Source organism: Schistocerca cancellata, chromosome 7 (assembly GCF_023864275.1).
Source record: "Schistocerca cancellata isolate TAMUIC-IGC-003103 chromosome 7, iqSchCanc2.1, whole genome shotgun sequence".
Lineage (NCBI taxonomy): Eukaryota > Metazoa > Arthropoda > Insecta > Orthoptera > Acrididae > Schistocerca > Schistocerca cancellata.
In genome coordinates, this window is record NC_064632.1 from 388,121,449 (window position 1) to 388,265,627 (window position 144,179).

Consider the following 144,179-nt stretch of genomic DNA (forward strand, 5'->3'; position numbering starts at 1 on the left):
AGTCCAGGTTTCTGTGATCATGCTCCCACCAACTCTCATCTTTCAGGTGAAGCTTGCTGAGTTTGTTCACACTGCTTTATACACAAAATGTCAGTTGTCCGGGTTTTTCATAAGGATATTGGCTCCTAGAATGGGTAGGTCAAAATCGACGAGCCAAAAGGTCCACTCATGCTTGGTAGAGAGTCCAATGTAAAACACAACTCTTTTTAGTCAATTTGTATGGCAGAAAGGTTAACCTCTTTCTAGGGGTTGCATTAATACATTTGGCATTGGGGAAGACACTAACAGGCAGTGTGCTGACTTTGTGCCCTCTGTGTATAGTGATCATAAATAAAAAGTCTTTGCATTACCATACATCTGACCATTGCTGCGGAAGTTGACCTGTGTACAATAACATCACCCTTAATCCTATACGGCTAGTGCCTCCAACACCAGCCTGTGAAGACAAGATCTGTTGCACCTTGGGTGGGAGCATGGTGCTTTGCACTTCATAGCTTGAAAACCGAAAAGCCTGCAGAATCAGAAAAACTGTGTCTCGTTAGGTCCATGGTGTCTGTATTGCGAGTCTGCGTGACCAACTAGTGTGCTTCTGATTTTCACAGTTGCTACATCTGCAGTTGTTTAGTCAATTTCTCGACAGCAGCACAGAGAATAGGAAATACTTTGTGATACTCGTTGGTCGTCAGCTGTTCATGGCGGGGCAGGATGGGAGCACTGCATTAGCTGGGTCCGGCAATGCTTTGTACTCTTTGTGAGCAATGGTAGTTGTGGTGACGGCCACGATAGCATACGAGTCGGACAGGATGTGCCTTCTATTGGCCTCTTGCAATAACTCACATAATGGCCGAATTTCGTGAACAGTTAAGGTTAAACACAGCTGCAAATGAAACTGTTGCTGCCAAATGTGTAATAGGGGAGTGTCTGAAAGAATACTGGAATCAACCATAGCTCATAAGTGTCTACATAAGTCGGAAGACCACCTATCGCCGTGTCACTCATGGTAGAGAAGCGGCGTTGGTCGCTTATCCATTGGTTTCTTGGAACGAGAGATCAACACATCTTGAGTGTACTGTGTAAAATAATTACTGACACATTAGTCAAGGTAGCAGATCATCGATGTAAATTTTTCAGATTCATCGCAAATTTGCTGCAGCATGAAAAGGTTCACCATGATAGCAAAAGCAATATCCAGCTGTTTTGATACCAATGGCGGTCCCTAAATCACGACATAGGTGATCCACGAGAAGCTGTCAAGTGGAAGGGTTGTAGCTTATGTGACCAACACTGGCACATGTGATTGAATCGGAGCATGTTCACATTTGATTTGACAGCCCACTGTCTTGCTATCTAGTTGTGCGAAACAATGTTTTGTGGTAGGAGGTGCATGAGTTGCAGAATCCCCTGACAATGGTAACGTAGGACATTTTAGAACCTCGATCTCATTCTTGATGTAATGGATTGCACCGTCAATGGCGCGCTATAAGGTATGTATTGACGACATGCTGATATACAACGAGGCGAGTTTGGCATTAATAATATTTCCACTACCACACTACTCTTGTTCCAGGTTCACTCCTTGTATAGCATCACTCATACTACATAAACAACGTGTACACAGATATTGTACAGCAAAAATTGACGTTATTAGCACAACCAATACAAAAGCACATTTGAATCATCAGCGAATCCAGCCAAAACCATCTATGCAAGAATGTAATTTTACATAGGTACACTGCACATGGTGCACTGTCAAGTATGGATTGTGTCACACCCACAGTGAAACAGACACAGTCTAACGTAACAGTCTTGACACTGCCTTGTTTTTGTAACTCACTGTCAAAGCAGCGCAACGAAGCGGCCAGCAAACTACTACGACATGGGACGAGTGCGAATGGAATTGTTTATATTGATTTGTAACGTATTTTTTACAATAGGGCACATTTGTCTTTCTTATTTTCGTAAGAACACTCCCTAAGAGATACGAAACAGTACAGTACAATAATAATAATAATAATAATAATAATTTTTTATTGTCATTCGGCCATTACAGCAATAGACAACGTCATATACATACTAAAATACAATTAATAGTTTGAAAGAAACAACAGGTTTCTTGTTAACATTATAGTATTATATTACAGTTGATAAATTCTCTTATGTCATAGAATGGGTGGAGGACTAGCCAGTCATGAATTGTTTGTTTGAATAATTGTTCAGGTAATTCTTGAACAGATTGAGGAAGATTATTAAATAATTTGTACCCCATCATTTCGTAGCTGTTGAGTGACTTTGACAATCTGTGGTAAGGAATATAGAGGCACCTATTCCTTCTTGTATTATGGCTGTGTACATTTTCTCTGGTTTTTGTTTCTGGTAATTCCTTCTTTGTATAAATTAGAACATAGTATATGTACAGGACAGTTTATTTACGATTCTCTTGTAGCTTGCAGATATTTACTGAAGAAAAAGGTTTTCTGTTAAGAACAAAAAACTGCAAGTGAACACTAGAAGGCTAGAATATATATCCAACAGCGCGAAGTTTTGTTCGCTACACTTACAGTTAAATCAGTGAATGCAAATGTAGTAAACTTGTATGAAATGTAGTACCCATATTATTTAATATCCCAAATAAGCTACCACGCCTGTAGCGAAATAGAAGCTACACAGACATGACAATAAACTGTAAAAAACAATAAAACTGTTTCCTAACACAAAAGAAAGTAGTTCCACAATTTTGCTACATCTGAGCAATAAACAACAAGAATGTTCACAACATTCACTTTTGAAGCAAAAGCAGTTACATTTATAAAAATATTCGTCTATTGGAACGTGGAGTGAAGAGTGGGAGAATCATTAAATTCTATAAAAAATTTTTTGTCAAGGAAAGAGCCTATCATAATAAGAACAAACAAGAAAGATATATTCTTGTATTCTCTTGCTTTTAGCGGAGTAAGCCGCAAATTATCGATATATTCGAAAGTATTAATTCATGAATAAGTTGTCACTTACGTCACTGAATCTGTGATATTTTGCCGTTTTCACATTTGTTTCGTGATAATTCAAATTTCTTAGTAATTTACTGATCTATGAAATGCAAAAATATATTAATTATTTCGTTAATCAAGTTGAAAAATACTTAAAAACAAATATTATCCTTATGACACAAGTTATTGTCTGCTTTCCCACCAGTTTGAGCACTAGTATCGCTCCACCTATCAAACAGTAACAACTTTTGCAGCTGATAGTGTTGCAGATGTAGGTGTTAGTCTGTGATATAGAACTGTTGTTCCACATAGAATCGAGTCTATGAAGGCATGGCATGATTTCAGTCAAGGCATTTCTGCAATAACTGACCTATTACTGACTAATTGAAAGTAGTACAAAAAATCTAAATCAACTATTGTACTGGCTTGTGTCACTGAAACAGAATTTTGCCCTTTTATAGTATATCAAGAAAAGGATTATAATAAACATTGTGCTTTTTTTAATGGTTTTTCAAATGATCGTATTGTCCTGAAGGTGGACTCACACTTGACAGGACAGAAAAGATTTCAAGTGTCAGGAACGCAACGGAATGGAATAGGATGAGATGGAACGGGATGTCTACGTCAAGATTTCTATGGGAGAAAGTTTTGACATTGACTTTGGCGGTGGCCACTGTCATCGTTTGCTAATATTGGAAGTCAACGTGTTTTCATGGCACTCAGCTACATTACAATAGTTGATGCCATGATTTTGCTTCTTCTTAGTATTTCTTTTCATTTATTTTCCTTTGTTTTCGCGACATATTGCCAATTTTCCATGACGACTTGTATGCTTTCTTCCACAAGTGAGCTTTGAGTAGCCGCTGGTGAAGTATCAGTGTAGCCGTAGTGCAGCAGCAGTGCAGTAGCGAGTCACATATTTAGCTTTCATATTTGTTTTGTAGTTTAATTCTTAATTTCTTCCGAATGTTTGTGCGCTTGCATATTTAGTTACATAAAATCTTTGCGTGTTCTCGTATTTGAGAGGAGTTATATTGCTTATTGATAGCTGAAAAGTGTAAATTCGCGGAGTCGTTAGTCAGTTGTTTGTTTCGGACAGCCAGTGCTTTCTGTTTATTTCGTAAAGTCAGTTAGCAGCAGACAGAGGCCAGTGCAGTTTCATCTGTGCTTGCTGAGTGATGTGTGCGAGCAGCAGTAGCAGAAACTAGTCGTATATTAAGTTTTTCTTATTAGTTCAGCATGTTTAATTCAAATTACTTTGTGTGTGTGTGTGCTTGCGTGGTGAAATTTTTCTGATATTTGCATATTTCGAATTAGAAAGGGGTAGCATCAAATCTTAATAACAAAAGAGTGTAACATCGTGAAGGCAGTAGTCATTTGTACTAAGACAGGGGTAGGATCGCATTGTAATATCTGTATAGTGGCGTAGTTGTAGTCGCAACTGTGCAGTCGCATATTGCTGTTTTATTTGTCATAACTCTATACGTCCAGATATTAGCAGTAGCATGGATAGGGTGTGTGCATGCTGTGTGCAGGCGCAGAAGGAACTGGCTGTGGTTCACGAGTAGCTGAGCATGCTGTTGGCCATGGTCAGCCGCCTTCACGCTGCTGAATCGAGGTGCAGCGATGGCGGAGGGTCTGGCGCGTTGCTTGAGACACCCCAGGTGTCGCTTGCTGCGTCCGCTGACTCAGCTGCTGAGGCACCTTCTAGTGTACCCGGTGCGTTGGGGCCGCCCTCACCTCAGGGTGAGTGGCGGACTCCAACGCGTTCATGTCGCTCGAGGCGGAGGGTCAATGTGGGGACTGGCCAGCTAGCCTCATCCGTTCAACCTGCCAGTGGGCACGTGGCCGCTCCTTCAGCAGGGCCCGAGCAGGCACACGGGGGCAAAGGCTTGCTGGTTATTGGGAGATCCAACGTTAGGCGGGTGATGGAGCCCCTTAGGGAAATAGCGTACAGGGCTGGAAAGAATTCCAACGTGCACTTGGTTTGTCTGCTGGGGGGCCTCATCCAAGATGTGGAGGCGGCCTTGCCTATGGCTATCGAGCATACAGGGTACAGTCATCTGCAAGTAGTTGCTCATGTCGGCACCAAGGATGCCTGTCGCTTGGGTTCTGAGGCGATCCTCAGTTCGTACAGTCGGCTGGCGGATTTGGTGAAGACCGCTGACATTGCACATGGGATGCAAGCAGAGCTCTCTATTTGCAGCATCGTTCCCAGAGTGGATTGTGGTCCTTTGGTTTGAAGCCGAGTGGAGGGTCTCAACCAGAGGCTTTGTCGACTATGTGATGGTCTTGGCTGCAGATTTCTAGACTTGCACTATTGGGTGGGGAATTGTAGGACGCCCCTACATATGTCAGGGGTGCACTACACAAAGGAAGCGGCTACTCGGGCAGCAAAGTACTTGTGTTGTGCACATGGCGGTTTTTTAGGCTAGGCAGTAGTGCGACATGTCCTGATGAACACTCACCAGTCGACATGCAGGCAGGGAAATCAGGATGTGCTCAGTGTAAAGACACTTCAGCTATCAAGATATTAGCAGTAAAATTTCAGTGTTCAAGTTCCTTTATTTACTGCCCCCCAGGAAGCATGTGGCGCGCAAATTATTCTCGGGACTGAGACCTGGCTGAACCCTGAGATAGGAAGTTCTGAAATATTTAGTGAGGGTTGGAACGTGTATCGGAAAGACAGATTAGACACCGTAGGAGGTGGTGTCTTCATTGCAGTTGTCAAAAATATTGTGTCTACTGAGGTCGAAGTAGAGTGTGATTGAGAAGTTATCTGGACACGTTTAACAAGGCTAGGTGAAATAAAGTTAATTGTTGGGTGTTATTACCAGCCACCAGGTTCCAACATGGCAGTTCTAGAATCATTCAAAGGGAGTCTACACTCCGTATCGCAGAAGTACCAGGATCATGCTATATTAGTGGGAGGCAACTTCAACCTACCTAGTATAGACTGGGATGTCTATGGATTCATTACAGGTGGTACAGACAAGCCGTCGTGTGAATTACTTTTGAACACATTATCCAAAAGCAGTCTTGAGCAGCTAAATCGACAGCCAATGCGTAATGGAAATATTTTAGATCTGGTAACCATGAACAGACCAGACCTCATTGACGGTGTCAATGTTGAGACAGGGATTAGTGATCATGATGTTGTCATTACGACTATGGTTACGACAGTTAAAAAGTCGGTCAAGAAGGCTAGGAGAGTATTCTTACTAGAAAGAGCAGATAAGCAGTCGTTAGTGTGCCACTTGGTAAATGAATCGACTTCATTTACTTCCGGTACGATGGACGTGGAAGAATTATGGGCAAATTTTAAACACATTGTAAATCATGCATTGGAGAAGTATGTGCCGAAAAAGTGGGTTACGGACGGAAAAGGCATTGGACTGCATCTTACACGAAATATTGCTTAATTTCTGCTGGATACTCTTCAGTCCTCTCTTGAAATCCGAAAGCAGGTAGTATCAGTTCATGGTGCAATCCCCCAAGAACAAAAACTGGAGCATGGTGTACTCTGGGACTCCATCACAGGACCTCTACCGTTCCTTATTTACGCCTATGATATACGTTGTAACAACCAAATGTTACAGTTTTCTGATGACACAAGACATGTTGCAAAAGGAAAAGCTGCTGCACAAGCTCTGCAAGTAAGAAACATGCTCTTTGAAAACACCAAAGGATCCAAGAAGTATGCTCTATGAAAACACCAAAGAATGGTTCATCGACAGTAAAATGAAAATGAATGAAGAAAAAACACATCTGACATGCAGCTTTAACATCAGCGGATATCACAATAATGTGGAAGCTGTCAAACTGCCGGAATTCACGAGTGACAACAAACTATTAGTGAATGACCACAGTTCCTCTGAAGTATACCTTGTGAGGTGACTTGAAGGTGTATTAGCTGATACATACCTTATAACAGTGTATTATGCACTATTTCATAGCCACATAAATTATGGCCTACTGTTGTGGGGACATTCTGCAGGATGTATTAATGCCTACTGAGGAAAGCATGAGAATCATTGCTTCAAGCATAATACTGGAGCACTGCAAGCCTATACCTATCCAGTTGAAATAATGAAAATTTTCAGTCAGTGTGTGTTTTTATGCCTCATAAGTGTAAAAGAAAACCAAGCAGTTTTCAGCATGAGGCAAGCTGTACGAAATCATGACATCCAAAACAAGAGGGAGAATGATGTACCAAGCTGTCAACTGTCTGAAACTCAAGTTAATTTCCCAGTAGTTGCTTTAAAAATGTTTAATTCACTGTCCCAAGATGTACAATCCCTGCCACCAGAACCGTTCAAAAGGAAAATTACACAGCACCGAAAGAGTACCCATAGTACTCCATTGCAGAATTCTTCTGCAGTGACAAAAAGTGAATATTTTTCTTTGTGCATATAAGAGAAATGGTAAATAACTTATTGGTATGTAATGCTGAAACAGTGTATCCAGTATTGACTAGCAAGCGAAGCAGATCTAGTAATAAAGTAATAATAAAGTAATGTAACATTAGCATGTAGAATGTGTCAGATATTAGAGTACTAATCGTATGTAAATGGATAAGGCCTACAGTCTAAATCATATGTACAGAGATGAGGTTCAAGTTTTCAAATAAGAACGCAGATTGTAGTAATAATGGTTACACAAACATATTATAAGGTTTACATTCTAACCCATATAAAAGCATCCTGTCAGCAACTGATATACCAGTGTTACATAGTCACATCTTATAGAAAAGCTTAAAATTAAACATATTTCACCAATTATTACACATTGTCAAAAAATTCCAGAAAAGAATAGAAAAAATTATTCAAAAGATAAAGTTAGAACTGCTTTTTGAAGTTACTCTTATCTCCAATGACAGACTAGAAGTTTATTGTATACTTTTATACTTGAATAATGTACTCGTTTCTGTGCTGTGATGACATTTTTTATATCTTTGTGAAGATTATGTTTACTTCTTGTGTCATGACCATGATATTCAGCGTTTCTTCTGCTTCTTTGAAGATAGTAGTCACTGAGTTCTCTAGACTGTAGTTTGTTGATTTCTCTTTCATAATGGTTGTATCGTCGCAAATAGAGTTAAGTGTGCTTTTTGTGTCACACACCACAAGAGAGCACTGACAACGATTAGGAAATTTAAGGGACCTAGCACTGAGCCCTGTGCTTTTCCATACTTCACTGTGCCCAAGTCAGAGGAAGCAGGTAAAATTGAAATATTCAATACCACTTTTAGCGTTACCTCATCTAGATATGATTTGAGCCACATTTCTACTTTACCATATAAGCCATAGTATTCAGCCTTTGTAATTAGCATTTCGCGATCTACACATTTGATTGCTTTAAGACGATCCCAACTGGTGGCATTTTGTTGTTTATCTATTCGAGGAGCTGGTTGACACATGAAGAAATGGGGTCTTCAGTTGAAATACGCTTGTGGAACCCAAACTGGTTTTTATGGAAAACGTTATATTTATTAAGATGATTCATGATTCTCTTGGACATAAGTTTTTCTAGGATTTCTGAAAGACTTTTTAGCAATAACACTGGCCATTAGTAGGAAATCTCAACTTCATCACCTTTTCTAAACTGTGGCTTAACAATTGCATATTTAAACATGTAACACGTCAGCCTCAGTTGCAAATAGAAACCAATCTTTACCTAGGTTTCAACCAAAATAATTTGGCCTTCTTCAGAAGCTGTTGACACTAAACTATTGTATGCCAAAGTTTGGCCATGTCAAGTATAAAACTATAGCACTATAGTACCCAGTCATAAATCTACATTACTTACCTGAAGGGAAACAGCAAGCCCCACTGCATGGATGAGGATGGTAGGCCGCGAGAGCTGCATCGGAACTAATCGCAACGAGCAGCTATGTATCGAGCACTGCTGATGGTCATGTGCATGTGCACCTGGAAATATAGATGCTTAACAGTAGCTACCTTTACGTTAGGAATTGGATTAATATAAGCAATAAAACTGTTAACGGCGTAATATGCAACGAACCTTACTTCTGAGGAGAACAAGAAGCCTATAAATGGATTCGGAGCCCGTAAGAAAGACTAGCTATTACTCAGCAAAATTATTCCTCCATTTTGAATACATTAGTATTTGATTAAAGAGAGTGGAGTCAGGCAACGGCGACTGCAAAGGCAATGTAAAATCAGGGCCGGTGAAGCAAATGTTGAAAACCTTCGAAAAAGTTCTTATTTCCCAATTGTAGCTGTTCATTAAGTAGGTTTTCTTTATCAAGCAACGAGTGTTTAAGGATTTGCAACTCATCAAGGATGTCAAGCCTAGTGCCTTTAACCCTGCAGTTTAATAGCTCTGTGTTATTTGGTGTATTGGGAGCATGGGCCAATTGAACAAGGTGTTCGGCAAAAGTCGAGCCATGCATGCCATCACCGCTTTTCATGGGTATATGTTCTTTATACCTAGCTGAGAGGGCTCTCCCTGGCCGATGTAATAATTCGGGCAATCACTACAGGTGATGTTGTACGCCCCAGAACGAGATAATTTGTCATTAGTATTCTTTAACGAATGGACAATTTCAGTGGAGCTAGTGGAGTTATCCTCTGGTGCGACACCTAGTGTAGATGTAGTCGCAGTTTTTTACCTGTTTTCTTGTTAAAGAGCTGTCTCACAATTTCTGATTTATATCCATTATTATAGGCTATATCTTCTAAGGTTTGTAAGGTTTGTAACTCGTTCTCCATTGCGTCTGCTGAAAGAGGAATGGCGAGCGCTCGGTGTATGTAAGAATGAAGAAGGCCATTTTGTGGGCTTGGAGGTGTGTAGAGTCGGCTTGGATGATACATTTTCCGATTATAAACCAACCCAACTATTGCAGAAGTTTTTTTTTCCCTTGGCTATTGCCTTGACACTTTTTTCCCTCTGCCCTTCAAACCACTACGCTTCATCTAACTTTCTACTCAATCTATCTTCAGATGAGCGCTTATTAATGGTTAACCTTAACCAGATGTATGCAAACATCATAGTACCCTCATCCTGCGACACCACACTTTAGTGAAAAGTAGCCCTTATGCAGAGATGCCAGTAGACATTTGTGCTTGCAATGGTGAGTATTGTTGATTCACATGGTGCCTTTACTGTTTACGGTACCATTATGAATGGTACATCGTTTTTATGGGATTTTGTGTCCTGTTTCCATTAATGTTATTGGGCTTCATGTATCTTCAATGAAATTTAATATAAAACAATAAAAAGGGACAATAAAAATAGTAAATCTTAACACCTAAATAGTGTGTGTGGTAAATAATAATCGCTGCCAACACATACTGGTATTCTGTCAGTTTATCCATCTTCATACATGTTAATTTTAATTAATATTCCAATTAAAATGTTTCTCAATGTTTAAATATTAGAGTTATTGAGCATTTATGTAGTTCCATTGATGTCTTATCAGTAACTACAAAATGAGTACCTGATCTCTTAGGTAGGATGAATACCTTAAAAGTTATAAATTATTTTGTGAACTACTCGTATTCAAACTTAATTGCCTCTGTATCTCCTCTTCATATAACATTTCTGGATCACATCTGTATACCATTGGATTCACAATCAAATTCACTTTTGTTTGACAGCTTGTTTTCCCTTGGAATCAGCACAGTTCATGTGCAAAGAAGTGCAACGCAATTTGAAAGACTCAATAGCTACTGGACGTGACATCTCGTCCAGCCTGTGAAAAACCCATGTGGAGCCAGGTTGCCTTCACTGGAAGCAAGCCACTGCCCAGTGCCACTTGGTCTCTGCATCATGGTCGAATGGCTTGTACCACAAATGCTGTCCACACTCACTGTGAGTGCATAATTTAAATACTGCAGTCAAGCAAACACAAGCCCAATATGCAGATAAGACTTGGCATGTTGCAAATCTTCTCAGTGATGAGATGCAGAAATGCTTCAGAACACACTATCAGTTACACTGATATATTGTGTAGTATTGTAATCTGATTCACCCATATCAATCCAATAATAAATAAAAATAAAACAGTAGCTTTAAATTTCATTGACATAAAGAAAAATAGTCAATAACATAATGAATATCAGTGTAGTTGACACCCTGTAGGAACAAGTAAAGCATTCTGCCTCATCTAAGCATTCTTTCTGATCTTCCATTATTCTCTCATTTTTTCCATGGAGTTTCTTTCTGTCTTCAGTCCAGTTTGCCCCTCGTTTCTTTGGGACTTTTTCTCTAACCTCACATTCCACTTGTGTATCTTATCTCTGCATATGTATTCTACTCCTATTCTATCGATTTTTTCTTTTGCTAGCTCTAGTTTGACTTCTGTGATCCATAGGGTTGTTCATTCGACCACTTGTATGTTGTCAGAACTCTGTTGATGAGCTTTGTCGATGGTAGCCTGTTGATTGGGCTGTAAAACTTCAAACCTTCCTTTTCTGACAGCTGTCGCTGTGTTTGATGTTGCTGTAGTTTTCGTAGAGTGTAATATGTATCTTTCTTCCATCAGCTTTAGGACGACAGGTTTTCTTATGACTTTGAGTTATCCCTTCAATATGCTTTCGATGTCACTTTCCATATGGAGTGTTAGTGTTTTATGCTTCATTATTGTGTTATAATGTCCGATCTTTGTGTGCATGGATATGTATTCCCCAGTCCCAGATTATAGTGGAGTGGCACAATAGAGCAGAGTAGAGTCATGCAGTGTGCAGTTGCCGCAACACTACTTAGTGTCCAGATAAACTGTGCCCAGGGAACAGCAAGCAGTTGGCAAACAATTCGGCTGATATGCAGTCTTTCTCAAAAGATTTTAAATAATCTACAGTAAACAAATTCGATTCTTGCCGATCCTCATAATTATTGTGATATTTCAAAATTTAAGGAAGCTTCTGCAAGAAAGTCGAGTAGTTTGGAAAGAAAAATAGAAGTCGCTATGAATGTGCGTTTGGTGCATATTAGGCCATATGTTGCTGCATACCAAATGCAGTCAACGTCTTTAATTATTCCTTAAACTTGGGTTGGGACCTGTAGCTCTGTAATGGATTCTTTTCAGCACATTTCATTCCACTTGTGCGCCCAGACGATAAATATTCGTAACAATCTCGTATCTCATAAATGGTTTGAGATGTCAAAACAAGATTTTGGCAAATAATAGCACGTAAAGAGGAGAGTACGTTGCCATATGCTTACTGTGCGTAACTTCCTTATCTAGCTCGATATACAAGTAGCTGCAGATTTTCTTTCAATGGAGTAACATAATTTTTTAAGGTCATTGACAGTTGGTGAAACAACAATTGTTATGGGTTACTAGAACCCAGAAGAAGTTTTCTAGACACAGCTCTGATGTTCACAATAGGATTCACAAGCATTATAAGAATTGTGGAATCAACCAGTAAAGTATTGTGGGATTGCCTCTAGGCACTTCACATGAGAATGTCTTCTAAAGATGATTATATAAATACTATAAATGATTTATGTAACATACAGAAGTTTCCAAATGTAGTCAGAAATCTGTCTACAATTCCCAGAAAGTTCTGGTACAATGTTTAATAGTTATAAACATTTTCATTCAGTCATACTACAAGCAGTCGCAGATCCTTGTGGGATTACTTTATAGTAATTTTTAGGGGTTATTATTTTATAAAATGTGACAATTTACATGTGATGTGTTACAATAATGAAAGGCGCCTATGACCAGTGCCACGAGTTACGCGAAAAATGTAGCACAATATACACATATATGACACAAACATGTGTAAATCCACCTGATGATGGAAGTTTAAATCTTCAGAACACATTGTGGCTACAACTAGTGACTGGTAACAGTAAAATGATTGTTTCATTCGATCCAGTAACAGTCAAAATTTATAAAAATTACTGCACTGTATTAAGAAAAGTTATTAAAAAGTCTAGAAGTATGTGCATTACATCTGAGATTAGCACTCTGATAATAACATTAAGATGATTTGGAATATTGTTCAGAGGGAGCCAGGGCCACTGAGAGCACAGGAAGAGTGAATTTCAATCAAACTTAATGAAAAGTGTGTTAACATAAAGACAGAAGTGGAACATATTTTAATAACCATTTTTAAGTCTTATAGAGAAAATATGACCCAGATGCTCATTGGACAAAGCAATGCTGTATATGGTAGAGGCAATACATATGCAATTTGATAAAACTGAAATTCAACCCATCTTTCCTACTGCAATTAGGAAAATAATAAATTTACTCAAAAGTAAAAGCTTACATCGAATTAATGGCATTTCCAACTGAGTACTTAAAGCTTGTTCCAAAAGAGAAATAGGATTCTCAGCCCCATATGCTCACTGAAACATTGCATTTTTCCAGATATACTGAAATATGCTATTTTTAAACCAATGCATAAAAAGAGGGATAGGTCCAATGTTAACAAATATCACTTAGTCTCACTTCTGACAGCTTTATTTCAAAATTCTTGAAAAAGTAATGTATTAAGAGTAGCTTCACATATTTGTAAAAATGAAGTACTGACAAAATGTCAGTTTGGCTTTCAGAAAGGCTTTTCAGGGGAAAGTACTATATATACTTTCACTGACCAAATATTAAATGCTCTGAATAACCGAACGTCACCCATTGTGATTTTCTGTGATCTCCCAAAGGCTTTAGACTATGTGAATCATGAAATTCTTCTACGTAAGCTTACACATTGTGGTATGAGTGGGACAGTGCACAAATGATTTAATTCATATTTAACTGGAAGAAAGTTGAAATTTGCAGTACAGATACATGGCAACAATAATCTGAGACCTCTGAGTGGGGGTAGGTATCAAGCACAGTGTCCCATAGGGCTCAGTCTTGGGTCTCTTATTGTTCTTTGTGTGTGTGTGTGTGTGTGTGTGTGTGTGTGTGTGTGTGTGTGTGTGTGTGTGTGTGTGAGTGTGTGTGTGTGTGAGTGTGTAAGTGCTAAAGACTTACCACTCTTTATTCATGAAGATGCAAAGCTAGTTCTTTTTGCTGATGATACAAGTATAGTAATCACACCCAATAAACAAGAATTAGCTGCGGAAATTGTAAATAATGTCTTCCAGAAAATTATTATGTGGTTCTCTGCAAATGGACTCTCAGTAAATTTTTAGAAAACACGGTAGATACGTTCTGCACAGCAATTGGTATAACGCCATTGATACATATAAACTTCGAACAGAAATCTTTTACTAAGGCAGAGCATTCAGAATTTCTCGGTAAGCATTGATGCGAAATTGAATAGGGAAAACAACATGGATGATCTGCTGAAACGTTTGATTTCAGTTACTTATGCTATTAGTTTTACTACAAATTTTGGTGATAAACATGTTATTAAATTAGACTACTATAACCATTTTTACACTCTGCTTTCACATGGCATCATATTTTGGAGTAATTCATCAGTAAGAGAAAAAGTATTCATTGTAATCAGAATAATATCTGGAGCCCACCCAAGACCATCTTGCAGACTTCTATTCAACGAACTGGGTATATTTGTAGTATCTTCACAATAAATATATTCACTTATCCCATTACAAGAATAATAGCAAAGTGAATAGCTGCAACATTAGAAGAAAGGTTGATCTTCACTATGCGTTTGGCGTAGTGAGGGATGAATTATGTTGCCACAAAAGTTTTTGATTTTCTACCAAATAGCATTAAAAATCTGACAGATAACCAGCCAACATTTACAAACAAATTAAGAGAATTTCTGATTGACAACTCGTTCTACTTAACAGATGAATTTTTAGATATGAAATAGTAATAATAAAAAATATATATACTGTAAAAAGCTTTATGTTAAAGTACCTGTCCCACATCATTACGAAATGTCGTATTCATGACATATGTAACGTAACCTAAACTATACCGAGAAAGTCTGTTAACAAAGTTTCAAGAACAGGCATTAAGTGATAACTCTACGAATACACTAAGCCCCCTACGTATCGCTCACTTGGGGTCGTGAGGTTAAGATTAGAAAAATTAAACGACACACAGAGACATTCAAACAATTATTCTTCCCCGTCGAATACGTCAATGGAACGGGAAGGGACCTTAATAACTGGTACAAGGCGTCATATCCTCTGCCGTGAACTTCACAGTAGTTTGTAGAGTATAGATACAGATGTAGAAAGATGTAGATGCGTCACTGATAAAGGTGTTTTGTGCTAGTCGTTCCGTCTCAGTACAGCTACTGATTTGCATGCTAACAAAAATTCTTTCCTTATCGAGGAATGGTGTCTCATTTGATCAGTTCTCATGGAAAACAGTTTGGAACGTGAAATAAGATCACAAAAATAGTATCGAGATACATACCGAGCGATCTATTGTGCATCAAGTATCTTCGTCGTTGAGCATCATTGACATTCACAGTGTAAGTTGTCAGACAGATGTAAAGTTGTAAACAAACAGTATGTGCCGCCTCGTGCCTTTTGTTAAGCGCGGTTAAAACTGGTGCTCTGTAGTGAAGCATGCAGGGAACAACGCTCTGGGTAAATTACGCTTTAGTTGTTAGAAGAGTAGGCATAAAAATTTCTTTTGTGCTATCTCACTTATCACTAACAATTTTTAAGTAATTTGTTTGGGAACAACGTTCTGTGTAAATTATCTAGTTGTTGTCAGAATAGTAGGCATAAAAATTTCATTTGTGACTATCTCACAATAACGTTTCAGTAAAGCGTTGACCTCTTTCAGGAAGGAAGCACTTGTCCGCTCTGCAAAACGAAAGGAATTAATTCGAAATTGAAGTTTTTCCGCTTAAATTTACGTGTCGCAGCTTTGTTATGTAAACACAAAAAGGTATTTATATTATGTTGAATGATACGTTTTTTATCAGAAATAAATCTAGTTGCTGCCCGATTGACAAGCTTTGATAAGTTATGTACTCAAATCTAGACTAATGCGTTTGTATTGCTGCATGTTGTGAGACTGAAGTTTGTGTGTTGGTAGATTGACACAGTTTGTAACAAAGAGGTAGATACCTTCCATCACCTTGTATTACATATCAATACGTTGCTCACGATGTAAAAGTCTTGGGTCTTAGACCTTCCTTTCATTTTTCGATATTGTGTGAACGTAAACATTATGCTGTGCTACTGGTGAACTTTTACCACAATCTTTATTGGGCTCTCACATTCGTCGGCTTCTCCATCAAACAACCAAATTACCACCTTTCAACCTTCCCTAGACCTCGGGCTGAGTTGCAGATCAATCTGACATAACAGCCAAAATTAGGTAAACGAGGGTGAGTCCAATATCGCACTTTAACCGCCTTTGTCTCATTCTGTCCTTCTTCCCCTTTGTGGCTCAAGAGAAGTATTTGATAAGAGTATCATCAGCTTTGACCAATTATGTAATATTACTGCCTGCCGTGACTTCACGATTTGGTGCGTACATTCATTCTTGTTGTTAGTTGGCAAAGCCAATGAAATGAAATGGAAAGGGATGGGGTGGGTGGGTACCTGGTTGTGGTGTCAAATTGGTCTGTTGCATAGCCCATTGTCTGCTATAAGTAATTTGGAAGGTGGCAATCTAGTTGTGACTTTGGGTGACCACAAATGTGAAGCTAAAAAACCTTGCTGTGATGACAGCGTGATCTGTAGCATAGCCCGTGTGAAAAACTTGCCCTAGGGATCTTGTTATAGTCATCATGTTGTTTGTCATTTGTTTCTTATACCAGTACTCAAAGCTGCTTACTCATATTGAATATTTCTCTTCATTCCCATATGTAACAGAAAAACTATGGGTCTTAGAATATTTATTTTTCTATTCAGCCAGTTTATTCATATCCACTCTTATGATATCATACATTTGTTGTAAATCTAGTGTTTGAAATCTGGAAAAATATTCATGTTTATGTTTATATGTATGTGTAATAGAGACCAATTAGCTTTAGATAGATCTTTTGAAAGTTTTGTTATTTGCTGTAGTGTACTTTCTACATTTTGTTCAACAATATTATTTGCATATGAAATATACGTCTACCAAAAATATGTATCGGCTTAGATAACATTGTATTCTCATTGTGTAGGGCCTGTGTCCCATTTTCCCCAAGGCTCTTCATTTTATTTTTAATTACATTTATGTCCTAGCTTTCTGAATGTAAAAGGGCTAAATTTTACTGTCCTGAAAAAAAAACCTGTCAAAGCTACAAAATTATTTACAGGAATATAGTTAAACAAAGTTGGCACTTCTATGGGTGAGAATGGAGGATAAAAAGTTGTCAACCATTTATTGGGCTGGTGCATAAGTTTGTAGCATTTTTCTGTATGTTTAATAAACACAATAGATGCCCATAACAGACTTTAGTCATCAGTAATATATTCTCTGTCACTGTTTACAACAGTCTGCAAATGCTGGGGTAGCTTCTTAATTCCATGACTGTAGAAATCATGTTGTTTTGAGGTGAAGAACTGTTTGAATCAGTAGAGAGCAGAAAAGGTGAAAATCTGAGGTTGCAAGATCAGGTGAATAAATTGGGTGTGTAATGACTTCCTGTAAATTTTATTTATTTATTTAATTTTTTTTTTCCTCAGTATACCGTAATGCGGGTGGGCATTATCACGGAGTAGCATCACTTCATGCAGTCTTCCTAGTCATTATTCTTGGATTTCGTCTGCAAAATGTCTCACTTGTTGACAATAAATGTCAGCAGGTGTGGTTACACCTCAGGGAAACAATTCATAGTGCACCACCCCATCTCTGTTTCTCCAGATGCATAACATTGTATTTCGTGTATGTGTGCAGGTCCCCCCCCCCCCCCCCCCCTCTTCTCTGTTCTGCTTATTTACTTTCCTCAATGTATCATGTGCCTCCCACATCAATAAGTGGCATTCAGTCTTGTGATGGGAGTGGTCATAATGTTCTCGCTAATGTGTGTGTATATTGATAACAGAAATGTCGACAGCAAAAGCAGAATGTGAAGGCCATCCATAAAATTTGATTAATTCTCATGTTAGCATTACAACCTCAAATCCATGTTCATTGGCCCCCACATAAATTCTCCCATTGATTGCCTCCAGCTTTACATGGAGACACATTTCCATTATCCTGCTGTGTCATGGTAGCTTGATTGATGCTTGTACTTATGTATATAGTGCACGTACATGCAAGTGCATACACCATCTTGTCTTGTGTTCTTAATACTCATGATTTCCTTAAATAGTTTGATCACCATTTGCAATAGTGGACCAGGCCACTACTCAGTTCCAGTCTGCCACGATAGTCACGGAGCTGTAAGAGAGAATTTTCTCCAACTAACATCACTAAATTAACATATACTCAGACATCAATTTAACTTATATGTTCTTAAACATTGTAAAAAACATTTCACATTAACATCTTGCAGAATACCAGATTAATATTAAAATTGCTAGAGCAGACAATGTTCTTTATGTGACAGATCATCACCCAAGATACAAATCAACAAATTTGATATCTTTGCACAGAGAAGAAGCTGGTCATGTATTGTCATTTGTCGCACTATTCCATGGGCTGAGCTCGTCCATGGGGCAACACCAGCAAGCAGTAAGCAGCCTCATATTGCAGCAGATGGTGATGGTTTAACACCTGTAGTGTTCCCCAAATATACAGCATCCATGGATTACTCTGTCTCTGGACAGAAGTTCCAAGACAGTGGGCTGTCTAGTCTTTTTGTCTAACCTACACATTGAGAAATCTTCCAACATATCTCATCAGCTAAGTTAAACCTTGAGTGTGAAATGCTATTTCATACAAAATAGCCTGTGACACTACATATCCCACCATGTTGGAATCATTCATTTACATGTAGCTTATATTGCTTCTTGTTTAATTTGTGCCTTTTTAATATTTTGTTATTGAGAATTAGTATGACACTTTAATAAGTTCTTTTAATAGTAAGCATGTTGTTGTTTTTTTCCTGGACGGGAGAAAATAGAAACTTCATTATTCCATTTTAGTTTATTCTTACTACCTTTGTATACCTGTGTACATTTTTTAGAATGTCTTTCTTTAAAATTTGTCAACTGCCTATATGAGGAACCAAATTCCATAACAATTTTGGAACTTGTATGACCTTTTTCATTTACATTCCTTTACATCATAACCTATAACTCTTTCGTTTTTCTCCTGCAAAAATTACCATTCTAATTAATGCTGCTTTTCCATTTGGAGGGTGCTTTTAGAAAACTGTCTCTTATTTTTTTTTATAAGAACCGACATATTATCTTTCTTCAGAGAGGGAGGTACTCCTTCATTATTTATGATACTCGACAGGTCAGTGTTCTATATAAAATCTAATCTACTCCTTGAAAAAGAAAGATGATCATCCATGAGTCCACCTGATCTCAGTTATGAGTTCAACTAGGCTGACTACTACCTAATCTCCATACATATATTTCACTGAGCATCTGACCTCGTGGAGCATTTGACCTCCTTGTCTGCACAATTTTATTTCAGCTCACATCCTGACATGTAACACTATGGTTAATTTTTTTTTTTTTTTTTTTTCTTTAATGTTTCATATTCTTCCTCTCAATAGCCGTACAGTGTTCTTGTCCTTTTAGGAGTTCTGTGCCACTTTCTTAACAATGGAGTTGCTTTTTAGTAATTTCATATCCCTTTTCTCCTGTTGCTCGATTTACTATTATGCATACAATTAAGGAGTTATCTCATTCACTGCCTTCTAAGGGGCTGGCTTACTTTCCTAGTATTCTTCCCTCCCATTGGTGATGACAGCTCAACCTCAGTGCAATAAGCTCTTTCTTGTTTATTCCTGTTAGTGTACTTGTATGTGTGAAGGGGTGTGTATGTATTCATGTGTTAGTGTTATTGTGTATATATATGTGTGTTACTGTATGCTCCTTAACCCTCTGGTTCTCCCTTGATAACAGAATTTTAGTCAATTACTGAGACAGAATGAAGAAAGGGTCATCCGTAGAAACGTATGAATCTTGGCAGAAGGATGGATAAAAATGATCCTCGTAATAGAGAAGTGAGAAAGGAAAAAAAAGAAAAAAAAAAAAAATTGGAGTGTTAGGATTGAAGAAAAGAAGGAAGATAGGTCCCGAAGACCGGTAACCCCCCCCCCCCCCCCCCCAATCCGCCCTCTCGCACCCTACCCAAGGAAACATTTTCTGCTAAGGTTGTTTACAGTGAAGCCAAAGGGAAAAGTTGGTTAGCATTCCATACAGAACTGTCTTTCCACAGTGTCACCCTTGCAGACCCCTCAAAAATTAATCCTAACATCCCCTATTGCTGACCAGTGAGCAGTGGTTAATAGTATATGTTTGTGTTGTGTGTGTGTGGGGGGGGGGGTCAAACAGCGATGTCGTCGGTACCATTGGATTAGGGAAGGATGGGGAAGGATGTTCAAAGGAACCATCCGCCATTTGCCTCAAGCGATTTAGGGAAATCATGGAAAACCTAAATCGCAATGGCCAGATGCGGGTTTGAACCGTCATCCTCCAGAATTCGAGTCCAGTGTGCTAACCACTGCGCCATCTCGCTCGGTAGGGGGGGTGGGTGTGAGGCCTGTGTTCTTGAACTCTCAAGACTCTAAACCACTAGTCTTAACTCTTTTATTTCTTATGTTCGCTATCTCCTCTACGAAATGTGTGTAAAACCAACTCCACATATGTACATTGTGTAAAGGATAAATAAAAGGTCCCCATACAAAGGCACCGAAAGTTGGTGTCCTACACCTGTCAAGACATTGTAATGATTATGTACTTTTGTACGTGTATTGTAAGTAATAATATAGGTATAGTAATTGTGTAAGTATAGCAATTTAATGATGATAGAATAGTAAGAGAATGGAAGAATCATTTTAGGGGGAAAAAGGAAAAGTAGCAGTATTGCATTAATTAACTCTGGGGCCTTGCATACATCATGATGCATAGACCATAGTCCCTCTGAGGTTTCAATGAATTTACAATGTTTCAACGTATTTTGATATACTATCTTGTTGGAATTCTCCTGACATTGAGAATACTCGTAAAAAAATGTGTAGGGTGTACATCTCCGACCAGTTTAAATTTAGGGAACTGATTTGCTGAATTTGTGCTGCTCCCTAACTGAAGTTGTTCTAAGATTTCATTTGATACCCAAATGCCATTCTGCCTTACTGTTTTCTCTAGCTCTGTCTTTGTTTTCTCTATTTTATCCCACAATGTATTAAATTCTTGTTCTTATTTCAAAGCATCTTCCTCTGAACGATATGTGTTAGTGAATGTAAAATCTTGTTTGTGATATCTGTTGTCAATTGTAGCATTTAGTTTTCCTTCAAACTAGTTTCCTCACCAATCCCTAAAGTCGCTAGCTGATTTTGTGTGTCTTTCATCTGGTCATGCACATTCAGGAACTGATGTTTGTTATTCTCATTCATTTGTACTAAAGTATTATTATATTCTAGAAATTCTTTTCATACATCTTTCCTCACTAAATTGCATAGTTTCTCCCTTTCCTCTCCAGCCTCTCATTTATATGAACCTTGATGTCTTTTGTAAGTGTAATTTCTATTGTTTGTTTCTACTTCCTCTTGCCTCGATTCTTTATGGGCCTCCAAATTATTTTCTACCTTTTCTAAATTGGCCTTTGTATTTTGTATGCTAGCAGACAATTATGTTTCTATATCACTGATTTTTCTGCTCAACTCATTTGCATTACATCTAATTTTTGCTTAAATCATCTCTATATTCAGTTTTTTAACTCATTTGTTAATTTAAGTAAAAAAATCATAGAGCCTCACCAGTGTTTCTGGTGCCATTCTGTCTGTCATTATTGGTATATAAATACATATACACAATATTCTGTTAAGAATTGTGTTTTTGTTTAACCACCGACTCTCCCTCTTGCAGTGTCGTTATCATATCTCAACTTTATTTTTAAACAAATCGTACGTAATACTATTAACTATCATGAAACACCACTTGAACTACTGATAAAATTTGTTCAGCTCTTAGAGTTCACTGGATGTGCATGCTGGACTGTGACAGTGGTGGGTTGTCTAGCATTGGCATCATGGAGGGGTCTCATAGACTCATGGTGTTGATTTCTTGACGAGTATTCAAAGCCAGGTTGGCTGCTTGTAGACAAAAAACTGCATATATGTTAGCTCCCAGTTAATTGTTGTCAGCAATTTGTATTTCATGAACTGTCGTCTTCACACATCTTTGTGTTTTATTGATAATTTGCTATAGTTGAGGCTTTTGCTTTTTTGACTAGTAATAAACAAATTCTTCTTGACCTTGCTTTTCCAAAGTAGAACATTTTTGAATAGAGAGTCAAGGACAACCAGCCTAACTTCTTGCCAAATACTTCATGAATTTTTCAAAACGTTCCTATTTTACAATAATTGGTCCCTTCCCACAATTCCACTATTATTTGCGTCTATCGAAGGGTGCTAAATGCCGTGTCGCAGTAGCTTCATTGATGCTTGTCCTTACGTATGTAGTACATGCAAGTGTGTATACCATGTCATCCAGTGTTCTGAATACTTAAGACTTCCTTAAACAATTCGGTCACTGTTGACAGTAGTGGACCAGACTCAATTCTCAGTTCTGGTCTGTTGTGCTAATCATTCTTCTTCACCTGTATGACACTGTAAGAGATGTTATTCTGCAACTAATGTCACTAAATCAACAAATACTTGGACATAAGTTTATTTCAATAATATTCAACATCATCAGTAACATTTCACACTTCAAATCTTGTAGAACATCAGATTAATATTACAGTTGCCAGAGCAGACAGTGTTCTCTATGTGACAATCATTGCCAAAGATCCAAATCAACAAATTTATTCCCATCTCTGTCGAGGCACCAGTACAGAGTAAGTAGTCCAACATTGCAGGTGGTGGTATTCTAAACCCCTTTCTCCTCCCTAGACACACGGCATCCATGGATTACTCTGTTGAGGCACAGAATTTCCCACATAGTGGGCAGTGTAGTCTTTTTACCTAACGCACACATGAAGAAATCTTCCAACATATTCTTTTGGCTAAGTTAAACCTTTAGTGTGACATGCTATTTCCTACAAAATAGCCTGGACACTGTAATCCCCTTTATGCTGTGAAGAAGTGCCGTCTGTGGGTGGCTCTTGTGTAAGACTTGGGCTCTTTAGAGATGTGGAATGAGTCAAAGTATACATTAACAAAAAACAAGAAAATCATATAATCTTAATGTTTTCTATATTAACAATAAACTATAAATATACTGCATAATAAAACACTGCTGCAATCCAAAATTTAATCGAGTGATTAGAAAGAAAGCTGATACTTTGAAAAAAGCTGCTGCTTTATTTATAATATAGCTGCTGTTTGTCTGCTATTAGTACTTAGTATTTAAGTGACATCAAAATTTATTGCAACATCATCCTTGTATAAAATATTCTCACTGTTCAAACCATGTTAAATCAGAATTTAAACACAAGCTTTCGAAGATCATCATCATCATCATCCACTTCATCAGGAGATGACTGTCTGCTGGGAGCAGTCTGATTCCTTTATAGTGGTGTTCATGCTTGTCATTGGCTGGATGATACCACTTGGAAATCTAAACTTCTATTGGTGGTGATGTCGACTGGAGGATGGGGTCCTCACACACAAATGCAGAAAATTGGTAATGTAACAGTGTGCCAGTCTCCCACCAGGCCCCGATTGAGAGATGGAAGGGAAATAAGGGCCACCTGCAGCATCACCTATCCTTGTAAGAGTTACAATATTTGATTGCATTTCTTTGAAGATGGTCCATCTCAAGTGCTTGTCTTCAGATTATAAACTCTGTCTCTCTTAAAATTATTAATACACATGTGAATTACTATCTCTTCTTTTATTATGGAATCCCAGGTGGTCAATGGGAGAATACCTTTGTTTTCTCAAAGTTGATCTTGTGCCCTTCCTTAAGGTCGTGTTCTGTTATCACAGATTTACCAGTATTTCTGTACTTGATTTGCTGTTTATGATCAGTGCAGCACTTAGTTATGATGTTGATTATCTGTCCTCTAATAATACTTGGCACTTTAAAGTGACACATTGCCAACACTAGTTACTCTCAAATCCATGCTGTCTTTCAGTGGATGCAGCAAATCGTTAGTTTTCTTTGGAGGTTGGAATACTGTAATATGTGCCCGATTTTTCTTGAGGTCACCCTGCTGTTGGAAGGAATGCTGTGGATTTGTCTTCTTCCATTGGATGGATGGGTTTGCCCCTATTTTTACTAACAAATGCAGTTATAATGTGATGTGATTTGCATTTGCTTTTCCTGAACACATTCTTAACGCGTTTAAATTCAGATTCCAGGTGATCCTGTTCTGCATTTCCAAGCAATGTCACATGACCATTGCCACGCTCGAATGCCATTATAAAGGAAACAGACTTCACTTCTGGCAGTCGGCCATCTTCTGATGAAGAATATGGTGTTAATCTTCAAAAAGCTCGTGGGACTGCTTGTCACTGCAGATGCAGTTTCCATGGGTGGCTAGGCTGTATGGAAGGAACTTCTTGGTATGGAATGGGTGGCAGCTGTCAAAGTGGATGTACAAGGTGCATTCAAGTTCTAAGGCCTCCGATTTTTTTTCTCCAGACTGGAAAGAGATAGAAACATGCGCATTGTTTTAAAATGAGGCAACATTCATTGTCAATACGTCCCATAGATGGCAGCGCCGTACGGCAGATGGAATTTTACCGCCCGCGGCGAGAATGAAAACTGTTTTAAATACTTCAAATGGTGATGCTTTCCTTACTTGAACAGCGTGCAATCATTCGTTTTCTGAATGTGCATGGTGTGAAACCAATTGAAATTCATCGACAGTTGAAGGAGACGTGTGGGGATGGAGTTATGGATGTGTCGAAAGTGCGTTAGTGGGTGCGACAGTTTATGAAGGCAGAACATCGTGTGACAACAAACCGAAACAACCTCGGGCTCGCACAAGCCGGTCTGACGACATGATCGAGAAAGTGGAGAGAATTGTTTTGGGGGATCGCCGAATGACTGTTGAACAGATCGCCTCCAGAGTTGGCATTTCTGTGGGTTCTGTGCACACAATCCTGCATGACAACCTGAAAATGCGACAAGTGTCATCCAGGTGGGTGCCACGAATGCTGACGGACGACCACATGGCTGCCCGTGTGGCATGTTGCCAAGCAATGTTGACATGCAACGACAGCATGAATGAGACTTTCTTTTCGTTGGTTGTGACAATGGATGAAACGTGGATGCCATTTTTCAATCCAGAAACAAAGCGCCAGTCAGCTCAATGTAAGCACACAGATTCACCGCCACCAAAAAAATTTCGGGTAACCGCAAGTGCTGAAAAAATGATGGTGTCCATGTTCTGGGACAGTGAGGGCGTAATCCTTACCCATTGCGTTCCAAAGGGCACTACGGTAATAGGTGCATCCTACGAAAATGTTTTGAAGAACAAATTCCTTCCTGCACTGCAACAAAAATGTCCGGGAAGGGCTGCGCGTGTGCTGTTTCACCAAGACAACGCACCCGCACATCGAGCTAACGTTACGCAACAGTTTCTTCGTGATAACAACTTTGAAGTGATTCCTCATGCTCCCTACTCACCTGACCTCGCTCCTAGTGACTTTTGGCTTTTTCCAACAATGAAAGACACTCTCCGTGGCCACACATTCACCAGCCGTGCTGCTATTGCCTCAGCGATTTTCCAGTGGTCAAAACAGACTCCTAAAGAAGCCTTCGCCGCTGCCATGGAATCATGGCGTCAGCGTTGTGGAAAATGTGTATGTCTGCAGGGCGATTACGTCGAGAAGTAACGCCAGTTTCATCCATTTTGGATGAGTAGTTAATTAGAAAAAAAGTCGGAGGCCTTAGAACTTGAATGCACCTCGTATTCCTGGTGGTTGGTAGGTCTGATGTGGACAGAGATACTGATTTAGCCATCACTGAGGTGGAGCTCAACATCAAGGAAGGTGGCTTGTTGGGTTGAGTAGGACCAAGTGAAGTGAAGTGAATGGGGGAGAAGATGTTGAGGTTTTGGAGGAATGTGGATAGGTTGTTCTCACCCTCAATCCAGATCACGAAAATGTCACCAATGAATGTGAACGAGGTAGCGGGTTTAGGATTCTGGGTATTTACAAAGGATTCCTCCAGATGGTCCATGAATAGATTGGCACAGGATGGTGCCCTGAGCTTGCCCATAACCATACCCTGGATTTGTTTGTTGGGAATGCTTTCAAAGGAGAAGTAATTGTGGGTGAGGATATAGTTAGTCATGGTGGCTTATTTGCCACATAGCTATCCTTAAAAGACTTCGACAAGCTGTATGGTTATGTAATTTACACAGTATTCTTAAAGCTCACTTCTGCTAAATAAACACACTATTTACAGATTAACTGAACCCTTTGAGACTGCTTTACGAACTCACAACCAAACTGTCACCTTTCACCCAAACCTAGACCTTGAGGTTTGCTACAAATCAATATTGGTATGACAAAAAAATTCAGTTTTTTATTCCCTCAACTAGTTTCAGGCTGGGACCTATTTTTGAATCATTATAACGTAGTTAAAAATGGTATTTCTTAAAATGCAGAAACCATGTTAAAAATGTGCAAACAAACAAATACAGTGCATACAGATAGTTGACAGTTTGCGTTTTCCAAAATACTATTTTTGACTATGTTACGATGATTTGAAAATGGGCCCCGTCCTGAAAATCGTCTTTGGGTGAATAAAAAAAAGAAATTTCCAACTTTGGACTGGTTTTTTCGTTGTACTGATTAACAGAAGTTGTTGACACTCAGCTATTCCAGCATGCTGGAAGTTCATGCAGATCAGTATGTCATCACATCTTACATACAGTCAAGAAACTGCTATAGGCGCAAAAGAAATATTTGCCATATTCTGTTCTCTGTCTGGTTGTACACATATAGCATCACATGCCACATTTTGATTATGTTAAAACATGAAGCTGACATTAGGTAAGTGTTAGTAAGTTCAGCTGTCCGCTGTTTTCTTTTGGTGCACTGCCCCTTTTCATAGAGTAATGTAGAATGAAAATATGCCAAGAAAGCCACCACTTTCGTCTGTAGGTCTACACAGTGAGAGATGTTTATAAGGGCAAAACAAATGCTGAACTGAACTTCTTGATTACTTTATCTGTGTGTTAACTCTCTATTTTAACTTGTTATCCAAACTGGACCCCAATGAATTTTACACAGCATATTTTATTTAGTGTATTGCCATTAGTGTCTACTTCTGGTACTAACAGGTCATTGTTGCTTGTTTGAAATCACATAATATGAGTATTTATGAGATTAAGACTTGAACTGTTAGCTGTTGACAACCTGTACACCTGTTCGGTTATCATCTGAGTTGTAGCTGCAAAAGTTGAGTTTGATCCCTTGGTTGGTATGTTTGTGTCATCAGAAAACACTAGTTTTTAAATTGCCCTTTAAATTAATTGGAAAATCATTTATGTAGGTTATGAACAAGAGTGGTCCTAATGCTAATTCTTGTGTAGCCCTACATTATGAGTAAGTATCCCCGTTCTGAAGTTAGTTTTACCCCTATGACACAGTCCATTTGTGAGACTCTGTGGTTTCTTTTATGAAGATAAGACTCCGTCCATACAAGTGTCATTTATGCCATAATATTGTAGTTTTCATAGTGGAATTTAGTGATCTACAGAATCAATAGCTTTGGCAAGATTGCAAAATATACCAATAGGATCATTTTTCGTGTTTAGCTTTGCTAGCACTTCATTTGTAATGTATTCATACTGCGTTATCTGCAGAGTATTCCTTTGCAAAAGACAGTGATCCATTTAACAAGTTCTGATCAGTTAAATGAATCGGTATTCTATTATAGGCCACTTTCGCAAGCACACCGGGAAAGACTGAAAAGAGCAAGGGAAACAGTTTGCCTATATCAAGTTTTGTAATGAGTTTTACTGCATCATACTTGAGTCTGTCTAGATATATGGCCTGAGGCACAGATTTATCACAAATGTAACTTAAAGGTAATCCTTTCAAAGAAGTTCAAAATTTTAATGTTCTCCTAGAAACACCATCATAACTATCAGATTTACTACTTTCAAAATAGTCTTGGCAGTTAAATTGACTCAAAATCTTTCACAAACAAATATAATCCATGTATATGCAGTGTCTAATCTTTCAGACATGTCCTAAAGAATAGACATGACACACACACACACACACACACACACACACACACACACGTATATCAGTAAGATGCGAAGACCAAGGATCCAATCTTTCAGTGCAGGTGCTCACCAGGCGCGATCTGTTGCTGGAATCTGAAATGGATGAGGGTTTCATGGGTACGTGAGTCTGCACTATTAATATGCAACAGGGTGGTTATTTGGGTCAGATGGAAAGCATGCTCTAGTGACCCACCACAAAACTGGGCATAAGCCAACCATCTCTATTGATCTTTCCAGTCTTTCCAGATGTGTTCGAGAAAGTGGTTTGTGATACAATACTGACTCATTTAGCTGATCAGAACTTGTTAACTGGTCCTCTGTCTATTGGGATATTCTGTGGATAAAGCAATATGAATACATCAGAAATGAATGCTAGAAAAACTAAATGAGAAAAATGATCCTACTGGCATATTTTGTGATATTGCCTAAGCTGTTGATTCTGTGGATCACAAAATTCTGCTATGCAAACTAAAATATTTGGCATTAGTAGCAAACCTCTTGCTTGGATGGAGTCTTATCTTCATAATAGAAACCACAGGGTCTCTGAAACTAACTTCAGAATGGGAGTACTTACTCGTAATGTGGTGTTCCTCAAGGATCATTACTGGGCACCCTCTTGTTTGTAACCTACATAAATGATCATCCACTCAATTTACTAGTGTTTGCTGATGATACAAACATTAATCAAGGGTTCAGACTGAACTTTAGCAGACCATCTCAGATGATATCCGAACAGGTGTACATTTGATTAACAGCTAACAGTTCAGGTCCTAATGTTGTTCATATTACGTGATTTCAAACAAGCAGTAACAACTTATTAGCACCAGAAGTAAACACTAATTTCCACACAATAAATGAAACACCCTGTGTAAAATTCCATGGTGCTTAAGGCAACTGCTTGCATTAAGTGGGAGAGTCCTGGTACGGTCCGGTACAAATTTTCACCTGTTACCTCTGATTCATTTCGATGGCCAAAAGTGGCTAGTGTCATTGAAAACCATTGAATAGATATAAGCCATTTGAAACAGTGAAATTATAAATGAGTGGACAGAAATTTCACGAAACATCAAATATAAAATTGGTAAGAAACCCAAAATTTTAAAAATTGTTATTTCCATCTGGGTGGCTATTAAAGTAGAAACACACATTAATAAAGTAACTGTCTCAAAACTCTAGGTCAGGGGTGATTGGAGAATAGGAGAATCAAAATAAATGCTCACTACGGACAGATCTGAATTTGAAAGCCTAAAAAATTAGAAGTGGTAGAGGTAGAGTCAACAGCTGAGAAATTAATTAAGACTAGAGGGAGAAGTATAGTCACATATAAGAGATAAGTGGGCAGAAGAAAAGTAAGTTTTTTAGTGAAGAAAAATCATCTTAATAAAGAAAAATCTAAAAGTTGATAAATGAAAGAAAAAGTGAGGGAGAAATGGATGGGAACAAGAGTGCCAAATACCATCAACATAATGGGTATCAATTGGGTGATAAGAATAACACGGTGTTGTTAAAGAGAAGGAAGACTTGTATTTCATGTCCTGTCGATATCAGTATCATTAGAGATGAAGCACAAATTTACAAATGGACAAGGATAGGGGAGGGCTGGCTTAACCCTTTGACCGGGAGGTGTCTTATTGATTATTGGGAACGATTTGTGGAAATCATAAGAAACTTACATTTGGATGACTGAATGAAGATGTAAACCCCATTCTTCCCGAGTATGACTTAAGCACTGCATCACTTAGCTTGAGAAGGTATTAGGAAGAAGATAACTTGCCCAAAAAGTGAAGGCAATTGAAGCCAAGAAAAAGTTCACTCATGCCCAGTCAGATGGTATTTTCTTTTACAAGTGTAGCTTCTCTGTAATTATTCATCCTTGCTGGCATTCTTCATTTGTTCCAGTAGTCTCTGAGCATTAGTTTAATCTGATGGCAAGTATTCAACATTTTACAGATTAAACAATACCCTGTATACTAAATGGCTATGATAGTGAGTGAACTCTTATATAGAGAAAGCACGCTGACTATCTGAAAATTTCGGTCTTAATTGCATTTTTAATAAAAACTTTATAAAGTTATATGATGGGGATGATGATGATGATGATGATGATGATGATGATGATGATGTTATAAAGTCTACAGAAGTACTTTGCTACCAGAAAGTGAGAGTTCTATTTGCTTGAAAAGTATTTAGTTCCCTGTGAATTGACTGTTCCTAAACTTAGTTACAGTTCTATATTGCAGTCCTTGATTTTCTATTAACAATAAAGTGTTAGAGAAGACGAATGAATATTTAGCGTCTGTGGCCAAGAGCTGCAGCAGATGACTATTGAAATGCACACATCGCAGTAACAACTGTTTATTGTTGAATTAATAAACTAAACTAAAAAAACAGTTTTTGGGAATGAATCAATTGCTGATGTTGTCTGGAAGGTGCCTACTATGACGAAGTTCATAAAGCCATAGTACACAGTGGAGCAAAAAGGTGCCGAGAACGATTACCGATAGGATCCAGTAAGGCGAGGGTGTGCCCTCAAAGATGACCCTACTTCTGGGATGTCAGCAGCTGATGAGTGTGTGGCTCAATCAACAGTAGCTGCCGTTGGGATGACAGTGACCCCAAGATTGTTTACTTCGACAGATGTTGGAGGCATGGCTTGATAATGGCTGCAGCTGGTGGGATGATGTGAGATAGTCGATTGAAGTGTGGTACCTGGGAGTGGCAGAAAGAAGTTTAGCAAAGTGTCAATAACAGCTGGTCATGGCGAGGGCAAAGCCTACTTCGATTGGTGGGCTGCATATGTAGCTGGCATGAAGCCTGGAGTATCCGCGAGCGACAGTGTCATTGGGTGGCAGCCTATAAATACCCTCCAGTGAAGGATACTAGCATGACAATGAGTGGGCATGTGACCATGCATAGAAAAGTGGTGCCCATGACTACAGCACTGTTTACCACAATAGCCTATTGGCGATGCTGGTTTTGCGCAACACTGCGGAGGCTGTGTGGGGTTATGATGTAAGTGGCCCGAGCTGTTCGAGGCTAGGACATAAACAGTTTGGTGAGTTGTTGATGTGAGCTATTGATGTGCGATCTTCTGGAGAGGTGACAGCCCACAGTACAAGTCTGTTGTAAAAAGCAGGTACAGTAGAATGAAACATAGTTTACAAAATTTTAAGTGAAGGTGAGAACTTGCTGAGGAAACGTGACATAGACCATCAAAGATGCCTGAGTTAGTGTGCCTTTCTGCTTGTAAAAAATATAGAATAAGCTTATTTAGGTCTTGTAGCATAAATTATAGAGGAAATAAGTTAACAATGAAGTAATTCAGTTGAAATTATTTAGTAAATCTAACTATATTGAAAATATTATCTCAAGCTATCTTTATTTTCCAGTGTCCATTTCCAGTGAGTACAGAGTATCCTGACACATTTGTCCGTGTTGGTCGAGATGGCAAGATTATACCAGGTTTGTCAGTTAATTATTCTCTCTCTCTCTCTCTCTCTCTCTCTCTCTCTCTCTCTCTCTCTCTCTCTCTCTCCCCCCCCCCCCCCCTCCTCCATCCCCCTTCTCTTTTTAGTGAAATATTGTTCATCATTTCACTTTGTGAACAAGCAGTTCTTCCAGTTGTGTGCCCATTTCCTCTATTTTTCATACATTCATGTACGAGGGCATAGTTGTTTTTATTTTTGAATCAAATGTGTTTCATCCATTTAGAGTAATTCATTCCTCATATTTGACCATAAAACCAAACTCTGTTATTGCACATATTGTCTGATTTTTCTTTGTTTGGAATGTATTTATTATTTCATTTTTTAATATAAATGTCTGATTTCATTTTAGTGGTACAAGTAAACATCTCACAGATAGTACAAGACCTTCAGATGCATATAGACATACTGGTTTTATAATAGTTATCCAGTCCATTGGCTGTAATCAAATAGCTTAGGTATTCTACTATGTTCACACATTTTATTGTTCTGTACCTTCTGTTTGTATGGTGTTTTAACATTGACATTTGATATTACTGTTGAGATATGTAAATTGATATCAACCTTTTTCTTTTAATTGTAAATATTCGGTGGTGATTATGGATTCTGGGGTATGTAATTGTTGTTACACTCATACTGGTGTGTCGATCTTTTAATTTTTGCCAATTGATCATTTACTTGTGCAGATTGCCGTTTTTTTTTCCCACCCAAAACTAAAAATGAGTCTTACAGCCCCAACTGGAGTTGATTGGACGTGAAAATTATTTGATGCGTTTATTTGTCTTGAAGTTGTATTTGGCCCATGATGAACTGTGGGATGTCGTTGAAAACCAACCTTCAGATCCAACAAGATAGGACAATTCTTGGAATAACAGAGACAAGAAGCTTTGTTCCCATATTACCCTTTTCATGGGAATAATTCTCACATTCATTGATGATTTTTCAAGATATTTATTTCTTGAAGAAAAAATGCAAGGTAACACTGAAATCTAAAAACTTCAGAGTCATGGTGGGAAAGCAGACAGGCAGAAATATCAAGAGGTTGCAGTCTGACTATGGAAAGAAGTATGTCAATGATGAATGAAAAAGATTTCTGACTTCTGAAGGTATCCACCAGCTTACAGTGCCGTACAGTCCACAGCAAAATGGTGTTGCTGAGAGAGCTAATAGAACATTGGTTGAAAAGGCTCATACCATGATGTGCAATGTTAACCTACCAAAAGGGTATTCGGCTGAAGCTGTGTCTACAGCTGCATACTTGTCAAATCATTTGCCGTCCACCACACTAGGAGATAAGATGCCCTATGAACTTTGGTATATGAGAAACCCTTGTTTATTGCATTTGAGAATATTTAACTGCAGTGCAAGGTTCATATTCCAAAATCACATTTCAAGAAGGGGAATAAAAAGTCACAGAAGTTAACATTTGTAGGCTACTATCAAGCAACCAAAGGCTATCGTTTCACCAGTTGGGAGACTGGGCAGATAATTGTCAGCAGGAATGTAAAATTTCTGGAGGATGAGAATTTCTCAAGTTCCAAGATAGAGGAAACTGAGATCACAAGTGCCTTAGGATTGGGACAAGAAACATTTCTTCAGGATGTCAGTACTTCACAAACTAAAGAAGTAGTTAAATCACAAGGCAGTGAAAATGAACCCTTTTATTGCTTTGACAGTGATTCAATAGAATCTGAAACTCAAGACGAGTGTCATGAGAATCGATCCATAGTTCAAGAGGTTACACCTTGAAGGTCAAACAGAGAACCAATACCCAAGACATGGCCTGATCATTTTACTTACTATTTGAAAGAAGGACTTCCAAGTGAAGACATTGATGTGTAGGAAGCTTTGGAAGGGGCAATGAAGAAAGAATTATCATTAGTTCATAATAACACATTTGAAGAGGAAGAGCTACCCAGGGGACATGAACCACTTAAGGCCAAGTGGTATTAAAAATAAAGCCTGCGACTAGCAGTACACCAGAAACATTTAAGGCTTGCGTAGTGGTAAAAGGATGCACCCAAGTTCAAGGTGTTGATTATCAGGAAACCCCATGCACCAGTGGTCAAGCATGCATCCATTAGATATCTCTTGTCTATGGCAGCTCTTGAGAACCTGGAGATTGACCACGTTGACATCACTACTACTTATCTCTATGGAAATATAAATGAAGAAATTTATGTCATTCCACCAGAAAATTTTCAACTCCTGGAAAAGTATGGAGGCTGAAGAAAGCTGTTTATGGATTCCAAACAGGCTGGTAGGAATTGGAATAAAAAAATTGATGAAGTGATAAGAAAGCTTCCATTCATCATAGCTTTATATGTCGATGATATACTATTATTCTCAAATGACAGAAGTGTTTTGGATCAATTCAAAAGTCCTTTGAAGAGATTTTTTGAGATAAAATGTTTAGGACAGATAAGCCAACGCCTAGGCATGGAAGTTACACAGGATTGTGTAAAAGGAAAAGTTTGTATTTCCCAGAAATCCTAAGCAAAAAAAAGTTCTGGAGAAATTTGGAATGAACGAAGCCAAGCCAGTGTCAACACCACTTGAACTTGCTTTGGACTTTGAAGCAGTTGAATCAGGTGATATGAATGTAAGTTATCAAGTGACAATAGGAAGTCTTCTATATCAACGAGGTTGGTTTGAAAAGTTCTCGGAACAGAATAGAAAAAAGTATGTACATCACTGAAACTTTTTTTATTTCTCGATGTAGTCTCCTTGTAGATTAATGCACTTGGTCTAATGATGTTCCACTACCTTTATTTCATCTCGAAATTGAGTTTCTTCCAGGCCTGCAAAATAGTTGTCAACTCTGGCTATCAGTTCTTTGTTTGAAGTGAATCTTCTTTCACCAAGAAAAATTTTAAGTTTTGGGTAGGGATGGAAGTCTGATGGAGCCATATAAGGTGAATAATGTGGGTGTGGCAACAGTTCATACCTTAGTTCATGTAAGTTTGCCATGACTACGGCATGTGTGTAGGTGCGCATTGTTTTGATGGAAGATGACTTTCTTCCTTGCTAAACCTGGCCTTTTTTCACGTATCTTTTGTTTCAATTTGTTCAGGAGGTTAATATAGTATTCTCCATAATTGTTTGCCTAGTGAGGAGATAATCTACAAACAGAACCCCCTTCACATCCCAGAACACTGATGCCATGACGTTTCCCACTGAAGGAATTGTCTTTGCTTTCTTTGATGGTGGAGAGTCAGCATGTTTCCACTGCCTTTGACTGTTGTTTTGTCTCTGAGGTATAGTGATGCACACAAATTACATCTGTGGTTACAAACCGGCACAAAAAATCTTGTTCGTTTCTCCTAAAACGGGCCAAACATTGTTCCGATATGTTCATTTTCATGTGTTTTTGATCCAGCATCAAGTCATGGCACCTATCTTGCAGATATTTTTTTCATTTTTAATTCTTTAGTTAAAATGTGATATACCCTTTCAGATGGCAAGCATGAACAATTTCATGCCACTTTCAATCGTCAATTCTCCACGACCATTTTGTGCACTTTCGCATTGATTTCTGGAATAGTGACGCATCTTGACCGATCACTGTGCGGATCATAATCTAAGCTTTCCTGACTAAATTTAAATTCATTTGTCCACTTGCAAACAGTTAAAATTTGAAAGAGTGGAGTCCCCCAGTGTATTCTATAAATTGGCATTAATTGCCTTTGCTTTCATACCTTTCTTTACAATGTACTTATCACTGCTCAAATCTCGATTTTTTTGTAAGTTTCCTTTTTCCATATTTAATGTGTCCTTTCTCAACTTTTACTAAAGGTTGAGTCATTAGATTTTCTGTGACTGTACTGAAACAGTATTACGTCCATTGCCTGCAAGATAAGTAATTTACAGGCAATAAAAAGAATTTTTTGTAATGTAGTTTGATTCTTCAAACGAGATTGTGCAATATCTTTGTTTCAACATTGATACAAAAGATGTGAGCATAAACTAAAGAAATAGCTCTCTAGCTAAGGTAGATTCTGAAAAAATGTACCTTAGATTCTGGGGGGGGGGGGGGGGGGGGCGACGACGACGACAACAACAACAACAACAAAGCTTATACCACGTGGAATTTTACATTGCGAAGGCATCACTCCTACTTTGTCTTAATAAAATTTAATAAAATACTACATGCTGAGAAAGCCAGGTATCTATTATCGTAGATCTTAAAAATGCATATGATTTTGTTGACTGTTACGTGCGGCTTAACATAGTGGCAGAAATGGGAATTTATGAAAAACTGATAGGAATTATAAGAATTATCCTGGTGAACAAACAGCCCAAAATAAAATTTCAAGCATGTTTCTCTAAACTCCTTGAAATCACAGTAGGTATTCAACAGAGAGATGGACTGACACTATTGTTCAACGATGTTTTTGAAAAAATAATACATGAATCATGCAGGGAATAAAAACTTCAGAACCTGTTCAAACCTTTAATGATCGGGACTAAGAATATTGGTGTTGAAATAGGATGTGTGGTTGTTATAGACATAGTGACAGATTTTGAACAAGCAACAAAATAAATTAATGTACTGAAAAGTAGTGGAAAAAACTGCTGTACAAATATCTTGTGGGGAAAAATATAAGTAATGTCAAATAGCACCAGATATGGAACATTAAAACACATAAAGGGCTTTAAACATCATCATTACAGCACTTTTGTAAAAATGAGTGTTATTGAAAGTATTTTAAATCCAACTGTGCAATTGCAAAAAAAAAGTGTATTTTGTCACCAAATGTATTTTGTTTTATTGAAACAAATCATTGTTAGTGGACTGTAATGAAAGATCTTTACAATTTGGCTTGCTTTCTAGATTGGAAACAGTTCATTACAAAAGATGCTGATTGTATCCATGGTATTTTATGTAAGAATTTCACAAATGTTAAGAAATGCCATCTGCTTGCACGTTTTTGAGGTATTCCTTCATTTGGCTTTGTTGATTCCAACTTAATCCAGTATCTTACAGAGTTATGCATTCCTTTATGTGAAACGCGAGTCACTGTAGCATCACTACATCTTTCTGGCTAAATATTTCCTTGTGTTTTGTGTAATGTTGCCAACTTAACCACTTGTTTTTCCTTTAATATAAAAATGTTTTCTTCCTCTGTGACTCATCATATGTATGTTATGTCGTTCCATTAATTTAACATATATATTTATTTGATGTGTAGGACAAATGAAGGATTAATGACGGAGTTGAAGATCTAAATAGTGAGGATGTTGGGGATGGGGACAAACTGTGTGAACAATGAGTGCAAAGTAGTGGAATGGAGAGTGAGTTGGTAGTGAGATGGAGAAAAATGGATGAGGAGCAAAAGGTGAATAGAAAAAGGGAGGGGGAGATAGAGTGAAGGAAGAATTTAATTTTTTTTATATACACACTGCTCTGCATAACATAATGCATAATGTGGCAGAAATTTCATGCCTAAGAGAGAACATAATGTGACATTAGCTATCAGTCCACTGTACCTGTAATGTGGAAAGTAATATTGTCAAGAACGTCTTACGTAATTGTGGTTTTATGGCAAAAGAAGAATTCTTGTGCACTTTGTATTACCTACATTCCCTTATTAATACATTCTACTGAATGACTTATACTTATTTAAGCACTCAGTGTCTAAACATATGTCAGTGCTTCCTATATTATTTAAAACCCAGAATTCCCCTTCGTGTATTTTGCTAATTCCCTTTTTTGTGCCTGATTCCTTGTTAGTACATTATCACTAGAATCTGTAGTATACATAGCTTATTGACATTTAGAAAGGTAGATTTTACATTGCGGATGTGTAATTGACTGTGCGCAGCTGAAGGTTATACAAGGCCGAGTGTGTGTTCTGTGTTGGTTGAACATCGGTCTTCCGTTTCCGTGGTCCAGCATGCTTCGGAACAGTATTTGCTACTGTTGGTGGCATTACATCAGTTACTCCCTTAAAAGGTTTAAACCAGCTTGCATGAACAATGTTTTGTGGGTAACTGTAAGTTGATGTTAACTGGTGATGTGATGTCAACAACTTGGTAAGGACTCTGGTAATTTGTCACAGATTTTTTTGTCTTACCCTTAGCAACATAGAAAGTGGATAGGAAAATCCATTGTCCAATTTTGAATTCTGGATACTTAGCATGTACATTGTCTAATTTCTCTTGCTGTTCTGATGCTCTGGTATTTGCTTTCTGTATCTTTTCCACATGTCCTTCGAGCAAATTCCCTAACTGCTTCTCCATTCTTTCCTTCTTTGGGCTTAATAACATTGAATGGTGACAGCATCTTCCTTCCATAATAACTTCATAAAGGGACATGCCCATTCTTTCGTGTGTTTTGGCATTGTATGTGCTTACACGGTATGGAATGATGATATCCCAATTGTTGTGTTGGTCACTTATAAAATAACAAAGCATTTTCCCAATAGTGTGGTGGACCCTTTCTGTCCATCTATTTGCCTGTGTTTGTAATGGGGTGGTGTGTAATTTATGTACTTTCAGCGGACGGCAAAGTTGTTTCATGAGGTTGGACGTAAAGCTACTACCTTGGTTGGTTGTTAGTGCTTCTGGTACGCCAAATTTTAAAATCCAATTATTGACCATAGCGTGTGCGATGGTGTTTCCTTGTTGCTCAGAGAGACTTAGATATCTTGATAAATGATTCATAATTGTTAGTACATACCTATTCCCAACTGGTGTTTTATTAAAGGGACCAATACTTCCATTCCTGCTATACGTTGACGGCAATAGTCTGCTCACTGGGCGCACGAAATGCAATTGTGCACATCTTGTGCTACATCGTACTTTCTTGTCTCCCACCAGGAACATTCAACAAAGTGTCTTCCAGTAGTTCTTTGACCACTGTGACCTGAAGGAGTGTGTCCATTGGCCTCTTGCATGACTTCCTGTCAGAGGTGTTTGGGAACCGTGAATCCCAGTCCAAGTGTAATTGTTCGATACAAGACTCCATCCTGTATGCAAAACTTCCATTGTGTCACATATCTTTTGCAATATGCATCTGAAGCCTGTGCCTTTTGCCATTCTTCTGCATCACGACCTGCTGCTTCTAATACTGCTAACTTTCTACTAAGACAGTCTGCGTTGGAATGTTTCTTCCCCGGTTTATAAATAACTTCAAAGCCCATTTCGGAGAGGCATAGGGACCAACGTGTCAAATGACTTGATGGGTCTCTTAGCCCAAGTAATCACTTGAGAGCATCATGGTCCATGATAGCTTGAATTTATTCCCATAGAGATAGCACCTGAAATATTTTGTACCATAGATGACACACATTAACTCCTTTTATGCTGTTGAGTAATTATTTTCTGTCGGATTAAATTGTGCAGATGCGTAGACTTTTGGATGTTCTGCACCCTTAATATTTTGACCCAAAACTGTTCTGATAGCATATCCAGATGCATTGCAGGACAGGATGAATTCTTTGCTGAAATCATGGTAGATGAATACAGGACTGTGTGTTAATTTGTATTTCAGTGTTTCAAATGCTGCATAGCAATCTGTTGTCCAGTGAAATTTAGTACATTTTTTTCAATAATTGTGTGAGAGGTCTTGCTATTTCTGCATAGTCTTTTACAAATTTGAGAAGCCTAGAAATTGCTGTACTTCCTTGGTAGATTGTGGTGTTGCAAAATCTTTAACTGCAGTTATTAGCCGTGGTTTGGTTTTGATTCCGTGTTAGCTGATAGCATGGTCTAAATATGTTACTTCCTTTAATGTGAAGTGCCACTTTTCCAAATTTAATGTTAATTTAGCATGCCTGAAATGTCTGAGAACTTTTCATAAGTGAATTGCATGCTCTTTGATGTCTTTTGAAAATATGGTTACATCATTGAGATATATTATGCATTGTTGAGGGTTTAATCCATGTAACACACCAGCTAGTACTCTGTGGAATGTTGCGGGGGCGTTCTTTAATCTGAAAGGCATCCTTAAGAAATGCCAATGATCTGAAGGGGTGAAGAAAGCAGTTTTATGCCTGTCCTCTGGTGCAACTTCTATTTGATGATACCCACTACTCGACTCAATTTTGGAGAAATATTTACTGTTGATGAGATGGTCAATGATATCTATGATATTTGGTAATGGATACATGTCTGAAATTGTTTTGCTATTTAAATGCATGTGAATTCATCAAGTAACAGTTGTAACGGGTGAGGAACTCTGTATGGTTTCCTATAAACTGGAGTGTTATCTCTTGTTGGAAACCTGTGTTGTGTGATGTTTGTTGCTGGTAGCAGTCCCTGTGAACTAAACAGATTTTGAAACTTGTCCAATACTGCTTCTATCATATCCCATTCATTTCCTTTTAAGTGTGATATCTTACGGCACAACGCAGTTTGGTAGGCGGCTGGTTTGTCACTATTGTCTACGTCTGACCAATCAAAATCATCTCCCTATAAGGCACTTATGTTAGCTATTAACATTCCCTTTTGTAACTCCTCGTCTTCTGTTCCAAAATTATCTATATGCACTAGTATCTTCTGTACTCCATCAATTGTTGTGGCACAAAGTATACTCCCGTGCACAGAACAATGTGCTGTGTCCAATTCATCATTTTTCTCTAACAGTTCCACTATGCATAGTGTGTTTGCAGGTAAAGCAGCATTAATGTCCACCCAAAGAAGCTTTTCTGTAGTGAAGGATTTTATCCTGCAAATCTACCTTCAAGGACATTGCTCGCAGTTTAGATGATTCCTCTTTCTGGGGAGAGGGCTCTTGTGGCAGAGCATCCTTGGCAGCTGTGTCATGTAATAGAAACAATGTCCCGCTAAGCTCCACTGTTTGCTGCTTGAGGTTGATTTTGGCATGATGTTTTTTCAGGAAATCTAACCGTAGGATAGCAACATATTCATTGCTTACCCTTGGTACGACTTCCACAACCTCCTGGGATCTTACACTCTCAGTGTGAAAGGTTAGTGACTTACAGCCTACTGAACATAAGTCATTTCCGCCTATACCACTTAACTTATATCTTGGAGGGTCATATCTGCTGACATCAGTACACTGTTTACTTACGACTGACATGCGAGTCCCAGTGTCAACTAATAGTCTACGTCTTTTACCATTTATAGTGCCTGGTAACCTGCACTCCGCCTTTGCATGGAATTTTAATGGGAATGCCTGGCTGTGGTTTCGGGGTTCCCATTCCTGTTTAACGGACCCCTGTTTGCAAATATCCCTGCACTGCTACACTCACCAAATGTATGGCTCACACTTTGACAATTTGTACACTGTGACTGGCGACAGTTTTTCATGACGTGTCCCTGCCGGTTGCATCTGAAACAGTGAACCCCTGTAGACAATACGTTTTTTCTTTCCTTGCACCTCATCACGCTGTCTATTTGCTCTAATCTGCAGCTGCGTTCACTGCATTCTTCAGACATTCTGCCCTAACACAGCACAATGTTTGGAGCGGCAGTCCTCACAGAAAGGTATCTAGCGCCCTATTCTCCGCTTCTCGTATTGGCTTCATCGCTGGCTGACAGTTGGTAAGTGTTACTATTAACTTTTTGTATTCTATCCACAAAGCTTTCTATTGTTTTGTTGTCTTTGGAACATGGTGTTCAACTGCTTCCTATGAAAATGGCAACTGTTCTGCTTTTTAAACCTTTTGAACAAACCCTGTTACAATCCATCAAATGTTAATGCATTTCATAACTCCTCATGATATAGTATGTGCGTCTTAGCTTGCCTGATTAACTGTAATTTTGTCATGTGCAACATCTGCTCATCTGACCGAGACCCAAGTTTAGTGGCTGCTGACAAATAAGCAAAAAATTCTTCTATATCCTCGCTTGGCTTGCCAGAGAAGGGAATCATAAGGGTGGCTGCTGATAAATCCAGTATGGGAGGGGTTGAACTAGATGTTAACCTATACTTGGATAATTGATTCCACAATTCTCTATTGTCGGACCTCAGTTGGTCATTAAGTAGGCTCTGAATAGCCTTGTGGATGGAAACTCTTTGTGTCTTACTGTCTGTCATTGTGATGCTTTCCTGTTTAACAAATGGTTATTCCCACAAATATACTTCCTATGACCACAAGAACATAGGCGCAGAAAAAAAATTCTCTAGTGTCAAATTTCTTTGAAAGAATGAGAGTTTTACATCATTTGTTTTTTACCCTGTGAAAGCGTTACTTGAAAAGGAACTACATCTGGAACCAACTTGCTCTTACCAATGTGCTGAGATACTGCCCGTTGGCTGCAGGTTGTAATCTGCTGTCTGTGGGTTGTTCGTGGCCCGTCACTGGTGATGACATCATAAATTTCTTGTACCACAATTTCCCTACCATGTACACCTCAAAATAGAGCCAAGGTTGTCTGACACCAAATGTAGTGGGTTGGGGTTTAGTGACACTAGATACTGAGCATCAATAACAGAGCGCAGCAAAGGTCATTATTTTGCCAGGGATGGCGGGAAGGAAAGCGACAATTTGTGAGCAGCGGAATGGGTTCTGTACTTGGCTCAGTGGGTGAGGTGTGAGAGAAACATTGGTGGTTCCACTAACAGTCATTTATTGAAACATTCTAGGGCGGCGACTGACTCTTCAGTCATTGATCTACACTTCTCATGTTGGGCAGAAACATGACCAATGTCAACACATGTGCCGGGTTTCCATTGTTTCACCTCTATGCTGGCGTGTTCCCTGTCATCCTCCTCCGCATCGCAGATACATCGTGCACACGAGTTCGGTATGCTGACAGTTCCTGGAGCATTGACTGCTGATGTGCGAACTGCGCTGGTCGTTGTTCTCCGTGGAAACATTGCGTATGTGCTTGGTCATTAATCCGTCGAAGTGATGACTGCTGTTGCTCAAACTTTGCTGTTCATCAGCCTCCTCATGTTGGGCAGAAGCATGGCCAATGTCGACACACGTGCTGGCTTTCCTTGTTTGACTGCTGCTGCTTCCGAATATTGTGGCTTAATGTGTTGAACTCTCTAAAATGTCATTTAACCTATAATAAGTCTTTATGTATTTTTGTGCTTTGAACAACCATAAATAGTACATAATTATTATACACCCTACAATAAGATAAGTATGGGTTAGGTAAAGTAATATGACATTTTAACTACTTGGTGCAAATGAATGAAAGTGTGGGAGTGTGTTGCCATTCTCACTGTCTTGCACAGTAAGTTGGATATCACACAATGTGAGGTCAGCGTGATTGTATGCCAAATGCAGCTGGTCCTGCAACACGTGGCAGTTGAAGAAATAGGAAAAGACAGTGTGTTTATGGTTCAGTGAGCAGTTATGGTGCACTGTGGTGGTTTTCTTCATTACAGCATGGCCTGGAGACAGCTCTAGGATGGCTTCACATTGAGAAAAATAATTGTGAACCTGGAGAAGCATCATTGGGAAACTGGAAGGGGGACAAAGTGTAGGCCAGGAGTTTGGGACTGCTCACAGCACTGCATCACAAGTGTATGGAGCATTTTGAACCACAAGCATTACTGCCTGAAGAAGAGGAGTTGGTTGACCACTGTCAGGTACAGCAGCAGATGACCGCTACATTGTGCAATATGCAAGAAGGGACCCATATCAAAGCACAGGTGCAGTTGCAGCCACCTTTAACAGGACTGCAAAGCATGCAATCTCATGTTCCTTAGTGGCACAGCAAATGAATGGGGATGGTGTCTTTGCCCAATGACCAGTACAATGTTTTCCGTTGATACTGTTTGCAATGGTGCCAAGGGCATAGGGAGTGGACTAACAAGGAGTGGATTGTGTGATGTTCCCCGATGAGAGCACATTCAGGCTGAGTAGCGATTTTGGACATACCCTCATATGCTGAGAGGTGGTGAAACACGTATGTAACATAGCAGCGATGGCGAGGCATTGTAGCATCTGTGACCAGAGAGTATGCGCTTGACCGCGCGAGTGTTGCGAGCGGTTCTCAGTCTGTCAGTCAGTCGTTGCGAGTCTGTAGCTCTGTCTAGTTGAGGGCAGTACTCAGTCAGTAGTCGTTGAGAGCAGTTCAGTGGTAGTCGTCGTGGAGTACGCTAGTAGTCGTCATGCAGAGCAGTCTGTGGGCAACACTGGTCAAGATGCTGAATGAGGTATATTGTTAATTAAGGTAATCATCAGATAATGTAAAGTTTATTTATTGTAATTAATTTCCAACAAGTGCCCCAATAATAATTTTGATTTCAAAAGCAATTTTACAAAAAAAAATTTATTTAATTGAAGTTCCACTTCCCTTAAACAAAAGTCTCAGTTAAATTAAAAAAAAAAGGAATATTATTATTTGCAATGCAGTTCCTCCAAGCTGTGCGCAAGAATAAGAGCAGAAATGTGACTAGCAGTTACAATGAGGTAAGAATTTAATTCTGATTTTTGTACAGGGCCAAAGACCGATATTTCGGTTTAATTGAAATTTCATTATCACTGAGATTTTCTTATCACTGAATTGACTTTCATTTTGTTTTGTGAGGAATTTATACTTGGGTCAGATTGCTAATTTTTGTCTAATGGTCATTGTCATTGAATTGATTTGCTGGGAGATTACGTTAGGTTGTATTCTTGTTAACATTCAAATTATAGTCTTTCAACATTTTTGTGGGAAAGTTTCACTTGGTCCCATTTTTATTAAATATTGTCTTTGTAAATTTTTCTGGGGAGGTTACACTTGGCGACCCTGCCAGGATCGCTGCCAAATTTTTGCCCCCCCAGTGGAGGGTTATGAAACACGTATGTAACATAGCAGCGATGGCGAGGCATTGTAGCATCTGTGACCAGAGAGTATGCGCTTGACCGCGCGAGTGTTGCGAGCGGTTCTCAGTCGTTGCGAGTCTGTAGCTCTGTCTAGTTGAGGGCAGTACTCAGTCAGTAGTCGTTGAGAGCAGTTCAGTGGTAGTCGTCGTGGAGTACGCTAGTAGTCGTCATGCAGAGCAGTCTGTGGGCAACACTGGTCAAGATGCTGAATGAGGTATATTGTTAATTAAGGTAATCATCAGATAATGTAAAGTTTATTTATTGTAATTAATTTCCAACAAGTGCCCCAATAATAATTTTGATTTCAAAAGCAATTTTACAAAAAAAAATTTATTTAATTGAAGTTCCACTTCCCTTAAACAAAAGTCTCAGTTAAATTAAAAAAAAAAGGAATATTATTATTTGCAATGCAGTTCCTCCAAGCTGTGCGCAAGAATAAGAGCAGAAATGTGACTAGCAGTTACAATGAGGTAAGAATTTAATTCTGATTTTTGTACAGGGCCAAAGACCGATATTTCGGTTTAATTGAAATTTCATTATCACTGAGATTTTTCTTATCACTGAATTGACTTTCATTTTGTTTTGTGAGGAATTTATACTTGGGTCAGATTGCTAATTTTTGTCTAATGGTCATTGTCATTGAATTGATTTGCTGGGAGATTACGTTAGGTTGTATTCTTGTTAACATTCAAATTATAGTCTTTCAACATTTTTGTGGGAAAGTTTCACTTGGTCCCATTTTTATTAAATATTGTCTTTGTAAATTTTTCTGGGGAGGTTACAGTGGTAACACATAATGTACCTTAGAGCGTAGTTAAATGTTATAGTTTTAGTAGTCCATTTTTATTGTGTGGGGAGACCCAATGTTGCAGGGTGTACTGACCTCCATATCTTTCAGCACAGTACACGCATGGTATTTTTGACAATGCATGACTACATTAAACACTGCAAGTGGAGGATCTCTGGGAATGAGAGGGTATTTGGTGAATGGGCTGTCCTGCCCGTTCCCCTGACTTAAATCCGGTTGTGGTAGAGAGACATATGCACCAACGCTCCAGTGACGCCCAGCAGTTGTCAACCATGCTGGTGGAGAAATGGAATGTCCTACAACAAGAATTCCTTACCAGTCTTGTAGCCAGCATAGGAGCACGTTTCAGAGCTGGCACTTACGATGTAATAGAAGTTGTATTTGAGGGAGAAAAATGTTTATTTAAAATGTCACTGGATTGGTTCAGTTTTTATTTAGAATTTCAATTACTTCATTATTTTTTTCCAGCCATGGTGGCTACCCTCTGCAGTTAATTAAAATGGTTGGCATTTCCCCACTGTGTGTTCAGTGTGTCAGGCTAGCTGACTTGCAGTTGGGATTTCTCATACCTTGAGCTCCACAAATCATTACCCATCAAAGGTGCTGCCACCTACTGGCCATGTTGTGCAAAGTTCATGCTGTCTAGCATGGCCCACAACTGTCAAACCATGCTCTTGTGGCCATCACCACCCCCCCCCCCCCCCCCCACTCGGCTGACTGTATTATGACAGGATGCCTGTCTCTGCCAGTCTCTCTGCTGTTCATGATGATCACACACGCTATTAAGAACCTTTTTTCAATGTCCAGAGGACCATTGTGCCTTCAGGTAATTCACTGTAATTATTATCTTTGAATAAAAGTGTCATTTCTGCTCATATCATCACATATTTCTTTGTTCCCTTCTGTACTACGCTGAAGTGCATGTATACAGATAGTGGTGCATGAAATAACCACAGAGATCAATGTGGGCTCTACAAAAAGTATATCCCTTAGGGCCATGCAATGAAATTTGATGTTAATGGGCAATAGTAACAGACAACTGATTCGTGTGCCTTCGCTAACAGCACATCACTTGCAGCAACTCACCTGGGCTTGTGACCATATCAGCTGGAACCTACATGACAGGAAAACCGTGCCTGGTCAGAAGGGTCCTGATTTCAGTTCGTAAGAGTTGATGGTAGGGTTTGAGTGAGACACAGACACCATGAAGCCATGGACCCAGGTTGTCAACAAGGCACTGAGCAAGCTGGTGGTGGCTCCATAATGATGTGAGCTGTGTTCACATGGAATGGACTCGGTCCTCTGGTCCATCTGAACCAACCATTGACTCGAAATGGTTATGTTTGGAGACTTGGGGCCTATTTGCAGCCATTCATGGACTTCATGTTCCCAAACAAAGGTGGAATTTTTATGGATGGCATTGCGCCATGTCACTGGGCCACAGCTGTTCCTTATTGGTTTGAAGAACATTTTGGACAAATGATTTGACCATCCAGATTGCCTGACATGAATCCCGTCAAACATTTATGGGACATAATTGAGAGGTCAGTTTGTGCACAAAATGCTCCATTGGCAACACTTTTGCAGTTATGGACGGCTATAAAGACAGCTTGGCTCCGTATTTCTACAGGGAACTTTCAACGAGTTGTTGTCCCTGCCACATCGAGTTGCTGCGCTACACTGGGCAAAAGGAGGTCCGACACAATGTTAGGATATATCCCATAACTTTTGTCACCTTAGCGTAGCAATTATTTCTATGTATACTCCAAGTTCAATTGAGCTGTGTTACTTGGCAATGAAGCATCATGTGAAAGTTGCTTTCGTCCTTCAGTTTTGTGCACCAGTATATATGAATTTTTCAGTTACTTTATATAGTGTCTAGTTTCTTGCAATCTGGTCCTTGAGGAACTATTGTATGTTAATGCTACATTTCTGTAGTCACGTCTTTTTCTGTGGTGCTTAGCCTGTAGTATTCCTGTTTGAGGTGGTCTGCAAATGTGTGGTTTGTACTGCATTTCCATGCCCTCATGTGCTTTTTATATCTTGTGTCAAATGTAGATCTTTTTTTAATCTCTGCTGTTAGCACCCGCAGGTAGAAATTTGAATTGTCAATTTTACCGGAGGACCAGGAATTTAACGGACTATATAATAGTTTGAATCCATTCGGACTGCAATGAATGACAACATATGTAGAGAAGCACTTATTATTGACAGCAATCACACACAAAGAAAATGTACATATCCGCCTTTTAGCATATGAGGCGTGTGGGCCCCGACTTGCGACAGCCGCCAGACCGACAACTGCCAATCTCTCCCTCGCTGCAGTGAGTGTACCATTAGGTGCCCTTGAAGGGGTGGCACATTGACCACTCCCCCTCATGTACAAATACCTCCCGAGAGGGCAGCACAGTCCAGAGACTCAGTCACATGTAACGACCGAACGTACCGGCCGCCAAAGAAATATTAATTTCCTTCCAGCATAATACAAGTAATACAAGCCCTGCTAAATCATAGAAAATAAGACAAGTAAATGCACACAACATTACGTCCTTGAATCAGGTATTCTGTCCATAGAGTTTGTAACTGATATCTAGAAATCACAACCACGTAAACAAATATACATTTGAATGTACAACATGTCAAAATACATTGAGTCTGCTTCAAGGTACACACAAGACAAAAGGAGAAACACACAAATAAAAAACATGAATATACTGTTCACTTTTGTAACACGTCACTTGGTAAAAGACATAGCTTGCAGATTGGTCTCTTGAAAACCCCTTGCGGTGTGCGAATAGTGGCCACTTGCACCATTCCAATCAATCCCAGGGTGTACTCCTTCAATGATGGCCAGCTTCCAACATAAGGGTGGCAGGTGATCTCTTACCATGACCAACGCACCAGGTTGCACATTCTGACTAGGGACCATCTACTTGGTCCGCTGCTGCAGGTGATGCAGGTAGTCAGATGACCAGCGCCGCCAAGAGATTTGGAAGCCTTGCGGCAGTAGTTCCCACCTTTTGTACAAGCTCTAGTTGGCTGTACCTAGATCTGGCGGAGGGATGCTTGTGATTGCGGTTCCAATCAGGGCTTGGGGATCAGTAGGATCACAAGACAGTGGCATGAGAGGGCGAGAGTTCAAGCAAGCCTCAATCTAGCAAGTCAGGGTTGTCAGCTCTTCGAATGTTGGACATATGGTTCCCATCATTCGCCGCAAGTTGTACGTGAAGGACTTCACTCCAGCTTCCCATATTCCACCAAAGTGTGGTGATGCGGGAAGAATGAAGTGCCAATCGATGCCTTCTTCGTGCATAAAGCTTTTCACCTGTGTCTGCTGATAATGACTGCTCACAGCAGCTTGTAACTCCCGAAGTTCTCGACTAGCTCCAGCGAAGTTTTTTCCATTGTCGCTGTACAGGTTTTGGCACCTACCCTGCTGTGAAACAAATCTTCTGAGGGCTGACAGAAGTGCTTCAGTCGTCAATTTGCCAACTACCTCCAAGTGCACTGCTTGTGTAGCCAAGCACACAAACAGGGCAACATGGCACTTTTCCTTTAATTTGGATCTCCGTGAGCCTGTTTTCACATAGAACAGTCCTGTGTAATCAATCCCATAATTGAAAAAAGGCATCACAGCTTCTACACGTGGGCGTGGCAGGTCTCCAATGGGCTGTCGTGCAGGATTCACGTTAAATCGCTGATAAGTCAAACACTGGTGCAGAACATGCCGGATTGCATTTCGTCCATCAGGTATCCAGTATTGCTTTCTGAGAGACGTAAACAACAGTTGACACCCAGCGTGGGAAACACAATGATGTTCACTTTCCATTGTCAAGTCATGTGAGATGATGGTTAGGTGACAGTACGAGTTGATGCTTCTCCTCATATGACAGATCAGAATATTGTAGCCTTCCTCCAACCCATAGCAGTCTCATGTCTTTGAGGATAGGATGCAGTGATTTGAGCTTGCTATTTTTATCCACTTGCGTTATGGTCTTCAAGTCTTCTTGTGCTATCCTGACACACTGTAGCAAAGCGTCATGCAGTTCATTGCGAGACAATTCAGCAGTTACTCTCATTTCCTTTGCAGTCTTGCAGTTATTAATGAATCTAAGGCAGTATGCCATTATCTGCTGTAATCGTGACAACTTTGAGAATCAACAGATGATACTATCTTGAACTGCTCTGCTGATGTGACAGAGGACTTAAGCCCTTTCTTCTGGCAACTCCTGGGCTACAGAATCGCTAGAAGTGTCTATCACGAGCTATGAAGTGATGTCTTCCTTAAGCCAAGCTGATCCTTCCCACCACAAGCCGTTTTCTTGCAGGTCTGCAGGAGACACTCCTCGCGAAGTCAAATCTGCTGGGTTTTCCATTGTAGATACATGGTTCCACATCGTAGCTGCTGTATTTCCCTGTACCTCAGTGACACGGTTCCCCACAAATGTCTTCCACCGCTTGGGTAGAGAAGCGAGCCATGCCAGTACAATGGATGAGTCAGTCCACAAGTAAGTTTGTTCAGTGTCTATACCCAGTAAGCGAACAGCATGCTGTAGTAGTCACGACAGCACCACAGAATTCCAGACGAGGTAAGGACAACTTTTTCAGTGGAGATACTCGTGTTTTGGAGCTAAATAATTTGATACATGTGATTCCATGATGATTAGTAGATCATACATATGTACAACAGCCATAGGCCTTCTCTGAAGCATCACAGAATTCATGCAGTTGAATGCTGACAAGTTTTCCTTCTGTAACGACTCTCCGATCGACACGTATCTAACATACGAACCCCTCTGTATAGTGTCTGCCACATGCAATTCAACTCTTGAGGCAAGGGCTTGTCCCATGTTAACTAAAGCTGCCACAGACGTTTCAAAAAGATTTTGAATATGATAACAATGGGACTGATTAATCCCAGAGGATCAACAATGGATGATGTGACAGCCAGTACAATGCATTTTGTGGAGCTGTAGACCTTACTTGCAGGGTTGACATTATTCACAATTTGGAACTGATCAGCAGCTGGGAGCCAGAGTAAGCCTAAAGTATTAATATACTCGTCGTTATCAAGCCATAAGGGTACTTGTGTCTCTCTTAACTCTGAGGGGATATTTTCAAGGAATTCCACACTTCTGCTGGACCACTTCAGTTATTGAGAAATGACCTTTCTTCAAAAGCTTCATGAGACCTTGCTGGACTTTGATTGCAGCCTCTACTGTATCGCAACCTGAGATACAATTGTCCACAAAGAAGTTATTAGCAAGAATGTTTGCTGCCTTGTTACATCTGTCCTCTACATGAGCTATTGTAACAGACATTGTACCGCAAGAAAATGTGCACAGGCCATTCTGTATGTGACTGTCTTTAACTGATATTCGCCGGCCGCGGTGGTCTCGCAGTTCTAGGCGCTCAGTCCGGAACCGCGCGACTGCTACGATCGCAGGTTCGAATCCTGCCTCGAGCATGGATGTGTGTGATGTCCTTAGGTTAGTTAGGTTTAAGTAGTTCTAAGTTCTAGGGGACTGATTACCACAGATGTTAAGTCCCATAGTGCTCAGAGGCATTTGAACCATTTAACTGATATTCCTGCAGTGGTGCAGATCTGTCACTCCTCCACAGTATTTGTTGGTAGGCGCGATCTTCATCTGCTACCACAACTTGTTGATACATCTTCTCTGTCAGCTGTGAAGGAAATGCGATGCATGTGGAAGCGTAATGTTGTTGTTGTTGTTGTTGTTGTGGTGGTGGTGGTGGTGGTGGTGGTGGTGGTGGTGGTGGTGGTGGTCGTGGTGGTGGTCGTGGTCTTCAGTCCTGAGACTGGTTTGATGCAGCTCTCCATGCTACTATATCCTGTGCAAGTTGCTTCATCTCCCAGTACGTACTGCAGCCTACATCCTTCTGAATCTGCTTAGTGTATTCATCTCTTGGTCTCCCTCTACGATTTTTACCCTCCACGGTGCCCTCCAATACTAAATTGGTGATCCCTTGATGCCTCAGAACATGTCCTACCAACAGATCCCTTCTTCTAGTCAGGTTGTGCCACAAACTCCTCTTCTCCCCAATTCTATTCAATACGTCCTCATTAGTTATGTGATCTACCCGTATTATCTTCAGCATTCTTCTGTAGCACCACATTTTGATAGCTTCTATTCTCTTCTTGTCTAAACTATTTACTGTCCATGTTTCACTTCCATGCACGGCTACACTCCATACAAATACTCTCAGAAACGACTTCCTGACACTTAAATCTATACTCAATGTTAGCAAATTTCTCTTCTTCAGAAACGCTTTCCTTGCCATTGCCAGTCTACATTTTATATCCTCTCTACTTTGACCATCATCAGTTATTTTGCTCCCCAAATAGCAAAACTGCTTTACTACTTTAATTGTCTCATTTCCTAATCTAATTCCCTCAGCATCACCCGAGTTAACTCGATTACATTCCATTTTTCTCGTTTTGCTTTTATTATGTTCATCTTATATTCTCCTTTCAAGACACTGTTTATTCCGTTCAACTGCTCTTCCAAGTCCTTTGCTGTCTCTGACAGAATTACAATGTCATCGGCAAACGTCAAAATTTTTATTTCTTCTCCATGGATTTTAATACCTACTCTGAATTTTTCTTTTGTTTCTTTTATTGCTTGCTCAGTATACAGATTGAATAACTTCGGGGAGAGGCTACAACCCTGTCTCACTCCCTTCCCAACCACTGCTTCCCTTTCATGTCCTTCGACTCTTATAACTGCCATCTGGTTTCTGTACAAATTGTAAATAGCCTTTCGCTCCCTGTATTTTACCTTGAGAATTTGAAAGAGAGTATTGCAGTCAATATTGTCAAAAGCTTTTTCTAAGTCTACAAATGCTAGAAATGTAGGTTTGCCTTTCCTTAATCTATTTTCTAAGATAAGTCGTAGGGTCAGTATTGCCTCACATGTTCCAGCATTTCTACGGAATCCAAACTGATTTTCCCCGATGTCGGCTTCTACCAGTTTTTCCATTCGTCTGTAAAGAATTCACGTTAGTATTTTGCAGCTGTGACTTATTAAACTGATAGTTCGGCAATTTTCACATCTGTCTATGCCTGCTTTCTTTGGGATTGGAATTATTATATTCTTCTTGAAGTCTGAGGGTATTTCACCTGTCTCATACATCTTGCTCACCAGATGGTAGTGTTTTGTCAGGACTGGCTCTTCCAAAGCTGTCAGTAGTTCTAATGGAATGTTGTCTACTCCCGGGGCCTTGTTTCGACTTAGATGTTTCAGTGCTCTGTCAAACTCTTCACGCAGTATCATATCTCCCATTTCGTATTCATCTACATCCTCTTGCGTAATATTATGGAACACAAATCTTGTTGAATCGTTGGTCCAACCATCAAAAAACTGTTTAGCAACAAATTAAAGTTTGTTTTGATCGAACAGTCAAAACCTGCTAGTTTTTTGGTAGTTGAGCTGGCTTCCTTAAGAACGGCATGGTGTGGCATGTAGTATGAAATGGCAGCAGGTGTAGCTACTGGTTCCATATGTCCTAAGTCTTCATATTCCCTCATAAACTGTGTGTAGCTTTCTTTAAGCTTCGGGTGTCTCGCCAGTTGCTGTAGTGTTGAAAGGTTCACCTACTTTAATTGGCCCTCCGCAAAATTGAAGATGAACCATGAATCTGCCTGTGGAATCTTACGTTGTGTGTTGCACGAAGTGTGCTTCACGTTGTTCCTCTTCTTTTGTCAGTACATCATGATTTAATTCTTCTATCTCCCAGAATTTCTTCAAGAGTGTTTGAACATCAGTGTTCGTTTTTACAAAGCACAACACGACTGGCCGCTGTGACGCAATGTTGTGATCTACCTTTTGATACTGACCAGAAACGATCCAACTTAGTTCTGTCTCTTGAAGCACAGGATGGTCAGTTCCTATGGAGATAGTCCTTGATTTGTGAATTTATGGGCAAAATTCTGCTCCTAGCAACACATCGATCTTTCCAGGTGACCAAAACTCTAGATCCACAAGTTGTACATTTGGCAAGTGCCATGTAATGGGATCAATTTTTTGTTCAGGCAAGGTGTCAGTTATCTTTGGCAAAACCAGCCATTCAACACATGACATTAAGTTACTTACACAGGAGCCCATTAGTATAGAGACACGGTGTTTTGTTTCTGAGTGGGTTGCACATATTCTTTGAATTGGTACTCTGCTGTGCCACCTTTGAAGTCTGAGGCATTGTGCATGTTTCTGATATGAAGCATGACTGCAACCCATAATCTAATAGAGCACGACAAGTCTGCCATTTTCCATTGATATCTTGCAACCTTATTCTTGCTGTCGCAAAGAGTACTCGTTTGCCTGGACTGATCTTCAGTGAACAATAGCTCGCTATAGTTGACTAATGTTTTCCATTGTATTCGTGTTGCATGTCACCTGCACACTCTTTCCTTGGTGCATCTTGTGTCTGTTGTGATTCTGCATGTAATAACGTGTGGTGTCATTTACCACAGGTATGACAGGTAATGGAGCTGGATTGAAAAGCCCTGTTACCATTCTTCAGACAGTTGTAGCCCAAGTTGTTGCGCATCACAACAGCCTTGCGTTCACTACACGTGGCTTGTTTGAATTTGCTGCACTTGTGCAGCACGTGAGGCTGGTAGCACATGACACATGCAGTACCTGTAGCAATGTATGTCTGTTTCGAATGCCCAAACTGCTTGGCGTTGGGCCTATTCTGATGTTTATTAATAGTTGTGCCGTGACATTGTGGTGCTATAGTCTTGGCTATTTCTAAAGATTTACATTTCTTCTCAAGAAAGGCACGAGTTTCTTTAAATGTTGGAAAGCTGCCCGAACTCAGACTGCTTCAAACTTGGTTGTTATAGAATGTTCAACCCTTTCTATAAGGAGCTGTGATGTAATTATGTCTTGCAAAGAGACATCTAGCTGTAATGCCGTCAGCGCATGCACATTGCTTAAAGCTACGTTTAGTAGTGCACGAAGTTCAATTGAACGTGGCTTTGTCATTGCCAGTAGCGTTAACCATTTCTTTAAGTGTGCTGATGCAATCAGTCGATGGTTATTGTTATCTATTACAGACCAAATCAAAGACTACCTTAAAGTTAGTATTAGTCACAGGGGGATGGTCAATTACATTGTGTGCTTCAGCTGTTAATGAACTCAGCAAATGATGGTACTTAGCAATGTCCTCTAGTTCCTCACTGTTTGTGACAGCACTCACAAATGTGTCATGAAAATGCCGGAATTGTGTTACATCACTGTTAAATGATGGCAGTTTTATGGTGGGCAGCTTGATGTTACATTTTGATACACTCAAGGCAGACCCAGCATCTGACAAAACCTTGTCAACTGCGTTTGTGTGATTCATCTGAATTGCTCTCATTTTTTTCCAAACCTAGACAACCATATTTTCAAAAGTTTCTCTGTCCTCAGCATGACTCCCTACATCTTCAAACAATTTGAGCTGTGACTGTGCATCTTCATACTTCCCCACGATCTTTGGCAACTGTTCTAGCCAGGCAGTAATGTCCAAAGTGTCCAATTTGCCTGTTACATCGAATTTATTTGCAAACTTTAAGAACCGTGTGAGGCTTGCTTTCGCCACCGAGCGTGTGGTTACAAGTTTCTTTCTTTATACTTGTCCGTTATGGAAAGCTAGCAGTGGCAGGCAACAGTAGAAGTAGTATATACAATGAGTGGGAAATACAGGAAGCAGGATAGCCAGACCAGAATTTCAGATGTGTCGTCTCAACTCTGCAAGCTGCGTCTCCGTGTTGCCTCTCGACAGTTGTCGCTGCCATTCCGGCGATGGATGGCTGTTGCTGCTTGTTACTTTGTCCATCACAATCCAGCCCGGATGGACCAAAGTGTCAGCGCCCGTAGGCGGAAATTTGAATTGTCAATTTTACCAGAGGACCAGGAATTTAATGGACTATTATAATGGTTCGAATCCATTTGGACTGCAATGAATGACAACATATGTAGAAAAGCACTTATTATTGACAACAATCACACAAAAAGAAAATATGCATATTCGCCTTTTAGCATACAAGACGCGCAGGCTTCGACATGTGACAGCCACCCGACCGAGTGTCCATTCACAACTGCCAATCTCTCCCGTGCTGTGGCGAGTGTACCGTTGGGTGCCCTTGGAGGGGTGGCCCACTGACCACTGTCTTTCATGTACAAATACCTCCAGAGAGGGCAGCACTGTCCAGAGACTCAGTTACGTTGAACGACCGAACATCTGCAATTGGGCTGGTAGGAACCAGATTAGTTTCAGATTTAGTTTTGGGGTGTGTGGGAGTGTGTGTGTGTGTGTGTGTGTGTGTGTGTGTGTGTGTGTGTGTGTGTGTCTCAAACAACGCCAATTGCATTGGTATTGGCGTTGTGTGCTTTTACAGTGTTAAGTTTAAAATGTTTAAAACAATTGATTAATGTGCTGACTGGGAAACACAGTCAGTGATTCAGTTTTTGACAGCAAGTTCTTTGTTGTTACATCTTCTAATAGTAGTTCCTCTGTATGATTCATGAGGATGTTGGCTAGTGTTCCCAAAAGCTATATCAATATCTACTGGTGCAGGTACATGGATATCATAATATGCATGGTAGATGAACTCCTGAAGAAAATATTGTTTACAATAGAACAACAAGAAAACACACTCAGATTTCTAGACATAACCTTAACAAATGTTTATCACAACCATACTTTTGACATACACATATAACCTGCAACAACAGACACAATAATAAATGCAACCTAAATCCACAGAATCACAAAACTAATTAGTCAGATACATGCTGAACAGACTCAATAAGTTTCCCTTAATACCTCTGATTACCGAACAGAGTGAGCCACTATATAACAATAGTATTAAAGAATGGCTACAAAGAAACATTGGTAGATAAAATTAATACAAAAGTAAAGACACAGACAAACCAAATCACATACAAGCAGCTCAGTCACAAAAAAATGGCATAAAATGTCTTACCTTTTTTAATGTGACATTATGGGGTGTAATATATTAAAAAACAGGGCATAAACATTGCCTATAAAATGAATAACTCAATACAGAAACATACACAAAAACTAAAACAAAAAACCAGAAAGGTACCAACAATCTGATATCTACCAGCTCAGTTACAGAGCCAATGAAAAAATCTACGTTGGGATCACTGGCAGGATGTTTGACACAAGATATAAGAAGCACATAAGGGCACTGAAATAAAGAGAGTTACTCAACATTTACAGACCATCTGAAACAAGAATTCTGTAGGCCAAGCACAACAGAAAATTTATTCTTAACTGAAACTTCCGCTACATTTTATCACTGAAGTCTTACACAAAGACTTCAGTTATAAAAGTTTTGTTCAACTGTAGCAGAAGTTACAGTTATAAACACTTAATGGATGTCCAGCTAACAGAAAATTATGTTACAATAGAAACAGATATGAACATGATAAATAGATATAAGCAGACACTTTATCCATTTTCAAGAAAAATTCTGTGTACACAAGGCATTAGTGATCCAATAAATATTGGACAGACACTATATACGAGGTGCATTCAAGTTCTAAGGTCTCCGATTTTTTTTCTAATTAACTACTCACCAGAAATCGATGAAACTGGCGTTACTTCTCATTGTAATCACCCTGCAGACGTACACATTTTTCACAATGCTGACGCCATGATTCCATGGCAGCGACGAAGGCTTCTTTAGGAGTCTGTTTTGACCACTGGAAAATCGCTGAGGCAATAGCAGCATGGCTGGTAAATGTGCGGCCACGGAGAGTGTCTTTCATTGTTGGAAAAAGCCAAAAGTCACTAGGAGCCAGGTCAGGTGAGTAGGGAGCATGAGGAATCACTTCAAAGTTATCACGAAGAAACTGTTGCGTAACGTTAGCTCGATTTGCGGGTGCGTTGTCTTGGTGAAACAGCACACGCGCAGTCCTTCCCGGACATTTTTGTTGCAGTGCAGGAAGGAATTTTTTCTACAAAACATTTTCGTAGGATGCACCTGTTACCGTAGTGCCCTTTGGAACACAATAGGTAAGGATTATGCCCTTGCTGTCCTAGAACATGGACACCATCATTTTTTCAGCACTGGCGGTTACCCGAGATTTTTTTGGTGGCGGTGAATCTGTGTGCTTCCATTGAGCTGACTGGCGCTTTGTTTCTGGATTGAAAAATGGCATCCACGTCTCATCCATTGTCACAACCGACGAAAAGAAAGTCCCATTCATGCTGTCGTTGCACGTCAACATTGCTTGGCAACATGCCACACGGGCAGCCATGTGGTCGTCCGTCAGCATTCGTGGCACCCACCTGGATGACACTTGCCGCATTTTCAGGTCGTCATGCAGGATTATGTGCACAGAACCCACAGAAATGCCAAATCTGGAGGCGATCTGTTCAACAGTCATCCCCCAAAACAATTCTCTCCACTTTTTCGATAATGTCGTCAGACCGGCTTGTGCGAGCCCGAGGTTGTTTCGGTTTGTTGTCACACGATGTTATGCCTTCATTAAACTGTCGCACCCACGAACACACTTTCGACACATCCATAACTCCATCACCACATGTCTCCTTCAACTGTCGATGAATTTCAATTGGTTTCACACCACGCAAATTCAGAAAACGAATGATTGCACGCTGTTCAAGTAAGGAAAACGTCGCCATTTTAAGTATTTAAAACAGTTCTCATTCTCGCCGCTGGCGGTAAAATTCCATCTGCCGTATGGTGCTGCCATCTCTGGGCCGTATTGACAATGAACGTGGCCTCATTTTGAAACAATGCGCATGTTTCTCTCTCTTTCCAGTCCGGAGAAAAAAAATCGGGGGCCTTAGAACTTAAATGCACCTCGTAAAATAATTTTAAAAATCTTTTCTGCTCCCCCCCCCACCCTCTCTCTCTCACTCATGTGGGCATACTCCTCAACCCCGTTCCCTCATCATCATTACCAACTCATTCTCCAGTCTACTAAATTGCATTTACGATCCAATTAACTCCTTAATTTTGAATAAATATATGTAACATATGACAAATGGCAAATGAAGAGAATATTTTTAGATCAAAGAAAAAACTAACAGTTAAGTTGGTAACACTAAACAAAACACACCAGAAATATTTAGCTGGAAAGAAGCAAACATACGGTACTTGTGATACTGTATGTTGTGTTTCACAGTAAGTAATCTATAATTCTGCAAAGCAATGTAAGATTAAGACAGAACTAACAGCACCAAAGAAAGGAATTCTTCAGAAATATGCAAGCAGGGAGCATTTCCTGATGTCAATGAAATCTGACAATGTAGTATAAGTAAAATTAACATTTGTTTCTAATGAGCTGTTGTTTTATTTGGAAAGCAATTAAAGTTGTAAATATATTTTATCACAGACCACTGATGATGATTTATTTCAGTAAAACACATTTGGTGACAAAATATGCATTTTCTTGTATAGTAGTTGCAAAGGTTGATTTGAAATACTTTCGATAATTATAAAGCAACAACCGACAATATGGCCGCAAAGATTAAGACAATGAGTATCCCTATATGCATCTGAGTGTCTTATTGTCTCTGAGAGTTATCAAGTGGTGGAATTATTTTTTAAAAACCTACATAAAAACCTGAAACAAGAAATACATTGTGAAATATAAAAAACTACTAACACAATGCATAAAGACAGAGTTCTGTTTTATAAACATGTAAATAGAACATATGATTTGAAATGGATGAAACACATCTTCAATTCCCTTGACTCCAAACCAATGACAGAATGCCATGATATATGAATGTGAATAAGGATCTGGAGGAAACGGGTATACAACTGGAAGAGACCAAAACTGATACATCTTCAGAATGGCTATAATGTCTTTTGGGACTTTCTGAGATGAGAAATGAAAAACTGCTCCAAAATGGTGAGATGTATTGCATGATAGACACAATGTATTGATGAAAAATACGTAGCTTAAATGAAAAAGGTAAAACAGAGCAACTATCACAGTGATTATAAGCATACACAGTCCTCAGATGATTGACTAATGAAAACACATGAAGCAATACTGATTCTACGATTTATCTTAGAAGATAGATTAAGGAAAGGCAGACCTACATTTCTAGCATTTGTAGACTTAGAAAAAGCTTTTGACAATGTTGACTGGAATACTCTCTTTCAAATTCTGATGGTGGAAGGGGTAAAATACAGGGAACGAAAGACTATTTACAATTTGTTGTTACAAGAATTGAAGGGGGGGGGGGGGGCGGTTGAGAAGGGACTGTAGCCTATCCCTGATGCTATTAAATCTGTATATTGAGCAAGCAGTAAAGGAAACAAAAGAAAAGTTTAGTGTAGGAATTAAATCACTGAAGAAGAAATAAAAACTTTGAGGTTTGCTGACTACATTGTAATTCTGTCAGAGACAGCAAAGGACCTGGAAGAGCAGCTGAATGGAATCGACAGTGTCTTGAAAGGAGACTGTAAGATGAACATCAACATAACCAAAATGAGGATAATAGAATGTAGTCAAACTAAATCAGGTGGTGATGAGGGAATTAGATTAGGAAATGAGACATTTAAAGTAGTAAATGAGTTTTGTTATTTGGGAAGCAAAATAACTGATGATGGTCAAAGTAGAGAGGCTGTAAAATGTAGACTGGCAATGGCAAGGAAAGTGTTTCTGAAGAGAGAAATTTGTTAACACTGAGTATAGATTTAAGTGTCAGGAAGTCTTTGCTGAAAGTATTTGTATGGAGTGTAGCCTTGCATGGAAGTGAAACATGGACAGTAAATAGTTTAGACAAGAAGAGAACAGAATCTTTCAAAATGTGGTGCTACAGAAGAATGCTAAAGATTAGAGTAATGAGGAGGTACTGAATAGAATTGGGGATAAGAGGAATTTGTGACACAGCTTGATTATAAGAAGGGACTGGTTGGTAGGAAATGTTCCAAGGCATCAAGGGAGGGCAGTGTGGAGGCTAAAAATCATAGAGGGAGACCAAGAGATTAATACACTAAGCAGATTCAGGAGGATGTAGGTTATAGTAGTTACTTGGAGCTGAAGAACCTTGCACAGGATAGAGTAACATGGAGAGCTGCATCAAACCAGTCTCTGGACTGAAGACCACAACAACATCACATAGCAGCTTTATAATGCAGTAGAAATAGTATTGAATACCAAAATGGTTTGCATCAGTTATGTAAAGGCATCCAATATTTCAAAATATAAGCTGGCAGAACAGCTGAAAATGAATAAGTCGTTTAATGACAGAAAAAGATGTGAAACTGGTAGATAAAATTCTATTACAGAGAGGCAGCTAATGAACAGGTTCATTGAATGTGAAATAATAGCACCTGGTATTGGTCATTTGACTTTCCAAATGTGTGATGCTAATGTTGTCATATGTATTGTCCTCAACTTTCGTAGAAAACAAACTGAACAACAGATGGAGTACTAAACTAATTGTCTCTTCTTGGCCAAACATACTTCATTACCAACATCAGTACTATTTTTCTGCATTTTGTAGCACTCTGTTGCCTGACTATAATGTAGAAGAATAGAGAATGATGTGATCAAAGCCTTGTGTTGATACCTGAGTGAAATTTTCAATTTAGTATCACTGTGTGTGTGTGTTTGTCTGCAGTTTTTTTGAAGTACAATAAAAATTAATGGTAGTGTGTGAACTATGTGTATAAAAAGTCCCCTTTATAGTCTTCAGAATGAGAATGAGAAACAGTTTCTTTTTGTTACAGGTTCAGAGTCTGAGAGAGGTTGGCCACAGGAAGAGGAAGATGATTCTGATGACTCACCACATATTTCTGATACATCAGAAGAGTCTGTTACATTTCCAGATATTTTCCCAGACGTCAAGACTCTGCAAAATGTTTCATCAGAGAATACAAATGATAAAGGAGCCTTGGAAGTTGATGCCTTTGATATAAGCAATATTGATTTTGAAACTGACGACAGTATGGAACTACGAAATGAGATAATTTCCCTAGAAAAGGAAATTACAAAGTGTGTAGAAAATAAGAAAGCTGTGCCACCCCATGTTAACTATAAAGGTTCTCCAGTGCTTAATAACTACAGCGAAAAGTGTGAAAATTCAGGCACAGTGGCAGCCAAAGCTTTTACAAGTTTGGATGATAACATTTGTACTGATACACACAGAGAATCAGGTACAAATTCCATTAGCTGTGTGAAAATGAACGAAAATGTGATTGAGGAGAGTAACAATAGAAACTCTGGTAATATAATATTGCGTGAACATGATTCACCCACTAGCATACCTAGAAGTCTTGAACTTACTGAAGTGAGTGAAGAATTAGCCAGCTGTATGCAGCATTCAGAAGTCAACACCCCGATTTCTAATATGCGTATTTCGAGCCACAAACATGCAGATGTTCAGAGTAAGAGCAAGAGAAATTGTAGAGGTGCAGGCCACAATGATGATAGTGATCATGGTGATGGTTTTGAAGAAGTGAAAAGCACCACTAACAGTAATGACAACAATGTGAAAAATCTAGAGCATGAACAAACAATACTATTAATTCCTCAAGATACAAAAAATACCGTGGGAAGTGGTTTATCTAGGGGGTGTGAATTAAATGCAGAATTAGTCATTAGTGAATCAGTAAGCACATCAAAAAATATTGATTGTGACAAGGAGATGTGTAATGATAAAGAAGTGGTCATTATATTTGATGATGATAAGAGTAGTGAGTGTAATGACAATGATGCAGGAAAGCAGCTTGATGCTGTATCTATGGCAGATACGACAAATCCAGAACCTGAACCGCTGGTGTTGTTAAATCATCAGAGTACGACAAATACTGTAGGAAATCATTCACCAGGAAAGCTTGAATTATTTGCAGAATTAATCCCTGGTGTATCAACATTCAATAAAAAAGATAATCATTGTATGAAAGAGATGTGTGAGGATAAAGATGTGGTCATTATATTAGATGATGATAAGAATAGTGTTAGTACAAAAAATTCAGTAGTAAATGATTTACCAAGAAAGTGTGAATTACAGGCAGAATTATTAAGTGCTGAATTAGTACCCATTCAGAAAGATGATGATGGTCATGAGGTGTATAAAATTGTGACAGTTGATAGTGATACATCATCTACAGGCTTCCTTGGGGATTCAAGAAACTATGAAGTTATAGATGTACAATTAAGTTCCTGTGAAAACCTGGAATCGACCCGAAACACTGACGGGAGGAAAACTACAAACATGCATCACAGTGCTCAAAATACTATTGAGCAACTTGATAAGAAAAGCAGTATAACTTGCGCAAATTCAGGGAGTGTAACGCCATCTGTAAAAATAAAAATTGTAGAAGAAGATGGACTATTTGTGTGCAAAACAACTGATGCACATTATAGTGTTTCAGAAGTAGAGGAAACAAAGCAGGTTCAAAATACGTCTGCAAGAAACAATGCTCATTCTAAAAACTGTGTTTGTTTTTTATGTAAAGAATCTGATCAGAAGGGCATCACATCACATCTTGACAGGGCGCTGGCAGATATTTTCCCAGAGGAATGTCCTACTGATAAACACTTGAAAGAGAGAGAACTTCGAACAGAAAGAGAAGTCATGAAAGACTTTCTTCGTTACATGACTGGAAATAGTAGCATGAAGGATACCAAACAGAGTCTCAAAAAGAGAAAACGTATCTTTCATCTATAATTCCCAACACTGTGTGCAGGAAGACTTGTGTATAATTTCAGTATGTGACTCCACTCTAAAGACAAGTACAAAATATGTGAGTGAAATGTGAATAACTTATCTTTGTGCCACATCGCTAAATGCCTTAAAGTGCAAGAGAAAAGGGAATGAAGGCAAAAACCTGGAAGAGAAGAGAAAGTGATACACAGAGTTATGCGAGAGATATGTTAGGGGCAAGTGTGTGGTCCATACTGACAGAAATGTGGTGTTTATAAGATTTACTGTATACCGAACGACTGCCTCTGCCAGCAACATTTTTGTATTTCTTGCTTTTTCTCTCTTTTCATTGCAATGAAGGCTCCAGTTTTTGAATTCTAGTCCTAGTGCAGAATTGCTTTAATATTCACTTGTTATTTATTTTTATTGTACTCAGAAGTGTTATTCCTATCAGCGTTTTGTTGTCTGGTAACTAGTTATCTTCATTTGTTTCATTCCTTCTAAAATTCAATCCTGGCTTATACTTTGAATCTCCTTATTATTTAGACTGAATTTGGTGGTACCTTTGTCACAGAAATAAACTAGTATCAGACACGTTTTTATGGGACTCAGGTGGAGTCTAGAGAGTGAAGTTGACAGTACCAAATTTTATGGACCTATGCCTTACTTTAATTACCTAAATTCGTTTCGATACACTAATCCCATTTCAAAAACTAATCTGTGTTACATGAGTGACATTGTGTATGAAAACATAACTCTAAATGATAACTTCTCTTCAGCACCCACAGTCATCACTAAAAAAGTCAGATTTGCCATGAAAAATGGTGTATTTATTTATGTACCAAAATTATAGACTACTCACAAGTCGCATATACCTTTTTCTTTATTTTCACGTGTTTCACTAGACTAAAGTTAGCATCTTCAGGAATTACATAGCAACGGCTACATGTTACAAGTATGAGGCTATGTGTAGTGGTGCTGTTATATATAAATATACATAGCCCGATATTTGTAATGTGTGGTCCTCGGCTACATAATTTCTGAAGATGTTTATTTTGGTCGAATGAAAAATGTAAAAATAAAGACAAAGTTATATGTGACCTGTGGCTGGTCCACAATTTTAATTTATAATCGTCACTGTTTCTCTGCAAGCAGATGCATGGGCTCACTACCAGGTGTAGAAGTATGAAACTGGAATTTGGTTGCAGTAATGACATGTCTGTTGTTTGAAACTGATAAACAATGTTTCATTCAAGATAATTTCCATTGCTATTTATACATTTCTCCCACCTCTCTGGCAAGATATGAATGCCACACAAAAGAAGAACAGTTCTTTTGAAGTGAACCAGTCATTGAGCTATTTTCGTACTTCTGCATATGAATTGAAATGTTGTTCACTGAGAGCGTGTCCCAGTGTTGCAAATAGATGATAATCAGATGGAGCCAAGTCTGGAGAATAAGCTGCATGCCCTAGTATTTCCCAACTGAATGCCTCGATCGTTCCCTGACCCAGCTCAGATGACACTCTTCTGATCCCACCAAACACAGAGCACTGTCTTCTTTCCAAAGTGATTTGGTCTTGGAGTGGGTGTCGATGGTTTGCCTGGATTCACCCATGATTTATGATGCTTAGGGTTTTCTCAAAATATATCCATTTTTCTGCACCTGTCACTATTTGATGGAGAACGACTTTCTTTTGTATCTAGTGAATAGCATTTCACAAGTGATCTTTTTATTTGCTTGCAGTCTTTCATTCAGTTCATGAGGAACCCATTTTTTTACTTTTTGCACCTTTCCCACAGCTTTCAACCAAAAAGAAACAGCTTTCTGCGTCACATTCAATTGTTCCGCGAGTTCCTGTTGACTCTGAGTATCATCTTCATCCAATAAGACCTGCAATTTGTTTTCTTCGAACTTTTTTGGCGGTTTGCCGAGCTCATCATTTCTCAGGTCAAAATCAGCACTTTTGAATTTTTTGAACCACTCAAAACATGCAAGAGCATGTTCACTGAAAGCTTTGACAAGCATTTGATGCGATACTGCAGCAGTTTTCTTCAAATGATAACAGAAAACCAATGCTGTCCGCAAATTGTAGTTTGTAGGGACAAAACTTGACACGTTTACAGGTTTGAAACAGGTACTGATGTATGGGACTTGCATTACTGTGTGTTGACATTTGTCGTCAGCCGTTACATGAAGCAGATGACACTCAGGGTGTCTATGACCCGCGACAACCGGGAGATCCGGGAAAAACCCGGGAATTTTTTCATCCGGGAGAAAACTGGGAAAAACCCGGAAATTTTTTTGAATTCCGGAAATTTTTCATTGTTTTTGTTCCTTGTTAAATTTTTGTAATTTTGACTGGTAAGAACCAATACTCTGGCAAAGGATATTACTGTATCCTGCTACTGCAGAATAATACTACAGCAATGAAACATGAACGAGAGAAAAAACTGAAATTGCAAAGGAAATGTGCCACATACAACAACAAAACACAGTGCTCATACAAGCGTCTGCCAACAGCAAAATGTGTCAAAGGCTTTAGGAAGACTATGCAATGCTTCGTAGTAACAAATTGCCTCCAACGAGCATGACGTCACAACTGTTAACATTAGATTGGTTTTAGCAGTTATGAGTGGCGTCATGCGATCATGCACATGCGCAGTTGCGTAGTACCTTCTTCCGCTTGTGGCTACAGAAACGTGGCTATTGACTGTGTAAGCAGTTGCAGAAAAAAAAAAAAAAATACCACAGCTAGGTGTTACCGGGAAAAATTTTACTGGCGCGCCCAAGCTGACAGATTGCGCAGCAGCCCTGGATCTAGGGAGAGAGAGAGAGAGAGAGAGAGAGAGAGAGAGAGAGAGAGAGAGAGAGAGAGAGAGAGTGAGTGTATGTGTGTGGGGGGGATTCATATTCTTGAGAAGAAAACCTTGTTTCACAAAGCGCCTAACACCCAGCACATGTTGGTCTATCGATTATTCGTATGACTTTGAAACGTGTCCCTGTCGGTTTTTGAACATTGTTGAACACTTTCTAAGTTGATTTCTGAATGAATCATTAGTTGATTTGTGAATGCGTGCATAGTGTCTCTGTCAGTGGAATCCTCGTCACACCTAGAAATAAACTTTCCTGCAGACAAAAGGGGCTATACGAGCTGAGCAGAGTATAGCCGAACGAAGGAAAGCCAACCACTGTCTGATTATGTGGTTGATTGGGTTTGCGAATGATGTGCGTTGTTATGATTACCAGCGAAATCCATTATTTCAGACTACCAGAGTGCGAATAAACGACTAACAGGTAAGAGGGATTACGTATTATCTTTTCGGTGTGTCCAAGAAAATGAAATTTTGACAGAAAATTTTTGGTCAGATAGATATACTAGTAAGGGCCAGTTGTACAGTCTCTGGCTAGCAGCTGCTTTAAGGTCTATTCTGGACGTAACGCAGAAAACGCGTTGTACGAACACGTAATAACGCCTAACCCAAGAATAATTGCGGGATAGCTAAACTGGTGATTCTGGCAGAGTTAGTCAAGTTAACCGGCGAAAAAGCTTTGACACTGGCAGGAATAGATACAGAATTAGTGATGACAACATTGTTTGTTAGAATGAGGAAGGAGAAGAAACGGTGACATCACTTAAATTATGGAAGAATAAAACAACTCCAAGTTTGTATAAAAATTTCGTACTACTACTTTTCGATCTCATGCTTGAGAAACTGGAGCATATGAATGAAGTGTAAAACTATTTTCTAACGTAAAGCTTTTTGCTTGTAGTAGGCCTAATAGGCATTTGATATTGGTACTTCGTGAATTATATTCCACTGTGTTATAAAAATGACCATTTCTGCCAAAACAGTCTCGTTTAGTTGGCGTGTTACAATTTCTGCAGTATTATAAAGACCTATTTTGCTTTATCTCGCAGGCAGTGACAAAATATAAGTCGAGAAACCACACCAGTCTTGGGCCAATTTCTAATTACAGTCTTTTCAGTATTAGATTTTTCATGTAGCAAAACGTTTGACGAACTTTGATAAGGTAACAGATCCTTTCGCAGAAAGGAAAGCACACTATGTAAAGCTGTAGCAAGATTAGAGAGAGAAAGAGAAATTCTAGGAGCTAAGGACTGAAGAAATGTGTACTGTCTTGCTTGTCTCTTCTCTTTACTGGTTTTATGTCCCCTACACTTAATTTTATGTCACACAAAGCAGCTAATAGGGAATAAAGAGTGCAAATTGTCTGAAGCGTTCTCTTTTTTTTTTTTTTTTTTTTTTTAAAAAAAAAAAAAAGAGAGAGAGAGAGAGAGAGAGAGAGAAAGAAAAGAAAAGGGGCAGGATGTCAAACCGGCAGACTGGAAGCAGGAGAGGCACCATAGGACATTTTAATTTCCATTGTCCTGAATATAGTTTGATGGCTTCCAGTACAAAATATACACGTTTCAATTTCACAGACCGAAATACAGTGTCGTGCGATAGAAGAATGCTGTGTGAAGAGGAGTGGCGCTGCTCTTTGGCACACTTAAGATCAAATAACATGTCTTAGAATTCCTCGGACACGTATGTTATATGTATCAGAGTCTTCAGAAATATGTCCGCTGCAAAATGAACGTATTTTTGAAAATTTGATTTTTTTAAAATTTTTGACGTCCTTTCTCAAACTATCTACTATTGCCCAGGTTCGGAAATATCGTAGACACGGGTCTGATGCACAGAGCAGTCTGAGTTATAATAGGGAAACGGGTAGTCTCCACGTGACCCGTGTTTACATTTAGTGATTTTGCTGTTTCCCCTTTGTCTACTGCATTCACGTCAAATGAAAACAAAATTGATTTCCTTGGCCAGGAGCTATCATGTGAGTTAAAATACATTCACATAATTACGGAAGGCAAAAATATGTTATTAGTTTCAGATTTTATTTTATTTCCACCTTTCTGACAGTCAAGCATGAATTGCCATGCAGAACAAAGAAGTTATTTTTATTGGTTTGCTGAAGGAATTTTCTTTTATTAATCTTTTCCGCTGAGGCAGTCCATATACTTGAAACAAAGGGTTTAATTTCAAACTATTGGCTAGTTTCAACTGTTCACTGCATTTCAAGTATACGTTTTCACCTTCTAGCACGTATGGCATAATGCAATAACAAAGAACCAGACCTGAGATAACAAAGTACTGGTACCCAAGGAAATTTACATCTCGAAACCACATTTAAAAGTTAAATATCAGGTTGATGCCTACTTCACTGGGAATCTGGGACTCATTTAAAAATCAGCTCTTTGATGACGAGCCATGTAGAAGAATTTATAGCCCAGAAGATCATGCTTTTATGTCGTTATTAAAAAATTTACTGGCATATTTGTGTGATATATCTTAAAATGTAATAAATGCATAAAAGACAAACAGTATATGTGAAAGCTTAGCTTGTCTTGCAGTGTGTTGGCCTTAGAGACCAATATTATATGTGAAAGCTTTGTTTTTCTTCTAGCAACATTATATATATTAATTTAAACCATTAACTTTTCCTGTTCCTGTGTTCGCGCTACTTAACAGTGATGTTGCTATTGGCTGACTACACCACGTGTCCAGAGCTCTGAATATCTGCTGTCATTGGCTGGCAAGATCATGTGACATGAGCTATGACTGACTTACAAATACACATCGCAATCTCGATTTCAATGCTTCCGAAAGTAACATGCGGTGTTTGGTGGAATTCGAATTTATACTTTCTTAATACGAAAATATGCAGCGTACATGTTACTGCACATCAAACGTCTTTCCAAAAGGTGTTTCGTCTTCTAAAGTGCCAGGAAATTCTACGCCCATGTATAAAACCATAATTATTCAAAGATTGATAAGTTATACAGTTCGGAGAAAAAATATATTGTCAATTAACAGGGAAAAACTATTATTTTCACCCGGGAGAAAGCGTATTTTTAACCAGGAAATCCGGGAATTTTTTTTCCATGTCCATGACACTGCAGATGCTTTCTCATGGGCCCTATGCTGACAGCTAGCACCATCTGTAGGGAAATTCTGGCTTCATACGTCATCTGGTATATTTATCAGCAAATGATTCTATGAGACATTTGAGCATTTTTCCTCTTTTTATTATTTTGCCTTTGCCATTATTGCACATTTACACTATTTCTTCATAGACCATAGATAGTGTATTACACCACAAATAATCCATATTATTATTATCTCACATTCAAAATAGCTACTTTCCTTTGCACAAAGTTATCAGAATTTCCTGCAAGGAAATAGTTAACGACACAAATGCTCGTTCATAGATTTTGTCTGATTTCATATTACTTACTTACTCATCAACCGCTGACAATTTATGTGTGTTTTGGTGTGTATTCAGTAATAAAGTTATAAATTAAAAATTGTACATTACATTTATATTTTGCATTAAAAATTGTCTGGTTTAGGATACCACACTATTATAGAATTCTTCAACATCATAAACATAGCTGTCGATTAATGGGTACCGTACATACCGTCAAAGGAATTGTGTGATAGGTCTCTCACTGCCAGGAGTAATTATTGCACAGATTTATGCCAGTGTATGTTATATCTGATCATTGTTCTGTAATTGTGGATAGATCTTCAGTAAATTGAAAGTTCTGGCTGGTTTTGTATTGAGAGGCCTCTAGGTGCTGCTATCCCACCCTGTCCGCCAACCCCCACCCCCTAGTCATCATAGTAAATTTATGGCATGTCATCAGTGAATACAGATATTACAAAAATTTGCATAAACTAACTTTCCTTAATTTGGTCACTTTCTGTAATTTTTGTGTCTGTTCCATCTGCCATGTTGATAACAGGTAAATACAGAACTTTTATGTATGATTTGCAAAGGATATCTGGAAAGCAAGTTCCATTCGGTTATGAATAAAATACTGGAATAGATACAGAAAATTGATAAGAAAAATCTTGAAACTACATCTCTCTATTATTTATTTACATTTTCATCACTCACGTTGAAGGATTTGTCTTGTGTCTTAATGAGCTGACAGAATCCCTTTGCATGGATTTCTACTGGCTGAGATTGTAGCCACCCTGTGATAGCATCTTCCAAGTTCTTCCTCAGAGTCAAAATGTTGAGAGCCAAGCCACTTTTTCATGAAGAGGTGAAAATCACTTTAAGTCAAGTTTGGGCTGTATAGCAGATGTTATAAAAAAATTTCCCATTTGAACTGGCATACAGACCATGTATTTGCTGGGCAGAGTGGGACCAAGCATTGTTTTGCAAAAACATGACATTTCTTAATCAAGAGGCTATATCCTTGTTTTGAATAGTTCTTCCCAGTATACTTCATCTCCAATAGTAGGCTTCAGAATAGATTGCCCTTCCACATTCTGTAGAATCTACAAACAAAAGTCCCAAAAACATGGTCGTCATAGGCAGAATTTGGGGAGCTTGACTTGAATGCTATTTTGTCTGCATGTTAGCATAAGAAACAGTTCTCATCTCCAGTTAAGATTCTATTCAATAATCCTCCTGCTTTCATCTCATAATGAAAAAGAAACTGTAGAGATGCAGTCATCCATTGAGTCATTTTATTCTCAGAAAAGAGTTTTGGAACCCAACAAATATAGAACTTATGGGATCCTAAGTTTTAATCACAGTCTTGTGCAAAACACTCAGCGAAAGCTGCAGAAACGCGACCAACAATTTAGGTATTGTGAAACCATTTATTCATTTTCAGTTGTTTTGTACCAGCATATAGCTGGCTACAGATGAACCATCACAAAAATTCAGCATTCCACTCTCAAACAAATGATGCCGTTGATGTGCAACACCCTTACTTGTCACTTTTAAAATGAATTTCACAATGGAAAGATTTTCAATTGCAGCTGCCATTTTGAATGATAATTGTTGGCAGATGAAAAGCAAAGTGGCTTTTTCACTGTCTGACATCTAAACACAATGAACTACTGCATGAATCAGAAGTGACTATTTCATTACCCCAACTGATTTCCATGTGTAGGGACTGGAAAAATTTGTGTAAACCATGACACATTGTCAGTAGCTTTTAGGGAAATAATGTGAAATCAGCTTTTACAAAATTTAGCAGAATTTGGCATTTTTCTGTCCCCGTGTAAAAATTTTCTAAGTATGAGAGCAGCAGTTTGCTAATACGGGTAACTGATAGTTATTGACTGCTGAAATTGAATTTTATTTTTCCAAACACTGAAAATTGTGTATAATCTTTAAATGGCAATTAACTTCCTGCATAAAGAACAATGGCTGTAAATGTAATGTGAAACAAAAATACCCTATTTCCAATTAACACCATTCTGATAACAGTTTTAATCACTGACTTGACAACAAAATAAATTAATGTACTGAAAAGTAGTGGAAAAAACTGCCGTACAAATATCTTGTGGGGAAAAAATATAAGTAATGTCAGATAACACCAGATATGGAACATTAAAACACATAAAGGGCTTTAAACATCATCATTACAGCACTTTTGTAAAAATGAGTGTTATTGAAAGTATTTTAAATCCAACTGTGCAATTGCAAAAAAAAAAGTGTATTTTGTCACCAAATGTATTTTGTTTTATTGAAACAAATCATTGTTAGTGGACTGTAATGAAAGATCTTTACAATTTGGCTTGCTTTCTAGATTGGAAACAGTTCATTACAAAAGATGCTGATTGTATCTATGGTATTTTATGTAAGAATTTCACAAATGTTAAAAAATGCCATCTGCTTGCACGTTTTTGAGGTATTCCTTCATTTGGCTTTGTTGATTCCAACTTAATCCAGTATCTTACAGAGTTATGCATTCCTTTATGTGAAACGCGAGTCACTGTAGTATCACTACATCTTTCTGACTAAATATTTCCTTGTGTTTTGTGTAATGTTGCCAACTTAACCACTTGTTTTTCCTTTAATATAAAAATGTTTTCTTCCTCTGTGATTCATCATATGTATGTTATGTCGTTCCATTAATTTAATATATATTTATTTGATGTGTAGGACAAATGAAGGATTAATGACGGAGTTGAAGATCTAAATAGTGAGGATGTTGGGGATGGGGACAAACTGTGTGAACAATGAGTACAAAGTAGTGGAATGGAGAGTGAGTTGGTAGTGAGATGGAGAAAAATGGAGAAAAATGGATGAGGAGCAAAAGGTGAATAGAAAAAGGGAGGGGGAGATAGAGTGACAGAAGAAATAATTTTTTTTATATACACACTGCTCTGCATAACATAACACATAATGTAGCAGAAATTTCATGCCTAAGAGAGAACATAATGTGACATTAGCTATCAGTCCACTGTACCTGTAATGTGGAAAGTAATATTGTCAAGAACGTCTTACGTAATTGTGGTTTTATGGCAAAAGAAGAATTCTTGTGCACTTTGTATTACCTACATTCCCTAATTAATACATTCTATTGAATGACTTATACTTATTTAAGCACTCAGTGTCTAAACATATGTCAGTGCTTCCTATTATTTAAAACCCAGAATTCCCCTTCGTGTATTTTGCTAATTCCCTTTTTTGTGCCTGATTCCCTGTTAGTACATTATCACTAGAATCTGTAGTATACGAAGCTTATTGACATTTAGAAAGGTAGATTTTACATTGCGGATGTGTAATTGACTGCGCGCAGCTGAAGGTTATACGAGGCCGAGTGTGTGTTCTGTGTTGGTTGAACATCGGTCTTCCGTTTCCGTGGTCCAGCAGGCTTCAGAACAGTATTTGCTACTGTTGGTGGCATTACATCCGTTACTCCCTTAAAAGGTTTAAACCAGGTTGCATGAACAATGTTTTGTGGGTAACTGTAAGTTGATGTTAACTGGTGATGTGATGTCAACAACTTGGTAAGGACTCTGGTAATTTGTAACAGATTTTTTTGTCTTACTCTTAGCAACATAGAAAGTGGATAGGAAAATCCATTGTCCAATTTTGAATTCTGGATACTTAGCATGTACATTGTCTAATTTCTCTTGCTGTTCTGATGCTCTGGTATTTGCTTTCTGTATCTTTTCCACATGTCCTTCGAGCAAATTCCCTAACTGCTTCTCCATTCTTTCCTTCTTTGGGCTTAATAACATTGAATGGTGACAGCATCTTCCTTCCATAATAACTTCATAAAGGGACATGCCCATTCTTTCGTGTGTTTTGGCATTGTATGTGCTTACACGGTATGGAATGATGATATCCCAATTGTTGTGTTGGTCACTTATAAAATAACAAACCATTTTCCCAATAGTGTGGTGGACCCTTTCTGTCCATCTATTTGCCTGTGTTTGTAATGGGGTGGTGTGTAATTTATGTACTTTCAGCGGACGGCAAAGTTGTTTCATGAGGTTGGACGTAAAGCTACTACCTTGGTTGGTTGTTAGTGCTTCTGGTACGCCAAATTTTAAAATCCAATTATTGACCATAGCGTGTGCGATGGTGTTTCCTTGTTGCTCAGAGAGACTTAGATATCTTGATAAATGATTCATAATTGTTAGTACATACCTATTCCCAACTGGTGTTTTATTAAAGGGACCAATACTTCCATTCCTGCTATACGTTGACGGCAATAGTCTGCTCACTGGGCGCACGAAATGCAATTGTGCACATCTTGTGCTACATCGTACTTTCTTGTCTCCCACCAGGAACATTCAACAAAGTGTCTTCCAGTAGTTCTTTGACCACTGTGACCTGAAGGAGTGTGTCCATTGGCCTCTTGCATGACTTCCTGTCAGAGGTGTTTGGGAACCGTGAATCCCAGTCCAAGTGTAATTGTTCGATACAAGACTCCATCCTGTATGCAAAACTTCCATTGTGTCACATATCTTTTGCAATATGCATCTGAAGCCTGTGCCTTTTGCCATTCTTCTGCATCACGACCTGCTGCTTCTAATACTGCTAACTTTCTACTAAGACAGTCTGCGTTGGAATGTTTCTTCCCCGGTTTATAAATAACTTCAAAGCCCATTTCGGAGAGGCATAGGGACCAACGTGTCAAATGACTTGATGGGTCTCTTAGCCCAAGTAATCACTTGAGAGCATCATGGTCCATGATAGCTTGAATTTATTCCCATAGAGATAGCACCTGAAATATTTTGTACCATAGATGACACACATTAACTCCTTTTATGCTGTTGAGTAATTATTTTCTGTCGGATTAAATTGTGCAGATGCGTAGACTTTTGGATGTTCTGCACCCTTAATATTTTGACCCAAAACTGTTCTGATAGTATATCCAGATGCATTGCAGGACAGGATGAATTCTTTGCTGAAATCATGGTAGATGAATACAGGACTGTGTGTTAATTTGTATTTCAGTGTTTCAAATGCTGCATAGCAATCTGTTGTCCAGTGAAATTTAGTACCTTTTTTCAATAATTGTGTGAGAGGTCTTGCTATTTCTGCATAGTCTTTTACAAATTTGAGAAGCCTAGAAATTGCTGTACTTCCTTGGTAGACTGTGGAGTTGCAAAATCTTTAACTGCAGTTATTAGCCGTGGTTTGGTTTTGATTCCGTGTTAGCTGATAGCATGGTCTAAATATGTTACTTCCTGTAATGTGAAGTGCCACTTTTCCAAATTTAATGTTAATTTAGCATGCCTGAAATGTCTGAGAACTTTTCATAAGTGAATTGCATGCTCTGTGATGTCTTTTGAAAATATGGTTACATCATTGAGATATATTATGCATTGTTGAGGGTTTAATCCATGTAACACACCACTAGTACTCTGTGGAATGTTGCGAGGGCGTTCTTTAATCTGAAAGGCATCCTTAAGAAATGCCAATGATCTGAAGGGGTGAAGAAAGCAGTTTTATGCCTGTCCACTGGTGCAACTTCTATTTGATGATACCCACTACTCAACTCAATTTCGGAGAAATATTTACTGTTGATGAGATGGTCAATGATATCTATGATATTTGGTAATGGATACATGTCTGAAATTGTTTTGCTATTTAAATGCATGTGATCACAATAGAGTCTAATGTTTTGCACTTTCAGCAGATTGCTTTGGCACAATTATGACATTTGCTCTGTATGGTGAATTCAAATACTCTATTATACCATCCTTTAATTGCTTATCTGTGAATTCATCAAGTAACAGTTGTAACGGGTGAGGAACTCTGTATGGTTTCCTATAAACTGGAGTGTTATCTCTTGTTGGAAACCTGTGTTGTGTGATGTTTGTTGCTGGTAGCAGTCCCTGTGAACTAAACAGATTTTGAAACTTGTCCAACACTGCTTCTATCATATCCCATTCATTTCCTTTTAAGTGTGATATCTTACGGCACAACGCAGTTTGGTAGGCGGCTGGTTTGTCACTATTGTCTACGTCTGACCAATCAAAATCATCTCCCTATAAGGCACTTACGTTAGCTATTAACATTCCCTATTGTAACTCCTCGTCTTCTGTTCCAAAATTATGTATATGCACTAGTATCTTCTGTACTCCTTCAATTGTTGTGGCACAAAGTATACTCCCACGCACAGAACAACGTGCTGCGTCCAATTCATCATTTTTCTCTAACAGTTCCACTATGCATAGTATGTTTGCAGGTGAAGCAGCATTAATGTCCACCCAAAGAAGTTTTCTGTAGTGAAGGATTTTATCCTGCAAATCTACCTTCAAGGACATTTCTCGCAGTTTAGATGATTCCTCTTTCTGGGGAGAGGGCTCTTGCGGCAGAGCATCCTTGGCAGCTGTGTCATGTAATAGAAACAATGTCCCGCTAAGCTCCACTGTTTGCTGCTTGAGGTTGATTTTGGCGTGATGTTTTTTCAGGAAATCTAACCGTAGGATAGCAACATATTCATTGCTTACCCTTGGTACGACTTCCACAACCTCCTGGGATCTTACACTCTCAGTGTGAAAGGTTAGTGACTTACAGCCTACTGAACATAAGTCATTTCCGCCTATACCACTTAACTTATATCTTGGAGGGTCATATCTGCTGACATCAGTACACTGTTTACTTACGACTGACATGCGAGTCCCAGTGTCAACCAATAGTCTACGTCTTTTACCATTTATAGTGCCTGGTAACCTGCACTCCGCCTTTGCATGGAATTTTAATGGGAATGCCTGGCTGTGGTTTCGGGGTTCCCATTCCTGTTTAACGGACCCCTGTTTGCAAATATCCCTGCACTGCTACACTCACCAAATGTATGTCTCACACTTTGACAATTTGTACACTGTGATTGGCGACAGTTTTTCATGACGTGTCCCTGCCGATTGCATCTGAAACAGCGAACCCCTGTAGACAATACGTTTTTTCTTTCCTTGCACCTCATCACGCTGTCTATTTGCTCTAATCTGCAGCTGCGTTCACTGCATTCTTCAGACATTCTGCCCTAACACAGCACAATGTTTGGAGCGGCAGTCCACACAAAAAGGTATCTAGTGCCCTATTCTCCGCTTCTCGTATTGGCTTCATCGCTGGCTGACAGTTGGTAAGTGTTACTATTAACTTTTGGTATTCTATCCACAAAGCTTTCTATTGTTTTGTTGTCTTTGGAACATGGTGTTCAACTGCTTCCTATGAAAATGGCAACTGTTCTGCTTTTTAAACCTTTTGAACAAACCCTGTTACAATCCATCAAATGTTAATGCATTTCATAACTCCTCAGGATATAGTATGTGCGTCTTAGCTTGCCTGATTAACTGTAATTTTGTCATGTGCAACATCTGCTCATCTGACAGAGACCCAAGTTTAGTGGCTGCTGACAAATAAGCAAAAAATTCTTCTATATCCTCGCTTGGCTTGCCGGAGAAGGGAATCATAAGGGTGGCTGCTGATAAATCCAGTATGGGAGGGGTTGAACTAGATGTTAACCTATACTTGGATAATTGATTCCACAATTCTCTATTGTCGGACCTCAGTTGGTCATTAAGTAGGCTCTGAATAGCCTTGTGGATGGAAACTCTTTGTGTCTTACTGTCTGTCATTGTGATGCTTTCCTGTTTAACAAATGGTTATTCCCACAAATATACTTCCTATGACCACAAGAACATAGGCGCAGAAAAGGAATTCTCTAGTGTCAAATTTCTTTGAAAGAATGAGAGTTTTACATCATTTGTTTTTTGCACTGTGAAAGCGTTACTTGAAAAGGAACTACATCTGGAACCAATTTGCTCTTACCAATGTGCTGAGATACTGCCCGTTGGCTGCAGGTTGTAATCTGCTGTCTGTGGGTTGTTCGTGGCCCGTCACTGGTGATGACATCATAAATTTCTTGTACCACAATTTCCCTACCATGTACACCTCAAAATAGAGCCAAGGTTATCTGACACCAAATGTAGTGGGTTGGGGTTTAGTGACACTAGATACTGAGCATCAATAACAGAGCGCAGCAAAGGTCATTATTTTGCCAGGGGTGGCGGGAAGGAAAGCGACAATTTGTAAGCAGTGGAATGGGTTCTGTACTTGGCTCAGTGGGTGAGGTGTGAGAGAAACATTGGTGGTTCCACTAACAGTCATTTATTGAAACATTCTAGGGCGGCGACTGACTCTTCAGTCATTGATCTACACTTCTCATGTTGGGCAGAAACATGACCAATGTCAACACATGTGCCGGGTTTCCATTGTTTCACCTGTATGCTGGCGTGTTCCCTGTCATCCTCCTCCGCATAGCAGATACATCATGCACACGGGTTCAGTATGCTGACAGTTCCTGGAGCATTGACTGCTGATGTGCGAACTGCGCTGGTCGTTGTTCTCCGTGGAAACATTGCATATGTGCTTGGTCATTAATCCGTCGAAGTGATGACTGCTGTTGCTCAAACTTTGCTGTTCATCAGCCTCCTCATGTTGGGCAGAAGCATGGCCAATGTCGACACACGTGTTGGCTTTCCTTGTTTGACTGCTGCTGCTTCCGAATATTGTGGCTTAATGTGTTGAACTCTCTAAAATGTCATTTAACCTATAATAAGTCTTTATGTATTTTTGTGCTTTGAACAACCATAAATAGTACATAGTTATTATACACCCTACAATAAGATAAGTATGGGTTAGATAAAGTAATATGACATTTCAGCTACTTGGTGCAAATGAATGAAAGTGTGGGAGTGTGTTGCCATTCTCACTGTCTTGCACAGTAAGTTGGATATCACACAATGTGAGGTCAGTGTGATTGTATGCCAAATGCAGCTGATTCTGCAACACGTGGCAGTTGAAGAAATAGGAAAAGACAGTGTGTTTATGGTTCAGTGAGCAGTTATGGTGCACTGTGGTGGTTTTCTTCATTACAGCATGGCCTGGAGACAGCTCTAGGATGGCTTCACATTGAGAAAAATAATTGTGAACCTGGAGAAGCATCATTGGGAAACTGGAAGGGGGACAAAGTGTAGGCCAGGAGTTTGGGACTGCTCACAGCACTGCATCACAAGTGTATGGAGCATTTTGAACCACAAGCATTACTGCCTGAAGAAGAGGAGTTGGTTGACCACTGTCAGGTACAGCAGCAGATGACCGCTACATTGTGCAATATGCAAGAAGGGACCCATATCAAAGCACAGGTGCAGTTGCAGCCACCTTTAACAGGACTGCAAAGCATGCAATCTCATGTTCCTTAGTGGCACAGCAAATGAATGGGGATGGTGTCTTTGCCCAATGACCAGTACAATGTTTTCCGTTGATACTGTTTGCAATGGTGCCAAGGGCATAGGGAGTGGACTAACAAGGAGTGGATTGTGTGATGTTCCCCGATGAGAGCACATTCAGGCTGAGTAGCGATTTTGGACATACCCTCATATGCTGAGAGGTGGTAACACATAATGTACCTTAGAGCGTAGTTAAATGTTATAGTTTTAGTAGTCCATTTTTATTGTGTGGGGAGACCCAATGTTGCAGGGTGTACTGACCTCCATATCTTTCAGCACAGTACACGCATGGTATTTTTGACAATGCATGACTACATTAAACACTGCAAGTGGAGGATCTCTGGGAATGAGAGGGTATTTGGTGAATGGGCTGTCCTGCCCGTTCCCCTGACTTAAATCCGGTTGTGGTAGAGAGACATATGCACCAACGCTCCAGTGACGCCCAGCAGTTGTCAACCATGCTGGTGGAGAAATGGAATGTCCTACAACAAGAATTCCTTACCAGTCTTGTAGCCAGCATAGGAGCACGTTTCAGAGCTGGCACTTACGATGTAATAGAAGTTGTATTTGAGGGAGAAAAATGTTTATTTAAAATGTCACTGGATTGGTTCAGTTTTTATTTAGAATTTCAATTACTTCATTATTTTTTTCCAGCCATGGTGGCTACCCTCTGCAGTTAATTAAAATGGTTGGCATTTCCCCACTGTGTGTTCAGTGTGTCAGGCTAGCTGACTTGCAGTTGGGATTTCTCATACCTTGAGCTCCACAAATCATTACCCATCAAAGGTGCTGCCACCTACTGGCCATGTTGTGCAAAGTTCATGCTGTCTAGCATGGCCCACAACTGTCAAACCATGCTCTTGTGGCCATCACCCCCCCCCCCCCCCCCCCACTCGGCTGACTGTATTATGACAGGATGCCTGTCTCTGCCAGTCTCTCTGCTGTTCATGATGATCACACACGCTATTAAGAACCTTTTTTCAATGTCCAGAGGACCATTGTGCCTTCAGGTAATTCACTGTAATTATTATCTTTGAATAAAAGTGTCATTTCTGCTCATATCATCACATATTTCTTTGTTCCCTTCTGTACTACGATGAAGTGCATGTATACAGATAGTGGTGCATGAAATAACCACAGAGATCAATGTGGGCTCTACAAAAAGTATATCCCTTAGGGCCATGCAATGAAATTTGATGTTAATGGGCAATAGTAACAGACAACTGATTCGTGTGCCTTCGCTAACAGCACATCACTTGCAGCAACTCACCTGGGCTTGTGACCATATCAGCTGGAACCTACATGACAGGAAAACCGTGCCTGGTCAGAAGGGTCCTGATTTCAGTTCGTAAGAGTTGATGGTAGGGTTTGAGTGAGACACAGACACCATGAAGCCATGGACCCAGGTTGTCAACAAGGCACTGAGCAAGCTGGTGGTGGCTCCATAATGATGTGAGCTGTGTTCACATGGAATGGACTCGGTCCTCTGGTCCATCTGAACCAACCATTGACTCGAAATGGTTATGTTTGGAGACTTGGGGCCTATTTGCAGCCATTCATGGACTTCATGTTCCCAAACAAAGGTGGAATTTTTATGGATGGCATTGCGCCATGTCACTGGGCCACAGCTGTTCCTTATTGGTTTGAAGAACATTTTGGACAAATGATTTGACCATCCAGATTGCCTGACATGAATCCCGTCAAACATTTATGGGACATAATTGAGAGGTCAGTTTGTGCACAAAATGCTCCATTGGCAACACTTTTGCAGTTATGGACGGCTATAAAGACAGCTTGGCTCCGTATTTCTACAGGGAACTTTCAACGAGTTGTTGTCCCTGCCACATCGAGTTGCTGCGCTACACTGGGCAAAAGGAGGTCCGACACAATGTTAGGATATATCCCATAACTTTTGTCACCTTAGCGTAGCAATTATTTCTATGTATACTCCAAGTTCAATTGAGCTGTGTTACTTGGCAATGAAGCATCATGTGAAAGTTGCTTTCGTCCTTCAGTTTTGTGCACCAGTATATATGAATTTTTCAGTTACTTTATATAGTGTCTAGTTTCTTGCAATCTGGTCCTTGAGGAACTATTGTATGTTAATACTACATTTCTGTAGTCACGTCTTTTTCTGTGGTGCTTAGCCTGTAGTATTCCTGTTTGAGGTGGTCTGCAAATGTGTGGTTTGTACTGCATTTCCATGCCCTCATGTGCTTTTTATATCTTGTGTCAAATGTAGATCTTTTTTTAATCTCTGCTGTTAGCACCCGCAGGTAGAAATTTGAATTGTCAATTTTACCGGAGGACCAGGAATTTAACGGACTATATAATAGTTTGAATCCATTCGGACTGCAATGAATGACAACATATGTAGAGAAGCACTTATTATTGACAGCAATCACACACAAAGAAAATATACATATTCGCCTTTTGGCATATGAGGCATGTGGGCCCCGACTTGCGACAGCCGCCAGACCGAGTGTCCATTCACAACTGCCAATCTCTCCCTCGCTGCAGTGAGTGTACCATTAGGTGCCCTTGAAGGGGTGGCACATTGACCACTCCCCCTCATGTACAAATACCTCCCGAGAGGGCAGCACAGTCCAGAGACTCAGTCACATGTAACGACCGAACGTACCGGCCGCCAAAGAAATATTAATTTCCTTCCAGCATAATACAAGTAATACAAGCCCTGCTAAATCATAGAAAATAAGACAAGTAAATGCACACAACATTACGTCCTTGAATCAGGTATTCTGTCCATAGAGTTTGTAACTGATATCTAGAAATCACAACCACATAAACAAATATACATTTAAATGTAAAACATGTCGAAATACATTGAGTCTGCTTCAAGGTACACACAAGACAAAAGGAGAAACACACAAATAAAAAACATGAATATACTGTTCACTTTTGTAACACGTCACTTGGTAAAAGACATAGCTTGCAGATTGGTCTCTTGAAAACCCCTTGTGGTGTGCGAATAGTGGCCACTTGCACCATTCCATCAATCCCAGGGTGTACTCCTTCAATGATGGCCAGCTTCCAACATAAGGGTGGCAGGTTATCTTCTCTTACCATGACCAAAGCACCAGGTTGCACATTCTGACTAGGGACCATCTACTTGGTCCACTGCTGCAGGTGATGCAGGTAGTCAGATGACCAGCGCCGCCAAGAGATTTGGAAGCCTTGCGGCAGTAGTTCCCACCTTTTGTACAAGCTCTAGTTGGCTGTACCTAGATATGGTGGAGGGATGCTTGTGACTGCGGTTCCAATCAGGAAATGACCTGGGGTGAGGGCTTGGGGATCAGTAGGATCACAAGACAGTGGCATGAGAGGACGAGAGTTCAAGCAAGCCTCAATCTAGCAAGTCAGGGTTGTCAGCTCTTCAAAAGTTGGACATATGGTTCCCATCATTCGCTGCAAGTTGTACGTGAAGGACTTCACTCCAGCTTCCCATATTCCACCAAAGTGTGGTGATGCAGGAAGAATGAAGTGCCAATCGATGCCTTCTTCGTGCATAAAGCTTTTCACCTGTGTCTGCTGATAATGACTGCTCACAGCAGCTTGTAACTCCCGAAGTTCTCGACTAGCTCCAGCGAAGTTTTTTCCATTGTTGCTGTACAGGTTTTGGCACCTACCCTGCTGTGAAACAAATCTTCTGAGGGGTGACAGAAATGCTTCAGTCGTCAATTTGCCAACTACCTCCAAGTGCACTGCTCGTGTAGCCAAGCACACAAACAGGGCAACATGGCACTTTCCCTTTAATTTGGATCTCCGTGAGCCTGTTTTCACATAGAACAGTCCTGTGTAATCAATCCCATAATTGAAGAAAGGCATCACAGCTTCTACACGTGGGCGTGGCAGGTCTCCCATGAGCTGTTGTGCAGGATTCACGTTAAATCGCTGATAAGTCAAACACTGGTGCAGAACATGCCGGATTGCATTTCGTCCATCAGGTATCCAGTATTGCTTTCTGAGAGATGTAAACAACAGTTGACACCCAGCGTGGGAAACACAATGATGTTCACTTTCCATTGTTAAGTCATGTGAGATGATGGTTAGGTGGCAGTACGAGTTGATGCTTCTCCTCATATGACAGATCAGAATATTGTAGCCTTCCTCCAACCCATAGCAGTCTCATGTCTTTGAGGATAGGATGCAGTGATTTGAGCTTGCTATTTTTATCCACTTGCGTTATGGTCTTCAAGTCTTCTTGTGCTATCCTGACACACTGTAGCAAAGTGTCATGCAGTTCATTGCGAGACAATTCAGCAGTTACTCTCATTTCCTTTGCAGTCTTGCAGTTATTAATGAATCTAAGGCAGTATGCCATTATCTGCTGTAATCGTGACAACTTTGAGAATCAACAGATGATACTATCTTGAACTGCTCTGCTGATGTGACAGAGGACTTAAGCCCTTTCTTCTGGCAACTCCTGGGCTACAGAACCACTAGAAGTGTCTATCACGGACTATGAAGTGATGTCTTCCTTAAGCCAAGCTGATCCTTCCCACCACAAGCCGTTTTCTTGCAGGTCTGCAGGAGACACTCCTCGCGAAGTCAAATCTGCTGGGTTTTCCATTGTAGATACATGGTTCCACATCGTAGCTGCTGTATTTCCCTGTACGTCAGTGACATGGTTCCCCACAAATGTCTTCCACCGCTTGGGTAGAGAAGCGAGCCATGCCAGTACAATGGATGAGTCAGTCCACAAGTAAGTTTGTTCAGTGTCTATACCCAGTAAGCGAACAGCATGCTGTAGTAGTCACGACAGCACCACAGAATTCCAGACGAGGTAAGGACAACTTTTTCAGTGGAGATACTCGTGTTTTGGAGCTAAATAATTTGATACATGTGATTCCATGATGATTAGTAGATCATACATATGTACAACAGCCATAGGCCTTCTCTGAAGCATCACAGAATTCCTGCCACAGACGTTTCAAAAAGATTTTGAATATGATAACAATGGGACTGATTAATCCCAGAGGATCAAAAATGGATGATGCGACAGCCAGTACAATGCACTTTGTGGAGCTATAGACCTTACTTGCAGGGTTGACATTATTCACAATTTGGAACTGATCAGCAGCTGAGAGCCAGAGTAAACCTAAAGTATTAATATCCTCGTCGTTATCAAGCCATAAGGGTACTTGTGTCTCTCTTAACTCTGAGGGGATATTTTCAAGGAATTCCACACTTCTACTGGACCACTTCAGTTATTGAGAAATGACCTTTCTTCAAAAGCTTCATGAGACCTTGCTGGACTTTGATTGCAGCCTCTACTGTATCGCAACCTGAGATACAATTGTCCACAAAGAAGTTATTAGCAAGAATGTTTGCTGCCTTGTTACATCTGTCCTTTACATGAGCTAATTGTAACAGACATTGTACCGCAAGAAAATGTGCATAGGCCATTCTGTATGTGACTGTCTTTAACTGATATTCGCCGGCCGCGGTGGTCTTGCGGTTCTAGGCGCTCAGTCCGGAACCGCGCGACTGCTACGATCGCAGGTTCGAATCCTGCCTCGAGCATGGATGTGTGTGATGTCCTTAGGTTAGTTAGGTTTAAGTAGTTCTAAGTTCTAGGGACTGATGACCACAGATGTTAAGTCCCATAGTGCTCAGAGGCATTTGAACCATTTAACTGATATTCCTGCAGTGGTGCAGATCTGTCACTCCTCCATAGTATTTGTTGGTAGGCGTGATCTTCATCTGCTACCACAACTTGTTGATACATCTTCTCTGTCAGCTGTGAAGGAAATGCGATGCATGTGAAAGTGAAATGTTGTTGTTGTTGTTGTTGTTGTTGTTGTTGTTGTGGTCTTCAGTCCTGAGACTGGTTTGATGCAGCTCTCCATGCTACTATATCCTGTGCAAGCTGCTTCATCTCCCAGTACGTACTGCAGCCTACATCCTTCTGAATCTGCTTAGTGTATTCATCTCTTGGTCTCCCTCTACGATTTTTACCCTCCACGGTGCCCTCCAATACTAAATTGGTGATCCCTTGATGCCTCAGAACATGTCCTACCAACTGATCCCTTCTTCTAGTCAGGTTGTGCCACAAACTCCTCTTCTCCCCAATTCTATTCAATACCTCCTCATTAGTTATGTGATCTACCCGTATTATCTTCAGCATTCTTCTGTAGCACCACATTTTGAAAGCTTCTATTCTCTTCTTGTCTAAACTATTTACTGTCCATGTTTCACTTCCATGCATGGCTACACTCCATACAAATACTCTCAGAAACGACTTCCTGACACTTAAATCTATACTCAATGTTAGCAAATTTCTCTTCTTCAGAAATGCTTTCCTTGCCATTGCCAGTCTACATTTTATATCCTCTCTACTTTGACCATCATCAGTTATTTTGCTCCCCAAACAGCAAAACTCCTTTACTACTTTAATTGTCTCATTTCCTAATCTAATTCCCTCACATCACCCGAGTTAACTCGACTACATTCCATTTTTCTCATTTTGCTTTTATTGATGTTCATCTTATATTCTCCTTTCAAGACACTGTCTATTCCGTTCAACTGCTCTTCCAAGTCCTTTGGTGTCTCTGACAGAATTACAATGTCATCAGCAAACGTCAAAATTTTTATTTCTTCTCCCTGGATTTTAATACTTACTCTGAATTTTTCTTTTGTTTCTTTTATTGCTTGCTCAGTATACAGATTGAATAACTTCGGGGAGAGGCTACAACCCTGTCTCACTCCCTTCCCAACCACTGCTTCCCTTTCATGTCCTTCGACTCTTATAACTGCCATCTGGTTTCTGTACAAATTGTAAATAGCCTTTCGCTCCCTGTATTTTACCTTGAGAATTTGAAAGAGAGTATTGCAGTCAATATTGTCAAAAGCTTTTTCTAAGTCTACAAATGCTAGAAATGTAGGTTTGCCTTTCCTTAATCTATTTTCTAAGATAAGTCGTAGGGTCAGTATTGCCTCACATGTTCCAGCATTTCTACGGAATCCAAACTGATTTTCCCCGATGTCGGCTTCTACCAGTTTTTCCATTCGTCTGTAAAGAATTCACGTTAGTATTTTGCAGCTGTGACTTATTAAACTGATAGTTCGGCAATTTTCACATCTGTCTATGCCTACTTTCTTTGGGATTGGAATTATTATATTCTTCTTGAAGTCTGAAGGTATTTCACCTGTCTCATACATCTTGCTCACCAGATGGTAGTGTTTTGTCAGGACTGGCTCTTCCAAGGCTGTCAGTAGTTCTAATGGAATGTTGTCTACTCCCGGGGCCTTGTTTTGACTTAGATGTTTCAGTGCTCTGTCAAACTCTTCACGCAGTATCATATCTCCCATTTCGTATTCATCTACAGCCTCTTGCGTAATATTATGGAACACAAATCTTGTTGAATCGTTGGTCCAACCATCAAAAAACTGTTTAGCAACAAATTAAAGTTTGTTTTGATCGAACAGTCAAAAACTGCTAGTTTTTTGGTAGTTGAGCTGGCTTCCTTAAGAACAGCATGGTGTGGCATGTAGTATGAAATGGCAGCAGGTGTAGCTACTGGTTCCATATGTCCTAAGTCTTCATGTTCCCTCATAAACTGTGTGTAGCTTTCTTTAAGCTTCGGGTGTCTCGCCAGTTTCTGTTCAATCGGAGAGAAGCGTTTTGCTGTAGTGTTGAAAGATTCACCTACTGTAATTGGCCCTCCGCAAAATTGAAGGTGAACCATGAATCTGCCTGTGGAATCTTACGTTGTGTGTTGCACGAAGTGTGCTTCACGTTGTTCCTCTTCTTGTGTCAGTACATCATGATTTAATTCTTCTATCTCCCAGAATTTCTTCAAGAGTGTTTGAACATCAGTGTTCGTTTTTACAAAGCACAACACGACTGGCCGCTGTGACGCAATGTTGTGATCTACCTTTTGATACTGACCAGAAACGATCCAACTTAGTTCTGTCTCTTGAAGCACAGGATGGTCAGTTCCTATGGAGATAGTCCTTGATTTGTGAATTTATGGGCAAAATTCTGCTCCTAGCAACACATCGATCTTTCCAGGTGACCAAAACTCTAGATCCACAAGTTGTACATTTGGCAAGTGCCATGTAATGGGATCAATTTTTTGTTCAGGCAAGGTGTCAGTTATCTTTGGCAAAACCAGCCATTCAACACATGACATTAAGTTACTTACACAGGAGCCCATTAGTATAGAGACACGGTGTTTTGTTTCTGAGTGGGTTGCACATATTCTTTGAATTGGTACTCTGCTGTGCCACCTTTGAAGTCTGAGGCATTGTGCATGTTTCTGATATGAAGCATGACTGCAACCCATAATCTAATAGAGCACGACAAGTCTGCCATTTTCCATTGATATCTTGCAACCTTATTCTTGCTGTCGCAAAGAGTACTCGTTTGCCTGGACTGATCTTCAGTGAACAATAGCTCGCTATAGTTGACTAATGTTTTCCATTGTATTCGTGTTGCATGTCACCTGCACACTCTTTCCTTGGTGCATCTTGTGTCTGTTGTGATTCTGCATGTAATAACGTGTGGTGTCATTTACCACAGGTATGACAGGTAATGGAGCTGCATTGAAAAGCCCTGTGACCATTCTTCAGACAGTTGTAGCCCAAGTTGTTGCGCATCACAACAGCCTTGCGTTCACTACACGTGGCTTGTTTGAATTTGCTGCACTTGTGCAGCACGCGAGGCTGGTAGCACATGACACATGCAGTACCTGTAGCAATGTATGTCTGTTTCGAATGCCCAAACTGCTTGGCGTTGGGCGCATTCTGATGTTTATTAATAGTTGTGCCGTGACATTGTGGTGCTATAGTCTTGGCTATTTCTAAAGATTTACATTTCTTCTCAAGAAAGGCACGAGTTTCTTTAAATGTTGGAAAGCTGCCCGAACTCAGACTGCTTCAAACTTGGTTGTTATAGAATGTTCAACCCTTTCTATAAGGAGCTGTGATGTAATTATGTCTTGCAAAGAGACATCTAGCTGTAATGCCGTCAGCGCATGCACATTGCTTAAAGCTACGTTTAGTAGTGCACGAAGTTCAATTGAACGTGGCTTTGTCATTGCCAGTAGCGTTAACCATTTCTTTAAGTGTGCTGATGCAATCAGTCGATGGTTATTGTATCTATTACAGACCAAATCAAAGACTACCTTAAAGTTAGTATTAGTCACAGGGGGATGGTCAATTACATTGTGTGCTTCAGCTGTTAATGAACTCAGCAAATGATGGTACTTAGCAATGTCCTCTAGTTCCTCACTGTTTGTGACAACACTCACAAATGTGTCATGAAAATGCCGGAATTGTGTTACATCATCGTTAAATGATGGCAGTTTTATGGTGGGCAGCTTGATGTTACATTTTGATACACTCAAGGCAGACCCAGCATCTGACAAAACCTTGTCAACTGCGTTTGTGTGATTCATCTGAATTGCTCTCATTTTTTTCCAAACCTAGACAACCATATTTTCAAAAGTTTCCCTGTCCTCAGCATGACTCCCTACATCTTCAAACAATTTGAGCTGTGACTGTGCATCTTCATACTTCCCCACGATCTTTGGCAACTGTTCTAGCCAGGCAGTAATGTCCAAAGTGTCCAATTTGCCTGTTACATCGAATTTATTTGCAAACTTTAAGAACCGTGTGAGGCTTGCTTTCGCCACCGAGCGTGTGGTTACAAGTTTCTTTCTTTATACTTGTCCGTTATGGAAAGCTAGCAGTGGCAGGCAACAGCAGAAGTAGTATATACAATGAGTGGGAAATACAGGAAGCAGGATAGCCAGACCAGAATTTCAGATGTGTCGTCTCAACTCTGCAAGCTGCGTCTCCGTGTTGCTCTCTCGACAGTTGTCGCTGCCATTCCGGCGATGGATGGCTGTTGCTGCTTGTTACTTTGTCCATCACAATCCAGCCCGGATGGACCAAAGTGTCAGCGCCCGTAGGCGGAAATTTGAATCGTCAATTTTACCAGAGGACCAGGAATTTAATGGACTATTATAATGGTTCGAATCCATTTGGACTGCAATGAATGACAACATATGTAGAAAAGCACTTATTATTGACAACAATCACACAAAAAGAAAATATGCATATTCGCCTTTTAGCATACAAGACGCGCAGGCTTCGACATGTGACAGCCACCCGACCGAGTGTCCATTCACAACTGCCAATCTCTCCCGTGCTGTGGCGAGTGTACCGTTGGGTGCCCTTGGAGGGGTGGCCCACTGACCACTGTCTTTCATGTACAAATACCTCCAGAGAGGGCAGCACTGTCCAGAGACTCAGTTACGTTGAACGACCGAACATCTGCAATTGGGCTGGTAGGAACCAGATTAGTTTCGGATTTAGTTTTGGTGTGTGTGTGTGTGTGGTCAAATAACGCCAATTGCATTGGTATTGGCGTTGTGTGCTTTTACAGTGTTAAGTTTAAAATGTTTAAAACAATTGATTAATGTGCTGACTGGGAAACTCAGTCAGTGATTCAGTTTTTGACAGCAAGTTGCATTGCAGTAGTGGACATCCCTCAGCAGATAAGTGAGGTGTATGACCCCAATGTGAAGAGTGGTAGCATAGTACGTAAGTAGGTGAGAGTTTTCAAGGACTGATGGGCAAATGCCATGATGAACCGTGATAATGCTGACCATCAGTGATATCTCAGAATATTGGTCAGTGTCATAGGAAATCGTTTCACAAAGACCGGAAATTTACAATTTCAACTTTAGCGCTGCAATTTCTGAATGTGGGTAGAACAAGTTCGCAAAAAAAATTGTCTTTGAAAAGTTGTGATTTTGTAAATTGTGCACGTATTGGGCTTCGAGGCTGCTCAACTGAGGAACATAAAATGGAAAGTATGCCCTGTACTCGTAATTTTTTAGACCATGTTTTTAATTTTTTTGGCGGAAATTATAAGAAAGATGATCCATTTTTTGAGACCATAGTCACAAGGAGTGCCATGTAGATTTCTCACTTAATCCCATAGTCTAACCATCATCAATGGTATGATGTCAGACAAACACACCAGTCAGAATCAAGGCCAAGCAGACACTGTCAGCATGCAAGATTACGATGACCGTGTTTTGGAATAAACATGGAGTCTTGGAAGAAAACTATATGCAGGAAGGGACAACAATAAATGCAGTCTCTTACTTCTGTCTTGAATAATCTTCAATTTGCAATATAGAATAAGCGACGTAGCCTTCTGATTGGAGTTTTGTAGCTACATAACAATGCCAGATCCCATTCTGCCATTCACACCCAAAATCTCATCAGATTTTTTGGGTGGGAACAGTTTGCCCGCCCACCGTACCATTCAGAATTGGTACCGAGCAATTTTCACGTATTTCGCTACGTAAAAGTGTTTCTCAGCAGCAAGCATAACAGATGATGAAGTGAAAGAAGCAGTTCAGGTTTGGTTATCATCACAGGTGACAGATGTCTGTGACTTTGGGTTACAGAAGGTCATAGAACGTTATGACAAAAGTATAAACAAATGTGGAAACAATGTAGAAAAACAGTTTTTTGAAAATAATGTATATTTTGTAAGAAATTGGACCTTACTTTCTGAATAACCCTTGTATTACCTTTTTAGTATGCAAGTGTATTGTGGTAGGTCATTGTATGTCATTTTTTTGTGATTGTGCCACTTGCGTGTATTGATATTATATTTTTCTGTTAAGTTTCTTTGTACTCATTTTAATGCTGTTGTTTTATAGTTGCTCACTCTGTTTCCTAATCAGAAGTGTTAAGGGGAATCTTATGGAGTTTTTTTAGTATGTATCTGATTGTAGCTTGTTTGTGATTCTGTGGGTGGTTTAAGGTTGCATTTATCATAGGGTCAGTTGTTATGGGTAAAAGGCGTGGTTGTGATTGTCTTTTGTTGTGGTTACATCTAGAAAGGTTTGATGCGTGTCTTCATTCTTCATCTATTGTTAACTTTGCTCTCGTGTATAGCATGTATGTTTTAGTGTAATTACTGTATTTTTTTCTGAGATTCATCAACCATTCCCATTATGGCATCCATTTATGTGTATCATTAGATAATGATATAGCTGTTCTTTGTTGTTACATCTTCTAATAGTAGTTCCTCTGTATGATTCATGAGGATGTTGGCTAGTGTTCCCAAAAGCTACATCAATATCTACTGGTGCAGGTACATGGATATCATAATATGCATGGTAGATGAACTACTGAAGAAAATATTGTTTACAATAGAACAACAAGAAAACACACTCAGATTTCTAGACATAACCTTAACAAATGTTTATCACAACCATACTTTTGACATACACATATAACCCACAACAACAGACACAATAATAAATGCAACCTAAATCCACAGAATCACAAAACTAATTAGTCAGATACATGCTGAACAGACTCAATAAGATTTCCCTTAATACCTCTGATTACCAAACAGAGTGAGCCACTATATAACAATAGTATTAAAGAATGGCTACAAAGAAACATTGGTAGATAAAATTAATACAAAAGTAAAGACACAAACAAACCAAATCACATACAAGCAGCTCAGTCACAAAAAAATGGCATAAAATGTCTTACCTTTTTTAATGTGACATTATGGGGTGTAATATATTAAAAAACAGGGCATAAACATTGCCTATAAAATGAATAACTCAATACAGAAACACATACAAAAACTAAAACAAAAAACCAGAAAGGTACCAACAATCTGATATCTACCAGCTCAGTTACAGAGCCAATGAAAAAATCTACGTTGGGATCTTTGGCAGGATGTTTGACACAAGATATAAGAAGCACATAAGGGCATTGAAATAAAGAGAGAATTACTCAACATTTACAGACCATCTGAAACAAGAATTCTGTAGGCCAAGCACAACAGAAAATTTATTCTTAACTGAAACTTCCGCTACATTTTATCACTGAAGTCTTACACAAAGACTTCAGTTATAAAAGTTTTGTTCAACTGTAGCAGAAGTTACAGTTATAAACACTTAATGGATGTCCAGCTAACAGAAAATTATGTTACAATAGAAACAGATATGAACATGATAAAATAGATATAAGCAGACACTTTATCCATTTTCAAGAAAAATTCTGTGTACACAAGGCATTAGTGATCCAATAAATATTGGACAGACACTATATACGAGGTGCATTCAAGTTCTAAGGTCTCCGATTTTTTTTCTAATTAACTACTCACCAGAAATCGATGAAACTGGCGTTACTTCTCAATGTAATCGCCCTGCAGACGTACACATTTTTCACAGTGCTGACGCCATGATTCCATGGCAGCGGCGAAGTCTTCTTTAGGAGTCTGTTTTGACCACTGGAAAATCGCTGAGGCAATAGCAGCATGGCTGGTAAATGTGCGGCCACGGAGAGTGTCTTTCATTGTTGGAAAAAGCCAAAAGTCACTAGGAGCCAGGTCAGGTGAGTAGGGAGCATGAGGAATCACTTCAAAGTTATCACGAAGAAACTGTTGCATAACGTTAGCTCGATTTGCGGGTGCATTGTCTTGGTGAAACAGCACACGCGCAGCCCTTCCCGGACATTTTTGTTGCAGTGCAGGAAGGAATTTTTTCTACAAAACATTTTCGTAGGATGCACCTATTACCGTAGTGCCCTTTGGAACGCAATGGGTAAGGATTACGCCCTTGCTGTCCCAGAACGTGGACACCATCATTTTTTCAGCACTGGCGGTTACCCGAAATTTTTTTGTTGGCGGTGAATCTGTGTGCTTCCATTGAGCTGACTGGCGCTTTGTTTCTGGATTGAAAAATGGCATCCACGTCTCATCCATTGTCACAACCGACGAAAAGAAAGTCCCATTCATGCTGTCGTTGCACGTCAACATTGCTTGGCAACATGCCACACGGGCAGCCATGTGGTCGTCCGTCAGCATTCGTGGCACCCACCTGGATGACACTTGTCGCATTTTCAGGTTGTCGTGCAGGATTGTGTGCACAGAACCCACAGAAATGCCAACTCTGGAGGCGATCTGTTCAACAGTCATTCGGCGATCCCCCAAAACAATTCTCTCCACTTTCTCGATTATGTCGTCAGACCGGTTTGTGCGTGCCCGAGGTTGTTTCGGTTTGTTGTCACACGATGTTATGCCTTCATTAAACTGTCGCACCCACGAACACACTTTCGACACATCCATAACTCCATCACCACATGTCTCCTTCAACTATCGATGAATTTCAATTGGTTTCACACCACGCAAATTCAGAAAACGAATGATTGCACGTCGCCATTTTAAGTATTTAAAACAGTTCTCATTCTCGCCGCTGGCGGTAAAATTCCATCTGCCGTATGGTGCTGCCATCTCTGGGCCGTATTGACAATGAATGTGGCCTCATTTTAAAACAATGCGCATGTTTCTCTCTCTTTCCAGTCCGAAGAAAAAAAATCGGGGGCCTTAGAACTTGAATGCACCTCGGAAAATAATTTTAAAAATCTTTTCTGCTCACTCATGTGGGCATATTCCTCAACCCCGTTCCTACATCATCATTACCAACTCATTCTCCAGTCTACTAAATTGCATTTACGATCTAATTAACTCCTTCATTTTGAATAAATATATGTAACATATGACAAATGGCAAATGAAGAGAATGTTTTTAGATCAAAGAAAAAAACTAACAGTTAAGTTGGTAACACTAAACAAAACACACAAGAAATATTTAGCTGGAAAGAAGCAAACATACGGTACTTGTGATACTGTATGTTGTGTTTCACAGTAAGTAATCTATAATTCTGCAAAGCAATGTAAGATTAAGACAGAACTAACAACACCAAAGAAAGGAATTCTTCAGAAATATGCAAGCAGGGAGCATTTCCTGATGTCTATGAAATCTGACAATGTAGTATAAGTAAAATTAACATTTTTTTGTAATGAGCTGTTGTTTTATGTGGAAAGCAATTAAAGTTGTAAATATATTTTATCACAGACCACTGATGATGATTTATTTCAGTAAAACACATTTGGTGACAAAATATGCATTTTCTTGTATAATAGTTGCAAAGGTTGATTTGAAATACTTTCGATAATTATAAAGCAACAACCGACAATATGGCCGCAAAGATTAAGACAATGAGTATCCCTATATGCATCTGAGTGTCTTATTGTCTCTGAGAGTTATCAAGTGGTGGAATTATTTTTTAAAAATCTACATAAAAATCTGAAACAAGAAATACATTGTGAAATATAAAAAACTACTAACACAATGCATAAAGACAGAGTTCTGTTTTATAAACATGTAAATAGAACATATGATTTGAAATGGATGAAACACATCTTCAATTCCCTTGACTCCAAACCAATGACAGAATGCCATGATATATGAATGTGAATAAGGATCTGGAGGAAACGGGTATACAACTGGAAGAGACCAAAACTGATACATCTTCAGAGTGGCTATAATGTCTTTTGGGACTTTCTGAGATGAGAAATGAAAAACTGCTCCAAAATGGTGAGATGTATTGCATGATAGACACAATGTATTGATGAAAAATACTTAGCTTGAATGAAAAAGGTAAAACAGAGCAACTATCACAGTGATTATAAGCATACACAGTCCTCAGATGATTGACTAATGAAAACACATGAAGCAATACTGATCCTACGAATTATCTTAGAAGATAGATTAAGGAAAGGCAGACCTACATTTCTAGCATTTGTAGACTTAGAAAAAACTTTTGACAATGTTGACTGGAATACTTTTTCAAATTCTGATGATGGTGGAAGGGGTAAAATACAGGGAACGAAAGACTATTTACAATTTGTTGTTACAAGAATTGAGGGGGGGGAGGGGGCGGTTGAGAAGGGACTGTAGCCTATCCCTGATGCTATTAAATCTGTATATTGAGCAAGCAGTAAAGGAAACAAAAGAAAAGTTTAGTGTAGGAATTAAATCACTGAAGAAGAAATAAAAACTTTGAGGTTTGCTGACGACATTGTAATTCTGTCAGAGACAGCAAAGGACCTGGAAGAGCAGCTGAATTGAATTGACAGTGTCTTGAAAGGAGGCTGTAAGATGAACATCAACATAACCAAAATGAGGATAATAGAATGTAGTCAAACTAAATCAGGTGGTGATGAGGGAATTAGATTAGGAAATGAGATATTTAAAGTAGTAAATGAGTTTTGTTATTTGGGAAGCAAAATAACTGATGATGGTCAAAGTAGAGAGGCTGTAAAATGTAGACTGGCAATGGCAAGGAAAGTGTTTCTGAAGAGAGAAATTTGTTAACACTGAGTATAGATTTAAGTGTCAGGAAGTCTTTGCTGAAAGTATTTGTATGGAGTGTAGCCTTGCATGGAAGTGAAACATGGACAGTAAATAGTTTAGACAAGAAGAGAATAGAATCTTTCAAAATGTGGTGCTACAGAAGAATGCTAAAGACTAGAGTAATGAGGAGGTACTGAATAGAATTGGGGATAAGAGGAATTTGTGACACAGCTTGATTATAAGAAGGGACTGGTTGGTAGGAAATGTTCCAAGGCATCAAGGGAGGGCAGTGTGGAGGCTAAAAATCATAGAGGGAGACCAAGAGATTAATACACTAAGCAGATTCAGGAGGATGTACGTTATAGTAGTTACTTGGAGCTGAAGAACCTTGCACAGGATAGAGTAACATGGAGAGCTGCATCAAACCAGTCTCTGGACTGAAGACCACAACAACATCACATAGCAGCTTTATAATGCAGTAGAAATAGTATTGAATACCAAAATGGTTTGCATCAGTTATGTAAAGGCATCCAATATTTCAAAATATAAGCTGGCAGAACAGCTGAAAATGAATAAGTCATTTAATGACAGAAAAAGATGTGAAACTGGTAGATAAAATTCTATTACAGAGAGGCAGCTAATGAACAGGTTCATTGAATGTGAAATGATAGCACCTGGTATTGGTCATTTGACTTTCCAAATGTGTGATGCTAATGTTGTCATATGTATTGTCCTCAACTTTCGTAGAAAACAAACTGAACAACAGATGGAGTACTAAACTAATTGTCTCTTCTTGGCCAAACATACTTCATTACCAACATCCGTACTATTTTTCTGCATTTTGTAGCACTCTGTTGCCTGACTATAATGTAGAAGAATAGAGAATGATGTAATCAAAGCCTTGTGTTGATACCTGAGTGAAATTTTCAATTTAGTATCACTGTGTGTGTGTGTTTGTGTGCAGTTTTTTTGAAGTACAATAAAAATTAATGGTAGTGTGTGAACTATGTGTATAAAAAGTCTCCTTTATAGTCTTCAGAATGAGAATGAGAAACGGTTTCTTTTTGTTACAGGTTCAGAGTCTGAGAGAGGTTGGCCACAGGAAGAGGAAGATGATTCTGATGACTCACCACATATTTCTGATACATCAGAAGAGTCTGTTACATTTCCAGATATTTTCCCAGACGTCAAGACTCTGCAAAATGTTTCATCAGAGAATACAAATGATAAAGGAGCCTTGGAAGTTGATGCCTTTGATATAAGCAATATTGATTTTGAAACTGACGACAGTATGGAACTACGAAATGAGATAATTTCCCTAGAAAAGGAAATTACAAAGTGTGTAGAAAATAAGAAAGCTGTGCCACCCCATGTTAACTATAAAGGTTCTCCAGTGCTTAATAACTACAGCGAAAAGTGTGAAAATTCAGGCACAGTGGCAGCCAAAGCTTTTACAAGTTTGGATGATAACATTTGTACTGATACACACAGAGAATCAGGTACAAATTCCATTAGCTGTGTGAAAATGAACGAAAATGTGATTGAGGAGAGTAACAATAGAAACTCTGGTAATATAATATTGCGTGAACATGATTCACCCACTAGCATACCTAGAAGTCTTGAACTTACTGAAGTGAGTGAAGAATTAGCCAGCTGTATGCAGCATTCAGAAGTCAACACCCTGATTTCTAATATGCGTATTTCGAGCCACAAACATGCAGATGTTCAGAGTAAGAGCAAGAGAAATTGTAGAGGTGCAGGCCACAATGATGATAGTGATCATGGTGATGGTTTTGAAGAAGTGAAAAGCACCACTAACAGTAATGACAACAATGTGAAAAATCTAGAGCATGAACAAACAATACTATTAATTCCTCAAGATACAAAAAATACCGTGGGAAGTGGTTTATCTAGGGGGTGTGAATTAAATGCAGAATTAGTCATTAGTGAATCAGTAAGCACATTAAAAAATATTGATTGTGACAAGGAGATGTGTAATGATAAAGAAGTGGTCATTATATTTGATGATGATAAGAGTAGTGAGTGTAATGACAATGATGCAGGAAAGCAGCTTGATGCTGTATCTATGGCAGATACGACAAATCCAGAACCTGAACCGCTGGTGTTGTTAAATCATCAGAGTACGACAAATACTGTAGGAAATCATTCACCAGGAAAGCTTGAATTATTTGCAGAATTAATCCCTGGTGTATCAACATTCAATAAAAAAGATAATCATTGTATGAAAGAGATGTGTGAGGATAAAGATGTGGTCATTATATTAGATGATGATAAGAATAGTGTTAGTACAAAAAATTCAGTAGTAAATGATTTACCAAGAAAGTGTGAATTACAGGCAGAATTATTAAGTGCTGAATTAGTACCCATTCAGAAAGATGATGATGGTCATGAGGTGTATAAAATTGTGACAGTTGATAGTGATACATCATCTACAGGCTTCCTTGGGGATTCAAGAAACTATGAAGTTATAGATGTACAATTAAGTTCCTGTGAAAACCTGGAATCGACCCGAAACACTGACGGGAGGAAAACTACAAACATGCATCACAGTGCTCAAAATACTATTGAGCAACTTGATAAGAAAAGCAGTATAACTTGCGCAAATTCAGGGAGTGTAACGCCATCTGTAAAAATAAAAATTGTAGAAGAAGATGGACTATTTGTGTGCAAAACAACTGATGCACATTATAGTGTTTCAGAAGTAGAGGAAACAAAGCAGGTTCAAAATACGTCTGCAAGAAACAATGCTCATTCTAAAAACTGTGTTTGTTTTTTATGTAAAGAATCTGATCAGAAGGGCATCACATCACATCTTGACAGGGCGCTGGCAGATATTTTCCCAGAGGAATGTCCTACTGATAAACACTTGAAAGAGAGAGAACTTCGAACAGAAAGAGAAGTCATGAAAGACTTTCTTCGTTACATGACTGGAAATAGTAGCATGAAGGATACCAAACAGAGTCTCAAAAAGAGAAAACGTATCTTTCATCTATAATTCCCAACACTGTGTGCAGGAAGACTTGTGTATAATTTCAGTATGTGACTCCACTCTAAAGACAAGTACAAAATATGTGAGTGAAATGTGAATAACTTATCTTTGTGCCACATCGCTAAATGCCTTAAAGTGCAAGAGAAAAGGGAATGAAGGCAAAAACCTGGAAGAGAAGAGAAAGTGATACACAGAGTTATGCGAGAGATATGTTAGGGGCAAGTGTGTGGTCCATACTGACAGAAATGTGGTGTTTATAAGATTTACTGTATACCGAACGACTGCCTCTGCCAGCAACATTTTTGTATTTCTTGCTTTTTCTCTCTTTTCATTGCAATGAAGGCTCCAGTTTTTGAATTCTAGTCCTAGTGCAGAATTGCTTTTATATTCACTTGTTATTTATTTTTATTGTACTCAGAAGTGTTATTCCTATCAGCGTTTTGTTGTCTGGTAACTAGTTATCTTCATTTGTTTCATTCCTTCTAAAATTCAATCCTGGCTTATACTTTGAATCTCCTTATTATTTAGACTGAATTTGGTGGTACCTTTGTCACAGAAATAAACTAGTATCAGACACGTTTTTATGGGACTCAGGTGGAGTCTAGAGAGTGAAGTTGACAGTACCAAATTTTATGGACCTATGCCTTACTTTAATTACCTAAATTCGTTTCGATACACTAATCCCATTTCAAAAACTAATCTGTGTTACATGAGTGACATTGTGTATGAAAACATAACTCTAAATGATAACTTCTCTTCAGCACCCACAGTCATCACTAAAAAAGTCAGATTTGCCATGAAAAATGGTGTATTTATTTATGTACCAAAATTATAGACTACTCACAAGTCGCATATACCTTTTTCTTTATTTTCACGTGTTTCACTAGACTAAAGTTAGCATCTTCAGGAATTACATAGCAACGGCTACATGTTACAAGTATGAGGCTATGTGTAGTGGTGCTGTTATATATAAATATACATAGCCCGATATTTGTAATGTGTGGTCCTCGGCTACATAATTTCTGAAGATGTTTATTTTGGTCGAATGAAAAATGTAAAAATAAAGACAAAGTTATATGTGACCTGTGGCTGGTCCACAATTTTAATTTATAATCGTCACTGTTTCTCTGCAAGCAGATGCATGGGCTCACTACCAGGTGTAGAAGTATGAAACTGGAATTTGGTTGCAGTAATGACATGTCTGTTGTTTGAAACTGATAAACAGTGTTTCATTCAAGATAATTTCCATTGCTATTTATACATTTCTCCCACCTCTCTGGCAAGATATGAATGCCACACAAAAGAAGAACAGTTCTTTTGAAGTGAACCAGTCATTGAGCTATTTTCGTACTTCTGCATATGAATTGAAATGTTGTTCACTGAGAGCGTGTCCCAGTGTTGCAAATAGATGATAATCAGATGGAGCCAAGTCTGGAGAATAAGCTGCATGCCCTAGTATTTCCCAACTGAATGCCTCGATCGTTCCCTGACCCAGCTCAGATGACACTCTTCTGATCCCACCAAACACAGAGCACTGTCTTCTTTCCAAAGTGATTTGGTCTTGGAGTGGGTGTCGATGGTTTGCCTGGATTCACCCAAGATTTATGATGCTTAGGGTTTTCTCAAAATATATCCATTTTTCAGCACCTGTCACTATTTGATGGAGAACGACTTTCTTTTGTATCTAGTGAATAGCATTTCACAAGTGATCTTTTTATTTGCTTGCAGTCTTTCATTCAGTTCATGAGGAACCCATTTTTTTACTTTTTGCACCTTTCCCACAGCTTTCAACCAAAAAGAAACAGCTTTCTGCGTCACATTCAATTGTTCCGCGAGTTCCTGTTGACTCTGAGTATCATCTTCATCCAATAAGGCCTGCAATTTGTTTTCTTCGAACTTTTTTGGCAGTTTGCCGAGCTCATCATTTCTCAGGTCAAAATCAGCACTTTTGAATTTTTTGAACCACTCAAAACATGCAAGAGCGTGTTCACTGAAAGCTTTGACAAGCATTCGATGCGATACTGCAGCAGTTTTCTTCAAATGATAACAGAAAACCAATGCTGTCCGCAAATTGTAGTTTGTAGGGACAAAACTTGACACGTTTACAGGTTTGAAACAGGTACTGATGTATGGGACTTGCATTACTGCGTGTTGACATTTGTCGTCAGCCGTTACATGAAGCAGATGACACTCGGGGTGTCTATGACCCGCGACAACCGGGAGATCCGGGAAAAACCCGGGAATTTTTTCATCCGGGAGAAAACTGGGAAAAACTCGGAAATTTTTTTGAATTCCAGGAATTTTTCATTGTTTTTGTTCCTAGTTAAATTTTTGTAATTTTGACTGGTAAGAACCAATACTCTGGCAAAGGATATTACTGTATCCTGCTATTGCAGAATAATACTACAGCAATGAAACATGAACGAGAGAAAAAACTGAAATTGCAAAGGAAATGTGCCACATACAACAACAAAACACAGTGCTCATACAAGCGTCTGCCAACAGCAAAATGTGTCAAAGGCTTTAGGAAGACTATGCAATGCTTCGTAGTAACAAATTGCCTCCAACGAGCATGACGTCACAACTGTTAACATTAGATTGGTTTTAGCAGTTATGAGTGGTGTCATGCGATCATGCACATGCGCAGTTGCGTAGTACCTTCTTCCGCTTGTGGCTACAGAAACGTGGCTGTTGACTGTGTAAGCAGTTGCAGAAAAAAAAAAAAGCACCACAGCTAGGTGTTACCGGGAAAAATTTTACTGGCGCGCCCAAGCTGACAGATTGCGCAGCAGCCCTGGGTCTAGGGGGGAGAGAGAGAGAGAGAGAGAGAGAGAGAGAGAGAGAGAGAGAGAGAGAGAGTGAGTGTATGTGTGTGGGGGGGGATTCATATTCTTGAGAAGAAAACCTTGTTTCACAAAGCGCCTAGCACCCAGCACATGTTGGTCTATCGATTATTCGTATGACTTTGAAACGTGTCCCTGTCGGTTTTTGAACATTGTTGAACACTTTCTAAGTTGATTTCTGAATGAATCATTAGTTGATTTGTGAATGCGTGCATAGTGTCTCTGTCAGTGGAATCCTCGTCACACCTAGAAATAAACTTTCCTGCAGACAAAAGGGGCTATACGAGCTGAGCAGAGTATAGCCGAACGAAGGAAAGCCAACCACTGTCTGATTATGTGATTGATTGGGTTTGCGAATGATGTGCGTTATGATTACCAGCGAAATCCATTATTTCAGACTACCAGAGTGCGAATAAACGACTAACAGGAATAACAGGTAAGAGGGATTACGTATTATCTTCTCGGTGTGTCCAAGAAAATGAAATTTTGACAGAAAATTTTTGGTCAGATAGATATACTAGTAAGAGCCAGTTGTACAGTCTCTGGCTAGCAGCTGCTTTAAGGTCTATTCTGGAAGTAACGCAGGAAACGCGTTGTACGAACACGTAATAACGCCTAACCCAAGAATAATTGCGGGATAACTAAACTGGTGATTCTGGCAGAGTTAGTCAAGTTAACTGGCGAATAAGCTTTGACACTGGCAGGAATAGATACAGAATTAGTGATGACAACATTGTTTGTTAGAATGAGGAAGGAGAAGAAACGGTGACATCACTTAAATTATGGAAGAATAAAACAGTTCCAAGTTTGTATAAAAATTTCGTACTACTACTTTTCGATCTCATGCTTGAGAAACTTGAGCATTTGAATGAAGTGTAAAACTATTTCCTAACGTAAAGCTTTTTGCTTGTAGTAGGCCTAATAGGCATTTGATATTGGTACTTTGTGAATTATATTCCACTGTGTTATAAAAATGACCATTTCTGCCAAAACAGTCTCGTTTAGTTGGCGTGTTACAATTTCTGCAGTATTATAAAGACCTATTTTGCTTTATCTCGCAGACAGTGACAAAATATAAGTCGAGAAACCACACCAGTCTTGGGCCAATTTCTAATTACAGTCTTTTCAGTATTAGATTTTTCATGTAGCAAAACGTTTGACGAACTTTGATAAGGTAACAGATCCTTTCGCAGAAAGGAAAGTGCACCATGTAAAGCTGTAGCAAGATTAGAGAGAGAAAGAGAAATTCTAGGAGCTAAGGACTGAAGAAATGTGTACTGTCTTGCTTGTCTCTTCTCTTTACTGGTTTTATGTCCCCTACACTTAATTTTATGTCACACAAAGCAGCTAATAGGGAATAAAGAGTGCAAATTGTCTGAAGCGTTCTCTTTTTTTTTTTTTTTTTTTTTTTTAAAAAAAAAAAAGAGAGAGAGAGAGAGAGAGAGAGAGAAAGAAAAGAAAAGGGGCAGGATGTCAAACCGGCAGACTGGAAGCAGGAGAGGCACCATAGGACATTTTAATTTCCATTGTCCTGAATATAGTTTGATGGCTTCCAGTACAAAATATACACGTTTCAATTTCACAGACCGAAATACAGTGTCGTGCGATAGAAGAATGCTGTGTGAAGAGGAGTGGCGCTGCTCTTTGGCACACTTAAGATCAAATAACATGTCTTAGAATTCCTCGGACACGTATGTTATATGTATCAGAGTCTTCAGAAATATGTCCGCTGCAAAATGAACGTATTTTTGAAAATTCGATTTTTTTAAAATTTTTGCCGTCCTTTCTCAAACTATCTACTATTGCCCCAGTTCGGAAATATCGTAGACACGGGTCTGATGCACAGAGCAGTCTGAGTTATAATAGGGAAACGGGTAGTCTCCACGTGACCCGTGTTTACATTTAGTGATTTTGCTGTTTCCTCTTTGTCTACTGCATTCACGTCAAATGAAAACAAAATTGATTTCCTTGGCCAGGAGCTATCATGTGAATTAAAATACATTCACATAATTACGGAAGGCAAAAATATGTTATTAGTTTCAGATTTTATTTTATTTCCACCTTTCTGACAGTCAAGCATGAATTGCCATGCAGAACAAAGAAGTTATTTTTATTGGTTTGCTGAAGGAATTTTCTTTTATTAATCTTTTCCGCTGAGGCAGTCCATATACTTGAAACAAAGGGTTTAATTTCAAACTATTGGCTAGTTTCAACTGTTCACTGCATTTCAAGTATACGTTTTCACCTTCTAGCACGTATGGCATAATGCCATAACAAAGAACCAGACCTGAGATAACAAAGTACTGGTACCCAAGGAAATTTACATCTCGAAACCACATTTAAAAGTTAAATATCAGGTTGATGCCTACTTCACTGGGAATCTGAACTCATTTCAAAATCAGCTCTTTGATGACGAGTCATGTAGAAGAATTTATAGCCCAGAAGATCATGCTTTTATGTCGTTATTAAAAAATTTACTGGCATATTTGTGTGATATATCTTAAAATGTAATAAATGCATAAAAGACAAACAGTATATGTGAAAGCTTAGCTTGTCTTGCAGCGTGTTGGCCTTAGAGACCAATATTATATGTGAAAGCTTTGTTTTTCTTGTAGCAACATTATATATATTAATTTAAACCATTAACTTTTCCTGTTCCTGTGTTCGCGCTACTTAACAGTGATGTTGCTATTGGCTGACTACACCACGTGTCCAGAGCTCTGAATATCTGCTGTCATCGGCTGGCAAGATCATGTGACATGAGCTATGACTGACTTACAAATACACATCGCAATCTCGATTTCAATGCTTCGGAAAGTAACATGCGGTGTTTGGTGGAATTCGAATTTATACTTTCTTAATACGAAAATATGCAGTTTACATGTTACTGCACATCAAACGTCTTTCCAAAAGGTGTTTCGTCTTCTAAAGTGCCAGGAAATTCTACGCCCATGTATAAAACCATAATTATTCAAAGATTGATAAGTTATACAGTTCGGAGAAAAAATATATTGTCAATTAACAGGGAAAAACTATTATTTTCACCCGGGAGAAAGCGTATTTTTAACCAGGAAATCCGGGAATTTTTTTTCCATGTCCATGACACTGCAGATGCTTTCTCATGGGCCCTATGCTGACAGCTAGCACCATCTGTAGGGAAATTCTGGCTTCATACGTCATCTGGTATATTTATCAGCAAATGATTCTATGAGACATTTGAGCATTTTTCCTCTTTTTATTATTTTGCCTTTGCCATTATTGCACATTTACACTATTTCTTCATAGACCATAGATAGTGTATTACACCACAAATAATCCATATTATTATTATCTCACATTCAAAATAGCTACTTTCCTTTGCACAAAGTTATCAGAATTTCCTGCAAGGAAATAGTTAACGACACAAATGCTCGTTCATAGATTTTGTCTGATTTCATATTACTTACTTACTCATCAACCGCTGACAATTTATGTGTGTTTTGGTGTGTATTCAGTAATAAAGTTATAAATTAAAAATTGTACATTACATTTATATTTTGCATTAAAAATTGTCTGGTTTAGGATACCACACTATTATAGAATTCTTCAACATCATAAACATAGCTGTCGATTAATGGGTACCGTACATACCGTCAAAGGAATTGTGTGATAGGTCTCTCACTGCCAGGAGTAATTATTGCACAGATTTATGCCAGTGTATGTTATATCTGATCATTGTTCTGTAATTGTGGATAGATCTTCAGTAAATTGAAAGTTCTGGCTGGTTTTGTATTGAGAGGCCTCTAGGTGCTGCTATCCCACCCTGTCCGCCAACCCCCACCCCCTAGTCATCATAGTAAATTTATGGCATGTCATCAGTGAATACAGATATTACAAAAATTTGCATAAACTAACTTTCCTTAATTTGGTCACTTTCTGTAATTTTTGTGTCTGTTCCATCTGCCATGTTGATAACAGGTAAATACAGAACTTTTATGTATGATTTGCAAAGGATATCTGGAAAGCAAGTTCCATTCGGTTATGAATAAAATACTGGAATAGATACAGAAAATTGATAAGAAAAATCTTGAAACTACATCTCTCTATTATTTATTTACATTTTCATCACTCACGTTGAAGGATTTGTCTTGTGTCTTAATGAGCTGACAGAATCCCTTTGCATGGATTTCTACTGGCTGAGATTGTAGCCACCCTGTGATAGCATCTTCCAAGTTCTTCCTCAGAGTCAAAATGTTGAGAGCCAAGCCACTTTTTCATGAAGAGGTGAAAATCACTTTAAGTCAAGTTTGGGCTGTATAGCAGATGTTATAAAAAAATTTCCCATTTGAACTGGCATACAGACCATGTATTTGCTGGGCAGAGTGGGACCAAGCATTGTTTTGCAAAAACATGACATTTCTTAATCAAGAGGCTATATCCTTGTTTTGAATAGTTCTTCCCAGTATACTTCATCTCCAATAGTAGGCTTCAGAATAGATTGCCCTTCCACATTCTGTAGAATCTACAAACAAAAGTCCCAAAAACATGGTCGTCATAGGCAGAATTTGGGGAGCTTGACTTGAATGCTATTTTGTCTGCATGTTAGCATAAGAAACAGTTCTCATCTCCAGTTAAGATTCTATTCAATAATCCTCCTGCTTTCATCTCATAATGAAAAAGAAACTGTAGAGATGCAGTCATCCATTGAGTCATTTTATTCTCAGAAAAGAGTTTTGGAACCCAACAAATATAGAACTTATGGGATCCTAAGTTTTAGTCACAGTCTTGTGCAAAACACTCAGCGAAAGCTGCAGAAACGCGACCAACAATTTAGTTATTGTGAAACCATTTATTTATTTTCAGTTGTTTTGTACCAGCATATAGCTGACTACAGATGAACCATCACAAAAATTCATCATTCCACTCTAAAACAAATGATGCCGTTGATGTGCAACACCCTTACTTGTCACTTTTAAAATGAATTTCACAATGGAAAGATTTTCAATTGCAGCTGCCATTTTGAAAGATAATTGTTGGCAGATGAAAAGCAAAGTGGCTTTTTCACTGTCTGGCATCTAAACACAATGAACTACTGCATGAATCAGAAGTGACTATTTCATTTCCCCAACTGCTTTCCATGTTTAGGGACTGGAAAATTTTGTGTACACCATGACACATTGTCAGTAGCTTTTAGGGAAATAATGTGAAATCAGTTTTTACAAAATGTAGCAGAATTTGGCATTTTTCTGTCTCCGTGTAAAAATTTTCTAAGTATGAGAGCAGCAGTTTGCTAATATGGGTAACTGATAGTTATTGACTGCTGAAATTGAATTTTATTTTTCTAAACACTGAAAATTGTGTATAATCTTTAAATGGCCATTAACTTCCTGCATAAAGAACAATGACTGTAAATGTAATGTGAAACAAAAATACCCTATTTCCAATTAACACCATTCTGATAACAGTTTTAATCACTGACTTGACGTTTCCCAACACTTTTTTGCACCAAATTATACAAAAAACTGAAAGGATTTTGAGAAATATTTAATGTGATGGATGAACTGAACTTCATAATAGTAAAGTATAAATATGAAAAACCACCAAATATAGCACTTCAGTTTTCCAGGCACATACATTAACATGGCATCTGTCAGCTTGCTTCTTGGCAAACATAGCATAGGATATGTAGCATCAAACGAACACCACAGTCATCATGTATGATAACAGGAGAATTTAAATCTTGTTGCACAAGTAATATGATTGATAGCTTTGTATGGAAATGCGTTCAGTGTGTTCACCAACTCTCAACCAAATTCTCATTGTTCGACCTAACCTACACCCTGGGATAAGCAACAGATCAGGCTTCACTACAAACTTAGTTCACATAATACTAAGAATAATGTTTAATACATATTGAAATTAACCATTTCTCTGTTCTGATATGTCTAATATGATTGATAGCTTCGTATGGAATCACATTCATTGTTTTCACTTCAGTGATAATATCATATTGTTATCTGTGGAAAGTCCTGTCTCATGCTACATCACTACCCCTTCCTCATCTTGTGCATCCTTCCCTACCCCCTCCCCACCTCCACCTGCCCAGGCAACAGCTATCAACAATCAACAGTCAGTCTTGCCATGGCCATGGGTGTGTACATTTGGATGCTGTACTGTTGTTCGTATGAATGTGTGTACATCTACTAGAGAAAGAGCAAAAGCTACAAATAGTTTTCTGCTGCATGTTTTTATGTGCCACACTTTGCGCAGCTATAGAGAAGTGGTCGCCTTTCCCTTATTTTACATATTATTCCAGTGAGGAATTTCCATTGTCATTATACATGTCTTTGTTGTGTTTTACAGACAGAAACACATTTACATGATGTCACATATCCTGTGCTTTGATTGGCTGTTGAAAGAAAAGTACCAGGTTTAATGTTGATTTACTTGTTTGTGAAGCTAGAGGACATGAATTTGTGCTCTGTCTTTGATGATCTTATAGTCAGCATGATGCTAAACCCTGATGTGTCAACCCAGTAATGCAAAGTGAATCAAAATAGTTGAGAGCTGCAGTTGGCAGTGTGCTTGCATAGGATCACATCAGCACGACAATCAGATTCTTACAGCTACTTGATAGCTGGGATCGGGTGCCAAAGGACGCCTTTGCTGCCTCAGCAGCTCTAGTGCTATCCACCACTCCTGGCCATCATAAGTCAGCAAGTCAGCACCTGCGTGATGAAGGGAAGATTTTATAAGATTATGCCCCTCATGTAGATGATTTTGTATGTGTTCACACCTTGTTGAATTAGCATATTGAACATTTCTAGCTGCTTCATATTAATTTGAATTATGCTGTTTCTTTTCATTATGAATTCAAAGTTTATTTGTATCCCCCCTTTTCCCCCCTTACGGATGCTTATGATTTGTTAAAGAAGTTGACTTCACTAACTATCCCAGCAGCATTGACTTTCAATGAAATCTCTGATTTGCTTAATTCATACAATTATAAGAAACATCATATCATATCATGTCATTGTGGCCACACTAAAACTGCCAGAACAACTATAGTGGGCATTGATTACCAACCTACACAGGCTAAGCAAGTTTACGTACCACCAATCTGACTTGGACTGCTTGATACACAACATTATTCTGTCTGCACACTAAACAAGGTGGTGCAGTGGTTATCAATCTGGACTCACCTCCAGGAGAATGGCAGTTCAAATGCCAATCTGACTTCCAGGTTTAGGTTTACCATGATTTCCTGAAATAGCTTCACATTCTTCACAAATCTGAGCTTGTGCTCCATCTATAATGATCTTGTTTTCAACAGAACAGTAAATGCTAATTTTCTTTATTCTCAGTCTGCACACAACAGAGAAGTCTGGCAGGAGGCTCTAAGATTACAGGATGCTACATTAGATAAAATGTTTGCTATTGCCCGGAATCAAACAAGTAATTTGAAAATTTATCTGAGATATCTACTCTATGCGCTCTACCATTGTAATGTGTATAGTTGGATAATTTTCCCCCCAGCAAAACCCACTAATTTTTTCAACATGCTGCAAAACCAACATATGGCAATTAGCAGCATACCAAGTGTTCATGGTTGCAGTTGTTGACCACACAGAGATGTGGTGGTACATTCTCTATAAGTGGGACCACATACACACATTCTTCCTCAGTAAAGCACAGCGGGTATTCAGAGATGATACAAATAGACACCGCAAGAAGAAAACAATTTTTCGCAAAAAGTTGTTTATCAAACTGAATGTAAAGCAAATTGTGGTCCAGTTTCACATCAGCACAGGTGCAGTAGCTTTCCTTAAGGCATGTGTCCACTAGCAAGTAACTTCCACAAGTAACTTCTATAAGCACTTGCTGAAGTGTTTACATCAGAACAAAAACTTGTGCAAGTTTATTTCTGCAAGTCACTTGGACAAGATAATTGCTGTAAGGACTTGCAGAAGTGTTTCCAATAGAGACACAATGTGAGATAGGCAAGTGGAAGAGTACAGTATCATGCTAAAAACAGAGCAGTCACCTTGATTGTTGCGTCATTATTATTATTGAAGAAAAATTGTGACAGATATAAAAAAGTTAAGAAAAAAGAAATGTTTGGGTGAAGAAATGCATGCAGAGGTGTATGTATTTATCAAGAAACACTATTGAACAAATTAAAATTTGAGGACTTTATTCACATTAAAAAGGTATGAGAATGTTGTATGCAGTTTTCGAAAATCTGTCTGTTGTACAATACAAATATTCAAAACCTGAATACAAATATGCTGCAAGCTGCATCACCAAGGGATCACATTTTAATTAACTTTTTGCAAACAGTCTTCATTGCTTTTATTACAAATGTAATAAATTTAAAAACAGAACACAGAAATGCTGCAAGCTGTATCACCAAGAGATTTCCATTTAATTACTCTGATTTTTTTTTGCAACCATTATTTATTACAAACATAATGGATTTACATTTATGCTAAGATTAAAACCAGCTGAACTTTAAAGACATCTGTAATGGCATTCTCCTTTCCCTACTTGTTAAACTAAAGTAATCGTTTACTTTTTTTGCACTTTCTTGGCTGAGTGTTGTCAAGTCTGTATGTTTGTTGGCACATGGTACCTTTGTCTTCATTCATCTGTCTTTGTGCCATTCTCCTTTTTGACATTGATATTGTCGTACCAATATTGAACACACAAACCTTCTGTAAGTTTGATGAAAAGCTTCCAGAAACTGGCAAGTTTGGCAAGTGCTTGCAGCAAGATGCAAGAAGCTGTTTCCACTAACTTGTGGAAGCTACTTCTGCCAATAGACAGAACTTGCAGAAGTTAGCTTCCATGTCAAATAATTTGCAGAAGTTGCTTCTGCAAGTGACATGTGGAAGTTTACTTGTTGGTGGCTACATGCCTTTATAAATCTGGAAAACACACTGCCATTTAGCAGCTTCAACTCACCACCATAATTTCGTTATTCACAAAAATAACCAGTATTGATCAAGGAACAATTCGTGATCAATGAAGTACACGCAGGTCATTTGTTCTGTCATGCTGATCATTGTTGACAGCTCCATGTTTCAGAACATCTTCCGAATGAATGCTTTCAAACCCTTAGAATTCCCATTAAAAATTCTATCAGTATGCTGTAGAGCCTTCCAAGTATTAGATGATCTTTCCATGAATCTACAGAAACCTTCCCTCCATGGTTACAATGTACAGCAGAGCATGAGTCATATACCATGAAAACAGGTGTCCTAGCCACAATTTCGCTGTGCTTTTCCAGTACTTGTGTTAAGATCAACAGTTAAAAGAACAACTCGGTAGATTTCAAAAGCTCAATACTGTGGAATCAACCCCATCAGGCCAGTGGACATCACTCCTGAGAGTGGTTCGAACACCAGTAGCAGTTCTTCACCTGTGTAGCAACTCCAAGTCAACATTCAATTTGCAATCTGTCATTGAGTAGTGCTACCACGTTTGGTGCCCTGAACAACTACTCAACCAATTATCTGGAGGTGAGTGTCCATCCAAAGTAGATTTGGTTGATGCATATTCGCATTTAACACTCGTTGAGACCTTACAAAATATAACGGTGAAAAGAAATAGTTTGGTCTGTGTTACTAAAAGCACCTATGTTCAGTGTAGCCAGTGCACCAGCAGTTTTCCAATGATTTTTGATCCATTACAATTCCAAATTTGCCCTAGTTTGAAGAAATCACATGCTCTTAAATCACCTGTGAAACAAGGTGTCCCCATCAAGTGGACTACAGAGTGCAACAGAGTATTCAGAACACAAAAGAAAGAATCATATTGGGGCAGAGAAATGTTACATGTCAGAACAACCAATCATATTTACTACCAAAACCGTAACACCCACACAGCTTAACTGTCCACAGATTGAAAAGGGGGAATTGCGTCATTCTGTATGCCATTAAGAAATTCCATGTCTTCAAATACAGGACCAAATGTAATTTCTTCATAAAACATAAATCACTGGTGGCTCTTTTTGTCTCCCAGTACTGAGAAATCAGCTCAAAGACTCCAGCGATGGACCCTGGACCCTGTTCCTAAGTACGTATCACTATGAAATTAATTCTAAATAAGTGGCCCCCAGGTGTGGACACAATATTGTGATTTCATATGGGACCAGATCTACAGTTTGATGTGAATGATGTCATGTTTTAGAATGGGTGCACAATTGCTGCAGAATTTGGAGAATTTCCGGTTACAGTGGATCACGTAGCTATGACTTTCCAAGACATTATTGTGCTCAGTCTAGTAGCTCACTATCTACAAAATGGTTGGCTCAAATGCCAGTTGTATCAGAAGGCACTAATCTGGAACTATGGTACGATATTACAGTGCTTGTGTTATTCCAAATGACAATGTAATGTTCCATTGCACACACATGCATGCCTGCCCCCCTGTTATTATGCTCATTTTACCACTCTAATGGTAATAAAATGCTGCATCATTTTGACAGATTTTCAAACTAGTTACACATGTGAATTATTATTCTTAGTTGTTTAAACTGTTAATTATCAGCTTGAGCATGCACAGTGTTATGACAACACATTGCTACGTCTCGCCCCACCTCCATTGTTTTTAAATTTTTCACGAGTTTCTAAAAACAGTACCACAAACTACATTTCAGTTCTTACAGCTATAGTGGTGCCACCACTCTTTCCAACCTTAACATTGCGTTTGGCAAACTTTTCGCTACGGATTCCAGTGTTTTTACCGCTTATACTAATTCTAGCCTCATTTTCCTGTTAAGTGCAGACATCATTACTCATCATCCAATCTTTACTTATTTATTATAATCAATTTTCTGACTGTATTGTCTATCTTCTAAACCCCCTTCTAATACATGACTTTTGGATAGTGTTGTTTTACTGTACCATGTATGCATACTCAGCCACCACACTTTGCACTTTTTTCTGTACATTCATCTCTATTCACTTCGTTACCCACATCATCACTTTACACAGTGGACATATTTGGAAAAGGATTCTATTTCTCCACTTTGGGGTTTACCATACTCAGGGAATATGGGAGGACAGTGCTGATCACCACATCAGTGAGACTGCCAACTCCTTCTGCCCTGCTGCTGTTGTCCACACTGATCTCTACTTGTTGTCGCTTTTTCCCCAACTGTGGGCATTACGGTATCTAAACCAGATTTGTCATGGTGTTGGACCACCACTTATTGTCTTAAGCTATCGCAAAGTTCAGTGACCATGATGTGGTTGACTTGTCTAAACCTAAGTCAGTAACCTGAGTCTTACTGAAAAATTGCGTCTGGGGTGTTGTGCAGAAAGGGTATGGCTTTGGTCACAGTGCCATGAACACACACCAACTTTGATTTGTGGTTGTACCCAACAGCACCCCACACCACGAGGCCTGGAGTTGGTGCTGCATGTTGTGTGTGAATGCAATGACTGTGATGCAGCTCCCCATCTCTTGCCTGTGGTGAACTAAAATGTGGCCATCATTTTCAAACAAACAAAGCTTGGATTTGTCTGAAAACACTATCTGATGCCATTTCCCCCCCCCCCCTCCACCCCATCCGTGGTATCGTTCGATACACCAATTGTCAAAGGTAGGCGGAGAAGTGGAGTGCACATAACCCATGTGGTAATAAACGGCAACAGACTGGCACCCGTAATAGTGTACAATGTGTTAGACTGTTCTGGTGTTGCGGCAGAGCCAAGAAGGTCGCGCAGATCTGTCCTGCAATGCCATTCGGATGAAATGTCAGTCTTCTCAGGAAAGGGGGGGGGGGGCTGATCCACCTCCTTGTGTTCTATGGCCTTCCATGAAACATTCTGCACACACCCATTGCACTGCTACAGAAACACTTCATAGTACAAGAGCAGCAATATTCTGGGTAGATGCATCACATTCTTTCATTCAAATAATGCACCCTCTTTCAAATGCACTGATTTGGCAGCACAGTTCATGCATATGTCTGTAAGGCAACCTGCATGTCTGCTCAAGTTACTCTTATCTGTTATCTTCAGTTTATAGTGACATCTTCAGATTATAGTGACAGTGAGGGCCGCAGGCAAATTTTACTGGTAGGTGGTGTTGCCCCATGATATCGATGTGGACCTTGAACCTGAAGGGACAGCATGGTTCAAATGCAATCATTTCTGCAGAACATACTAATGTACATGTCCTGTGAATATGATCATCCTATTTCTAGTCATTCATGGTGGTCTTTTTTTTTCTGCACATGAGTGTAGTCCGGATCTTGTGATTAGTCCTAAAACATAATGCACTACCACTATTTTTCATACCAAACAACAGTAATATCTTAAACTGATGGCACTTTTCCCTCAGCCAGAAATACAGTGTACTTCTGAAACCTTGGCTGTGGCTATATTTGCCATTAGGTCACATAGAGGTCAAGACGTGTCAGGACTTGACTAGATTTCTGTAAGGATTACAACTGTGTTCAATAATGTTTTTATCAATCATTCAAGTAATCTCTTCTTTGATGGCCTGTATCTTGGAGTGCAGAATTGTATATTGTTTTTTTGAAAACAATATCCTTTTGAATTATTGTAAATTCATAGGTGAAGTCCATAATTTCTCCCACATGATTTGAAAGTACATTTTTATGGTTAAGAAGTGTGTGATACAATTCAGCCTGCTCATAGTCAGTAAGCTGACCATAGTTTTGCAGTTTGTTATTAAAAGATGGTGTCTAAACCATATGAGTCCGGCGACATACCATCTGACTTTCAGAATAATATCATCCACACAATTCCGAAGATTGCAAGAGCTGACAAGTACGAGAATTATCGCACTATCAACTTAACAACTCATGCATCCATGTTGCTGTTAAGATTAATATGCAGAAGAACTGAAAAGAAAATTATGGATGTGCTAGATGTTTAGTTTGGCTTTAGAAAAGGTAAAGGCATGAGAGGCAATTATGATGTTGCGGTTGATAATGGAAGCAAGACTAAAGGAAAATCGAGACACATTCACAGGATTTGTCAACCTGAAAAAAGCATTTGATAACACAAGCCAACGATGGTAAAACTTTTTGCTGAAAATACCTTATTCTTATGTTTTTTAGGGTGGGAAATCCAAATATGATACTTAAAAAACTGTATCACCAACCATTTCTTCACATTTTGCAGTTAAATTTATTAAATTAAGCTATTTCTTAAAGAATTTAACAGCTTTTATATAGCTAAAATAATTTTAAAAGGAGGTGCAATGAATGTAGATGACGTTTGTAGCACTGCTGAAAAACATTTGCTGGCAAAAAAAAAGGTCGATTCTATTTTTGTGTTAACAGATGGTGTTTTGTTTACTGTCAACCTAACCTCACTTTCCTGTTTCCTGTACATGTGCTCAGTACAATGTCTAATCGTGGTTGTAAAAACTCTGCTGACAGTTTTTTGTTATATTTGTGGCGAATTTGTGATTAAAAAATACCAAAGAAATATTACAGACTTTGTAAAAAAGGTTTATCTATCATACTTTAAATCTAAACTTGTTAATCAAGATAAATCTTGGCCACTGTATAAGTTATGTTATGTGTGTGTGGAAGATCTGAGAAAATGGTCCAAAAAGAGAAAAAAGCCCTAGATTTGCTGCTCCTATGATATGGAGGGAGCCAAGAAATCAGTCCGATGATTGCTACTTTTGCAGTGTTGATATTACTGGTCATAATTCGAAAAGCAAGAAGGTAATAAGCTACCCTAACCTTCCGTCCGCCATCCGACCAGTAGGGCATGGTGTAGATTTGCCATTTCCTGAACCACCAGATGACTGAAATTCTATTCCAATAGAAGTATTTTCTGATGTACAATCTGATTTAAATGAACCAAATGATGATGAATTCCATTGTAATACAGAAAATCTAGAGCCCAAATTGTTTACTCAGACCTAGTTTAACGATTTTGTTAGGGATCTGGGCTTAACGAAAGAAAACGCTGAATTGCTCGACTCTAGATTAAAAGAAAAGAACTTATTGGAAGTTGGAACCAGCATATACATGTATAGAAAGAGAGAACAGCAATTTTCCAAGTTCTTTCAACAAGAAAGTGATTTAATGTACTGCTCAGACATTCCCAGTCTGATGAATGAGTTTGGTATTGAATACAAATGTAAGACTGGAGGCTGTTTATTGACTCATCCAAAATGAGTTTAAAGGCTGTTTTATTACACAGTGGTAACATGTATGCATCTATACTTGTTGGACGTTTTGTACATATGAAAGAAAGCTATGAAAACCTAGAAATAGTGCTAAATAAAATAGGCTATTCTACTCATGGTTGGATGATATGTGGCGATCTAAAAGTAACATGCATGCTCCTTGGTCAGCAAGGTGGCTTTACCAAATTTCCATGTTTCTTGCGTGAATGGGACAGTAGGGCTAGCGGTCAACACTGGTGCAGAAAGATCTGGCCTGTGAGGGAGTCTTTAAAACCTGGTGAGAAGAACATTCTACACAAAAACCTAGTAGATCCAAAAAACTTACTCCTACCACCTGTACATATAAAGTTAGGCCTAGTGAAACAGTGTGCAAAGGCTCTGCCTAAAGATGGGCCATGTTTTAAGTATCTCTGCCAAAAGTAACCACACCTTCCAGAAGCTAAACTAAAAGAAGGTGTCTTTGTCAGACCTGACATTAGAAAATTGAATTGATGTTTGATGTTAACTTTGAATCGACAATGACCTTAAATGAGAAATAAGCATGGGTATTATTTGAGCAAGTCGTTACAAAGTTCTTAGGACATGAAAAGGACTCAGAATGTGTTTCTACTATAGCTACAGTGTTAAAGAAGTCTAAAACTTTAGGATGTTTAATGAGCCTGAAAGTTCATTTTTTGAACAGTCACCTTGGTTACTTCCCGGACAATATGGGAGATGTTAGTGAGGAGTAAGGTGAGCATTTTCACCAGAACATTAAAGTGATGGAAAAATGCCACCAAGGCCACTGGAACACCAACATGATGGGGTACTACTGTTGGTCACTTCACCGAGAAGTTCAGCAAGCGACTCATTGTAGAAAAAGCTACACAAGAAGCTTCAAATACTAACCAATTCCAGCTGACAAGTGAAACCTCTATTAAACTATTTTAAGTAGCTTACTGTAAATACAAACCATGCTTACGTTGTAACAAAGCGTTTCATTAATTTCCGCGTTTACCGTATGGCATAGGATTTTTATAGTATACAATAATCATGTTGTTGTAGTCTTCAGTCCAGAGAGTGGTTTGATGCAGCTCTCCATGCCACTCTATCCTCTGTAAGGTTCTTCATCTCCCAGTACCTACTGCAATCTACATCCTTCTGAATCTGTTTAGTGTATTCATCTCTTGGTGTCCCTCAACAATTTTTACCCTCCATGCTGCCCTCCAATACTAAATTGGTGATCCCTTGATGCCTCAGAATATGCCCTGCCAAGTGATCCCTCCTCCTAGTTCAGTTGTGCCACAAATTTCTCTTCTCCCCAATTCTATTCAAAGCCTCCTCATTAGTTATGTGGTCTACCCATCTAATCTTCAGCATTCTTCTGTAGCACCACATTTCGAAAGCTTCTATTCTCTTCTTGTCCAAACTATTTATCATCCACGTTTCACTTCCATACTTGGTTACACTCCATACAAATACTTTCAGAAATGACTTCCTGACATTTAAACCTATACTCAATGTTATCAATATTTTTCTTCTTCAGAAACGCTTTCCTTGCCATGGCCAGTCTACATTTTATATCCTCTCTACTTTGACCATCATCAGTTATTTTGCTCCCCAAATAGCAAAACTCCTTTACTACTTTAAGTGTCTCATTTCCTAATCTAATTCCCTCAGCATCACCCGACTTAATTCGACTACATTCCATTATCCTCATTTTGCTTTTGTTGATGTTCATCTTACACCCTCCTTTCAAGACACTGTCCATTTCCTTCAGCTGCTCTTCCAGGTCCTTTGCTGTCCCTGACAGAATTACAATGTCATCGGCGAACCTCAAAGTTTTTATTTCTCCTCCATGGATTTTATTTATTTATTTATGCATTTATTTTACCTGGCAAGATTAGGGCCTTCAGGCCCTCTTTTACACCTAACCAGGCATACTCAGATTCAACAAATTTCAGTTTCTACAGAACATTAAGGGCATATAACATGTTATACAGTATTAATGTTAAAGAAAAAAATAGAGATTATAAAAGTAGTACAATGATAATTATAACAATCAAAAAATAATTATAACAATCAATAATAATAATAATAATAATAATGACTATGTATATGAAAGTAAACATATTTTTCTTTTATGAATGTCAGTCCTAATGCTAGTTGGGAATTTCTCATTATATTCTTGCAGCTTGTGAGTTATTCTCATCAAGCAGAGACATAAGACGATAGAATGGGGTGAAAGAGATATAGAAGAGGTAGATAGGTTAGAGGAAGAGAAATAGAATGGTAAAATTCGAAGCTATGATGGAGAAGAGAAAGAAAAAGATAAGAGGGGCACAACAATGGTGGCTATACCGTCCCTAGTATGTAAGTCTTGAGTTCCCTCTTGAATGTTGAGTGGTTCTGAATAAGACGCAGATCACAGGGGAGCGCGTTCCATAGTCGTATGGCTGAGATGGAGAATGACACGGAGAAAGATTTTGTGTTATGTAAAGGTACAGCCAAGATGCTAGACGTATCCGATCTGGTATTGCGGTTGTGGAATGATGATAGGTGTTTAATGTGAGAAGATAAGTATTGGGGGCACCAGTGGCTAAGAAATCAATGAAGTAAGCACATCGTGTGGAGATCGCGTGCCTTATGTGGGCGTATCCAACCTAGCTGGGAGTATGAAGGACTGATATGATCATACAACCGTATATTGCATACGTATCTAACGCAAGCATTCATCACTAGCTCGAGGCATCTCGAATTTTCACTATTTGTGCCGTGTTGAACTACATCACAGTAGTAAAGATTAGGCAAGACTAGTGATTGGACTAATTTTTGTTTAACATGGATTGGAAATATTTTTCTAAATTTTTGAATTGCATGTAGGGAGGAGAGCGATTTCCGGCAAGCTGTGACTGTTTGTTCTTCCCAGTTTAGGTGTTCATCCAAGATTATTCCAAGGTCTTTTACTGTTTTTTGGTATGGTAGTTGGGTACCATTGAGGAGTATTTGAGGGACTGTTTCACGAAAGTACCAACTGATTAACTTTGGATGAGATATAAGTATGACCTGGGATTTCTTGGGGTTTAGTTTCAGACCTAGGTTCTGTGCCCATCGAGAAACAGAGCAAAGATCTGCGTTCATACTCGCTACTGCGTCAGCAATGTTCTTGGGGATTGCACTTATGTACAGTTGGATGTCGTCGGCATATAGATGGTAGTTGCAGGAGTGAATCACTGGAGAAATATCATTAATGTACAGTGAGAAGAGTAATGGACCAAGAACGGACCCTTGGGGAACTCCAGAGCGCACGTTTTTCCATGATGACTTTTCCGACCCACAAATAGCTTGTTGACTTCTGTTTTTGAGGTAGCTGTTGAACCAGTGTATTGCGCTGTTTGAGAAATTCAGCTGCTTCATTTTAATTAGTAATATATCAAAGTCAACTGTACCAAAAGCCTTGCTAAAGTCAAGCAGTGTTAGGATGGTAGCTTCATGTCTGTCCATAGCATGTTTAATGTCATCAGTTACTTTGATTAATGCAGTTGCTGTACTATGGTGCTTTCGAAAGCCTGACTGATATTTGTCATGGATGTTATGAGTTTTGAGGTAATCCGTCAGCTGTTCATGGACGATGTATTCTAGGGCTTTAGATATTGCAGGTAGTATGCTGATCGGCCTGTAGTCACCTGGCGACTTAGGGTTGTCAGTCTTGGGTATAGGTTGAATTAAACTTTGCTTCCACTCGGTAGGATATGTACTACTGACAAGAGACAGGTTGAAGATGTCTGTGATAACTGGAGTAATAGTGTTTACGACGTTCTTAATCATACTTAATACCTACTCTGTACTTTTCTTTTGTTTCCCTTACTGCTTGCTCAATATACAGATTGAATAACATCAGGGATAGGCTACAACCCTGTCTCACTCCCTTCCCAAACACTGCTTACCTTTCATACCCCTCGACTCTTATAACTGCCATCTGATTTCTGTACAGATTGTAAATAGCCTTTCGCTCCCTGTATTTTACCCCTGCCACCTTCAGAATTTGAAAGAGTGTTTTCCAGTCGGTATTGTCAAAAGCTTTCTCTAAGTCTACAAATGCTAGAAACGTAGGTTTGCCTTTCCTTAATCTATTTTCTAAGATAAGTTGTAGGATCAGTATTACCTCATATGTTCCAACATTTCTGAGGAATCCAAACTGATCTTCCCCGAGGTCGACTTATACCAGTTTTTCCATTCATCTGTAAAGAATTCGCGTTATTATTTTGCAGCCATGGCTTATTAAACAGATAGTTCGGTAATTTTCATATCTGTCTATACCTGCTTTCTTTGGGATTTGAATTATTATATTCTTCTTAAAGTCTGGGGGTATTTCACCCGTCTCATACATCTTGCTCATTATATGGTAGAGTTTTGTTAGGCCTGGCTCTCCCAAGGCTGTCAGTAGTTCTGATGGAATGTTGTCTACTCCAGGAGCCTTGTTTCGACTTAGGGCTTTCAGTGCTCTGTCAAACTCTTCACGCAGTATTATATATCGCATTTCATCTTCATCTACATTCTCTTCCATTTTTATAATATTGTCCTCTAGAACATCGCCCTTGTATAGACCCTCTATACACTCCTTCCACCTTTCTGCTTTCCCTTCTTTGCTTAGAACTGGGTTTCCATCTGAGCTCTTGATATTCATGCAAGTGGTTCTCCTTTCTCCAAAGGTCTCTTTAATTTTCCTGTAGGCAATATCTATTTTACCCCTAGTGATGTGCACCTCTACATCCTTACATTTGTCTCTACATCCTTACATTTGTTCTTTAGTCATCCCTGCTTAGCCATTTTGCACTTCCTGTCGATCTCATTTTTGAAACGTTTGTATTCCTTTTTGCCTGATTCATTTACTGCATTTTTATGTTCTCTCCTTTCATCAATTAAATTCAATATCTCCTTTGTTACCCAAGGATTTCTATTAGCCCTCATCTTTTTACCTACGTGATCCTCTGCTACCTTCACTGTTTCATCTCTCAATGCTACCCATTCTTCTACTGTATTTCTTTCCCCCATTCTTGTCAATCGTTCTTTAATGCTCTCCCTGAATCTCTCTACAACCTTTGGTTCTTTCAGTTTATCCAGGTCCCATCTCCTCAAATTCCCACCTTTTTGCAGTTTCTTCAGTTTTAATCTACAGTTCATAACCAATAGATTGTGGTCAGAGTCCACATCTGCCCCTGGAAATGTCTTACAATTTAAAATCTGGTTCCTAAATTTCTGTCTTACCATTATATAATCTATCTGAAACCTTCTAGTATCTCCAGGCTTCTTCCATGTATGCAAGCTTCTTTTATGATTCTTGACCCAAGTTTTGGCTATGATTAAGTTATGCTTTGTGTAAAATTCTACCAGGCGGCTTCCTCTTTCTTTCCATAGCCCCATTCCATATTCACCTACTACGTTTCCTTCTCTTCCTTCTCCTACTATTGAGTTCCAGTCACCGATGACTATTAAATTTTCATCTCCCTTCACTATCTGAATAATTTCTTTTATCTCATCATACATTTCATCAATCTCTTCATCATCTGCAGAGCTAGCTGGCATATAAACTTGTACTACTTTGGTACTGAGCGAGGTGGCGCAGTGGGTAGACACTGGACTCGCATTCAGGAGGAAGACGGTTCAATCCCGCGTCCGGCCATCCTGATTTAGGTTTTCCGTGATTTCCCTAAATCGCTCCAGGCAAATTCCGGGATGGTTCCTTTCAAAGGGCATGGCCGTCTTCCTTCCCTGTCCTTCCCTAATCCGATGAGACAGATGTCCTCACTGTCTGGTCTCTTTCCCCACAAAAACAACAACTACTGTGGTAGGCATTGGCTTCGTATCTATCTTGGCCACAACAATGCATTCACTATGCTGTTTGTAGTAGCTTACCCGCATTCCCATTTCTTTATTCATTATTAAACCTACTCCTGCGTTACCCCTATTTGATTTTGTATTTATAACAATGTATTCACCTGACCAGAAGTCTTGTACCTCCTGCCACTGAACTTCACTAATTCCCACTATATCTAACTTTAACCTATCCATTTCCCTTTTTAAATTTTCTAACCTACTTGCCCGATTAAGGGACCTGACATTCCACGCTCCGATCCGTAGAACACCAGTTTTCTTTCTGCTGATAATGACGTCCCCTTGAGTAGCCCCGCCCGGAGATCCGAATTTGGGGACTATTTTACCTCTGGAATATTGTATTCAAGAGGATGCCATCATCATTTAACCATACAGTAAAGCTGCATGCCCTTGGGAAAAATTACGGCTGTAGTTTCCCCTTGCTTTCAGCCGTTCGCAGTACCACAACAGCAAGGCCGTTTTGGTTAGTGTTACAGGACCAGATCAGTCAATCATCCTGACTGTTGCCGTTGCGACTACGGAAAAGGCTGCTGCCCGTCTTCAGGAACCATACGTTTGTCTGGCGTCTCAGCAGATACCCCTCCGTTGCGGTTGCACCTACGGTACGGCTATCTGTATCATTGAGGCACGCAAACCTCCCCACCAACGGCAAGGTCCATGGTTCATATTGCTCAAAAACTATGGGTGATACAAAAAAACTAAGGCTAGGTTTGGATTCAGTTCATAAAAATCTATAAAGATCAGCTATGAAAGTAAAAAAGTTTTTCAAAAAAAATTGTCATTGGCCTGTGTAATATAAAATGGTGCAAAATGTTCAAAATTCTGATAAAAGTAGGGGTAATCTATAGGGAGAGACAGGTAAACACAATATGTACAAGAGCTAAGAGGGAATAATAAGAATGGATGACAAAGAATGAAGTGCTTGGATTAAAAAGGGTGTAAGACAGGATTGTAGTCTTTCACCCCTATTGTTCCACCTGTACATCGAAGAAGCAAGGATGGAAGTAAAAGAAAGGTTCAGGAGTGGAATTACAATTCAGTGTGAAAGAATATCAGTGATACAATTTGATGATGACAGTGCTATCCTGAATGAAAATGAAGAATTACAAAATCTGCTGAATGTAATGGATACTCTAATAAGTACAGAATATGAATTGAGATTAAATCGAAGAAAGATGAATGTAACGACAAGTTGCAGAAATGAGAACAGCGAGGAACTTTACATCAGGATTGATGATCATGAAGTAGGTGAAGTTAAGGAATTCTGCTACCTGGACAGCAAAATAATCAATGATGGATGGAGCAAGGAGGACATCAAAAGCAGACTATCACTGGCAAAGGGGGCATTCCTGGCCAAGAGACGTCCACTAGTATCACAAATGGGCCTTAATTTGAGGAAGAAATTTCTGAGAAATTACGTTTGGAGGACAGCATTGTATGGTAGTGGAACACGGACTGTGGGAAAACTGAAACAGAAGAGAATCGAAGCATTTGAGATGGGGTGCTATACACGAATGTTGAAAATTAGGTGGACTGATAAGGTAATTATGAGGAGGTTCTGCGCAGAATCGGAGAAGAAAGGAATATTTGGAAAACACTGACAAGGAGAAGGGACAAGGTGACAGAACATCTGTTAAGACATTAGGGATTGACTTCCGTAGTAATTGAGGGATCTGTAGAGAAAGGCAGAGATTGGAATACATCCAGCAAACAACTGAGGATGTAGGGTGCAAGTGCTATCACAGATAGAGAGGTTGGCCCAGGAGAGGAATTCATGGCAGGCCGCATTGAACCAGTCAGAAGACTGATGACAAATAAAAAGGCAGTATTTCATTTAAAATTTAAATGTTGATTATATTTGTTGTCATAATTTTTGATCACCACATTGTACCCTCCTTGGTGATTACAGTAATGACTAATATGTTTCTTTTTACTGCTGCTGATCACATTATGACTTCACCCACTATCATGCCTACACAGTGGATGCTGTGAATTTTCGTTATGTTCATGATCAATACTACTTACGTCCAACCTTGGTAATTACTGTTAGGATTTACTAAATCATTCTCCTCAGTATTCTGGGTATGAAGCATTTATGTCAATCAAGAGGCTTCCAAAATTGCCTCTTCTGAAATTTTAATGGGTAACTTTGTAATAACCAGCACTATAAAATCTTGTTGTTTGGATTGGGTGAGACTTTTGTTTTTATGCCATAACAAAGTGAAGTAATAAGTTAAGCACTTGCTATCAGAATCACTAAATGGTTTCTTGAGTTATATTTCAGATCTAATGCGAGCTCAGGTGTTGGGTGACCAGTAATTGTTAAAGAATTTATTTTCAAACTACATCAGTGCCTCACAGTTTTGAGTTAACTGTAAACAATTAGTGTTAAAAACTTAATACATAACGTGATTTACGTTGCTCACCCAAGTGCACCGAAAATTGAACACAACAGAAAGGCTTTTGGAGAGATCTTCCCATTAGGTTAAAACGTGGAACCATTTTAGTTTTAAATACCCTTCTGCGTTGGCATTATCATCTGTGGATATGCACTGTGAAGGCATAAGTGCTGTTGACAGTACTGGGTGTTGGTCAAGAATCATTGTAGATTGATTGTTGTGCATTGTGTCCAACTCTATGAATTGCTGTACCTCCTTAATGGCACATACTTACTCCACTAAATCATTGTACCATACTTGTAACTGCCCAACTGCCGCATACAAATCATGCATTACCATTGCTATATTTTCTTCCATCACTTCAGCGACATACGCCAAATATGTTAGCAGTTTATTCTCAACTGAACTTGTTTTCTCTGAACAGGTCATAGTTCATTGTTGGATTTGCTCTGCATGTTGCTGCAATATTATTGCACGTCCCTCAATTTGATCTGATAACTGTAGTATCCATTCCTCTGCATCATGTTGGTTAATGGCTGCTTCTAGGACATCATTAGTTGCACTGAATTCTGTTTTAAGGATATCGTGGATAACATTAGTAACTATGAATATTTCTGACTGTATTTGGCTCTGTCTTCCTTTCAATCACTTCTAATTTTGAAACTTTCTGGCAGATTAAAACTATGTGCTGGACAGACTCGAACTTGGGACCTTTGCCTTTCACGGGCGAGTGCTCTACTGACTGAGCTACCCAAGTGCGACTCACAACCCATTCTCACAGCTCTACTTCTGCCAGTACCTATCTCCTACCTTCACAGAAGCTCTCGTGCAAAACTTGTGAGACCAGCATTCCTGAAAGAAAGGATATTGCAGAGATATGGCTTACAGTGTGGGGCATGTTTCCAGACTGAAATTTTCATTCTGTAACGTAGTGCATGCTATTACGAAACTTAAAGAGTTGTGGTACAGCACGCAATCTTAATCTGCCATGAAGTTTCAGAAGAGCGCACACTCCACTGCACAGTGAAAATTTCATTCTGGGATCTAATGTTGATGATACACGATTGAATATGGGGGGCGTTCAAAAAGACGCGAGCTGGAGGCGTAATTACAGAAACCTGTAACTGCATGTTAGAAGTATTGACCCTGGCTGTTGAGACACTTGTCCCACTGTGACACAAGGCAGTGAGTGGCTGTCTCAAAAAATTCCCGGGGCTGTGATGTGAACCAGTTCCACACATACAGATGGACGTTGTCATACACACGAGTGCACTGAAGTTCTTTGACCAAGATGGCCCCTTCTGATTCGTTTTCTACAGCACCAAACAACAGTGAATGCCCAATGTTACTCTCAAACCCTACCACCCTTCGCCAAGCGATCAAATCAAAATGACTAGGCAATCTTACCCATGGGGTCATGGTGGTGGTAGTTAGTGTTTAACGTCCCGTCGACAACGAGGTCATTAGAGACGGAGCGCAAGCTCGGGTTAGGGAAGGATTGGGAAGGATATCGGCCGTGCCCTTTCAAAGGAACCATCCCGGCATTTGCCTGAAACGATTTAGGGAAATCACAGAAAACCTAAATCAGGATGGCCGGAGACGGGATTGAACCGTCGTCCTCCCGAATGCAAGTCCAGTGTGCTAACCACTGCGCCACCTCGCTCGGTCCCCATGGGGTCATTCTGCTTCATGACAATGCAAAGCCTCATATGGCCAACACAGTCGTGGCACTCTTGCAGAAATTCAAACTGGAAGTTCTCGGCCATCTTCCATACAGTCCGGACCCCTCTCCTTGTGATTACGCCCTTTTTGGTCCCCTGAAAAAGGCTGTGAGAGGCAAACTATTCACCTCAGACGACGACATCCAGCTGAATTTTATGAGACAGCCATTCACCACCTTGTGTCACAGAGGGACAAGTGTCTCAACAGCCAGGGTCAAATCTTCTAACATACAGGTACTGGTTTCTGTAATTATGCCTCCAGCTTGTTTCTTTTTGAACGCCCCTTATAATATGCTTGTTTGAGCATCATGTTGTCTACTTTTTGGAGGCTCTAGTTCTGCAGTGAATAGGGATGTTTGTTTATCTTGCTCAGTGACTGATGTTACTTTGGTTATCTTTCCAGCATTGGATACTTCAGATTCAGATGTTTCCCTGGACTACTGGCCATTAAAATTGCTACACCACGAAGATGACGTGCTACAGACGCGAAATTTAACCGACAGGAAGAAGATGCTGTGATATGCAAATGATTATCTTTTCAGAGCATTCACACAAGGTTGGTGCTGGTCGCGACACCTACAACGTGCTGACATGAGGAAAGTTTCCAACCGATTTCTCATACACAAACAGCAGTTGACTGGTGTTGCCTGGTGAAACACTGTTGTGATGCCTCGTGTAAGGAGGAGAAATGCGTACCGTCACGTTTCCGACTTTGATAAAGGACGGATTGTAGCCTATGGCGATTGCGGTTTATCGTATCACGACATTGCTGCTCGTGTTGGTTGAGATCCAATGACTGTTAGCAGAATATGGAATTGGTGGGTTCAGGATGGTAATACGGAACGCTGTGCTGGATCCCAACGGCCTCGTATCACTAGCAGTTGAGATGACAGGCACCTTATCCATATGGCTGTAACAGATCATGCAGCCATGTCACGATCCCTGAGTCAACAGATGGGGGCGTTTACAAGACAACAACTATCTGCATGAACAGTTCGACGATGTTTGCAGCAGCGTGAACTATCAGCTAGGACCCCATGGCAGCGGTTACCCTCGACACTGCATCACAGACGGGGAGCGCCTGCGATGGTGTACTCAACGGCGAACCTGGGTGCACGAATGGCAAAACGTCATTTTTTCGGATGAATCCAGGTTCTCTTTACAGCATCATGATGATCGCATCCGTGTTTGGCGACATCGCGGTGAACGCACATTGGAAGCGTGTATTCGTCATTGCCATACTGGCATATCACCCGGCATGATGGCATGAGGTGCCATCAGTTACACGTCTTGGTCACCTCTTGTTCACATTGACGGCACTTTGAACAGTGGACGTTACATTTCAGATGTTTTATGACCCGTGGCTCTACCCTTCATTCGATCCCTGTGAAACCCTACATTTCAGCAGGGTAATGCACTACCGCATGTTGCAGGTCCTGTACGGGCCTTTCTGGATACAGAAAATGGTCGACTGCTGCCCTGGCCAGCACGTTCTCCAGATCTATCACCAATTGAAAATGTCTGATCAATGGTGGCCGAGCAACTGGCTCGTCACAATACGTCAGTCACTACTCTTGATGAACTGCGGTATCGTGTTGAAGCTCCATGGGCAGCTGTACCTGTACACGCCATCCAAGCTCTGTTTGACTCAATGCCCAGGTGTATCAAGGCCGTTATTACGGCCAGAGGTGGTTCCCAGGATCTATGCACCAAAATTGCATGAAAATGTAATCGCATGTAAGTTCTAGTGTAATTATTTGTCCAATGAATACCCGTTTATCATCTGCATTTCTTCTTGGTGTAGCAATTTTAATGGCCAGTAGTGTAGCATCAGCATACTTAATTATATGTTACTGTCTCACTCAACTACTTGGACGCAGTTGCAGAAACGCTAATACTTTAACGCTAAACACTAAAGTGCCACCAGAATAACTTGAAAATGAATTGGACATGTGTCGAATTTGTGCCACACGTTGGGCGCAAGGTGGAAGCACCATATATATTTATTTACGTGTTGGAATACTGTTTAAGCTAATGATAGGCTTGGCAGTGTGTGTGTGGGTCTGTTACTCAGTTCCACAACTGCTCATGTTCCCTGTTGGCACAGCTGCTGCATAATGTTGAACTGTTTGTAAACATGACCACATATATACACTACTGGCCATTAAAATTGCTACACCAAGAAGAAATGCAGATGATAAACGGGTATTCATTGGACAAATACACTCCTGGAAATGGAAAAAAGAACACATTGACACCGGTGTGTCAGACCCACCATACTTGCTCCGGACACTGCGAGAGGGCTGTACAAGCAATGATCACACGCACGGCACAGCGGACACACCAGGAACCGCGGTGTTGGCCGTCGAATGGCGCTAGCTGCGCAGCATTTGTGCACCGCCGCCGTCAGTGTCAGCCAGTTTGCCGTGGCATACGGAGCTCCATCGCAGTCTTTAACACTGGTAGCATGCCGCGACAGCGTGGACGTGAACCGTATGTGCAGTTGACGGACTTTGAGCGAGGGCGTATAGTGGGCATGCGGGAGGCCGGGTGGACGTACCGCCGAATTGCTCAACACGTGGGGCGTGAGGTCTCCACAGTACATCAATGTTGTCGCCAGTGGTCGGCGGAAGGTGCACGTGCCCGTCGACCTGGGACCGGACTGCAGCGACGCACGGATGCACGCCAAGACCGTAGGATCCTACGCAGTGCCGTAGGGGACCGCACCGCCACTTCCCAGCAAATTAGGGACACTGTTGCTCCTGGGGTATCGGCGAGGACCATTCACAACCGTCTCCATGAAGCTGGGCTACGGTCCCGCACACCGTTAGGCCGTCTTCCGCTCACGCCCCAACATCGTGCAACCCGCCTCCAGTGGTGTCGCGACAGGCGTGAATGGATGGACGAATGGAGACGTGTCGTCTTCAGCGATGAGAGTCGCTTCTGCCTTGGTGCCAATGATGGTCGTATGCGTGTTTGGCGCCGTGCAGGTGAGCGCCACAATCAGGACTGCATACGACCGAGGCACACAGGGCCAACACCCGGCATCATGGTGTGGGGAGCGATCTCCTACACTGGCCGTACACCACTGGTGATCGTCGAGGGGACAGTGAATAGTGCACGGTACATCCAAACCGTCATCAAACCCATCGTTCTACCATTCCTAGACCGGCAAAGGAACTTGCTGTTCCAACAGGACATTGCACGTCCGCATGTATCCCGTGCCACCCAACGTGCTCTAGAAGGTGTAAGTCAACTACCCTAGCCAGCAAGATCTCCGGGTCTGTCCCCCATTGAGCATGTTTGGGACTGGATGAAGCGTCGTCTCACGCGGTCTGCACGTCCAGCACGAACGCTGGTCCAACTGAGGCGCCAGGTGGAAATGGCATGGCAAGCCGTTCCACAGGACTACATCCAGCATCTCTACGATCGTCTCCATGGGAGAATAGCAGCCTGTATTGCTGCAAAAGGTGGATATACACTGTACTAGTGCCGACATTGTGCATGCTCTGTTGCCTGTGTCTATGTGCCTGTGGTTCTGTCAGTGTGATCATGTGATGTATCTGACCCCAGGAATGTGTCAATAAAGTTTCCCCTTCCTGGGACAATGAATTCACGGTGTTCTTATTTCAATTTCCAGGAGTGTATATTATACTAGAACTGACATGTGATTACATTTTCACACAATTTGGGTGCATAGATCCTGAGAAATTAGTATCCAGAACAACCACCTCTGGCCGTAATAACGGCCTTGATACGCCTGGGCATTGAGTCAAACAGAGCTTGGATGGCGTGTACAGGTACAGCTGCCCATGCAGCTCCAACACGATACACAGTTAATAAAGAGTAGTGACTGGTGTATTGTGACGAGCCAGGTGCTCGGCCACCATTGACCAGACGTTTTCAGTTGGTGAGAGATCTGGAGAATGTGCTGGCCAGGGCAGCAGTCGAACATTTTCTGTATCCAGAAAGGTCCGTACAGGACCAGCAACATGCAGTCGTGCATTATCCTGCTGAAATGTAGGGTTTCGCAGGGATCGAATGAAGTGTAGAGCCACGGGTCATAACACATCTGAAATGTAACGTCCACTGTTCAAAGTGCCATCAGTGCGAACAATAGGTGACCGAGACGTGTAACCAATGGCACCCCATACCATCACTCCGTGTAATACGCCATTATGGTGATGATGAATACACGCTTCCAATGTGCATTCACTGCAATGTTGCCAAAGATGGATGCGACCATCATGATGCTGTAAACAGAACCTGGATTCATCCGAAAAAATGACGTTTTGCTGTTCGTGCACTCAGGTTCGTCGTCGAGTACACCGTCGCAGACGCTCCTGTCTGTGATGCAGCGTCAAGGGTAACCGCAGCCATGGTCTCCGAGCTGACAGTCCAAGCTGCTGCAAGTGTTGTCACAGCCATGCGGATAAGATGCCTGTCATCTCGACTTCTAGTGATACGAGGCCATTGGGATCCAGCACAGCGTTCCGTATTACCATCCTGAACCCACCGATTCCATATTCTGCTTACAGTCATTGGATCTCAACCAACACGAGCAGCAATGTCGTGATACGATAAACTGCAATCGCGATAGGCTACAATCCGACCTTTATCAAAGTTGGAAACGTGATGGTACGCATTTCTCCTCCTTACAAGAGGCATCACAACAATTAAATATATCACATATGATCTGCTCAAAGAAAATGTAATTTGTGTCAACTCACGGCAGTGATTAACCGCTCCTGAATCTTATCTCTAGGACAGCATAATCTTAAAGTTCATGAGCCACTTTAAATGTCACTCTTCAATATTACTAGCATCGTCAAAATAGCATGACAGACTCACAATGTATACTGCTCCAGTCAGCATTCCAGTAAAAATAAGTTATCTGAGGAGGACTCACAGACTCACATGTTCTGTCATTACAGTTTTAATGATTTATCCTTGATGAATTAGTACTTAATAAGCATTAAATTTATTGCATCTTGCTTTGTAACCAATGACAATAATCTCATTTGACAGCTAAAACATATATAACTGTTCCAAGGAAAGGACATTTGTTTACTGCATTTAAGTATTGCTTTTCTTTGGTGCTTTGCATCCACACATTTATTATGAATGCTGCATGTAATAGAAATGAGCAGCACTAAAAGCGATGAGCAGCATAAAAAGGGACATTGCAAGCTGCGCTGCAGAGTGTCGGCATAACTTTGTGGAACACACTTGATACATAGTAGGGTAGATAGAGTGGGCAATCTGATGCTCATCCTTCAGGTTTCAGACCTACGAAGGACAGAAGTACATGACTACAATCCAGCAAGCTACCTTCTCTCACACTTTTATCCTCCAGCCCACCCCTTGACCCTGTTACACCCCCCAGAACCAATTTACACCTTAATGTGGCTGTACTACATTCAGGTATGGTACTCACATTTAATATTCATTCTTAACCCACTTCATTGAACAGTAAACGGTGATTTTATACCAATCAAACATTGTTTTGATAATTGTGATTTCTCCTTCTCCATCATATACCGTATGGAAACTATTAGTCCTGTGGAAAAAAAGACATTTTTTGCAGGAAATTTAAAGTAGTTTAATTTTGCACTGCTCAAAATTTTCGCTAGAAGCCATGGTTTTTGGGTCACTTGAGAAAAACATAAACAAACAAGTGATGTTTAACAGTATATGTACCACATGGAAATGACCCATACCCATTTTAATGCAATTTGATGTCAGGAACACTGATTTTCAAATACTAAATAATTTCTGGGCAGGCCTTGACGCTGTTCACAAAATCTTGGATTATATTATGATACTTTGGGCCAAAAAGAATATGAAATACGAAGAATTTGTACTGATACCTTACATCAGCACAGCGTCCCATTTTATACAGACTGGTAACATGCAGACCTACAGAGTGCATTGGGAGCTACAGAGTAACATATTGTACAGTGGGAAAGCTGCTTCCCCCTCCCCCACCTACACTGCTGCTGTCTAGGCCACTGCTAATAGTTCTCGTACTTGACAGCAGATGTCAAGTGCGTCACTCTTACAGAAAATCACGACTAACAGCTTCACCTTCATGAAAGTGGTGAATAATCTGAATCAAAAAGGAACAAGTTTAGTTGGCACTCTTCGGAGATCGTCCCTCCTGAGGCGCGAAGTGGAGATGATGCATTGTATGCAACACACTTACAAATCAGGTGACAATCTACTCACAGCATACCCACGGGAAAAAGGGAAAAAATCCTTATTCTGAGTAACATGCATGATAGATGTCAGATGACTGAGAATACTGAGAAGTGACTTGCAGAAACTGTGAAGTTTTATGATGAAACTAAGGGTGGAGACAATACAGTTGACCAAATGACTAGACACTACAGTGTCCAAGCTGGCACCCATCTCTTTTACAATATTCTTGGCCTTGCATTATCAATGCTTACACAATTTTTTTTGTTACTTACCTCTAAGATTTCTCACTGAGACTTTATCCTCACAGTAGTAGATGAGCTTGCTACCCTGTATAAACTGCAGAGCGGAGCATATCTCCCCTTGCACGCACTCGATACAGGCACTGGCCAATATGGAAATAGAAGGTCTTGTCAAATTCAAGTTTTTTGCAAACCATAAAAGAGGAATAAAACATCAAACGTAAGCTTCAAGTGCAACAAATGTGTGTGCAAAACCTGCAAAGCAAAAACTCTTGTTGAATGTCTCAATTATGAGCCCATTCCAGCTTAGGCAATTTTGCCAAGACTTTGTTCCTAAATATTTCCAAATATTTATAATTATAGACTGAAGTTATTTGTTCTTATGTTTTAGTTCCTTGATTACAATAAGCAAGAAAACACGCGGAGCTTTTTAGTCACCTGCTGTGTTTCAGAATCTTTCACAAATACTCAGTACTTAATTTGTCTGTAAAAGTAAAAATACTATTAGTACTCACATAAACAATATCTTTTGATTCTGTTTCAACATTTTGAGAAAGAAAAACATTGTTTTACTTATTTGTTTAAATGACAATTGATGAAAGACTGTGGAATATCTTGTGTAAAATTTAAAACAAAGAGAAAGTTTGTTTCTGAAAATTTATGTTCGACAGTGTGCTGTTCATTTTAGAGACCAAATTATCCTTTGGTTACACTTTATACTCTTTTTGAACATATTGTCAACATGGCGGTACTCAAAATACCACCCAAATATGAATAAAATGGTGGGGTATCTGTTGAGAGGCCAGACAAACATGTGGTTCCTGAAGATGGGCAGCAGCCTTTTCAGTAGTTGCAGGGGCAACTGTCTGGATGATTGACTGATCTGGTCTTGTAACACTAACCAAAATGGCCTTGCTGTTCTGGTACTGCAAACGGCTGAGTTCTGGTACTGCAAATGGCTGAAAGCAAGGGGAAACTACAGCCGTAATTTTTCCTGAGGGCATGCAGCTTTACTGTATGATTAAATGATGATGGTGTCCTCTTGGGTAAAGTATTCCGGAGGTAAAATAGTCCCCCATTCAGATCTCCGGGCGGGGACTACTCAAGAGGACGTCGTTATCAGGAGAAAGAAAACTGGCGTTCTACGGATCGGAGCATGGAATGTCAGATTCCTTAATCGGGCAGGTAGGTTAGAAAATTTAAAAAGGGAAATGGATAGGTTAAAGTTAGATATAGTGAAGTTTGGTGGCAGGAGGAACAAGACTTTTGGTCAAGTGAGTACAGGGTTATAAATTCAAAATCATATAGGGGTAATGCAGGAGTAGGTTTAATAACGAATAAAAAAATAGGAGTATGAGTAAGCTACTACAAACAGCATAGTGAATGCATTATTGTGGCCAAGATAGCCATAAAGCCCATGCATACTACAGTAGTACAAGTTTATATGCCAACTAGCTCTGCAGATGACGAAGAAATTGAAGAAATGTATGATGAGATATAAGAAAATATTCAGGTAGTGAAGGGAGACGAAAATTTAATAGTCATGGGTGACTGGAATTCGAGAGTAGGAAAAGGGAGAGAAGGAAACATAGTAGGTTAATATGGATTGGGGCTAAGAAATGAAAGAGGAAGCTGCCTGGTAGAATTTTGCACAGAGCATAACTTCATCATAACTAACACTTGGTTCAAGAATCATGAAAGAAGGTTGTATACATGGAAGAACCCTGGAGATACTAAAAGGTTTCAGATAGATTATATAATGGTAAGACAGAGATTTAGGAACCAGGTTTTAAATCGTAAGACATTTCCAGGGGCAGATATGGGCTCTGACCACAATCTATTGGTTATGAACTGTAGATTAAAACTGAAGAAATTGCAAAAAGGTGGGAATTTAAGGAGATGGGACCTGGATAAACAGACCAATCCAGAGGTTATAGAGAGTTTCAGGGAGGGCATAAGGGAACAATTGATAGGAATGGGGGAAAGAAATACAGTAGAAGAAGAATGGGTAGCTTTGAGGGATGAAATAGTGAAGTTAGCAGAGGATCAAATAGGTAAAAAGACTAGGGCTGATAGAAACCCTTGGGTAACAGAAGAAATATTGAATTTAATTGATGAAAGGAGGAAATATAAAAATCCAGTAAATGAAGCAGGCAAAAAAGAATAAAAACGTCTCAAAAATGAGATTGACAGGAAGTGCAAAATGGCTAAGCAGGGATGGTTAGTGGACAACTGTAAGGAGGTAGAGGCTTATCTCACTAGGGGTAAGATAGATACTGCATACAGGAAAATTAAAGAGACCTTTGGAGAAAGGAGAACCACTTGCATGAATATCAAGAGCTTTGATGGAAACCCAGTTCTAAGCAAGGAAGGGAAAGCGGAAAGGTAGAAGGAGAATATAGAGGGACTGTATAAGAGTGGTGTACTTGAGGACAATATTATGGAAATGGAAGAGGATGTAGATGAAGATGAAATGGGAGATATGATACTGAGTGAAGAGTTTGACAGAGCACTGAAAGACCTAAGTCGAAACAAGGCCCCTGGGGTAGACAACATTCCATTAGAACTACTGACAGCCTTGAGAGAGCCAGGCCTAACAAAGCTCTACCATATAGAGAGCAAGATGTATGAGACGGGTGAAATACCCTCAGACTTTAAGAAGAATATAATAATTCCAATCCCAAAGAAAGCAGGTGTAGACAGATATGAAAATTACCGAACTATCTGTTTAATAAGCCATGGCTGCAAAATAATAACGTGAGTTCTTTACAGACGAATGGAAAAACTGGTGTAAGTCGACCTCGGGGAAGATCAGTTTGGATTCCTTAGAAATGTTGGAACATATGAGGCAATACTGATCCTACGACTTATCTTAGAAAATAGATTAAGGAAAGGCAAACCTACTTTTCTAGCATTTGTAGACTTAGAGAAAGCTTTTGACAATGTCGACTGGAAAACTCTCTTTCAAATTCTGAAGGTGGCAGGGGTAAAATACAGAGAGCGAAAGGCTATTTACAATTTGTACAGAAATCAGATGGCAGTTATAAGAGTCGAGGGGTATGAAAGGTAAGCAGTGTTTGGGAAGGGAGTGAGACAGGGTTGTAGCCTATCCCTGATGTTATTCAATCTGTATATTGAGCAAGCAGTAAGGGAAACAAAAGAAAAGTTCGGAGTAGGTATTAAAATCCATGGAGGAGAAATAAAAACTTTGAGGTTCGCCAATGACATTGTAATTCTGTCAGAGACAGCAAAGGACTTGGAAGAGCAGCTGAAGGGAATGGACAGTGTCTTGAAAGGAGGATATAAGATGAACATCAACAAAAGCAAAACGAGGATAATGGAATGTAGTCGAATTAAGTCGGGTGATGCTGAGGGAATTAGATTAGGAAATGAGACACTTAAAGTAGTAAAGGAGTTTTGCTATTTGGGTAGCAAAATGACTGATGATGGTCGAAGTAGAGAGGATATGAAATGTAGACTGGCAATGGCAAGGAAAACGTTTCTGAAGAAGAAAAATTTGTTAACATCGAGTATAGATTTAAATGTCAGGAAGTCGTTTCTGAAAGTATTTGTATGGAGTGGAGCCATGTATGGAAGTGAAACGTGGACAATAAATAGTTTAGACAAGAAGAGAATAGAAGCTTTTGAAATGTGGTGCTACAGAAGAATGCTGAAGGTTAGATGGGTAGGTCACATAACTAATGAGGAGGTAATGAATAGAATTGGGGCGAAGAGGAGCTTGTGGCACAACTTGACTAGAAGAAGGGATCGGTTGGTAGGACATGTTTTGAGGCATCAAGGGATCACCAATTTAGTACTGAAGGGCAGTGTGGAGGGTAAAAATCGAAGAGGGAGACCAAGAGATGAAGACACTAAGCAGATTCAGAAGGATGTAAGCTGCAGTAGGTTCTGGGAGATGAAGAAGCTTGCACATGATAGAGTAGCATGGAGAGCTGCATCAAACCAGTCTCAGGACTGAAGACCACAACAACAACATCAGCAATAAGAACACTATAGGTAATACTGCGAAATTCTTCACCTTATCATAAAAAAGTGTGCAATGTTGCACCATGAAATAATTATGTGATGCAGACAAGTAACAATCCAGACATTCCGAGCGGGTTACCTCACCCCATTACTGAGCAGGGCAGTCTGAGGTTCCAAAGTAGGAAAGGCCTGATTTCCAATGCCCAGGCTGCTCCAATGTTATAAGTTGTTGTAAAGAGAGCAGTATGGTAGCACAATAAGTACGTCCAGTCTCATATAAATATTGCTCATTTTTCTATAGAGGTATGGTAGTGTGCAGCTGAACAGCCTAAGGAGGGACCTATGTCGATCGACCATCTGTTCTTCTTGCAATGTACACACTTCTGTGAAACACCAAGTCCCACCCTTGGGATTTCCACATTGTTAGCCACAACAACACCATCCGTGCTGAGTCTGTTAGGGAGGACTTCAATCGGTGGGCCACTTGGGGAGCCTACTACAGCTGCTGACACCTTTCACCTTGGAGGTATCTGGTTCCCGTCCGTGGGTGTGCGGCTGCTCTTCTGTGATCACAGGGCATACAGTCTCAGCCACCCACTTCATGTTCCTGTGGGTAGGCTCCACTTCTGCTGGCCACTCTGCTGTCCAAAGGTTGCAGCCTGACTCAGCATAACTCCACAAAAAACTGCCAGCTACCTCTGATAGTGTGGCCGATGTCTGGATACTGCTCAACGGGCATCAAACAGGCACCCGCTCACCAAGCTACTATTCACATGCATTCTGGGGTGGTGTTCCACATCAACCTGATCTCAGCCTGCCTCCAATCGCTGCCCAGTGTAATGTCCAGTTCCATGGGGATTACAGCACTGTGCACAAACAAAATTCAGAATTTTATGAAGAAAGCAAGCAATTTGGATCATTAATAGGTAGGAAATGAATAAACTTAATAAGGCAAATGATATTCAGATCACTGACAACAATAGCAGCTGGACAAACAACGTGAAATTTAATCAGTGGCAACTAGAGTCAATGAATTCTTCCCAACTGTAGCAAAGATGAAAGAGGGAGTATCAAAAGCATATACAGGATGATTAAAAAAATTTTTTCAACAAACTGTCGTGACATCGGGCATACAACAGGGATCAGTAATCACATAGGAACTGGGGCTCGCAAACTCCAGGCACATTATTCGCCACACTGCATTGCCATGCATCTGCACGAACTGGATGCTGGTCATGAAAGTACAACGTGGACAATTGTGTGGGAAGAAGGCGTTGTCAAAAGGGTGTAGCGTATGCTGTCAACAAGTACATGAGGTGTAGCTTGTGCCACTGATATCCCCCAACCCTCTGTCTGGCACATTGTACATGATGAAAGACTGCATCCATTTCATTTCCAATGTGTCCAGGCATTGCATCTGGGGGCTACAAAATGCACATGGGATTTGTGTGGTGGTTTCAGCAGGAGTCCGCTACAGATCAAAGCTTCACAGCAAGTATCCTCTTCACTGATGAGGCTGCCTTCTTGCTTGATGGTGTGATTAACGTTCACAACCTACACACGTGTGCAGGTGTGAACTCACGTGCTACACGTATGCATGCCTTATGATGCAAATTTACTCTTAATGCATGGACTGGCATCATTGGAGACTGTTTAATTGGGCTGTACATTCTCTCAGACCAACTTGGTGGTTGCATGTATCTCATATTCCTGCGACTGTTTCTGCCGGACATGCTGAATGATGTTCCCATGGCTATTCTTCGTTACATTCAATTTCAGCACAGTAGAGGCCCCGCACATTTCAGCAGATAAGTGAGGGCACATCTGCAGGCAACCTTCCCCAGTTGCTGGATTGGTTATGATGAGCTAGTTGCATGGTCACCATGATCACCCAGCCTGTCCCCAGTCGATTTTTTTCTGTCGAAGTTACTGAAGGACCTTGTGAATGAATGAAACAACTGTTACATCATTGGAGGACCTAGTGAGGAAGATTGTTGTGGCAGCAGGATGTCTGAGAGGGTGTGCCGTTCAATGCAGCTTTGATGTCAGATGTGTTTCGATGCATCTGGATGGAACTTTGAGCATCTCCTTTAGTTTCCATCCATTTGTAGCCTGTGACTAAAGAACTGCAAAGCAATTTAATAGACCCGGATGGCCTTTGTGGTACCAGTTTCTAGGTGATTACTAATCCTTGTTGTATGCTCGGTTCGCCATGTCATAACGGTTTTTTGACTCTCACTGTATATTAGGTTTACTTACGCAGTCGTTGGCGTCTTCGCCAGCAGATGAAAACTAAATTCAGAATGGGAAACCATTAAGTACAGTGCCCTGCAAGATTTGGTACTTGACTCACTTTTGCTCTTTGTGTACATAAAAGCATTGGAGAACTCTTCAAAAAGCATAATGTTTGTTGATAACTGGGCCTAAAGACATGCATACCAGAAACAGTTAGCAGGACAGTGGACTGGGCTTATAACTGCTTTACAGTGAAGATCTTAACAGTATATCGTATGATTCAATTCCAGGAAATATAAATTACTTGCAGGTGGTAGGCACAGATGTCAGTGGTCATACACTAAATGAAACTCCAAGTGTTCAATTCCTAGGCATCCGGATGGATTACAAACTGAGGTGGAACCAGAACATGGATAAGTTGAACCACATGTTCAGTTTGGCCCAAACTCTTTGCCTTTACAAATGTCTGCTTGTGTCTGTGTATATGCGGATGGATATGTGTGTGTGTGCGAGTGTATACCTGTCCTTTTTTCCCCCTAAGGTAAGTCTTTCCGCTCCTGGGATTGGAATGACTCCTTACCCTCTCCCTTAAAACCCACATCCTTTCGTCTTTCCCTCTCCTTCCCTCTTTCCTGATGAAGCAACTGTTTGTTGTGAAAGCTTGAATTTTGTGTGTTTGTTTGTGTGTCTATCGACCTGCCAGCCCTTTTGTTTGGTAAGTCTCATCATCTTTGTTTTTAGATATATTAATACTTAATAAGGTTATAATAGAAGGAAACATTCCACGAAGGAAAAATATATCTAAAAACAAAGATGATGTGACTTACCAAATGAAAGTGCTGGCAGGTCGACAGACACACAAACGAACACAAACATACACACAAAATTCAAGCTTTCGCAACAAACTGTTGCCTCATCAGGAAAGAGGGGAGAGGGAAAGACGAAAGGATGTGGGTTTTAAGGGAGAGGGTAAGGAGTCATTCCAGTCCCGGGAGCGGAAAGACTTACCTTAGGGGGAAAAAAGGACGGGTACACACTCGCACACACACCCATATCCTTCCACACATATACAGACACAAGCAGACATATTTAAAGACCAAATTTAATTATGTCTGCTTGTGTCTGTATATGTGTGGATGGATATGCGTGTGTGTGCGAGTGTGTACCCGTCCTTTTTTCCCCCTAAGGTAAGTCTTTCCGCTCCCGGGACTGGAATGACTCCTTACCCTCTCCCTTAAAACCCACATCCTTTCGTCTTTCCCTCTCCTTCCCTCTTTCCTGATGAGGCAACAGTTTGTTGCGAAAGCTTGAATTTTGTGTGTATGTTTGTGTGTCTGTCGACCTGCCAGCACTTTCATTTGGTAAGTCACATCATCTTTGTTTTTAGATATATTAATATTTAATAATATATAGGAAATAGTTTTAACATAAACCACACATTATTCAGTGAGCAAATAGTCACTTGGTTTGTTTATAAACAAGGAATGACATCTCACATCATTCTGACACATGCCAGCTGGCACTGCATCATCTAGGCAACTGCTGTGTCCTTGGCCACATAGCTGTTGGCTGTCAGCTCACTGTTTCAATTGATACATGTCATTAATCCCTGCGCCACACCATTGAGCATTCAGCTGATTTGACATTTCACTCATTATGAGCAATTTCTGCACCGTCCTTAATCGGACACACAAATACTTTATGACATTCATGGCCAGTGCCACACAACATTAGCAAAAGAATTAACTGACTCTGCAACAGATTAAATTAATATTTACCAAGCTAACAGTGCAAACAAGTTCTGATATCACCACATATGGCTTTCCATGTTACAATGGCATGAGCTGAAGCTGTCGTTTGAAAGACCTCAAACCAGTAAGCATAGTTCTCCTAAATAACACATATTTCAGAAAATATTTTCTGATGCTTACTCAAAAGTTTAATTAACACTTCTTTTTCATCATAGCCCATTAACTGACATATCTGATCAGTAATTATGACATTAACACTACCCTTGATCAAATAAAGTTACACTTTTTTCTGCAAAACTTAAAATAATCATTATGGATTTCAATGCCGCAAACAGCATTTTCCCCAGAAATCAGTTGTTTATACACTCACTTGTCCATGTCATCTACATTTGTCACTATTCTGTTATCTGTCCCATCAATACAATGATTAACTTCCTCCCCCATTTCTTCAATACTGAGTTTACTCTGTTTATCTCTAATCACTTCTTTAGCACATTGCATGCCTGTTTCTCATTTACATACTTTCATCTACAACATCTATATCAAACTTTAATTCATAATGCTTAACCTCACTCTTTCACATTTTACCATCATATCCCTGTAATTTATTTTCATTAGCAATAATCTCTCTTAATGCATCCTTTTCAGTATTTTCTGCTATGTGGTTCACTTCTTCATTTACAATATTTTGATTCCTATCAAGTAATACATTCTCACAGTCCATTGATTTAGAGTTTAGTCCAACAAATTCATCCTTCATTTCCCTGTGTGCCTTTTCAAGAGTTTTCATTACTTCTAAAGTTTGACACGTGGTTTGTTTCAGATCTGTTGTGTCGGGCAAAATAACACTTGTAAAGACAGTGGTGGTGGGTTCTTAGATTTATCTCTGGAGTTGGTCATTGGGTAGAACAACACACAAAATATTAAATCACTTTATTATAACTTGAGCAAGATGATTTAATTCACTTTGTAATAATCCCCATCCACAGGAAAGTCATGTACATTGATGTCTGTCACTGAACATTAATATACCACTTGATATGGTACAAGCTAATAGGCTTTTCTCTCAAAGTACAACTGACTGTAAACTTTGCTACACGGTTCTTCCTAATACAACTCTCTCAGTGCCAGTTCTTGTAGTGAGACGAGGCCATTGTCTTCAGCAAGGATTGCAGGGTGGGACTGAGCGGCACTCCACTCTGACATAAGCAAGCATGCTGTAGCAGCAGTGTATGGACCTCTTAAGAGTGTGTCTATCCTGACATCTCTCATTCATCATTGCACCTATCAGTGACTGTGCTTATTTGTGGTTTAGTCATGAGGTACCAGTCTTGCCTTGGGACTTTGTTCTTCAGACGACACCCCAAGATCACTTCACAAGTCATCATTGATTTATTTATTAACATGTTCATTCTTATTTGACACATTCTCCACAAGTTGCTTACCCATTCTTTTTCATTATTAGTTTGTTCAATCTGCATATGAAAACTTTTTGACATTGTCTCATTTCAAGTAATACTGATTTATATTCAGCTTCTGGTAATTCACATTTCTTTTTACTCTTTTGTATACTGATACTTTAGCCATTATTTACATTACTTTCCACAGTAACCTTAACTGTGGTATCATCCCTCAATCTCTGAGATTTATTAACTTCAACCTCCCTATCACATTTCTAACTAACACCTAAGTGTCAGAATTCACATTAACTATGGTATACTTCCCTGAATGGGAATCCATCTTGACTTAATTAATCCACAGCAACAGGTCATAAATCAACCAAATCTTAAGTCCTAAAATGGCATGATAAATTACCACAAAAGTGTGTAAAAAGTCCTTATCTTGAATAAAATACAATTTATTTGCCTCCGTATTCTCATTATACTTCACAATCTAATAGTAACTCAATGAAATAAATTACCATTCTCACTACTAATTAAATCATTAATATTGTTCTCATTGTTAGCAACACTTTCTTGGGTGATAACCTCATCACCTGCATTTTCAGTAACAAATAGGACTTAGCTTGTTTTATTTGCAATAGCAATAATTCTCAAATCACAAAAATTTTCAAGTCCTAAACTTGCAAGATGACTTGTAAAATTACAACAAAACTTCTTTTTTTGAATAATGTTGTAAACACAACTTACATTAATCACTTTGAAGTCAGGCATTGCCACCGTGCTGTTACAAAGTTGAAAATGTGTGCAGAGCTACATAGCCTGCAGCCGGCCGGCTGCACACGGCTGTGTCTCTTGCAATGTTGGAACGTACACTCTCATTCAAGATGACAGATGGATCACAGTTAAACACCTCGCTGCACAACTGGACATCTCTGTTGGTAGTGCTGACACACTTGTCCACCATTTGGGGTAATCAAATGTGTGTGCCCCTGAGTTCCTCACTGCCTAACAGAGGACCATAAAGAGCAATGAAAGGTCATCTGTGCAGAATTACATGCATTTTATGAGGCTGATCGTGAAAATTATTTTGTTGACGTTGTCACAAGCAATGAACTGTGGGTTCATCACTTCGAACAGGAAACAAAGTGGCAATTTGTAGAGTAGCATCACACCAACTTTCCTCCAAATATAAAGTTCAAAACTGCACTCTCAGCTGGTAAAGTCATGGCGACGGTCTTCTGGGACTCTGATATGTGGATGACGAGGAGGTTATTGATGCAGCAAAACATTGCCTCCAATGTCGACCAGTAGAGTGGTACCGTGTGAGAATATAGGCCCTCCAAGTAAGGTGGCTTAACTCTGTCCCACTGAATGGAGATTATGTTGAAAAATCGGTTTTGTAGTCAAAAGAGTGGGGAATAGTATGCTGTTTTGGAATCCTGAGTACAACCAACCAGTTTTCAGAAAAAATGTGTTGCATTACTTATTGAGCACCCCTTGTATTAACTCTTGTACCTTTATTTCAGCTGACAACCTTTCAGCCATTCTCAAGGTGAGTTACTTGCAAGACTTTTAAAGTACCTTACACAATAAAAATCTTGCAAACGACTCACCTTGAGAGGGGCTGAAAAGTTGTCAGCCGAAATATCAGTGCAAGAGTTAATAATATTGCAGGTGTACTCTGAAAAATGATGGAATATTTGATTTGCCAGGAAAACTTCAAGAAAACCAAAGTTTCCACATTATATTCACTGTTTCCTGCCACACCAGTTGCTCAATGTATATTGGCAGTTTCCACCAAGGAAAACGACATGTAATGGTTCCATATTCTTTCCTAACGAAACTGATATACCTGCCTAATATCGTGTAGGCTCCCCACGACCTTGCAGAAGTGCCGCAACACGACGTGGCATGGATTTGACTAATGTCTGAAGTAGTGCTGGAGAGAATTGACACCATGAATCCTGCAGGGCTACCCATAAATCCGTAAGAGTATGAGGGGGTGGAGATGTCTTCTGAACAGCACGCTGCAAGACATCCCAGATATGCTAAATAATGTTCATGTCTGGGAAGTTTGGTGGCCAGCAGAAATGTTTAAGGGGGGGTAGGACGTCAAATGGGCCAACTTGGAGCAAGAGAGGCACCACAGGACATTTTAATGTCCACTGTCTATACTTTTACAAATACATCCATAAAACGTTGTTAGCATGACGAGGAAGGATTCATGATTCGCACTCATAGCAGTGGAAGTTCAAAAACATAACAAAATAAAATGTTTTTACACGTAAAATTTAATCATTTTTTCATTTGCTATTTGTTCCTATAGGTAAAATTTTCTTCATAAGTAAGAGAAATTCTTCGATGAATTTTGCACTGCATATTAAACACAAACTCCCTGATGCAAAACTCTACAATTTTCCAAATCTATTAAAAACTGTGGTAATTAACTATAGAATTTGAGTTTTTTCTAAACATGAAGTTTAAAATGTATCAGTTCATTCATTTTTTTCATAAATTAAATAAATTCTAGAGTTTCATACACCTGTCAGTATGGTTTGTATGCTGTGCACAATTCACTGAAGAATCTCTCTTACTTATGAAGAAAAGTGTACCTACAGCAACAAATGCAGCCAATGGTACACGAAAAAATGATGAAATTTCACAAGTAAAAAAAATTATTTTGCTATGTTTTTGAGCTACCACTGCTATGAGTGTGAAACCTGAACCCTTCCTGGTCATGCGGTCAAAGTTTTGTGAATTTCTTTATAAAAGTATAGACAGTGGAAATTAAAATGTCCTGTGGTGCCACTCCTGCTCCAAGTTGGCCCGTTTGACGTCCTACCCCCCTTAAACTCAGAAGCATGTTCCTGGAGCAACTCTGAAGCAAACCTGGACATTTGGAGTGTCACATTGCCCTGATGGAATTGCCCAAGTCCATTGGAACGCACAATGAACATGAATGTATGCAGGAGATCAGCCAGGATGCTTACGTATGTGTCACCTGTCAGAGTCATATCTAGACATATCAGGTGTCCCATATCACTCCAACTCCACACAGCCCACACCATTACTGAGCCCCCACCAGCTTGAACAGTCCACTGCTGACATGCAGGATCCATGACTTCATGAGCTATTGTGCAATCTCTGTGATTTAGTGATATCCTCTGCTTTCTATCAGTCAGGTGCGATCCAACCCACACTCCCGGTTTGACACTTACACCTTATCAGATTGATTTTGAAAGGAGGATTTCATGGTTTACAAAGTCAAAGGCTTTGGTTCAATCACTTGATTATACCAAGTGAAGTCAGTCTGTTGTTCAGTGCTTCTAAAACATTATTGGTAAAGAAAAATATAGTATCATCAGTTGATAGGCCTGTTCAGAATCTGAATTGACAGTGCCTAAGAGCCTTGTTGATGTACAGGTGTTCCACATTCTCTTATGTATAAGTTTTTCAAGAACTTTGGAGAAGCATGTTAAAAGAGAAATTGGGTGGTGATTTGAAGCATCATTTATATCCCCTTTCTTGAATAGTGGTTTCACATCAGCATACTTTATTCTGTCTGGAACAATACCGTGTTGAAGGGAATTCATTAAATGGCTCTGAGCACTATGGGACTTAACATCTGAGGTCATCCACACCTGAGGCAGGATTCGAACCTGCGACTGTAGCAGTCACCCAGTTCAGACTGAAGCACCTAGAACCACTCGGCC

At 39.6% G+C, this 144,179-nt stretch overlaps 1 protein-coding gene across 3 annotated transcripts; it reads left to right on the forward strand.

Moving 5' to 3' along the window:
• Nucleotides 1-15,351: 15,351 nt before the first annotated feature.
• Nucleotides 15,352-98,442, forward strand: LOC126092006 (uncharacterized). 3 transcript variants are annotated; one of them, XR_007521295.1, is made up of 5 exons: nt 15,352-15,479; nt 15,682-15,786; nt 31,545-31,617; nt 60,937-63,008; nt 97,787-98,442. XR_007521295.1 is itself a non-coding variant. In XM_049907381.1 (5 exons), exons 1-5 carry the CDS (start codon nt 15,459-15,461, stop codon nt 97,654-97,656), a joined length of 2,568 nt encoding a protein of 855 aa, XP_049763338.1. In that variant the 5' UTR covers nt 15,352-15,458; the 3' UTR covers nt 97,657-98,442. The 3 variants fall into 3 exon arrangements, 2 of the variants coding, with proteins under 2 accessions (XP_049763338.1, XP_049763339.1); XM_049907381.1 differs by having other exon boundaries at nt 60,937-61,362; nt 95,714-98,442; XM_049907382.1 differs by lacking the exon at nt 60,937-63,008 and having other exon boundaries at nt 95,714-98,442.
• The last annotated feature ends 45,737 nt before the right edge of the window (nt 98,443-144,179 follow it).

Coding starts and splice junctions, on each gene's coding strand:
- LOC126092006 (XM_049907381.1), top strand. CDS start 15,459: ATGCAGGGAACAACGCTCTGG. Junction 15,787..31,544: donor TGTTATGTAAACACAAAAAG/GTATTTATATTA, acceptor TTTATTTTCCAG/TGTCCATTTCCAGTGAGTAC. Junction 61,363..95,713: donor TGATACACACAGAGAATCAG/GTACAAATTCCA, acceptor TTTTTGTTACAG/GTTCAGAGTCTGAGAGAGGT.